Genomic DNA, 144,179 nt, shown 5'->3' with positions numbered 1-144,179 from the left:
CCTCCATCCCATAGTACCGTGCCCATATACCCATCATACACATCCTCCATCCCATAGTACCGTGCCCATATACCCATCATACACATCCTCCATCCCATAGTACCGTGCCCATATACCCATCATACACATCCTCCATCCCATAGTACCGTGCCCATATACCCATCATACACATCCTCCATCCCATAGTACCGTGCCCATATACCCATCATACACATCCTCCATCCCATAGTACCGTGCCCATATACCCATCATACACATCCTCCATCCCATAGTACCGTGCCCATATACCCATCACACATCCTCCATCCCATAGTCCCGTGCCCATATACCCATCACACATCCTCCATCCCATAGTCCCGTGCCCATATACCCATCATACATATCCTCCATCCCATAGTCCCGTGCCCATATACCCATCATACATATCCTCCATCCCATAGTCCCGTGCCCATATACCCATCATACATATCCTCCATCCCATAGTCCCGTGCCCATATACCCATCATACATATCCTCCATCCCATAGTCCCGTGCCCATATACCCATCATACATATCCTCCATCCCATAGTCCCGTGCCCATATACCCATCATACATATCCTCCATCCCATAGTCCCGTGCCCATATATCCATCATACATCCTCCATCCCATAGTCCCGTGCCCATATACCCATCATACATCCTCCATCCCATAGTCCCGTGCCCATATACCCATCATACATATCCTCCATCCCATAGTCCCGTGCCCATATACCCATCATACATCCTCCATCCCATAGTCCCGTGCCCATATACCCATCATACATATCCTCCATCCCATAGTCCCGTGCCCATATATCCATCATACATCCTCCATCCCATAGTCCCGTGCCCATATACCCATCATACATCCTCCATCCCATAGTCCCGTGCCCATATACCCATCATACATCCTCCATCCTATAGTCCCGTGCCCATATATCCATCATACATATCCTCCATCCCATAGTCCAGTGCCCATATACCCATCATACATCCTCCATCCCATAGTCCAGTGCCCATATACCCATCATACATCCTCCATCCCATAGTCCAGTGCCCATATACCCATCACACATCCTCCATCCCATAGTCCAGTGCCCATATACCCATCACACATCCTCCATCCCATAGTCCCGTGCCTATATACCCATCATGCATATCCTCCATCCCATAGTCCCGTGCCCATATACCATTATGCATATCCTCCATCCCATAGTCCAGTGCCCATATACCCATCATACATCCTCCATCCCATAGTCCCATGCCCATATACCCATCATACATATCCTCCATCCCATAGTCCCGTGCCCATATACCCATCACACATCCTCCATCCCATAGTCCCGTGCCCATATACCCATCACACATCCTCCATCCCATAGTCCCATGCCCATATACCCATCATACATATCCTCCATCCCATAGTCCCGTGCCCATATATAGAGTTGAGCGAAACGGGTCGAAAAATTTCAAAAGTCCCCGACTTTTGGCAAAGTCGGGTTTCATGAAACGAAACCCAACCCTAGGATGAGGTCGGCCACGAGGTCGGCGACTTACGCGCCAAAGTCGCGTTTCAAAAGTTTGTTTTGCGCTTTTTCAGCCAATCAGGATCCACGGACACTGTGGGCAACGTGATGACATAGGCAGGGGTCACCACCATCTTTCAGAAGGGCATGCAAGTGATTGGCTTGCTTTGGTGGGCGTCACAGGGGGTATAAAAGGGCGTGCACGCCATCTTACTTCTGCCGATCTCAGTATAGGGAGAGGTTGCTGCTGATTCTGTAGGGAGAGCGTTAGGCAGGGAAGAAGACAAAAAACCTGCTTCTGCTGCTAGCGATTTGGCCTGCACAACACACCAGTCACTGTGTGTGCAGTGCAAGGGGAGGCTATATTGTGGTGTATCAGTGGTGTTGGTTGTTGAGCTGCCTTTTAAGGCTTCCTGACAGGCTGGCATTGCTGTTTACCCACTGCTCTGCAAACTGCTTTTTTAAAAGCAATCCAATCTCCCTTATCCTCTAGTCACTTTTGTCACAGCTGTGCCATCGAGCCTGTGACATAGCGCTCAGATATCAGTGCGCCTCACACAATCCAAAAGTGTCCAGTGTCCACAAGTGTCTGCAGAAATTCAAAATCTCCCTTATCCTCTCGTCACAGCTGTGCCATCGAGCCTGTGACATAGCGCTCAGATATCAGTGGCCCTCACACAATCCAAAAGTGTCCAGTGTCCACAAGTGTGTGCAGAAATTCAAAATCTCCCTTATCCTCTAGTCACTTTGGTCACAGCTGTGCCACCGAGCCTGTCACATAGCGCTCAGATATTCATTGGGCCTCACACAATCCAAAAGTGTCCAGTGTCCACAAGTGTGTGCAGAAATTCAAAATCTCCCTTATCCTCTAGTCACTTTGGTCACAGCTGTGCCATCGAGCCTGTCACATAGCGCTCAGATATTCATTGGGCCTCACACAATCCAAAAGTGTCCAGTGTCCACAAGTGTGTGCAGAAATTCAAAATCTCCCTTATCCTCTAGTCACTTTGGTCACATAGCGCTCAGATATTCATTGGGTCTCACACAATCCAAAAGTGTCCAGTGTCCACAAGTGTGTGCAGAAATTCAAAATCTCCCTTATCCTCTCGTCACTTTGGTCACAGCTGTGCCATCGAGCCTGTGACATAGCGCTCAGATTTCAGTGGCCCTCACACAATCCAAAAGTGTCCAGTGTCCACAAGTGTCTGCAGAAATTCAAAATCTCCCTTATCCTCTAGTCACTTTGGTGACAGCTGTGCCATCGAACCTGTCACATAGCGCTCAGATATTCATTGGGCCTCACACAATCCAAAAGTGTCCAGTGTCCACAAGTGTGTGCAGAAATTCAAAATCTCCCTTATCCTCTAGTCACTTTGGTCACAGCTGTGCCACCGAGCCTGTCACATAGCGCTCAGATATTCATTGGGCCTCACACAATCCAAAAGTGTCCAGTGTCCACAAGTGTGTGCAGAAATTCAAAATCTCCCTTATCCTCTAGTCACTTTGGTCACAGCTGTGCCATCGAGCCTGTCACATAGCGCTCAGATATTCATTGGGCCTCACACAATCCAAAAGTGTCCAGTGTCCACAAGTGTGTGCAGAAATTCAAAATCTTCCTTATCCTCTCGTCACTTTGGTCACAGCTGTGCCATCGAGCCTGTGACATAGCGCTCAGATATCAGTGGGCCTCACACAATCCAAAAGTGTCCAGTGTCCACAAGTGTGTGCAGAAATTCAAAATCTCCCTTATCCTCTCGTCACTTTTGTCACAGCTGTGCCATCGAGCCTGTGACATAGCACTCAGATATCAGTGGGCCTCACACAATCCAAAAGTGTCCAGTGTCCACAAGTGTGTGCAGAAATTCAAAATCTCCCCTGTCCTATAGACACCTTGTACCTTGTTTTACATTACTATATAGTTTGTTGGATTTTGTCTACATTTCTACCAAAAATGAGGAAGGCTGGTGGAAGAGGCCGTGGAATTGGGCGGGGGTTGGCAGCTGGTAATGATGGTGTTGGTGGTGGATCTGATGGTAGTGGCAAGAGCAAAATAGGACCGAATGCAGGAGGTGTTGAGCCTGCGTCATCGTCTGGCTACATAAGGCCTCGAACGCTTAGTTTTCTAGGAGTTGGCAAACCGCTTTTAAAGCCAGAGCATCAGGAAAAAGTTTTGTCTTACATTGCTGACTCAGTCTCCAGCTCTATCGCCTCCTCTTCTTCAGTTGTAAAAAGTAAAAGAACTGAGTCGTCATTGGAGGCTCATGTTCATGAACCACACCTTTCCTTGTGTCCTTCAACCCAACCAAGAATTAAAGGATGACGCAGGCCATACTGATTACTCCATGGAGTTGTTTTCACATACCATGCCTGGATTATCAAGTCAAATGGTGAATTACCCAGGCCAAGATGAATCTGACATGGAGTGCACTGATGCACAGCCGCTGATGGATGATTCTGCTGGTACATTCACTCAGAGCACTACATTGTCCTCGCAGTGTACAGAGCCAGATTCTGACCCTGATGAGACTCAGGTGCCCCTTCCCGCACACTATACCACCATACACGGTGACACAGAGGAAGGTGCACATGACATAGAAGAGGAGGTGATGGATGACCCAGTTGTTGACCCAGATTGGCATCCATTGGGGGAAGAGGGTGCTGCTTCCAATAGCTCAGATGAGGAGCATCAACAGCAGACATCGACATCGCAACAGCTGTTATCTGGCAGGCCCGGAGCACTCCCAAGACAGGTTCCAAACATCAAAAGAGTTGCTGGACAGCTTGTCCAGAGGGTCAAAAGATCACAGCGTGCTAGGCCGCAAAATGTCTGCCAAAGTAGGAAGAGTGCAGTGTGGCACTTTTTTGACCAAAATCCTCATGATCAGGCCAAGGTTATCTGTAAGAAGTGCGCAAAGACCTTTAGCCGAGGGAAAAATCTGAAAAATTTGAATACCAGTTGCATGCTTAGACATTTAACCAGCATGCACTTGCAAGCGTGGACACAACACCAAACCTCAAGTGCCACATGTGCAACTGATCACAACGAAGGTAGTCAGCAACGCTACATTGTTTCCCCCACTGTAAGCCCACCGGTTAGCACAGCATTAAATGTTGAGGTGTCGTTGCAAGGCCACAGCAGTCAGGGAATCCCACTGTTATATCAACGAAAGACTGATTCTAGGCCATCAGAAAGAACACCAACTCCATCACCATCATCAACCCTCTCTCAGTCCGCCCTGTCCACCGCTACTTCCACCATATGCAGCTCTCAAGTCCAGCTCACCCTCCCAGACACTATGAGTAGGTCAAGAAAGTACTCAGTCTCTCATCCGCGTACACTGAGTTTGAACGCCCACATTGCCAAACTAATCTCATTTGAGATGATGCCCTTTCGGTTGGTGGAAAGCACAGCTTTCCGCGAACTCATGGCCTATGCAGTACCACGCTATGACCTACCCAGTCGCCACTTCTTCTCTCGCAAAGCCATCCCAGCCCTCCACCATCATGTGAAAGACCGCATTGTCCATGCACTCAAGCAGTCAGTGAGCGGAAAGGTGCACCTCACAACTGATGCATGGTCCAGTCGGCATGGCCAGGGCCGTTACGTGTCCATCACTGCGCACTGGGTTAATGTGGTGGATGCAGGGTCCACAGGGGACAGCGGAGGTGGGACAGTGCTGCTTAGCCCACGGTATAGGAAACAGTTGGTTGTAGGCGTTCGACCCTCCTCCTCCTCCTCTAGCAGCGAAATTTCGTCCACAGAGCGCAGTCGTACGAGCACTCCATCTGCAGCTGCCACTGTTGCACACGATGTGTCCCCCTATCGAACAGCTAGTGGAAAGCGTCAGCAGGCTGTGTTGCAGATGATGTGTTTGGGCAACAGCCACACCGCCGAGGTGCTGGCCGAGTACTTGAAGCGACAAACTGAGTCATGGCTGGGCAGTGTACATCTTGAGGCAGGCAAGGTAGTTAGTGATAACGGCCGTAATTTTGTGGCAGCCATAGCCCTTTCAAAACTCAGCCATATACCTTGCTTGGCTCACACCTTGAACCTGGTGGTGCAGTGCTTCCTCAAAAATTATCCGGAGTTAACAGCCCTGCTCCAGAAGGTGCGAAGACTGTGCGCGCACATCCGCCGGTCGCCTGTACACTCCGTTCGTATGCAGAAGCTGCAGCGATTGCTCCACCTTCCCAACCACCGCCTCATTATCGACATTGCAACAAGGTGGAACTCCACCCTGCACATGGTGGAGCGGCTGTGTGAGCAGAGGCAGGCCATAATGCATTTGTGGGAGGATACACGGCCAGGCACTTTGAGAGCAGGCATGGAGTTGACAGGTGTGCAGTGGTCGAAGCTGAAAGACCTCTGTAAAGTCCTTCAGTGTTTTGAGGAATGCACACGGCTGGTAAGCGCAGACGACGCCATCCTAAGCATGAGCATCCCACTTATGCGTCTGCTCATGCAAACTTTGACGCACCTTAAGGAGCAGGCGTCTGCAGCCAATGTTGATGAGGAGGAAGAGGAGGAGGGAAACCTTGATGACATTCAGCCATTGTCTGCTCAGGGACCTCTCCTGGACGAGGTGGAGGAAGGAGGAGGATGATGGGGATTACTTAGGGGAGGAGGATGCATCTCGTGGGGCAAGTGAAAATGTTGGCGTGGCAAGGTCTGGTACAGGGTTTGTGCATGACTGGAGGGATGTAGATTTGCCAGAAAGTGCTCCTCCAACCAGCACTCGCAGTGCATCATTGACACCGGGAACATTGGCCCACATGTCAGATTATGCCTTGCAGATCCTAAAAAGGGACCCACACATTGCCAAAATGATGAACGATGATGACTACTGGTTGGCCAGCATCCTGGATCCACGCTATAAAGGCAACTTACAAAACATCATGCCACAGGAGAACCTTGACCTAATATTGGCTAATAAACAAGCAACTCTGGTAAATCGGTTGCTTGAGGTATTCCCAGCACACAGCAGCGGTGATGGTTCTCACACGAGCCGTACGGGCCGGGGGCAGCTTGGCAGAGGTGTTCGTGGTGCACACAGCAGAAGTGGCGTTGGAGACAGGGGTTTCATGACAATGTTGTGGACTGATTTTTCAAGTACCGCTCACACAACTGGTAATAATGCATCGATGGAAAGTGACAGGAGACAGCAGTTGTCAACTATGGTTACAAACTACTTTTCCTCCCATATCGATGTTCTCCCACACAGGTCATTCCCCTTTGACTATTGGGCCGCTAAACTGGACACCTGGCCTGAATTGGCACAATATGCCTTACAGGAGCTCGCTTGCCCTGCTGCAAGTGTGCTATCGGAAAGAGTCTTCAGTGTAGCTGGATCAACCCTGACAGAAAAAAGGACCCGTCTGTCAACCCAAAATGTGGATGATCTAACCTTCATTAAAATGAACCACGCATGGGTTTCCAAGGATTTTGTCCCACCTTCCCCTGATGACACATAGGGTGACAGAAAAATGGCTTGCTTTGGTCCACCTCTTCCTGGGACTTGACCTATTTCACCTTTTGCATCAGCTGAATGTCCAACATCAACATATGCCACTTTCTAAAACTCCCTAACTGTGCTGCCTCCCCCCCCATGGCCGGGGTCACCACCTAGCGCACGACAACGTGCGAGTGCCGTTGCCCTGGACAGGTGGGTAGGCCGACTCTTGGGCGCGGGCACTGGGTCCTTCATAGTGCAATCAAGTGTCTCTGACGGTGGTGGTGCACACCCGCCGTCAGACACACCGCTGTACTATGAGGGGCCCAGTGCCAGTACCGACGCCCACGAGTGGGCCCCCCTTGCTTGGGCAGGGCCCCAGCATTTGCAATCTTTACCTCTCCCTGCTCCTCCGCTGTGTAGTCTGGGCCGTCAAATCCATACTGTGCCTGACACCGTCTGAGCCTGCCTCCTGATGTATAGACATATATTTTGAATGTGTACGCTATCCATACATGTTATCTGGGGATACGGTACCCTTTCTAACCTTTGTGCAATCCATACTGGGCCTAACACCGTCTGAACCTGCCTCCTGATGTATAGACATATATTTTGAATGTGTACGCTATCCATACATGTTATCTGGGGATACGGTACCCTTTCTCACCTTTGTGCAATCACGTGCAATCCATACTGGGCCTAACACCGTCTGAGCCTGCCTCCTGAGACATATATTTTGAATGTGTACGCTATCCATACATGTTATCCGGGGATACGGTACCCTTTCTCACCTTTGTGCAATCACGTGTAATCCATACTGGGCGTGAGAACGGCTGGCGAGCTGTTAAGCAAGCTACAGCACCTGTGGTTTGCACACGTAAGTTTTTCATTTTTTCAGGAATGACGGTTAGGCCTAATTCCGAAACTGCGGTTGACCTGCACTTACTGGGAAATCATTGTTCGCGGGTAATAATTGTAATCAGTGATCCCCATCACTAACGTTGTTCAGCGGGTTATCTGCACCTGTAAGCGACAAACGCTGGCCTTTTCAGTGTAGCGCACATGCAGCCACGGACATGTAAGGGCATGACACACCAGTTATTGGCCAATCTCATGTGCCAGAGCCTCACGTGTCCCTCTAGTAAGCCGGACTCGGACCGCGGGGCATGACGGAGTCTCGTTCGTTAACGGAATTAAGCTTGCAATGTGTGCATCTGTTCTGTAGCTGGCATGGTTGAGGTTTCCCAGGTGGAGTCGAATTTAACCGTAGGCTCCACTCCTGGTGGTGCCCTTCTGGACATTCCTTTAAGGTTCAGCTTTGCAACCATACTGCCCACGTAAAACAAACACTTTGCCTTCATGAACGCTGTTTGGAGGGTCATGACTCGGGGGAATAACGCCGCCCAATCAGTTAACCTGCTAGAGAGATCGTTCGTTGCTTCCAAGCATGACATCACACTCCCTAGGAAGAAGGTAATGCCACTGTGGCGACCGTACTCCTGTGGGCGACACAAGTGCACTGATGCCCAGCCACTGCTCGATGAATCTGCTGGTACATTGACCCAGACCACTACATTCCCCTCACACGCTACACGACCTGAATCTGACCCTGATGAAACTCAGGTTACCCTTCCCATATACAGTTCCATCTTACACGGTGACAAAGAGGAAGCTGCAGATGAAAGTGCAGGTTCGGCCCACCCGCCATCAGACACACCACCGTACTATCAGGGTCCCTGTGCCAGTGCCGTCGCCAACGAGTGGGCCCCCCCTGCTTGCTCAGGATCACAGCACTTGCAAAGTTGAAATACTGTGCAGTGAGATGGAAGATGGGGACGACGAGGAGTCCAGACTAGTACAGGGATTCCCTAGCGAGGAGACTTATTTGATTGTTTTCAATGTTGGGACAGCAATTTTTGGGGAGCACTATACTCTGGAGAATGATAGATGGGGCCCACCATACACTGGAACATTCCAAAGGTGGACATCAGACACTGGAGCAGAATTTACAGGGCCCATTATACACTAGAGCATTAGAAATGGGGCCCATTATGTTTGGAGCATTATTTGGGCCCATAAGACAGTGGAGCTTCATCCATGGGGACCAACATATACTGTAGCATTATGTGGAGCTCATCATATACTGTTTCAAACATTATATGGGACCAATGATTCTGTATGGAGAAATAGATGGGCCTCGTCATGAGATGTAAAAAGTGAAGTATTTTTCATTGGACTATACCGCTATTTCTCTGCCGTATCGGAGCATGATGAGTTGTGGTATTATGTGTCAAAGGGGCGCTCTTTCGCCCAGGGCACATGAAAACCTGCAGCCAGCCCTCCCCCCCCCCACAACTTTAGCCAAATAACCCCCATTTTTCAGTGCGTAACTTGTATTATGAAGTTAATTAAGGTTGACAAGCTTAAGTAAGAAGAATTGATGCTTTTGGCATTCAAATGGGCACTGTAGGTGTGTTTCCTGTCCTCCTCTCACTGCCGACTTTTATTCCCCATTGACTTACATTGGGTTTCGTGTTTCGGGACGACCCCGACTTTTCCCCTATAATCGGACGATCTTGCTCGACCCGACTTTTGGAAAAGTCGGGTTTCACGAAACGAAACTCGACCCTAAAAAACCAAAAGTCGCTCAACTCTACCCATATACCCATCATACATCCTCCATCCCATAGTCCCATGCCCATATACCCATCATGCATATCCTCCATCCCATAGTCCAGTGCCCATATACCCATCATACATCCTCCATCCCATAGTCCCGTGCCCATATACCCATCATGCGTATCCTCCATCCCATAGTCCCGTGCCCATATACCCATCATACGTATCCTCCATCCCATAGTCCCGTGCCCATATACCCATCATACATATCCTCCATCCCATAGTCCCGTGCCCATATACCCATCATACATATCCTCCATCCCATAGTCCCGTTCCCATATACCCATCATACATATCCTCCATCCCATAGTCCCCTGCCCATATACCCATCATACATATCCTCCATCCCATAGTCCCGTGCCCATATACCCATCATACATATCCTCCATCCCATAGTCCCGTGCCCATATACCCATCATACATATCCTCCATCCCATAGTCCCGTGCCCATATACCCATCATACATATCCTCCATCCCATAGTCCCGTGCCCATATACCCATCATACATATCCTCCATCCCATAGTCCCGTGCCCATATACCCATCATACATATCCTCCATCCCATAGTCCCGTGCCCATATACCCATCATACATATCCTCCATCCCATAGTCCCGTGCCCATATACCCATCATACATCCTCCATCCCATAGTCCCGTGCCCATATACCCATCATACATCCTCCATCCCATAGTCAACCATTATGACATCATAATGAGGGGCGCGGCTTGATACACACTTTTTCCCCATCATGTAGATGGGGGCAAAATTGTTTGGTGAATTGGAACGCACGGGGTTAAAATTTCACCTCACAACATAGCCTAGGACGCTCTCGGGGTCCAGACGTGTGACTGTGCCAAATTTTGTGGCTGTAGCTGCGATGGTGCGGATGCCTATCCCGGACACACACACATACACACACACTTGAGCTTTATATATTAGATGTGATTCTTCAATATAATGCACGGTGTATGTGTATACACTGCAGCTTAGTGCAGGGGTAGATATAGATACCACAGTGCATGGTTTTTATATAACCTAGATAATATTGCATTATTATGGCTGATGTATAGACTCTGCTGTACGGTATATAGCAGACGGATCACAAATACTATCAGGCAGATCTACGTTTTGTATAATATCCATCCTGTATACGGGTCTTTGTATATATATTTATATCTATATTAATCTCTTTCTATATCATAGTCACTGTGTATAATACACGATGATTCATGGCTGATATATCGATATTCCATTATCTAGATATTTCCATATCATACACGGCCGATCGTAATACACGGCCAGTATATAGGTGCTGTTGATACGTGTGGATATACAGATATTTTGCATAATGCATGGCCGATAAAGCAGATAATTCAGTATAGCGCATAGATATATATATACACTACAGTAGAACACGAGCCCTGGCATTATACGACAGTGAGCGGGCAGTGTGAAGTATCTGCCATTATCATGTGCTAGCTGGGGAACATAAAATGCAGCCATTACTGAGGAGGCGCCATTACTTTCTCCTATGTAGTACCTGTGTTTGGCATCCTGCCCTGGGATATATATTTAACATGCGGTGTATACGGACCCTACCTATCCATGCCAGTTCTGCCAGGAATACATTCACTTCACCTATATGTGTTGCTCCCCTGAGTTATAGCTTTACCCCAGTATATAGGGCTGTACCCCGGCATATATGGCACTCACCCTATATATGTTGTACCCTGGAGTTATAGCAGTACCCCAGTATATGGGTGTTCCCCGGTATATATGGCATTTCAGCTATATGTATGGTTGTACCCAGGAATCCAGGAATTATAATGCTACCCTGGTATATACATGATATATCGATACTCCGGAAGCCCAGTAAATATGGCTGTTCACCTGTTTGGATCACTAGACGCCTGTATATAGGGCAGTCCCCTGTATATACCGCAGCCATTAGTTTTCTATATTCTGCCCTGCTTGATGTCTCCCCCTGGTGGTGCTGTATTGTCATTATAGTAGGTTAACAGTCATGCCATATACCCACCATCCGCTTATGTACGTTGCCTATGATGGTGGACAGTGCTGCGGGGAAGAGTTTACTTGGAGCCTTATCCTATATGTAATCCCATAATATAAGGAAAAAGATGGGTGTGTAATTGGTCAGCAAAAGGCTCGGTGTTTAATGGGTAGAGTCTGTGCTGCTGCCAAGAGGCAGAGCCATAAACACAAGAGCCGGCCATTACTGAGTGCGGGCAGAGGCATAAACAAAAGTGCCGGCCATTACTGAGGGCGGGCAGAGGCATAAACAAAAGTGCCGGCCATTACTGAGGGCGGGCAGAGCCATAACCACAAGTGCCGGCCATTGCTGAGGGCAGGCAGAGCCATAAACACAAGTGCCAGCCATTGCTGAGGGCGGGCAGAGCCATAAACACAAGTGCCGGCCATTACTGAGGGCGGGCAGAGCCATAACCACAAGTGCCGGCCATTACCGAGGGCGGGCAGAGCCATAACCACAAGTGCCAGCCATTACCGAGGGCGGGCAGAGCCATAACCACAAGTGCCGGCCATTACCGAGGGCGGGCAGAGCCATAACCACAAGTGCCGGCCATTACCGAGGGCGGGCATTGCCATAAACACAAGTGCCGGCCATTACCGAGGGCGGGCAGAGCCATAAACACTAGTGCCGGCCATTACCGAGGGCGGGCAGAGCCATAAACACAAGTGCCGGCCATTACCGAGGGCGGGCAGAGCCATAAACACAAGTGCCGGCCATTACCGAGGGCGGGCAGAGCCATAAACACAGGTGCCGGCCATTACCGAGGGCGGGGCAGAGCCATAACCACAAGTGCCGGCCATTACCGAGGGCGGGCAGAGCCATAAACACAAGTGCCGGCTATTACCAAGGGTGGGCAGAGCCATAAACACAAGTGCCGGCCATTACTGAGTGCGGGCAGAGCCATAACCACAAGTGCCGGCCAATACCGAGGGCGGGCAGAGCCATAAACACAAGTGCCGGCCATTACTGCGGGAAGGCAGAGCCATAAACACAAGTGCCGGCCATTACTGTGGGCAGGCAGAGCCATAACCACAAGTGCCGGCCATTACTGAGGGCGGGCAGAGCCATAACCACAAGTGCCGGCCATTACTGAGGGCGGGCAGAGCCATAACCACAAGTGCCGGCCATTACTGAGGGCGGGCAGAGCCATAACCACAAGTGCCGGCCATTACTGTGGGCGGGCAGAGCCATAACCACAAGTGCCGGCCATTACTGAGGGCGGGCAGAGCCATAACCACAAGTGCCGGCCATTACTGAGGGCGGGCAGAGCCATAACCACAAGTGCCGGCCATTACTGAGGGCGGGCAGAGCCATAAACACAAGTGCCGGCCATTACTGAGGGCGGGCAGAGCCATAACCACAAGTGCCGGCCATTACTGAGGGCGGGCAGAGCCATAAACACAAGTGCCGGCCATTACCGAGGGCGGGCAGAGCCATAAACACAAGTGCCGGCCATTACCGAGGGCGGGCATTGCCATAAACACAAGTGCCGGCCATTACCGAGGGCGGGCAGAGCCATAAACACTAGTGCCGGCCATTACCGAGGGCGGGCAGAGCCATAAACACAAGTGCCGGCCATTACCGAGGGCGGGCAGAGCCATAAACACAAGTGCCGGCCATTACCGAGGGCGGGCAGAGCCATAAACACAGGTGCCGGCCATTACCGAGGGCGGGGCAGAGCCATAACCACAAGTGCCGGCCATTACCGAGGGCGGGCAGAGCCATAAACACAAGTGCCGGCTATTACCAAGGGTGGGCAGAGCCATAAACACAAGTGCCGGCCATTACTGAGTGCGGGCAGAGCCATAACCACAAGTGCCGGCCAATACCGAGGGCGGGCAGAGCCATAAACACAAGTGCCGGCCATTACTGCGGGAAGGCAGAGCCATAAACACAAGTGCCGGCCATTACTGTGGGCAGGCAGAGCCATAACCACAAGTGCCGGCCATTACTGAGGGCGGGCAGAGCCATAACCACAAGTGCCGGCCATTACTGAGGGCGGGCAGAGCCATAACCACAAGTGCCGGCCATTACTGTGGGCGGGCAGAGCCATAACCACAAGTGCCGGCCATTACTGTGGGCGGGCAGAGCCATAACCACAAGTGCCGGCCATTACTGAGGGCGGGCAGAGCCATAACCACAAGTGCCGGCCATTACTGAGGGCGGGCAGAGCCATAAACACAAGTGCCGGCCATTACTGAGGGCGGGCAGAGCCATAACCACAAGTGCCGGCCATTACTGAGGGCGGGCAGAGCCATAACCACAAGTGCCGGCCATTACTGAGGGCGGGCAGAGCCATAAACACAAGTGCCGGCCATTACTCAGGGCGGGCAGAGCCATAACCACAAGTGCCGGCCATTACTGAGGGCGGGCAGAGCCATAAACACAAGTGCCGGCCATTACTGAGGGCGGGCAGAGCCATGGATACAACAGAGCTGGGGACTGCAGATCCTGGTTAGCAACAAACCTGGGACCTGAACACAGGACATCAGGGCGTCTACAGTCAACCTCCGCTATCTCCAGGAATAGTGTTTAACCCTCAGCATCAAAACTTTTCACATTGAATGGCTTTTTATAGGCAGTGCCAGACTTTTCCAAGCGGCTTACCTTGTCGCTTGTACAATTGGGTGACTTTGTCTTTAGTCTACTTTTAAGTTATAAAATGTTTTACAAATACTTTTCAAGACATAACCAAATCATAAAAGTTCCCCACGCAGGGGGTTTGTAAGAAATGGTTATAAAAATGTATAGATTATACACCTGCAAGTAATAAGAGGTGAAGGGGCACAAAGCAGAGCAGCATGAGGTTAGAATCGAGGATTCTAGACTTACCCATCTAGGTGTGCCTATCTGAGTGGAGATCATGGAGACCCGGGCTAGGTCCTCATGCCTCTTTTTTTCCCCCCTTAAGATTTCGGTCAATTCTGCACCAAATAAGCCGGACAGCTAAAAGAAAGGGAGCACGATTTCAGAACATTCTCCTGCGGAAGGTTCTTGATGCTCAATCACATAACTATCCAGTGGGAAACTCGCAGAGGAAGTTGTCCACCACGGTGAGAGCAAAGCGTTCTGCTAATAACCCTGTCTGCTAGATTGCTGCCTACGTTTTTCTTTGGGAGTGGTCAAAACCCAAGCAGAATTCAAGTGGACATCGCTTAAGGAACTGCTCCTTTTGGGGGAGTTTTAGGAAGAATTTTTCTCCTATTCTTGCGTTTTGACAGGACATTGCCTATTAGGAGACTTTTCCTTCATGATCTGCTTTAAAGACAGTGACATATACTTCAGCGCAGAAGTTCTCCAAAAGCCACAAGAGTTGGAAAACCATGAGCTTTGATTTAAGAGTTCATGGAGCGATGGCAGCATAGCCGGCTTATAAGTAGTTCCTTGCTGTTGCCCTTATATTGAGGATTGCAGCTTGTCTTCATCATGAATTGAATGAACAAAGCTAGCACTCTGTCAGTCTCCACATGACCCTGTGAGAAGCTGGTCTTGTTGTAAAGACTGTTGGACCACTGGACGTAGAGCAGAGTCCGCGGCTCGGAGTGGTGTAGACTTTTTCCAGGATGGTGCACCGGTTACGCTGATCTTATTGTTGCTTTATTAGAGAATTTCTTGCTCGTCAGTTCATTCTCAGAAATCAATGTTTCCATTCAATGACAGTAAGCCGAGGAGGACGGGCAAGCTGGATCTTACATATACATAAAGCTGGAGTCACACATAGCGACTCACCAACGATCCCGACAACGATATCAACGTGTCAGGATCGCTGGTGAGCTTTCAAACAGACAGCTTCACCAGCGATTAGCACAGCGATGCCGAGCGCGCGGCATCGTTGTGTTCGTTAGCGCTGATGCCATGGATCCCTGTAAAAAATAGAATTAAAATAAAAAATATTGTTATTCTCACCTTCCGACGTCCCGCGCAGCCTTCCCGCCTCTCTCCACGCTCCGGTCCCAGTAATCCTTTGCGAGAATTACCACGATGACGTCCGTTCTCGCGGTCATTCTTGCAAAAGATTACTGGGACCGGGAGCGTGGAGAGAGGCGGGAAGACTGCGCGGGACGCCGGAAGGTGAGAATAACAATATTTTTTTTTATTATTTTACAGCTGATCGCTGGTCTCCTGCCTGTCACACGCAGCGATGCGTGCTGGCCAGCGGGAGATCAGCGATGAAAAAAATGTCCAGAGGTTTCTTGCAGCGATCATACCGGCAGGGGGGCCGGTCGCTGATCGCTGTCACACACAGCGATCTCACTGGTGAGATCGCTGTTGTGTCACAAAAGTTGTGACTCAGCAGCAATCTCGTTAGCGAGATTGCTATGTGTGACAGGGCCTTAAGGCCCTTTTACATTTAGCGATGCACCAGCGATCCGACCAGCGATCCGACCCGGTCAGGATCGCTGGTGCATCGCTAAATGATCGCTAGTGAGCTTTCATACAGAAAGATCTCACAGCGATGCAGCAGCGACGCAGAGCACGATACTTACCATTCACACACAGCGATCCTGCGTCCTCCCGCCCGCCTCCACGCGTCGCTCGTCGTCATAGCAGGAAGTCTCAGCAGGAAGCGCCCGACGAGAAATGGAGCCGGACATTCTCGCGCGATCAGCGATGGACAGCGGGGGAGCCGGTCGCTGGTAAGTATCACACATAGCGATATCGCTAGCAATATCGCTATAACGTCACAAAACCAGTGACGTTTTAGCGATATTGCTAGCGATATCGCTTAGTGTAAAACCCCCTTTAAGGCCAGACCCGAGATTGGTAATCAAGGAAAGCAATCATTCCATTGTTCTCCCAGTCTCTAGACCCATTGTGTGGATAAAGATAGTAGACCCAGCGGAGCCGTCACCACCGGGGTCTCACATACAGTCTCAGATGATGGGTTTGTCATGAGGAACATACCTCCACCAATGCACAGTTAGCTTCATGGAGGAGATTCTGAACACTTCTGCCCATTCAGGGGGCTGATCCCAGGGAGGGAGGACAATAAGGCATGTCCTTAGTGAGGAGTTGGTGGAGTGAAATTGAGGGGCGAGTATCTGTTGCTGAGGTCCAGGTGCCCCTGTATGGATGGCCTATGGAGTTTGGCGATCGGTTGCCGGCTAGGCTGGATACACGTGATATGGTTGAGGGATCTGTCGTCTGGATTTGATGAACTTTCTTAAGGCCCCGTCACACACAGCGATCTCGCTAGCGAGATCGTTGATTTTGTGACGCGCCAGCGAGATTGCTGTGTGATGGGGATCAGCGACCGCCCCCCCTGCCGGGTATCGTTGATCGTGCAGCATCGTCCAGGGCCGTTTTTCGGTCGCTGGTCTCCCGCTGCCCAGCACGCATCGCTGCATGTGGCAGCGAGAGACCAGCGATCAGTGACGCTGGTTTCCAAGGTAAACATCGGGTATCCAGGAGTCGCACGGCTCTTAGATACCCGATGTTTACATTAGTGTCCAGCGTCGCTGGTCCTGATCACTGGGGCTGTCTTGTGACAGCTCACCAGCGATCAGCCTAACGATGTCCCAGCGATCCCATCATGTCGGATCGTTGGTGGGATCGCTGGGACATCGTTATGTGTAACGGGGGCTTTAAGGACTGTTGCTGCTGAATACATGTGCTTCGGTTTGTGTTATCTGTCATCCGGATAAGTGTGGATTGTGACTACAGACTATACTGTTACTATACTATACTCCCTTGTTTCAGTATACCATCCTACCCGCGCCCTCCGTTCTGCTGATGACCTGCGGTTAGCATCCACAATAATCAGAACCTCCCACTCCCGTCTCCAAGTCTATACACGTGCTGCGCCAATTCTTTGGAATGCGCTTCCCAGGTCAATACGATTAGTCCCCAATCCCCACAATTTTAAGCGTGCCCTGAAAACGCATTTATTCAGACTGGCCTATCGCCTCAACACATTAACCTAATCTATCCCGGTGTGGCACAGCCAAAAGATTTTACCATAACCAGGTTCCCCGCATCATGTTCCCACATGCTTTATGCATCCATTAGCCCTCTGTGTCTGTACTGTTACACACTTAACATTATGGCTGGTCCATACAATCAGGGCAACTGTTACCACCCACCTTTCGTGTCTCCCTTTTTTCCTCATAGACTGTAAGCTTGCGAGCAGGGCCCTCATTCCTCTTGGTATCTGTTATGATCTATGTGATTATTGTTATGCTGTAATGTCTATTGTCTGTACAAATCCCCTCTGAAATGTAAAGTGCTGCGGAATATGTCGGCGCTATAAAAATAAAATGTATTATTATTTACTATTATTATTATACTGGAGGGAGATATGAAATCTGTGGTGCAACCAAAAGATGGGAGGCAGTGAGTATTGCCTGGTGCGGGGACAGTGGGAGTACTGGCCCCAGGGAGGGAATCTTGTGGACTAGGGGCAATGTATTTTGGTCATGTATCCAGAGTTGATGTAAAACCATGGATGCAAGCAATAAAAATAGTTGCATTGTTAACCTGCCTAGGTCATTATTACAACCCACAACCGCCTCCTTATGACCTTGGTGCAGTTGGAACCCCACTGCTGCAAACAGGTAATCAAAGTGGGTTATCTGATGGATCGCAGACACAAAGTCCAGGTACAGCTTGTATAATAATGTGTGACAGATTTATAGCCTGTGGAGATGCCTTATGGCCCTTGCTTCCCTATGTACAGAGAACTACAGAGTTATGTGAGCCCGGATCTCAGTGACGAATATTGTTTTTCTTTTTGCTGAACAGCATAAGTCCTACAGTAATAGCAGACCTATTTTTAGCGTTGTGATGAAGTGGCAAACGTATCACATTGACTTACGACACTGGGCGGTCGCTGCATCACCCCAAAATTAAAATCTGACAGATGGATGACACTACATATGTGATTGCTTTCCATCTACGGAAAGCTAAAATCATAATAGGAAATTTTTCATCAATATCTCCTGCCTGGGACTTCCAGGGGCGAAGATATACTAGAAGTTGGAGATCTCTTAATTTTTGGGACACTAGCCACATCCAATGGCCAGCCCCATACGACCTCACCGAGGAGAGGTATGTGGGCTTTTGTTTTATCCAAAAAAAAGCAAATTTTGAGTTTTTGTCATGGTCAGTCCTGGCAGACTCAGTGCGCTGTGGTTCTGTACCCTTTTCCTAAAAGAAGAGCTTCCTTCCACTACGATCTGTGCTATTTTCGTGACACAGGTTTAGTACTTTTTTTGCTATTCCTTTTTATTCTATGTGATTGTTTATACTGTATTGTTTTGTTCTCATTTTGTAACATTTTTTCCATTTTTTTTAAACACTGCCTAATTTTTGGATTTTATAGATTGAGTTTAATAGCTTTGTTCTTCTTGCTCTGTAAACCGCACCTCTGAAGCTATATGATATCTATAATGGGTGTCCAATCGGCCCGTATAAACGATTGTTGGTGGCAGCTTATGGTTTATTTGGTTATTGTGGAGTTGGCGGTGACCACACTGGGATGTGTGTGTGTGTGCGTGCAATAAATTGATTTATATGTACTGTATATATAGGATGCACATACGGTATGTATAAATAGATACATATAGATATATACATCCACGATGTATCACAAATTTCCGCAACCTTTCTAACCTATCCATTCACCCGGCCCCCGCTTCACCAGTCCCACTAACAGGAGCTCTATGGAACGCTCGCTCTGTCTGCAACAAACTTTCCTACATCCATGATATTTTCATTACCAACTGTGAAGATCTGAGGTTGTGGGATGTAATAATCACCTAGGCAGGTTAACGGTGCAACTATTCTTTATTCCTTGTATCCATGGTTTTACAACAACTCCAGGTAGATGGTGAAATTACATTGCTCGCAGTCCACAAAATCCCTTCCCCGGGGCAGATAGTCCCACTGCCCCTGTACCAGGTGATACTCACTGTCTCCCAAGTTTTGGTTGGCCCGCAGATTTCGTATCTCCCGACAGTATTGTCTGTAGTCACAATCCACGTTCCTCAAAACGGCAGGTAACAACTGAAGCCCATGTATCGAGCAGCAACAGTTCTTAAAGTTCCTGAAATCCAGATGACAGATCCCTCAACAGTGGCACGTGTGTCCAGCTCAGAAGGCAACCGACCTCCAAACTCAATAGGTCATCCATCCACGTGCTCCAGGACCTCATCCCAGGTCCTCTCCCTTCGATGTCACTCTCCCAACTCCCTGACTAAACATGTGGCTTCTTAATCGCTCCCATATAAACATTTTCTTTTAGCTCAAAGAATGAAGACTAGTCTCTAGATCTCTGAATACCAAAGTTCCTTACAAAATGCAGATGTTTCTACATCTTTATATAACACCACAGCAACTGCAGCTCTCGAATTGGTTGCTCCTCTCACACATACCAAAGCACGCACAATCAACAGGCAACCCTGGCACACCAGAGTGACTATGGAACTGAGGCGGGCTTTCAGGGTTGCTGAGCGGAGATGGAAAAGATCCCATTCCAAAGAACAATTCAACACATTCAAAAAGTCTACCACTATATTCAAGGCCACTCTCACTGCAGCAAAACAAACCTTCTTCTCATCTCTCATATCCTCCCTGTCTCACAACCCTAAATAGCGCCTCATCCCTCTCCATTCATCTCAGCTGAAGACTTTGCCTCATTCTTCAAGCAGAAGATTGATAACATCAGACAAGGCTTTGGCCTAAAGTCCCCATGGTCCCTCTGTATAACTACTCAGCCCTCCTCCTCCAAAACCAGCTTCTCCACCATTATGGAAGATCAACTTTCTTCTCTACTCTCCAGATCCCATCTCCCCACCGATGCACTAGACCTGATCCCATCCCACCTCATTCAAAACCTCACCACAGTCTTCATACCAACACTAACCCATCTCTTCAACCTGTCACGGTCAACTGGTAGGCCTATTCCTCCCATTACAGAATGGGAGGAATAGGCCTAAGCAACAGCACATGTGAAAAAGACTTGGGTATACTAATAGATCACAGACTGAATATGAGTCAACAGTGTGATGCAGCAGCAAAAAAGGCAAATGCAATTCTAGGATGTATTAACAGAAGCATACAGTCTAGATCACGTGAAGTCATTATTTCCCTCTACTCCTCTTTGGTCAGACCTCATCTGGAATAGTGTGTCCAGTTTTGGGCACCACATTTTAAAAAAGACATCAACAAACTGGAGCAAGTTCAGAAAAGAGCAACCAGAATGGTGACCGGTCTGCAAACCCTGTCTTATGAGGAAAGGTTGCAGGATTTGGGATTGTTTAGTTTGCAAAAGAGAAGACTGAGAGGAGACTTAATAGCTGTCTACAAATATCTCAAGGGCTGTCACATTGTAGAAGGATCAACTTTATTCTCATTTGCACAAGGAAAGACTAGAAGCAATGGGATGAAACTGAATGGGAGGAGACACAGATTAGATATTAGAAAAAACTTTTTGACAGTTAGAGTGATCAATGAGTGGAACAAGCTGCCACGAGAAGTGGTGAGTTCTCCTTCAATGGAAGTCTTCAAACAGAGGCTGGACAGACATCTGACTGGGATGATTTAGCGAATCCTGCTTTGAGCAGGGGGTTGGACCAGATGGCCCCTTCCAACTCTACGATTCTATGATTCCCCTCATGCTTCAAACATGCCTCGATCACACCCATAATCAAAAAGCTCTCCCTTGAACCATCCTCTCTGTCTTGCCATCGCCCCATAGCACTTCTCACCTACGGCTCAAAACTTCTGTAAAAAACATCCATTTTGAACTGTCCTCTCACCTCTCCTAGTGCTGCCTCTTCAACCGCTTACAATCTGGCTTCCGACCGCATCATTCCACTGAAACTGCCCTAACTAAAGTCACCAATGACCTACTAACCGCCAAAGTCAAGTGACACTACTCTGTCCTCCTCCTGGACCTGTACTCTCCCTTCGACACAGTGGACCATTCCCTATTACTACAGACCCTCTAATTTCTTGGCATCACAGACTTGGCCCTATCCTGGATCTCGTCATACCTAACAGGCTGGACATTGAGTGTCTCCAACTTACACACCACCTCCTCATCTCGCCCCGTATCTGTCAGTGTCCCCCAAGGCTCAGTTCTAGGATCCCTATTCTTCTCCATCTACACCTTCGGCCTAAGGCAACTGAGTCCCACGGCTTTCAGTATAAATTCTGCGCTGATGACGCACAGATCTACCTCTCTGGACCAGATATCACCTCCTTAGTAACCAGAATCCCACAATGTCTGTCCGCTATTTCATCTTTTTCTCTGCTAGATTTCTAAAACTTAACATAGATAAAACAGAATTCATCATGTCTGCCCCATCTCACTCAACTGTCTCAACAGACCTATCCACAAGCTCGCTGCCTTGGGGTAACCCTTGACTCTGATCTCTCCTTCAAACCACATATCAAAGCCCTTTCTACTTCCTGCCAACTGCAACTCATATATTTCTCGGATCCGCACATTGTCAGGGTCAATGATAGCGATATATAAAACTCCATGAGTGTTAATGGAGTTTTGTTAGCGCATCATAAGTAAAAGTCTGATAAAACGTGGACCGGAGGTGACGTGGGAAGTATGATGTGATCACCCCCAGCAGTCTATGCGCTCCCTTAAATTGGAGCGCATCTCCATGGAGCCCGGCACACGCTTACCCGAACCGGAAGTGACGTGGGTGGTATGGTGCAGTCACTCCCGACGGTCTGTGCGTTCCATTCTTTGGAACGCATCTCCATGGAGCCCGATACACGCCTATTCGTTAACAGAAGTGATGCCAACAATATGGCGGGGTCGCTTCCGGTCATGCATTCCAGTGTGTGGAGCGCATCGTCAGGTATCCTAGGACCTCGGGATTATTGTTGGCGGGGTGATCGCCAGCGCTGTGGCATTGGTCTCAAATGTGGCATAGAAGCAGGTACATCAGCGAACACTCTGATGAGTGCGCCACCACCTTGGGTGTTGATTGGATAGAGCATTGGGAGTGGAGCAAACATGGAAGCCCCCAATTAGCATGGATGCCTGTGAAAGGCGTTGGTCACAGGTGGATGACGTCACACGCCGGGGGGCGGGCCGTACCTGAACAAGTTTAAGTTTTTACTGCATGGTACTGATCATTCACTATAGGCAGTGACACAGACAGTTGTATCTCCTGGGAATCACCCGGCCACTGCAGGGTCTCTTGATGCAGACAGATATCTGAGATATATTTTTGGTCCCTTTTTCTTTAACTCCCCTGATGAATTCCCAAGACTGGGGAAGACAGGCGTAGGGAGACTTATACCCTCTTATTGGTGTGGGAGATATAGATTCCCCTTTTTCTTTTTGGGATGGTGGATTGTCCATAGTAGGATACACTTGGAGTCTGTCCTTGTTAGGACGGGAGCAACGCAGGGGCGTGACCGGGAGCCAGTATTAAACTATCATATACCTTATTTCCCTCCCCCTTTATTTTTCCCCTTTTGGACAACTGGTCAGGACTGAGTCCGCTGTGGAGCACACGTCTGCTTATATTGGCGAGACCGAACCATTTTTTAATTGAGCACTGGTTTGCACGAGCACTTTAGTCATGTGATTTTTTTTTATGTGTCCGTTTTTGTACATTTTAATTTTGAGATTAAAAGTTATGTTTTAATATATAGGGAGACTCTCCAAGCTTTACTCCTGCACATTCCTTAACCAAGAATCTGCAAAAACCCTAGTACATGCCCTCATCATCTCCCACCACAACTACTACAACCTCCTGCTCTGTGGCCTCCCCTCCAACACGCTCAGACCCCTCCAAACATGGTGAAACCTGCAGGATCTAGCAGGTGAATAGATCTTTCCTCAGTCACCCAGTCTCTATCCATGACGGTTTTCACAGTGTGATGATGCTAAAGCCTGTTATTTGGAGACCTAATACAAGGAATCGTGGTTTACTTCCTCCTCCCATTGCTCAGGTCTCTAAAAATAACTTTAACCTCAATCTTTTTCCACTGAAATATCAGAATTCTCCGCATGCAAAAGAGAAATGGCTTCGCTGTAATGATACGACTGCTGCCCACGCACCACAGAGGACGGTGTGAGAGCAGGATTCATACCCTTCTATCCCAATTCCATTTTGGATATTCTTCATGCATTTTCTTGTTTTCCGGAGTGGATTTTGAGTCTGTGCGCGTGTACTGAGATAAGGGGTTTTTGGAATGTCTTACACCCTCTTCAGCTGGGTGTATGTTTGCTAAAGCCACCACATTCTTAGAGAGAAGCTGAGCCAATTACATTGTTACAATGCAGGACTACTAATAAGCTATAGAAGATGATTCCATGATGTAATACAGAGATCTGCCTCAGTGTATCAGGGTGGCTCTCCCGTGCATGTATTTGGATTTTACAGTATTATTTGGAGTAGGCATGTCGTCTCACATCCTGTGGTGACGACAAAGGTCATGTCCTGCAGACCAGTAATGAGACCGGCTGCTTCATCCACCCACATCCACACTCCCAGCTGATCCTCATGATTGGCCAATTCTTCCCGTCACATTGTGATCCACAGAGTCAGTCTCTGCCCCCACTTGGATAAAATCCTAGCAATAATTCCCTTCATGAGCGCTCAGGTCCGATGCTTTCTCCGCTCAGGTCAGCGCTCTGATCAGATTCTCGTGATCGGACACTTCCTCTGTTCGGATTAAATTCTTGGGGTTGTAAAGTTTCCTTGGCTCAGGTCCACACTCTGATATGATCCTTGCGGTCGGACTTTCCATCGGCTGATGTCGGCACTTGGATAGGAGATTCTCATAGCAGGACGCTTCTTTGGCTCAGGTACACACTCAGATCTGATCCTTGCGGTTGGACGCTTCCTCAGCTCAGGCCGGCGGTAAGATCAAATTATCTTGGTCAGACTATTCCTTGGCTCGGGTTCGCGCTGATCAAATTCTCACAATCGGACACTTCCTCCACTCAGATCAAATTCCAGTGGTCTGATTTTTCCTCCATTTGGGTCCACACTTGGATGCTTCCTCCGCTCAGATCACATTCTCGCAGAGAGATGCTTCCTCCACTTGGATACACGCTTGAATCTGATTCTCGTGGTTGGACCCTTTCATGGCTCAGATTTGCGCTCAGATCAGATTCTAGCAGTCGGATGCTCCCTCCACTCGGGTCTGCACTCACATTAGATTCTTGCACGCACATGCTTCTTCCACATGGATCAGGTTCTCGCAGTTGAAAGCTTCCTCCGCTTGGATCCGATTCTAACGGTCATATGTGTCTTCGGCTCAGGTTGGCGCTCAGATCGGCGCTCAGATCAGATTCTCACAGTCAGACGTTTCCTCTGCTCAGGCCGTGCTTCAATCGGATTCTCGCTGTCGGACACTTCCTTGGCTCAGGTCCGTGCTTGAATCCAAAGCTCGTGTTTGGATGCTTCCTCGTCTCAGGTCGATGCTCAGATCAGATTCTCGCAGTCAGATGCTTCCTCCGCTTGGTTCAGGTTCTTGCAGTCGGATGCTTTCAAAGATCAGGTCTGCGCTTTGATCTGATTCTAACGGTCGAATGCTTCTTCGGCTCAGGTCTGTGCTTGGATTACATTCTTGCGGTCGGACTCTTCCTCTGCTCGGGTCCCCGCACTGATTTGATTCTTGTGGTTGGACACTTCCTTGGCTCAGGTCGGCCCTCAGATCCGATTCTGGAGGTTGGACTCTTCCTCTGCTCGGGTCCCCGCACTGATTTGATTCTTGTGGTTGGACACTTCCTTGGCTCAGGTCGGCGCTCAGATCCGATTCTCGTGGTTGGACGCTTACTCCATTCAGGTCCGTGCTTGAATCTGATTCTCGCAGTTGAAACTTCCTCTTCTCAGGTCGGTGCTCAGATCAGATTCTAGCGGTCAGATGCTTCCTCCCCTCGGGTCTATGCTCGGATCAGATTCTCACGGTTGGATGCTTCCCTGGCTCAGGTCTGCGCTCAGATCCGATTATTGCAGTCAAGGTTCTTTCCTGGTTCAAGACGGCGCTCAGATGCCGTTCTCACGGTCGGATGCCTCATGTGCTCGGGTCCAAGCTACTATGAGATTCTCGCGGTCGGTCACTTCCTTGACTCAGTTCAGCGCTCTGATCCGATTCTTGTGGTCAGACCCTTCCTCTGCTCAGGTGCGTTGCTTGGATCCAATACTCACGGTTGGCCGCTTTCTCATCTCAGGTCGGTGTTCAGCTCAGATTCTCGCGGATGGACACATTCTCATCTCAAGTCGGTGCTCAGATCAGATTCTCGTGGATGGACGCTTTCTCATCTCAAGTCGGTGCTCAGATCAGATTCTCGCGGATGGACTCTCTCGTCTCAGGTCGGTGCTCAGATCAAATTCTCGCGGATGGACGCTTTCTCATCAAGTCGGTGCTCAGATCAAATTCTCGCGGATGGACGCTTTCTCATCTCAAGTCGGTGCTCAGATCAGATTCTCGCGGATGGACTCTCTCGTCTCAGGTCGGTGCTCAGATCAAATTCTCGCGGATGGACGCTTTCTCATCAAGTCGGTGCTCAGATCAAATTCTCGCGGATGGACGCTTTCTCATCTCAAGTCGGTGCTCAGATCAGATTCTCGCGGATGGACGCTTTCTCATCTCAAGTCGGTGCTCAGATCAGATTCTCGCGAATGGACGCTTTCTCATCTCAAGTCGGTGCTCAGATCAGATTCTCGCGGATGGACTCTCTCGTCTCAGGTCGGTGCTCAGATCAGATTCTCGCGGATGGACACCTTCTCATCTCAAGTCGGTGCTCAGATCAGATTCTCGCGGATGGACTCTTTCTCTTCTCAGGTCGGTGCTCAGATCAGATTCTCGCGGATGGACACTTTCCCATCTCAGGTCGGTGCTCAGATCAGATTCTCGCGGATGGACACGTTCTCATCTCAAGTCGGTGCTCAGATCAGATTCTCGCGGATGGACACGTTCTCATCTCAAGTCGGTACTCAGATCAGATTCTCGCGGATGGACACTTTCCCATCTCAGGTCGGTGCTCAGATCAGATTCTCGCGGATGGACACTTTCCCATCTCAGGTCGGTGCTCAGATCAGATTCTCGCGGATGGACACTTTCCCATCTCAAGTCGGTGCTCAGATCAGATACTCGTGGTCGGTCGGATGCCTCCTGCGCTCAGGTCCAAGCTTGTATCAGATTCTCGAGTTGTTTGCTTCCTCTGCTCAGGTTCATGCTTGGATCCAATACTCGCGGTTGAATGCTTCCTCGTCTCAGGTCGGTGCTCAGATCAGATTCTAGCGCTTGGATGCTTCCTCCACTCGGGTTCGGTTCTCATGATCGGTTTCTATCATTCAATCTTTATGATATTTTGTTAGCTTTTGTACTGACCAGATGACTAATCTCACTTTACAGCTTGCTGTGAAACTGAACATCACCCCCTCGTCATTAGTGCGAGGGATGGACGCTGCATTTATTCGGTATGATGGTGTTACATGCACATACAAAATGATTGAAACCTCCCCCATCTCTGCATCGCTCTGCAGCCGAGCGACGGGAGAGGGGCTGGAATACAGAAAGTTCACAGCTACATCAATACACCCAACTGTCCCACGATACGGGTCTTACACAGGCAGAGCCTCATGGTGCTGCAGAGACTACTGGACCTTCTTACATCGGCAGCACACGGTTATAATGAAAACATGGCAGCTCGTCCCCTGAGCTCACACTCCATGCAGCTCCGGTGTCAGCTGACCCCACACATCCGGTTGAACGTCCAACGTGGCAGAAGGTGAAGATCTGACATCCCCCATACATGAGGCGAGTATGGCCGCCAGGAGATACAAGGACACGTCCCGTCCTGCACATCATTAGGCCTGGAGGAAAACCATGGTAAGGAGGCCTGCAGGGGGCAGAAGGGAGAAGGTCAGGAACAGAGGACCACCCAGACCCTAGCCAAGTCCTGCACACAGCCAGAGCTGCGGCAAGAACTACACCCGAAGCTGCTAGAACACTGCTCCAATCACAGCCACAGCTGCAGTAGGCAACCAGAACATAGGACATGATGTAAGAGAAGAAAAGTGACTGCAGCTCTGGAGGTGACCGGCTAAGAAATGATGTAAGAGCAGAATAGTGACTGCAGCTCTAGGGGTAACTGGAGGATAAGACACAATGTAACAGCAGAATAGTGAGTGCAGCTCTGGAAGATAAAACGTGATGTAACAGCAGAATAGTGAGTGCAGCTCTGGAGGTGACTGGAGGATAAGACCTGATGGAGCAGAGATGTGACTTACCTAACACGTAGGCAGCGACCAGTTTTTGGATGACTGAGACGTGGAGGTTTTCGTTGAGGAGGCTCCGGGGGTCCCCGTGCAGCGGCAGCATGAGCACCAGTAGCGCGATCAGCCCCACCAGGACGTAGAGACTGAAGAGTCCAGGAGACAGCGGGCGAGAAACACCTGGCACAAGAGACAGCGCGTACAGGACAAGCACAGATGATCGGCGGCGTTACCCCCTCACCGCGGCTCTCATACCTTGCCGCATGGAGAAGAGGTGGCAGGGCGGCCGCCACGCTGCAGAGTCTCGCGCTCCTCGCTCTCTGGATTGCGGTTTAGTTGGGTGTAATGCGGCAGGAATGTCCTTACTCCCGACGACTGCTCGTCCACCGCCCTCCTCCCACACCTCCACCCGGAACCGGTCAATGGTGCCATAGTGCCGGGAGCGGATATCCCGATGCCGCGTGACTCTACGGGAGAACAAAGGGAAGGTGAGAGCAGAACCCCAGAGAACCGCGCCAGCCGTATGTGCAAGCTCCTGGGTCGATCCTACAAATATCCCCCTCAGAATGTTCCCCTGGACAGCTGGACATGACCGCACGGCCCTCGCCTCCTCCGGGCATTATTGTGCCTCCTCCAGACCCTACCACACGGCCCGCGACTCCTCCGGGCGCTAACGCACGGCCCGCGCCTCTTCCGGGCCCTACCGCACGGCCCGCGCCACCTCCAGGCCCTACCGCACGGCCCGCGCCTCCTCCAGGCCCTACCGCACGACCCGCGCCTCCTCCAGGCCCTACCGCACGGCCCGCGCCTCCTCCAGGCCCTACCGCACGGCCCGCGCCTCCTCCAGGCCCTACCGCACGGCCCGCGCCTCCTCCAGGCCCTTCCGCACGGCCGGCGCCTCCTCCAGGCCCTACCGCACGGCCCGCGCCTCCTCCAGGCCCTACCGCACGGCCCGCGCCTCCTCCTAGCCTACTCACATGTCTATGCAGGAGTTTGGTCTGACGATCCCCTCAGCATCGATCACGGTATAGCGCAGCGGAGCTGTGGACAGGACTGTGGAGAAGAGATGGCGGTCATAGGACGGCAGCGCTACAGATGTACGCAGCGCGTCTGCAGAGCGCCCCCTACCTTTGTATCGCAGCCCTCGGGGGAAGGGGTTGTACAGGGTGAGCACCTGCTTGTGGCTGCTCTGCTCGTCAGCGTAGAAGTCCAGAGCCGGAGGGAACACAAAGACGGGGAGAGCGGACAGCGAGGGGGGATCAGGCGCAGTCCTCCGCTCCGCTCCTGGCGCCCCCCTGTGCATGGCAGTGATGACATCACATACCGGACACGAGATGACACGACACCCAGGGGCCTGCGCGAGACGGAAAAATCAGAGAACACACGGGACCCAACGGCGGAGACATCACTGCTGCACACGTCGTCAGCCACGCACACACGTCACCGCAGACACACAAGTCACCGCAGACACACACGTCACCACACACACACACGTCACCACACACGTCACCGCGCACACACACACGTCACCGCAAGCACACACACACACGTCACCGCACACACACACACACGTCACCGCGCACACACACACGTCACCGTACACACACGTCACCACACACACACACGTCACCGCACACACACGTCACCGCACACACACACACACGTCACCGCACACACACACACACGTCACCGCACACACACGTCACCACACACACACACGTCACCACACACGTCACCACACACACGTCACCACACACACACACGTCACCGCACACACACGTCACCGCACACACACACACACGTCACCGCACACACACACACACGTCACCGCACACACACGTCACCACACACACACACGTCACCACACACGTCACCACACACGTCACCACACACGTCACCGCGCACACACACACGTCACCACACACACGTCACCGCAAGCACACACACGTCACCGCACACACACACACACACACACGTCACCGCACACACACGTCACCGCGCACACACACACGTCACCGTACACACACACACGTCACCACACACACACACGTCACCGCACACACACACACACGTCACCGCACACACACGTCACCGCACACACACACACACACACGTCACCGCACACACACACACGTCACCGCACACACACGTCACCGCACACACACACGTCACACACACGTCACCGCACACACACACACGTCACCGCACACACACACACGTCACCGCACACACACACACGTCACCGCACACACACACGTCACCGCACACACACACACGTCACCGCACACACACGTCACACACACGTCACCGCACACACACGTCACCGCACACACACACACGTCACCACACACACACACGTCACCACACACACGTAACCGCACACACACACACACGTAACCACACACACACACACACGTCACCACACACACACACACACACGCGTCACCACACACGTCACCGCACACACACACACGTCACCGCACACACACGTCACCGCACACACACGTCACCACACACACGTCACCGCGCACACACACACACGTCACCGTACACACACGTCACCGTACACACACGTCACCGTACACACACGTCACCGCACACACACACACGTCACCGCACACACACACGTCACCGCACACACACACGCACGTCACCGCACACACACGTCACCGCGCACACACCTCACCGCACACACACACGTCACACACACGTCACCGCACACACACACACACGTCACCACACACACACACGTCACCGCACACACACACGTCACCGCACACACACACACGTAACCGCACACACACACACGTCACCGCACACACACACACACGTCACCGCACACACACACGTCACCACACACACACACGTCACCATACACACGTCACCGCACACACACACACACACACGTCACCGCACACACACACACACACGTCACTGCACACACACACACACACACGTCACCACACACACACACACGTCACCGCACACACACACACGTCACCGCACACACACACACGTCACCACACACACACACGTCACTGCACACACACACACACGTCACCACACACACGTCACCGCACACACACACGTCACCGCACACACACACGTCACCGCACACACACACGTCACCGCGCACACGTCACCGCGCACGTCACCTCACACACACGTCACCGCACACACACACGTCACCACACACACACACACGTCACCACACACACACGTCACCGCACACACACAAGTCACCTCACACACACGTCACCTCAAACACGTCACCGCACACACACGTCACCACACACACACACACGTCACCACACACATCACCGCACACACACACGTCATGTCACCGCACACACACACGTCACCGCACACACACACACACGTCACCACACACACGTCACCGCACACACACACACTCATGTCACCGCACACACACACACGTCACCTCACACACACGTCACTGCACACACGTCACCACACACACACACGTCACCACACACACACACGTCACCGCACACACACAAGTCACCTCACACACGTCACCTCACACACGTCACCGCACACACACGTCACCGCACACACACACGTCACCACACACATCACCGCACACACACACGTCATGTCACCGCACACACACACGTCACCGCACACACGTCACCGCACACACACACTCATGTCACCGCACACACACACGTCACCACACACACGTCACCGCACACACACACACACACTCATGTCACCGCACACACACACACGTCACCGCACACACACACACTCACATACGTCACCGCACACACACACACGTCACCGCGCACACACACACGTCACCGCGCACACACACACGTCACCGCGCACACACACACGTCACCGCGCACACACACGTCACCGCGCACACACACGTCACCGCGCACACACACGTCACCGCGCACACACACGTCACCGCACACACACGTCACCGCACACACACACGTCACCGCACACACACGTCACCGCACACACGTCACCGCACACACGTCACCGCACACACATCACCGCACACACGTCACCGCACACACACACGTCACCGCACACACACACGTCACCGCACACACACGTCACCGCAGACACACACACACGCACACGTCACCGCGCACACACGTCACCGCGCACGCACGTCACCGCGCACGCACAAACGTCACCGCACACACGTCACCGCACACACACACGTCACCGCACACACACACACGTCACCGCACACACACACACGTCACCGCACACACACACGTCACCGCACACACACACACGTCACCGCACACACACACACACACACGTCACCGCAGACACACACACGTCACCGCAGACACACACACGTCACCGCACACACGTCACCACACACACACACGTCACCGCACACACACACGTCACCGCACACACACACGTCACCGCACACACACACACGTCACCGCACACACACGTCAACGCACACACACGTCACCACGCACACACACACACGTCACCGCGCACACACACGTCACCGCACACACACACACACACACACGTCACCGCACACACACACACACACGTCACCTCACACACGTCACCGCACACACACACACGTCACCTCACACACACACACACGTCACCACACACACGCACACACACACACACGTCACCTCACACACACACACACACACACGTCACCTCACACACACGTCACCACACACACGCACACACACGTCACCGCACACACACGTCACCACACACACACACAGTCACCGCACACACACACGTCACCGCACACACACACACGTCACCTCACACACATACGTCACCTCACACACACACGTCACCTCACACACACACGTCACCTCACACACACACGTCACCTCACACACACACACGTCACCTCACCTCACACACACACACACGTCACCTCACACACACACGTCACCTCACACACACACGTCACCTCACACACACACACGTCACCTCACACACACACGTCACCGCACACACACGTCACCGCACACACACGTCACCTCACACACGTCACCTCACACACACGTCACCTCACACACACGTCACCTCACACACACACACGTCACCTCACACACACACACACGTCACCTCACACACACACACACACACATCACCGCACACACACACACACACGTCACCGCACACACACACACACGTCACCGTACACACCTCACACATTGGGCCCCTTCACCTCTACCCATCGGCCCCACTGCCCCGCCCCCAGCAGCAGAATTCTGCCGATCAAGTAACGCAGGTTCAGTTATTCTTTTGCTGTGCGGGCCCGCACCATGACCAGACACCATCTTACCACCACATAGTGACCTATAATACCACATACAAGGAACAAATACCGCCAAACCATGTCCAGATCACATATTACCACCACATAGTGACCTATAATACCACATACAAGGAACAAATACCGCCACACCATGACCAGACCACATATTACCACCACATAGTGACCTATAATATCACATACAAGGCACAAATACCACCACACCATGACCAGACACCATCTTACCACCACATAGTGACCTATAATATCACATACAAGGAACAAATACCGCCACACCATGACCAGACACCATCTTACCACCACATAGTGACCTATAATATCACATATAAGGAACAAATACCGCCACACCATGACCAGACCACATATTACCACCACATAGCGACCTATAATACCACATACAAGGAACAAATACTGCCACACCATGACCAGACACCATCTTACCACCACATAGTGATTTATAATATCACATACAAGGAATAAATACCGCCACACCATGACCAGACACCATCTTACCACCACATAGTGACCTATAATATCACATACAAGGAACAAATACCGCCACATCATGACCAGACCACATATTACCACCACATAGTGACCTATAATATCACATACAAGGCACAAATACCGCCACACCATGACCAGACCACATATTACCACCACATAGTGACCTATAATATCACATACAAGGCACAAATACCGCCACACCATGACCAGACCACATATTACCACCACATAGTGACCTATATCACATACAAGGCATAAATACCACCACACCATGACCAGACCACATATTACCACCACATAGTGACCTATATCACATACAAGGCACAAATACCGCCACATCATGACCAGACCACATATTACCACCACATAGTGACCTATAATACCACATACAAGGAACAAATACCGCCACACCACGACAAGATCACATATTACCACCACATAGTGATCCAGTGCGCTCAGTGATCTGGTGCCCTCAGTGATCCGGTGAGCTCAGTGATCCGGTACACTCAGTGATCTCGTGAGCTCAGTGATCCAGTACACTCAGTGATCTCATGAGCTCAGTGATCCGGTGAGCTCAGTGATCCGGTGAGCTCAGTGATCTGGTGCCCTCAGTGAGCTCAGTGATCTGGTGAGCTCAGTGATCCAGTGCCCTCAGTGATCCGGTGAGCTCAGTGATCCGGTGAGCTCAGTGATCCGGTGAGCTCAGTGATCCGGTGTGCTCAGTGATCCGGTGTGCTCAGTGATCCGGTGTGCTCAATGATCCGGTGCCCTCAGTGATCCGGTGAGCTCAGTGATCCGGTGAGCTCAGTGATCTGGTGAGCTCAGTGATCCGGTGTGCTCAGTGATCCGGTGTGCTCAGTGATCCGGTGTGCTCAGTGATCCGGTGTGCTCAGTTATCCGGTGTGCTCAGTGATCCGGTACACTCAGTGATGTCGTGAGCTCACACGACATCGCACACACACACGTCACCTCACACACACACACGTCACCGCACACACACACACACGTCACCGCACACACACACACACGTCACCGCACACACACACGTCACCGCACACACGTCACCGCACACACGTCACCGCACACACACACACGTCACCGCACACACACACACCTCACCGCACACACACACACCTCACCGCACACACACACACCTCACCGCACATACACACACGTCACCGCACACACACACGTCACCGCACACACACACACACGTCACCACACACACGTCACCACACACACGTCACCACACACACACGTCACCGCACACAAACACGTCACCACACACACGTCACCGCACACACGTCACCACACACACGTCACCACACACACACACGTCACCGCACTCACATGTCACCGCACACACACACACGTCACCGCACACACACACACGTCACCACACACACGTCACCACACACACACACACGTCACCACACACACGTCACCACACACACGTCACCACACACACACACGTCACCACACACACACACACGTCACCACACACACGTCACCGCACACACACACACGTCACCACACACACACACACACGTCACCGCACACACACACGTCACCACACTCACACGTCACCGCACACACACGTCACCACACACACACGTCACCGCACACACACACGTCACCGCACACACACACACGTCACCTCACACACACACGTCACCTCACACACAGTCACCTCACACACACACGTCACCTCACACACACACGTCACCTCACACACACACGTCACCTCACACACACACGTCACCTCACACACACACGTCACCTCACACACACACGTCACCTCACACACACACGTCACCTCACACACACACGTCACCTCACACACACACGTCACCTCACACACACACACGTCACCTCACACACACACGTCACGTCACCGCACACACACGTCACCTCACACACACGTCACCTCACACACACACGTCACCTCACACACACACACGTCACCGCACACACACACGTCACCGCACACACGTCACCGCACACACGCACGTCACCGCACACACACACACCTCACCGCACACACACACACGTCACCGCACACACACACACCTCACCGCACACACACACACCTCACCGCACACACACACACGTCACCGCACATACACACACGTCACCGCACACACGTCACCGCACACACACACGTCACCGCACACACACGTCACCACACACACGTCACCACACACACACGTCACCGCACACAAACACGTCACCACACACACGTCACCGCACACACGTCACCACACACACACACGTCACCACACACACACACGTCACCGCACTCACATGTCACCGCACACACACACACGTCACCACACACACACACACGTCACCACACACACACACACACGTCACCACACACACGTCACCACACACACGTCACCACACACACGTCACCACACACACACACACACGTCACCACACACGTCACCACACACACGTCACCGCACACACACACACGTCACCACACACACACACACACGTCACCACACACACACGTCACCGCACACACACGTCACCGCACACACACACGTCACCACACTCACACGTCACCGCACACACACGTCACCGCACACACACACGTCACCGCACACACACACGTCACCACACACACGTCACCTCACACACACACACGTCACCTCACACACACACGTCACCTCACACACACACGTCACCTCACACACACACGTCACCTCACACACACACGTCACCTCACACACACACGTCACCTCACACACACACGTCACCTCACACACACACGTCACCTCACACACACACGTCACCTCACACACACACACACGTCACCGCACACACACACACACGTCACCGCACACACACGTCACCTCACACACACGTCACCTCACACACACACACACGTCACCTCACACACACACACGTCACCGCACACACACACGTCACCGCACACACGTCACCGCACACACGCACGTCACCGCACACACACACACCTCACATACACACACGTCACCGCACACACACACGTCACCGCACACACACACGTCACCGCACACACACACGTCACCGCACACACACGTCACCGCACACACACGTCACCGCACACACACACACGTCACCACACACACGTCACCACACACGTCACCACACACACACGTCACCGCACACACACACACGTCACCGCACACACGTCACCGCACACACACACGTCACCGCACACACACACGTCACCGCACACACACACGTCACCACACACACACACGTCACCGCACACACACGTCACCGCACACACACGTCACCACACTCACACGTCACCGCACACACACACACGTCACCGCACACACGTCACCGCACACACACGTCACCACACACACACACACGTCACCACACACACGTCACCACACACACGTCACCACACACACACGTCACCACACACACACGTCACCACACACACACACGTCACCACACACGTCACCACACACACGTCACCACACACACACACACGTCACCACACACACACGTCACCGCACACACACACGTCACCGCACACACACACGTCACCGCACACACACACACACGTCACCGCACACACACACGTCACCGCACACACACACGTCACCACACACACACACAACACACACACACCACACACACACGTCACCGCACACACACACTTCACCGCACACACACACTTCACCGCACACACACACGTCACCACACACACACGTCACCACACACACGTCACCACACACACACACGTCACCACACACACACACGTCACCACACACACACACGTCACCACACACACACACGTCACCACACACACACACGTCACCACACACACACACACACGTCACCACACACACACACGTCACCACACACACACACACGTCACCACACACACACACACGTCACCACACACACACACACGTCACCACACACACGTCACCACACACACACACGTCACCACACACACACACGTCACCACACACGTCACCACACACGTCACCACACACACAAACACGTCACCACACACACACGTCACCGCACACACACACACGTCACCACACTCACACGTCACCGCACACACACGTCACCACACACACACACGTCACCGCACACACACACGTCACCTCACACACACACGTCACCTCACACACACACGTCACCTCACACACACACGTCACCTCACACACACACACGTCACCTCACACACACGTCACCTCACACACACGTCACCTCACACACACGTCACCTCACACACACGTCACCTCACACACACACACGTCACCTCACACACACGTCACCTCACACACACACACACGTCACCTCACACACACACACACGTCACCTCACACACACACACACACACACGTCACCGCACACACACACACACGTCACCGCACACACACACACGTCACCGCACACACACACACGTCACCACACACACACACGTCACCGTACACACACACACACGTCACCGCACACACCTCACACATTGGGCCCCTTCACCTCTACCCATCGGCCCCACTGCCCCGCCCCCAGCAGCAGAATTCTGCCGATCAAGTAACGCAGGTTCAGTTATTCTTTTGCTGTGCGGGCCCGCACCATGACCAGACACCATCTTACCACCACATAGTGACCTATAATACCACATACAAGGAACAAATACCGCCAAACCATGTCCAGATCACATATTACCACCACATAGTGACCTATAATACCACATACAAGGAACAAATACCGCCATACCATGACCAGACCACATATTACCACCACATAGTGACCTATAATATCACATACAAGGAACAAATACCGCCACACCATGAACAGATCACATATTACCACCACATAGTGACCAATATCACATACAAGGCACAAATACCGCCACACCATGACCAGACCACATATTACCACCACATAGTGACCTATAATATCACATACAAGGCACAAATACCACCACACCATGACCAGACACCATCTTACCACCACATAGTGACCTATAATATCACATACAAGGAACAAATACCGCCACACCATGACCAGACCACATATTACCACCACATAGTGACTTATAATATCACATACAAGGAACAAATACCGCCACACCATGACCAGACTACATATTACCACCACATAGCGACCTATAATACCACATACAAGGAACAAATACTGCCACACCATGACCAGACACCATCTTACCACCACATAGTGATTTACAATATCACATACAAGGAATAAATACCGCCACACCATGACCAGACACCATCTTACCACCACATAGTGACCTATAATATCACATACAAGGAACAAATACCGCCACATCATGACCAGACCACATATTACCACCACATAGTGACCTATAATATCACATACAAGGCACAAATACCGCCACACCATGACCAGACCACATATTACCACCACATAGTGACCTATATCATCACATACAAGGCATAAATACCACCACACCATGACCAGACCACATATTACCACCACATAGTGACCTATATCACATACAAGGCACAAATACCGCCACATCATGACCAGACCACATATTACCACCACATAGTGACCTATAATACCACATACAAGGAACAAATACCGCCACACCACGACAAGATCACATATTACCACCACATAGTGATCCAGTGCGCTCAGTGATCTGGTGCCCTCAGTGATCCGGTGAGCTCAGTGATCCGGTACACTCAGTGATCTCGTGAGCTCAGTGATCCAGTACACTCAGTGATCTCATGAGCTCAGTGATCCGGTGAGCTCAGTGATCCGGTGAGCTCAGTGATCCGGTGAGCTCAGTGAGCTCAGTGATCTGGTGAGCTCAGTGATCCAGTGCCCTCAGTGATCCGGTGAGCTCAGTGATCCGGTGCCCTCAGTGATCCGGTGAGCTCAGTGATCCGGTGTGCTCAGTGATCCGGTGTGCTCAGTGATCCGGTGTGCTCAGTGATCCGGTGCGCTCAGTGATCCGGTACACTCAGTGATGTCGTGAGCTCACACGACATCGCACACACACACGTCACCTCACACACACGTCACCTCACACACACACACACGTCACCGCACACACGTCACCGCACACACGTCACCGCACACACGCACGTCACCGCACACACACACACCTCACCGCACATACACACACCTCACCGCACACACACACGTCACCGCACACACACACGTCACCGCACACACACACGTCACCGCACACACACACGTCACCGCACACACACGTCACCGCACACACACACACGTCACCACACACACGTCACCACACACGTCACCACACACACACGTCACCGCACACACGTCACCGCACACACGTCACCGCACACACACACGTCACCGCACACACACACACGTCACCGCACACACACGTCACCACACACACGTCACCACACACACGTCACCACACACACACGTCACCGCACACACACACACGTCACCGCACACACACACACGTCACCACACACACACACGTCACCACACACGTCACCGCACACACACACGTCACCGCACACACACACGTCACCACACACACACGTCACCACACACACACGTCACCGCACACACACACGTCACCACACACACCACACACACACACACGTCACCGCACACACACGTCACCGCACACACGTCACCGCACACACACACGTCACCGCACACACACACGTCACCGCACACACACACACGCGTCACCACACACACACACACGTCACCGCACACACACACGTCACCACACACACACGTCACCACACACACACACACACACGTCACCACACACACACACGTCACCACACACACACACGTCACCACACACGTCACCGCACACACACACACGTCACCGCACACACACACACGTCACCGCACACACACAGTCACCGCACACACACAGTCACCGCACACACACAGTCACCGCGCACACACACAGTCACCGCACACACACAGTCACCGCACACACACAGTCACCACACACACACACACACACAGTCACCGCACACACACAGTCACCGCACACACACAGTCACCGCACACACACAGTCACCACACACACACAGTCACCACACACACACAGTCACCACACACACACACACAGTCACCACACACACACACGTCACCACACACACACGTCACCGCACACACACGTCACGTCACCACACACGTCACCGCACACACACACACGTCACCGCACACACACACACGTCACCGCACACACACGTCACCGCACACACACACGTCACCGCACACACACACGTCACCGCACACACACACGTCACCGCAACACACGTCACCGCACACACACAGTCACCGCACACACACACACGTCACCGCACACACACACACGTCACCGCACACACACACACGTCACCGCACACACACACGTCACCGCAACACACGTCACCGCACACACACAGTCACCGCACACACACACACGTCACCACACACACACACGTCACCGCAACACACGTCACCGCACACACAGTCACCGCACACACACGTCACCACACACACACACGTCACCGCACACACACGTCACCGCACACACACGTCACCGCACACACACACACGTCACCGCACACACACACACGTCACCGCACACACACACACGTCACCACACACACACGTCACCACACACACACGTCACCACACACACACGTCACCGCACACACACACGTCACCGCACACACACACACGTCACCACACACACACGTCACCACACACACACGTCACCACACACGTCACCGCACACACACGTCACCGCACACACACACACGTCACCACACACACACGTCACCACACACACACGTCACCGCACACACACGTCACCGCACACACACACACGTCACCACACACACACGTCACCACACACACACGTCACCGCACACACGTCACCGCACACACACACACACGTCACCGCACACACACACGTCACCGCACACACACACACGTCACCGCACACACACACACGTCACCACACACACACGTCACCGCGCACACACGTCACCTCACACACACGTCACCGCACACACACGTCACCGCACACACACACACGTCACGGCACACACACACACGTCACCGCGCACACACACACGTCACCGCGCACACACACACGTCACCGCGCACACACGTCACCGCGCACACACGTCACCTCACACACACGTCACCTCACACACACGTCACCGCACACACACGTCACCGCACACACACGTCACTGCACACACACACACGTCACCGCACACACACGTCACCGCGCACACACGTCACTGCACACACACACACGTCACCGCGCACACACGTCACCGCACACACACGTCACCGCACACACACGTCACCGCACACACACACATACGTCACCGCACACACACGTCACCTCACACACACACATACGTCACCGCACACACACGTCACCGCGCACACACGTCACCGCACACACACGTCACCGCACACACACACACGTCACCGCACACACACACGTCACCGCACACACACGTCACCGCACACACACACACACACGTCACCTCACACACACGTCACCGCACACACACACATACGTCACCGCACACACACGTCACCGCACACACACGTCACCGCACACACACGTCACCGCACACACACACACGTCACCGCACACACACACGTCACCGCACACACACGTCACCGCACACACACACACACACGTCACCTCACACACACGTCACCGCACACACACGTCACCGCACACACACACGTCACCTCACACACACGTCACCGCGCACACACACACGTCACCACACACACGTGATCTGTTACACTACATGAGGAGACAGGGATGACGTCACGGAGGCTCCTCCTCGTCACAGTGACGTCAGAGATCTACTACCGTCTCCTATACTGCAGCACACCGGCGAGCGCAGGGGGCGGACACTCCGGGACCTCAGCTTACCTGCAGCTTCCGCCATCTCTCCGGCTAGTTCCCGGTGTCCCGCTCCATCGTTCTGATTGGTCAGAGCTGACGTCAGTTATGTTATTGCCTGGAAACATTGAACAGCTAAGAGGCGGTGTCCTGTTCTCAGTACTCTCATTGGCCAAAAGAAAACCAATCAGCAACAGGAAGAACCACTTAACGCTGAGGAGTTACTGCGCCGTCGCCATTTTCTCAGAGACCAAAATCATTTCAATAAAAGAGAAATCTTCCACAAAATGGCGGCCGTGCTGGAGACAAATAGCACAACAGCCGACAGAGCCGACAGAGGACAGCCAGAGACGTCGCGGCGCTGAGACTCCGCTATGTCCTGGAGGTTCAGCAGAGGAGGCGTCACGCGGGTAGCCATGGTAACGGCCACATGTTCTCTCTATATACCCAGCCTGAGGAAGGAGCCTGGGATCACTGAGCTCAAGACATCACTGAGTGCACCGGATCACTGAGCGCACCGGATCACTGAGCACACCGGATCACTGAGCTCACCAGATCACTGAGGGCACCGGATCACTGAGCTCACCGGATCACTGAGGGCACCGGATCACTGAGCTCACCGGATCACTGAGCACACCGGATCACTGAGCTCACCAGATCACTGAGCACACCGGATCACTGAGCACACCGGATCACTGAGCACACCGGATCACTGAGCACACCAGATCACTGAGCACACCAGATCACTGAGCACACCGGATCACTGAGCTCACCAGATCACTGAGGGCACTGGATCACAGCTCACCGGATCACTGAGCTCACTGAGGGCACCAGATCACTGAGCTCACCGGATCACTGAGCTCACCGGATCACTGAGGGCACCGGATCACTGAGCTCACGAGATCACTGAGTGTACTGGATCACTGAGCTCACCAGATCACTGAGCTCACCAGATCACTTGGGCACCAGATCACTGAGCGCATCGGATCACTGAGCTCACCGGATCACTGAGGGCACCAGATCACTGAGCGCACTGGATCACTTTGTGGTGGTAATATGTGATCTTGTCGTGGTGTGGCGGTATTTGTTCCTTGTATGTGGTATTATAGGTCACTATGTGGTGGTAATATGTGGTCTGGTCATGGTGTGGTGGTATTTGTGCCTTGTATGTGATATTATAGGTCACTATGTGGTGGTAATATGTGGTCTGGTCATGGTGTGGCGGTATTTGTGCCTTGTATGTGATATTATAGGTCACTATGTGGTGGTAATATGTGGTCTGGTCATGGTGTGGCGGTATTTGTGCCTTGTATGTGATATTATAGGTCACTATGTGGTGGTAATATGTGGTCTGGTCATGATGTGGCGGTATTTGTTCCTTGTATGTGATATTATAGGTCACTATGTGGTGGTAAGATGGTTTCTGGTCATGGTGTGGCGGTATTTGTTCCTTGTATGTGATATTATAGGTCACTATGTGGTGGTAAGATGGTGTCTGGTCATGGTGTGGCAGTATTTGTTCCTTTTATGTGGTATTATAGGTCGCTATGTGGTGGTAATATGTGGTCTGGTCATGGTGTGGCGGTATTTGTTCCTTGTATGTGATATTATAGGTCACTATGTGGTGGTAAGATGGTGTCTGGTCATGGTGTGGCGGTATTTGTTCCTTGTATGTGATATTATAGGTCACTATGTGGTGGTTAGATGGTGTCTGGTCATGGTGTGGTGGTATTTGTGCCTTGTATGTGATATTATAGGTCACTATGTGGTGGTAATATGTGGTCTGGTCATGGTGTGGCGGTATTTGTGCCTTGTATGTGATATTGGTCACTATGTGGTGGTAATATGTGATCTGGTCATGGTGTGGCGGTATTTGTTCCTTGTATGTGATATAGGTCACTATGTGGTGGTAATATGTGGTCTGGTCATGGTATGGCGGTATTTGTTCCTTGTATGTGGTATTATAGGTCACTATGTGGTGGTAAGATGTTGTCTGGTCATGGTGCGGGCCCGCACAGCAAAAGAATAACTGAACCTGCGTTACTTGATCGGCAGAATCCTGCTGCTGGGGGCGGGGCAGTGGGGCCGATGGGTAGATGTGAAGGGGCCCAATGTGGGCCCCCTCTGCTGATCGGGCCCCACACGCCAGTCAGGGCAGTAATGCCCTGATGGCGGCCCTGTATCCAGCCATGATAACCCTGATGGTTACAGCTGGCAGGGAACCCCACGGCATTTATTATAAATTTATTTATAGTGCAGGTGGCGGCAGCTGAATACTCGCTGTTAGCAGCAGCAGGCGGAGGCTGATGGGAGTAGTAGTAGTCACATCAGCCAACGCCTGTAACATTTCAGCTTCGGACAGATGAGGAATATTGTTTTTTTTTATTTGTGTTCGTTTGCAGGGGACAATGGCTTCAGGGCATTAGGAGTAAGGTGAGTATAATGTGATTTTTTAAATTTTATTCTTAATTTTACACTTGAATACAACTCTCATCATTCTCCACTGCCCGCGGTGATCTCAGGGAGAGCAAGGGACAATGATGAGAGTGTCTTCAGCACCTGGCTCTGGGGAACAGCGTGAATAGTACCGCTGGTTCCCAGGCGCCGGTACATGTCACATTGATGGCACATAGATGTCTTCAGTGTGTCATCAGTGTGCTTGTCTGCAGGACATTTTACGGCCCGTGCTGCCGCTAAAAACTGACTTGTCAGCGTGTTCTCACGGGCACACGGTCCGTGGAAACACACTGACGAGCGCAGGCCTATTCACTTGAATGAGTGTATGTGTGTTAGTGTCACCACACGTACCGACACACTGATGTCTGAAAGACCCCTGAGGCCCCCTTCACATGTTCATTTTTTAAGGAACGCAAGTACGGACACGCACACCCATTGTATTCAATGAGGCGCACGCGGACCATGTGCCTGTGCGAAAACCCGCAGACATGTCAGTTTTTGCACACATCATGGACAAAGTGCGTGCCGCACATTGATGACATTGGTGTGACATGTATCGGCGTCTGGGAAGAAGCGGTACAGTTCACGCTGTTCCCATGCGCCTGCTGCTGAAGGCAGCTCTCATCAATGTCGCCTGGTCTCCCGGTGATCAGCACGACCAGACGACAATGATGGGAGTTGTATTCAGCACCCGCTGTGTACATTCTGTGTAAAAGTAAGAAACACAAAAAAACGGCATGGGCTCCTGGGTCAATTTCATAACCAGCAGAGGAAAAGCTGACGGCTTGGGGCTGATGTTACTAATCTGGGAAAAAGGACAATATCCTATAGAGTTCCAGGATATTAATATCCGCTCACAGCTGTGTACTTAGCCTTTCCTGGTGAGTTTACAAGTAACCTTAGAAAAAAAATGACGTAGGGTTCCCCTATATATTCTAACCAGCAAAGGCTAAACAAACAGCTGTGGGTTGATATTAATAGCCTGGGAATGGGCCAGTATCCAAGGCTACCAACATCAGCCTTCAGTTGCCCCAGAAATGACGCATCCATAAGATGCTCCAAATCTGGCGCTTAGCCTCCCTCTTCTCACTTGCCCTGGTGCGGTAAACGTGGGGTAATAGGGTTGGGGTTGATGTCGCCTTTGTGTTGTCAGCTGGCATCAAGCCCAGAGGTCAGTAGTGGAGAGGCGTCTATAAGACACCCCCATCAGATGCGGACATATCACATGTGCAGCTGCACTGGGGCCCGGAGGTGGCAATCTGGCCTGTTTATCCGACCCCGAAGCTCTGGGGGCCCCCTGGCCAGATTGCCCTCATGTGTGGTGGGCAGGGAGCGATCCTGAGGTCCGCTGCCTACAGGAAAAAATGGCAGTGGAGCTGCAGGGATTCATCCTGCTTCCTTCCCGCGCTTCCTGACACAACACCATGTCTGGATGATGTTAGCATTCAGCGCGTGGCTGTTTCAGAGAGAGGAAGCTGCCAGCGGCAAAGATGCTGAGGGAAACATGGAGAGGTGAGTGGTGTTAGGCGTCGGGTTCCTGCGGCAGCTCAGCAGGAATCCAGAGCCTCACATTCTGCGGTCTCCCATTGTTTGTTGACCGCAGAGGAGATTGCTCAGCAGTCCCAGCGTCGCAGACGCCCTGCCCAGACCTGCTCTATGGGTCTGGCTGTTGCTGCCACCTTTGGGTCAGTAATAGCAATGCAGACTGCTCAGCAGCAAATCGCTCCAGAGGCTAAGTCCCTCCGCCGCTCTACTGAGCATGCTCACGAGACGATCTCCCATTGGAGATCAGGAGTCACGTGTTCGGGGCCTTCTCCTGATCTCATTGGTCCATCTCAGAGATCTGGAAGGTCCTTGACGACTATAAAAGGTCCGCATGGCCGCTCGGCCATGCGCTAGTATAGACTTTACTTGCTAGATGTGTAAGTGGTGATGGATGTGTGATTCTGGTGACTGACTCATTAAGATTCCCCTCCCTCTGATATTACGTGGATAGGGGTCTAGAAGAAGAGTCAGCGCCAGTCAGTGGCTAGCCATTGGCCACTGTGCGCACCGCACCTCAGTCCTAGCGTCCGACAGTGTGCCTGCTACCGGGCACTGTCCATCAGCGGCAGTGTCTGTTGCTGCGCTGCATTCAGCAGCACTTACCGGCGTCCGCAGTAGCGACGCTGCACGCACGGTAGGTCTAGACGGTGTGGTGTAATGACTACTGTGTCTGCTAGGGGGCGCTGTGTGGATGTCCCAAGAGAGAGGATGAGTGGCAGAATACTGAGTGGCTGTTGTGTATCTCAAAGTGGGTGGCTTTGAGATGAAGGCTTGGTTATGTGCTGATCAGCAGAGCTGATCTTTTGTGCCTATGTATTAGGGAGAAGCCTTCAGGCAGCTGGAGAGAAGGGCGGTTCTAGCTGCCTACAAATCCACCCAGGGGTGTGTAACACCTATAGTAAAAGGCTAAGTGAGTAGGTGAAGGACCTGTGATGAGGTCATAGCCATGTGACCCAGTGGGTGTGGCTACAGACCATATATGGTGGTCACATGGGTGAATGCAGGGACCTTGTTGGTCCAGAGCGGAAGGTCCCGTGTGCAGGAGTGTCTCCTGGCGAACAGCCTGTGTGTGGCTGTGTGTAATGGCTGCCAGAGCCTGAGCGTTCCCTGGAGGGATATGGCGTCTGCAGCCTGAGTGACGGAACCATGTGGAGACCCTGCCATGGGGGAGATAAATGAGGCCAGGAAGCCTCCTAAGCATACCCTGCATGATCACAGGCTTACAGAGGGACGCTCAGTAATGGCCGCTATGCTGTGGGGAACTTTGTTGATGGCTTTGGATTATGCTACGGATAGGAGCTGTATGGTGCGGCTGTGGCTCTATGATGGTGAATAAACCGCAAGGACTATGATATGGTTTATGGAAAACCTGTGCCGGATCTGATTTATTTGCTGCCAAGCGAGTGTCCCCCAACCTTGAATGACAGCGCTGCCTCACATTGGACACCGTCCCGTCTTGGACCCGTGTCCTGTGACCGGATACCGTGCCTGCAATTCCGCTGAGACCTGTGAGTCTAACAGGCTCAGTGTATGTTTGTGGTACAGCGCCTCTGTGAGTTAACAGAGTCCGCTCTGCGCACATCGGGTGACATTGAACCCGTGCGCATTATACCGCCACATAGCGCGTCTGCCATTGTCTAGCAGCGGTTTTAACACCTACTGCACGGTGGACCCCGAGCGGCGAACGCACATTATTTATTTAGTGCATTCCACCGTTCCTAACAAGTGGTGCTGTGTGTGTGTAGGTAGTGGAGAGGTCAAAGTTTCTCACCCCAGGATTTGGGGATCCTCGGCCATTCTTCCTTGCAGATCCTCTCCAGTTCCGTCAGGTTGGATGGTGAACGTTGGTGGACAGCCATTTTCAGGTCTCTCCAGAGATGCTCCATTGGGTTTAGGTCAGGGCTCTGGCTGGGCCAGTCAGGAATGGTCACAGAGTTGTCCTGAAGCCGCTCCTTTGTTATTTTAGCTGTGTGCTTAGGGTCATTGTCTTGTTGGAAGGTGAACTTTCGGCCAAGTCTGAGGACATGCTCAATGTGTCTGTAAAAGTGGGCAGCACACCGACACTGCACACGGATACAGGAATGTAGCCTCATTATGTACAGCACAATCCCTTAGTATATTGTGTACTCACTTATGTATAGCACAGTCACTTAATAGTGTGCTCACCTATTATATTGCTGTCCCTTAGTATATAGTGTACTCACTTATTATGTATAGCACAGTCCCTTAGTATATAGTGTACTCACTTATGTAGAGTGCTGTCCTTAGTTACATAGTTTCCTCTTTTATTATGTATAATACATCCCTTATTACGCACCATCCTCTCTAGTTATATATGGTTCCGTCCCTTATTATATAGCCTCCTCTGCAGTTATGTACAGTGCTGTCTCTTACATAGTGTATTCTTGTTATTTTTGGTATTTACAGTGCCCTCTTTTATTACATAGTCCCCTCTCTTTTTAGATATAAAATGACTGCTGATCAAGGAGCCGGTGACCAGACCACCAGTCCATCAGCTCCTCCATTAGAAAGGAAGCTTTCCCATGCACCATCAGTCATCATTGCATTACACAGCTAACAAGACAGGACGGTATGTAATAAAAAATAGGGCTCTATATAATCTGATGTGTATGGTGCTGTACATAACAAGAGAGGGCACTGTGTAATAAGGGACGGCAATATACATAATAAAGGAGACTACGTAATATATATACATTGTGGTACAGCACAGGGTGAAGTGCTGGATGGGAGATACATTTCTCCCAGCAGGATAAAGTTTGGCCGGGATTTTCCCTAAAGTCAAGGACCTGCGATGATGTCACGGTCACGTGATTAGCCCATGTAATGTGTATCTCACCTGTGGGTGGGGTTATAGGCTATGTAATGGAGGTTGGTGTTTGGCACATGGTGAGTGTGTGGAAGATATTAGAGCCTTGGCTGGAGATAGTCCAGCAAAATAAACTCAGGCTAACGGTGCTGCAAAGCTTTAGCAGCAAGAGTCAAAACAACCCGGGGAATGGCACCAGGCGGACGTCGCTGGCCGGGCAGCCACTTAGTTAAGCCCGTCCCATGCAAGGGTGAGTCTGGGACCAGTGGTTCTCCAAGCTGGAGTATGTTTGTGTTTTTCTTTACTTTCTGTTAACCTGCTGTTTAAAGTGACATTAAACCACTGAAGTTGGACTCTAAGCCTGTGTGTTGCCTCAATAGTGTGGCACGGCCACTGCCTACCAGAGCAAATCCCTGCATTATGTATGTGTGTGTGGCTATATACAGGAGCTTCTCACAAAATTAGAATATCATCAAAAAGTGAATTTATTTCAGTTCTTCAATACAAAAAGTGACTCTCCTCTATTCTATAGCGTCATTACACACAGAGGGATCTATGTCACGAGTTTATTTCTGGTAATGTTGATGATTAAGCCAATGAAAACCCAAAAGTCATTATCTCAGTAAATCAGAATACTTTATAACACCAGCTTGAAAAATGATTGTAAAATCTGACATGTCCTACTGAAATGTCTGCTCAGTGAGTGCACTCAATACTTGGTCGTGGCCCCTTCTGCATCAATTACTGCATCAATGAGGCGTGGCATGGAGGCGATCAGCCTGTGGCACTGCTGAGGGGTTATGGAAGCCCAGGTTGCTTTGATAGCAGCCTTCAGCTCGTCTGCATTGTTAGGTCTGGTGTCTCTCATCTTCCTCTTGACAATACTCCATAGATCCTCTATGGGGTTAAGATCAGGCGAGTTTGCTGCCAATCAAGCCCAGTGATACTGTTGTATGTCCACCAGGTGTTGGTACTTTTGGCAGTGTGGACAGGGGCCAAGTCCTGCTGGAGAATGACATTTCCATCTCCATAAAGCTTGTCGACAGAGGGAAACATGAAGAGCTCTAAAATGTCCTGGTAGACGGCTGCGCTGACTTAGGTCTTGATAAAACACAGTGGACCTACACCAGCAGATGACATGGCTCCCCAAACCATCACTGATGGTGCAAACTTCACACTAGACCTCCAGCAGCTCGGATTGTGGCCTCTCCACTCTTCCTCCAGACTCTGGGACCTTGATTTCCAAGGTCTAGTGGAACCCTCTGAGAATCCACAACCCTCTGAGCGTCATATTCCATGCCACCGTCTACTGAAAGTGGAGGAGGCGGGGATGAGGGAGATAATGCAGAAGGGACATACTCCTTTAATAGGGATTTATGGAATACATTAGAGATGCGAAGGGATGGAGGAAGCTTTAATCTAAATGACACAGGATTGACCACCTCAAGGATCCTATATGGACCAATAAACTTTGGATCCAACTTCGACGATGGCACTTTAAGTTTAATGTTCCTAGAAGACAGCCAAACCTTGTCCCCAATCTTAAAAGCAGGACCCACTGAACGTCTTCTATCGACCTTTCATTTTTGGTGAATCTGAACAGTCCCAATGTTCTTTTGAACCTCCCTCTAGACATCCCCAAGTCTCAGCAACCTCCACCCCGGGGCATTCAGAACTAATTCTAGAAAATTCACCAAAATGGGGATGAAAACCATAATTACAGAAGAATGGTGAGGCTCTGGTAGATTGATTTACTCGACTGTTGAAAGCATACTCAGCAAGAGGTAAAAACAAAGACCAGTCCTCCTGTCGCGCTGCCACAAAGCACCTTAAAATTTGTTCCAAAGATTGATTTGTCCTCTTAGTCTGACCATTGGTTTCAGGGTGATAAGCAGATAAAAATGACAAGTCAATCCCTAGGTTACTGCAAAAAGCTCTCCAAAATTTGGAGACAAATTGTACTCCCCTATCAGACACAATGTTCAGAGGGATCCCATGTAACCTTACAATATGAGAAATAAACAACCTGGAGAGTGTCTCCGCATTAGGTAATCCTGACAAAGGAACCAAAAATGAGCTTGTTTGCTGAATCGATCAACTATCACCCAAATAGCAGTCTTCCCATCAGAAAGAGACAAATCAGTAATGAAATCCATGGACAAATGAGTCCATGGTCTTTCTGGAATAGGCATTGGAGCCAATTCCCCAACTGGCTGGCTATGACTGACTTTGGCACATGCGCCGAATTCACAAGCAGATACAAAATCATTATGCATGGATGGCCACCAAAAAAGTCTAGCAATGGCTTTTCTTGTGGCAGTAACCCCAGGATGACCACTTAAAATGGAATCATGAAATTCCTGTAACACTCACAAACTTAGGTTCACAGGCACAAATAATTTGGACCCTGGGGTAGTGGAAGGAGCCAACCACTGGGCTTTATGAATCTCTTCTTCCAGCCCCAAGGTTACCATAATTCCCTGAGGAATAATGGAGGATGGAGGTTCTGGAGGAGAAATGGAATGTACCTCGCCTGCATGTAATAGAAAAATTAAACCAAGAGAAAAACAAGGACCATCTGGCCTGTCTAGGAGTTAACCTTTTAGCCAATTCAATGTAAGCTAAATTCTTGTGATCTATGATCACCGTAATTGGATGAATCGCCCCCTCCAAAAAATGCCTCCATTCCTCAAAGGCCAATTTGACAGCAAGTAACTTCCGATTACCGACATCATAATTTCTCTCCGCCGGTGAAAATTTTTTAGAAAGAAAAGCATATGGACGCAGGTTAGTCATACTTTTGGGCCCCTGAAATAAGACTGCCCCCACCCCGATCTCCGAAGCATCCACCTCTACAATGAAAGGTTCTTGGAGATCAGGTTGGATCAGAATGGGTGCTGACATAATTTAGCAAGCAGAGAGTTCTCCCTCAGTCTCCGAAACACAACACGGACATGTTCCTGGTGAGTGCCAAGTCTGGCGAGAAAATTAGAATGTTATCGAGGTAAATCACAACAAATCTTCCAATGCAATCAGAGAAAATATAATTCATACAATTCTGAAGCACAGCAGGTGCATTACATAATCCAAAAGGCATGACAAGGTTTTCACACAGACCCTCAGACATTAAAAACGCCGTTTTCCACTCATCACCCTTCCGGATGCATATCAAATTGTAAGCCCCTCTAAGATCAAGTTTAGAAAACACCCTGGCCCCCAGAATCTGATTGTATAGGTCGGGGGATGAGTGGAAGTGGCTAGCTATTTTTAACTGTGATCTTATTTATTTCTCGGAAATCAAGGCAAGGATAGAGACCTCCATCTTTCTTTTTAACAAAGAAAAATCCAGCAGCTACAGGGTTGGAGGAAGGACGGATATGACCCTTCCATAAACTTTCGTTAACATATTCGTTCATGGCGGTCTGTTCAAGCCCCAACAAATTGTAAAGGTGAGCTTTTGGCAGCTTGGCGCTACGAATAAAGACAATAGCACAATCATAGGGATGATGGGGAGGTAGTATCTCAGCCTCTTTTTCCAAGAACACATCTCCGAAGTCCTTCAGGTACCCTGGAAGACCCTCCTGACTAGTGGAGCATATTTGTACATTCTACAGAAATTTCTTGTAACAATTGGGGCTCTATTTCACAATCTCCTTCAGACACCAATCAATAACTGGAATGTGAATCTGCAACCATGGATACCCTAGTGTTATGAATGAGTCACCGGAGGAGGAAAAAACAAAAACACAAGCTAAGTCCAGAAAACCGGAGAGGTTGGTAGCTAGCGGATTGCCGACCCCTGATCCTATTCACCACAACTAACAGTAGCCGTGGGGGGGTTCCTACGGTGCCCTAGACCCCTCGTTACAGCCGGAGAGCTAAATAAGCCTAAAGAAAGAAAAGGGAAATCTAAACTGCCCCAGAGCAGAACCCCAAAGCAATAGACAGCCCCCAACATGTATTGTCGGTGAAAAACAGATGAAAACACAGACAGAAAGACAGGCTGAGCAAATGATGGGGCCTAACTAACTAGATAGGAAAGGACAGAAAAGATGCTGGCTGCAATCACGCAAAAAACCCTGCCAAAAATAATGTCCAACACGTCTGATAGAAAAGGCCCTGAAGTCACTAGACTCCAAAATCACTATATCAGCACTCAGGTATATTCTGAAGACAGAGCAAACAGATCAACTGATCAGAGACAAAAATGGAGTTCAGCCCGTCCCAACCAGGGCAGGCTGAACACAAACACTAAGTAAACAGACAAAATCTCATGGAAAAATAGCAGAGCAAAAACTTAGCTTTTAGTAGACAGGAACTAAACTGGATGCCAGAGCTCAGAGCAGAAAGGATCACCAGCAACCCTGCAGGGCGTCGGCTGCCTTATATCCACTCAGAAATTACGGATGTCCAATCACACTCCACCTGTTCAGATGACAGGTTCTTCCCATCTAGATCAATTTCACTACCTCCTTTCACCAGCAGAGGGAGTTCATCAGACATCAGAGGTGAAGGAGAAAATGAACTCATAACACCCCAGTACCAATCCAGTAGGCAAGATATCCAACACAAAACAGCAGATGGATTCAGAGTGGAGAGCTCCCACTTGGAGAGTGAAATCCACCGTTGCTCTCTTGTCCAAATTGTGAGCTAACGGTGTCTTGTCCAGGACGATGACTTTCTAAAGTACCAGTCCCTAACCCTAACTTCAGAACCTGTCCCGAATCAAAAAAGTTAGCAGAAGACCCACAGTCAATGAACACCAATGTTGATAACACCTGGTTTTCAAAGGAAATCATCATATTCATCAGAACTTTATCAGAGGAAGGGAAAGGTACCTAGGAGTCTGGGCGACCTCCTCAGCCGTCACCCAGACTCAAACGTTCTCCCAATGGTTTGATACCTTCGGGACGAGTTAGGCAATTCTTAAGAAAATGTCCAGGGAGACCACACTATAGAGAGAGTCCGAGATTTTGTCTCCGTCTTCTCTCCGCTACGTGAAGACCAGGGCTGTGAAGTCGGTAAGCCAAACATTTGACTCAGACTCCACCAAAATGGTCTCCGACTCCAACTCCACAGCCCTGGCGAAGACTGGCTACTCTGACATCGAGAAAATGGACCTGCTCCGGGGAAGTATAACATGCGGCCTGCTGTTCACCAAGTCTTTCACAGATTTTGTGGTCCATTCGTATGGCCTGAGTCCTGGCCTCCATCAGAGTGCAAGGGGCATCATGGGGGACCAGAACATCCTTGAGTGTCTCGGAATGGCCTCTTTGGAACTGGCACCTGAGAGGAGCATTGTTCCATAGAACTTCGGTGGACTACTGCCGAAACTCATTACAGTAGTCCTCAGTTGTGTGACCGACCTGTTCCAGGTTCATTATCTTAGTCTCAGCGACCTGGATTCTGTAGGGTTTGTCATGTATCAGACTGTCAAAAAAGGCATCAACAGAAAACCGTTCTGGGGCTTGTGGGGACAAAGAAAATGCCCAGGTCTGAGAACCCCTTACAGTAGGGATATGATTATTCCCACCCGCTGAAACTCCTCTTCTGATGACCGGTGGCGCAGGGTAAAATATAACTTACAGCTCTCCCTGAATACCCTAAATTGGTCTCGCTCGTCTGAAAATTTATCAGGGAGGGATATCACAGGTTCGGGAGAGACCAACTGTACATCAGAGGGTACTGACGTCACAGTCACTGCCAGCAGTGGGGGGCTATTGGGGGTCATTATTAAGTTATTTATCTGACCCTGCAACTGATATTGAGATGACTCCAGACTCTGGCAATCTTTCGCCAGATCCTGAGTCATCTGCATCAAATTCACCACCTGGTCACAAAGCGTGTGAACAGGATCCATACTGGCGAAAAAGAAAAACGGCCGAGCCGTGAGTGGTCAAGAAGTCCAAGGTCAGAAGCCAGGAGGGTAAGTCCTAAACAGAAGGAAGAGACAAAAGCGTAGTCAGGTAATGTTCAGAGGTCAGAGTAATGGGAGGATAACATATCAGAGCTGAATGGGTTAAGCAGGCGGATGGTCAGGCAACAGATCAATCATACAGAAGTCAAGGCACAGGAGAGCACAAACCTCACAGGCTGAGGTCTGGCAGAGTCCTGGGAGACACAGTTCAGTTAAGAAGCATGACAATTAACTGGAATAATGAACACATCGAGATAGCCAAGGACTCAGTCTCAGATTGGATAGCTGAGCTGTCAATCAACACATTGACAGCTCCGCACACCCCTATACCAGATTGGATGGCCAAGCTGTCAGTAACTGCATCCCAGACACACTGAGGGTTGAGCCGTTACAGCTCCTGTATACAATGTTACTTGTGATCACTGTATTGCCCGTACACTATGTACAGAGCTCCTATGTGTAATGTCACAGGTGATCACTGTATTACCTATACACTATGCACTATACACAAAGTTCCTGTTGTGAATTATCTGGTTCTGACTTCTGAGTCGGGGCTCCCTCTGGTGGTTACTGCGTGTAGTGGAGCCGGCCGAGTTGATAGAAGTTTGCCACCTGATGATGATGATTGGAAATAAGGCGTTACTGACTGAGAGGATATGTGAGCAGGCTTCCCTCAGTTGTTGCTGGTGATTAGTTTCTTCCCCTGCATCTTGAGGTTTGCTGTCTCCTGCTTGATCCTGCATTTTTCAGTTAAGTTGTTCATTTTCTAATCCTTTGCATCTGATCTGGTTTCTGCTTTGCTGTAAGGGTTCAGCGTGCTCCCTGCTGAGGCTGTGCTGGACCCTGCTCCATGTTAAAGCTTGTGTCAGTTTGTTCAGTCTCCTGTTATATTAGTCTCTTTTGCCTTGCTGCCAGTTCACACCAGAATGCTGATAGAGTGGGGGAGAGGTTGTGAGACCTGTGTTTTTTGTACATCAGACGTGTTGGATTTTTTCGGGTTTTTGTGTGATTGCAGACAGTGTCTTTCCTTTCCTGTCCTGTCTAGTCAGTGTGGGCCCCATTATTTGCTCAGTCTATTTTCTGCCTGTGTTTGTGCCTCATCTGGTCTCACCGACTATATATGTTTGGGGGCTATTTCTTTGGGGTTCTACTCCGGGGCAATTTAGATTTCACCTTTCTTGCTTTAGGCTTAATTAGTTCTCCGGCTGTGCCGAGGCGTCTAGGGCATCGTAGGTATGCTCCACGGCTACTGTTAGTTGTGTTGTTAGGACTAGAGGTTGGCAATCCGCTAGTGACCTACCTTTCTGGTTTCCTGGTGGCCTTGCCTATCCTCCTTGAAGACCTATTCATAACAGTTCCTGTGTGTAATGTCACTGGTTACAAATTTAGTATTAATAGTGTGTTTTTTATTAAAGGGGCAGTCCTTTCTTCTGGAGAAAACCTGCAGAGACACTATGACTGTGCACAAAGTAAGTAATCTTCTGCCCCTCCCTATATCTCTGAACTAATCTCCCGATATCTTCCCTCACGTAATCTTCGATCCTCCCAAGACCTCCTACTCTCCTCCACACTTATTCATTCCTCACACAACCGCCTCCAAGATTTCTCCCGAATATCCCCCATCCTCTGGAATTCCATGCCTCAGTACATCCGATTATCCACCACCCTCGGATCCTTCAGACAGAACCTGAAAACCCATCTTTTCAGTATAGCTTACAGCCTGCAATGACCATTCTGCCGCCTCACCACCACCCGAGCTGCCGCCTCACCACCGCCCGAGCTGCCGCCTCATCACCACCAGAGCTGCTGCACCCCGACCTTCTGTCTCTTCCCCACTATCCCGTAGAGTGTAAGTCCACAAGGACAGGGTCCTCTCCCCTCTGTACCTGTCTGTCATTGTAAGCTTGTTTACTGCTAACCATATCTGTAATTTGTATGTAACCCCTTCTCATGTCCAGCACCATGGAATTAATGGCGCTATAGAAATAAATAATAATCACCACTGTTGCCGGTCAGCGCCGGGGATTTGCTCATTTGCTTGATTCTCCTCTATATAATTGAAGTTAGAGACGCCGAGCGCCTCTAGTCATCACGTGACTACAAGTGTGCAAATCGCCGCCTCGCTCTGGCGGAGTCAGTGAATGCTGACAGCGTGTGCACTGCAAGGAGTAAGACACAGAGTCTCTGCAGACTGTCATCAGCCCGATACACGACTGCACAATTAATGATCGGTATGGCGGTATATGTTGTTATTATATGGCGCTATTTTATGTGGTATTATTGGTGTTGGTGGGTTTTATTTAGTTACCGGATGGTGACTGTATTCTGACTCTCTGCGGTGGTCCTATTGGTGTGGCGGCATTATTTTGCCCTTCAGCCCTGGAGCCTAGAACTCCACTGTCTCTGGTATTTTCCCCACATTGGCTATGGTGATACCATTGCTCCCTATCGTCCTCTGTTATCAGTCCCTGTCTGAGAGCTCGAAGCCTGCAGGGGGCGCACATACGGCGGTGACACATGGACACATTGGCTATGGTGATACCATTGCTCCCTATCATCCTGTTATCAGTCCCTGTCTGACAGCTCGATGCCTGCAGGGGGCGCACATACGGCGGTGACACATGGACACATTGGCTATGGTGATACCATTGCTCCCTATCGTCCTCTGTTATCAGTCCCTGTCTGAGAGCTCGAAGCCTGCAGGGGGCGCACATACGGCGGTGACACATGGACACATTGGCTATGGTGATACCATTGCTCCCTATCATCCTGTTATCAGTCCCTGTCTGACAGCTCGATGCCTGCAGGGGGCGCACATACGGCGGTGACACATGGACACATTGGCTATGGTGATACCATTGCTCCCTATCGTCCTCTGTTATCAGTCCCTGTCTGAGAGCTCGAAGCCTGCAGGGGGCGCACATACGGCGGTGACACATTGGCTATGGTGATACCATTGCTCCCTATTGTCCTCTTATCAGTCCCTGTCTGACAGCTCGATGCCTGAAGGGGGCGCACATACGGCGGTGACACATGGACACATTGGCTATGGTGATACCATTGCCCCCTATCGTCCTCTGTTATCATTCCCTGTCTGAGAGCTCGAAGCCTGCAGGGGGCGCACATACGGCGGTGACACATTGGCTATGGTGATACCATTGCTCCCTATCATCCTGTTATCAGTCCCTGTCTGACAGCTCGATGCCTGCAGGGGGCGCACATACGGCAGTGACACATGGACACATTGGCTATGGTGATACCATTGCTCCCTATTGTCCTCTGTTATCATTCCCTGTCTGAGAGCTCGAAGCCTGCAGGGGGCGCACATACGGCGGTGACACATTGGCTATGGTGATACCATTGCTCCCTATCATCCTGTTATCAGTCCCTGTCTGACAGCTCGATGCCTGCAGGGGGCGCACATACGGCGGTGACACATGGACACATTGGCTATGGTGATACCATTGCCCATCATCCTCTGTTATCAGTCCCTGTCTGACAGCTCGATGCCTGCAGGGGGCGCACATACGGCGGTGACACATGGACACATTGGCTATGGTGATACCATTGCTCCCTATTGTCCTCTGTTATCAGTCCCTGTTTGTTAGCTTCATGCCTGCAGGGGGCGCACATACGGCGGTGACACATTGGCTATGTTGATACCATTGCCCCCTATTGTCCTCTTATCAGTCCCTGTCTGACAGCTCGAAGCCTGCAGGGGGCGCACATACGGCAGTGACACATTGGCTATGGTGATACCATTGCTCCCTATCGTCCTCTGTTATCAGTCCCTGTCTGACAGCTCGAAGCCTGCAGGGGGCGCACATACGGCAGTGACACATTGGCTATGGTGATACCATTGCTCCCTATCGTCCTCTGTTATCAGTCCCTGTCTGACAGCTTGATGCCTGCAGGGGGCGCACATACGGTGGTGACGCGCGGACACATTGCCAATGGTGATACCATTGCCCCCTATTGTCCTCTTATCAGTCCCTGTCTGACAGCTCGAAGCCTGCAGGGGGCGCACATACGGCAGTGACACATGGACACATTGGCTATGGTGATACCATTGCTCCCTATCGTCCTCTGTTATCAGTCCCTGTCTGACAGCTCGAAGCCTGCAGGGGGCGCACATACGGCGGTGACACATGGACACATTGGCTATGGTGATACCATTGCTCCCTATTGTCCTCTGTTATCAGTCCCTGTCTGACAGCTCGATGCCTGCAGGGGGCGCACATACGGCGGTGACACATTGGCTATGGTGATACCATTGCTCCCTATCGTCCTCTGTTATCAGTCCCTGTTTGTTAGCTTGATGCCTGCAGGGGGCGCACATACGGCGGTGACACATGGACACATTGGCTATGGTGATACCATTGCTCCCTATTGTCCTCTGTTATCAGTCCCTGTCTGACAGCTCGATGCCTGCAGGGGGCGCACATACGGCGGTGACACATTGGCTATGGTGATACCATTGCTCCCTATCGTCCTCTGTTATCAGTCCCTGTTTGTTAGCTTGATGCCTGCAGGGGGCGCACATACGGTGGTGACGCGCAGACACATTGGCTATGGTGATACCATTGCCCCCTATTGTCCTCTGTTATCAGTCCCTGTCTGACAGCTCGATGCCTGCAGGGGGCGCACATACGGCGGTGACACATTGGCTATGGTGATACCATTGCTCCCTATCGTCCTCTGTTATCAGTCCCTGTTTGTTAGCTTGATGCCTGCAGGGGGCGCACATACGGTGGTGACGCGCGGACACATTGGCTATGGTGATACCATTGCCCCCTATTGTCCTCTGTTATCAGTCCCTGTCTGACAGCTCGATGCCTGCAGGGGGCGCACATACGGCGGTGACACATTGGCTATGGTGATACCATTGCTCCCTATCGTCCTCTGTTATCAGTCCCTGTTTGTTAGCTTGATGCCTGCAGGGGGCGCACATACGGCGGTGACGCGTGGACACATTGGAGCAGAACGGTTTGTGGTCCATTTATTACAGTTGAGGATGAGAACAGAAAAGACATCAGATGCAATATGGAGGGCGAGGCAGAAGCAGGCTGTCGCCATGGCAATATGGGCGCGGGCTCCTGGCGCTCTCTAGCAGGGCTTCTTGGCGATGCCGGTGAGGATCTGATGCTGCTGAGCGCGGTAACTGATGACAAAACTGTCGCCGACGATTCGACCTCGGCCAAAGTCGTCCACCTTCCCCATGAAGAGATAACTGGCGCCTGCGGACACAGAGACGGCTTAGCGCCACACACCGGGGATTTCTGCAGAGCATCTCTACCAACTGACACAGGGGTTTGCAGAGTATTCCACCCCTGACCCCTGTACATGTCTGCAGCACATCGCACCCCTCCACCTCCCGATACACAGCAACTCTGCAGAGTATTCCACCCCTGACCCCTGTACATGTCTGCAGCACATCGCACCCCTCCACCTCCCGATACACAGCAACTCTGCAGAGTATTCCACCCTTGACCCCTGTACATGTCTGCAGCACATCGCACCCCTCCACCTCCCGATACACAGCAACTCTGCAGAGTATTCCACCCCTGTACATGTCTGCAGCACATCGCACCCCTCCACCTCCCGATACACAGCAACTCTGCAGAGTATTCCACCCCTGACCCCTGTACATGTCTGCAGCACATCGCACCCCTCCACCTCCCGATACACAGCAACTCTGCAGAGTATTCCACCCTTGACCCCTGTACATGTCTGCAGCACATCGCACCCCTCCACCTCCCGATACACAGCAACTCTGCAGAGTATTCCACCCCTGTACATGTCTGCAGCACATCGCACCCCTCCACCTCCCGATACACAGCAACTCTGCAGAGTATTCCACCCCTGTACATGTCTGCAGCACATCGCACCCCTCCACCTCCCGATACACAGCAACTCTGCAGAGTATTCCACCCCTGACCCCTGTACATGTCTGCAGCACATCGCACCTCTCCACCTCCCGATACACAGCAACTCTGCAGAGTATTCCACCCCTGACCCCTGTACATGTCTGCAGCACATCGCACCCCTCCACCTCCCGATACACAGCAACTCTGCAGAGTATTCCACCCCTGACCCCTGTACATGTCTGCAGCACATCGCACCCCTCCACCTCCCGATACGCAGCAACTCTGCAGAGTATTCCACCCCTGACCCCTGTACATGTCTGAAGCACATCGCACCCCTCCACCTCCCGATACACAGCAACTCTGCAGAGTATTCCACCCCTGACCCCTGTACATGTCTTCAGCACATCGCACCCCTCAACCTCCCGATACACAGCAACTCTGCAGAGTATTCCACCCCTGACCCCTGTACATGTCTGCAGCACATCGCACCTCTCCACCTCCCGATACACAGCAACTCTGCAGAGCATTCCACCGCTGACCCCTGTACATGTCTGCAGCACATCGCACCCCTCCACCTCCCGATACGCAGCAACTCTGCAGAGTATTCCACCCCTGACCCCTGTACATGTCTGCAGCACATCGCACCCCTCCACCTCCCGATACACAGCAACTCTGCAGAGTATTCCACCCCTGACCCCTGTACATGTCTTCAGCACATCGCACCCCTCCACCTCCCGATACACAGCAACTCTGCAGAGTATTCCACCCCTGACCCCTGTACATGTCTGCAGCACATCACACCCCTCCACCTCCCGATACGCAGCAACTCTGCAGAGTATTCCACCCCTGACCCCTGTACATGTCTGCAGCACATCGCACCCCTCCACCTCCCGATACGCAGCAACTCTGCAGAGTATTCCACCCCTGACCCCTGTACATGTCTGCAGCACATCACACCCCTCCACCTCCCGATACGCAGCAACTCTGCAGAGTATTACACCCCTGACCCCTGTACATGTCTGCAGCACATCGCACCCCTCCACCTCCCGATACACAGCAACTCTGCAGAGTATTCCACCCCTGACCCCTGTACATGTCTGCAGCACATCGCACCTCTCCACCTCCCGATACACAGCAACTCTGCAGAGTATTCCACCCCTGACCCCTGTACATGTCTGCAGCACATCACACCCCTCCACCTCCCGATACGCAGCAACTCTGCAGAGTATTCCACCCCTGACCCCTGTAAATGTCTGCAGCACATCGCACCCCTCCACCTCCCGATACACAGCAACATCTGCAGAGTATTCCACCCCTGTACATGTCAGCAGCACATCGCACCCCTCCACCTCCCGATACACAGCAACTCTGCAGAGTATTCCACCCCTGACCCCTGTACATGTCTGCAGCACATCGCACCCCTCCACCTCCCGATACACAGCAACTCTGCAGAGTATTCCACCCCTGACCCCTGTACATGTCTGCAGCACATCGCACCCCTCAACCTCCCGATACGCAGCAACTCTGCAGAGTATTCCACCCCTGACCCCTGTACATGTCTGCAGCACATCGCACCCCTCCACCTCCCGATACGCAGCAACTCTGCAGAGTATTTCACCCCTGACCCCTGTACATGTCTGCAGCACATCGCACCACTCCACCTCCCGATACGCAGCAACTCTGCAGAGTATTCCACCCCTGTACATGTCAGCAGCACATCGCACCCCTCCACCTCCCGATACACAGCAACTCTGCAGAGTATTCCACCCCTGACCCCTGTACATGTCTGCAGCACATCGCACCCCTCCACCTCCCGATACACAGCAACTCTGCAGAGTATTCCCCCACTGACCCCTGTACATGTCTGCAGCACATCGCACCCCTCCACCTCCCGATACACAGCAACTCTGCAGAGTATTCCACCCCTGTACATGTCAGCAGCACATCGCACCCCTCCACCTCCCGATACACAGCAACTCTGCAGAGTATTCCACCCCTGACCCCTGTACATGTCTGCAGCACATCGCACCCCTCCACCTCCCGATACACAGCAACTCTGCAGAGTATTCCCCCACTGACCCCTGTACATGTCTGCAGCACATCGCACCCCTCCACCTCCCGATACACAGCAACTCTGCAGAGTATTCCACCCCTGTACATGTCTGCAGCACATCGCACCTCTCCACCTCCCGATACACAGCAACTCTGCAGAGTATTCCACCTCTGACCCCTGTACATGTCTGCAGCACATGGCACCCCTCCACCTCCCGATACACAGCAACTCTGCAGAGTATTGCACCCCTGTACATGTCTGCAGCACATCGCACGCCCGGTACACACCTTTCTTTAATATGGGGCACTTGGGGCACTCGTTGATGATTTGGACGCTCATTATCTTCCCGGCCTCCTGGATGTTCAGATCTCCCTCCTTGTAGGTCTGGATGATGTTGATGCTGGCGAGCATAGTGCCCTCCTCCTCACCCTTAATGAGGGTCTTCACGCTGCCAGTCAGCACTGTGGGAAAACAAGATAGAGGTCAGTGAGGGTCTCCTCAACTGTATGTACCAGATAATAATGCCCCCTGGACACTGGACCTGACACCGACTGCAGCAATAATTCCCCCGGCGGGCCGGACCTGACACCAACTGCACCAATAATGCCCCCGGCAGGCTGGACCTGACACCAACTGCACCAATAATGCCCCCGGCAGGCTGGACCTGACACCGACTGCAACAATAATACACCCGGACCTGACACCGACTGCACCAATAATGCCCCCGGCGGGCCGGACCTGACACCGACTGCACCAATAATACACCCGGACCTGACACCGACTGCACCAATAATGCCCCGGCAGGCTGGACCTGACACCGACTGCAACAATAATACACCCGGACCTGACACCGACTGCACCAATAATGCCCCCGGCGGGCCGGACCTGACACCGACTGCACCAATAATACACCCGGACCTGACACCAACTGCACCAATAATGCCCCCGGCAGGCTGGACCTGACACCGACTGCAACAATAATACACCCGGACCTGACACCGACTGCACCAATAATGCCCCCGGCGGGCCGGACCTGACACCGACTGCACCAATAATACACCCGGACCTGACACCGACTGCACCAATAATGCCCCGGCAAGCTGGATCTGACACCGACTGCACCAATAATACACCCGGACCTGACACCAACTGCACCAATAATGCCCCCGGCGGGCCGGACCTGACACCGACTGCACCAATAATACACCCGGACCTGACACCGACTGCACCAATAATGCCCCGGCAAGCTGGATCTGACACCGACTGCACCAATAATGCCCCCGGACCTGACACCAACTGCACCAATAATGCCCCCAGCAGGCCGGACCTGACCGACTGCACCAATAATGCCCCCGGACCTGACACCGACTGCAGCAATAATGCCCCCGGCAGGCTGGACCTGACACCGACTGCACCAATAATACACCCGGACCTGACACCGACTGCACCAATAATGCCCCCGGCGGGCCGGACCTGACACAGACTGCACCAATAATACACCCGGACCTGACACCGACTGCACCAATAATGCCCCGGCAAGCTGGATCTGACACCGACTGCACCAATAATACACCCGGACCTGACACCAACTGCACCAATAATGCCCCCTGGCGGGCCGGACCTGACACCGACTGCACCAATAATACACCCGGACCTGACACCGACTGCACCAATAATGCCCCGGCAAGCTGGATCTGACACCGACTGCACCAATAATGCCCCCGGACCTGACACCGACTGCACCAATAATGCCCCCAGCAGGCCGGACCTGACACCGACTGCACCAATAATGCCCCCGGCGGGCCGGACCTGACTGCACCAATAATGTCCCCCAGGCCCACGATTCTGACATGGCTGTTACCAAACTGGCTGGCACAGAAATGGCTTCCTAAGGTCCCGGTCTTGCGGCACTTCTCAGGGCACTTGGCAGCTGAACCTAAAATAAGTAGAAAAAAGACAGATGAGCCCCTAGAAGATCAGTAGATCTCCCAATACCTGGGCTCCTCTTCACCTGCAGCTGCGGGTGCTGCCGATCCTCTGACTTTTGGCTTAGCGGTACTGGCGGGTTTGGTGGGTTTGGGCTTTGCCGTTGCTTTTTCTATAGGCTTCGCTGTGGGTTTTGGCGTGACCTTCGCTATAGTTTTCTTGGTGGGTTTAGCTGTAGGTTTCTGGGTGGGTTTAGCTGTGGATTTTGGGGTGGGCTTAGGTTTTGGGGGTGCCTTTGTCCCAGATGGGCGGATGACACTCTTGGTGGTGGGCTTGGATTCGGTGGGTTTCTGCTGTACTTCAGAAGCGTCCTTCATCCTGTAGACAGCCTCAAACCCACCAGCCGTGACACTGAGGTCCGAAACGAACTGGACCAGCATCTCGTTCCCATCAGAGTAGATTGTCCTGGAGGAAATAAACAGTGAAGGGGCATCATGGGGGTCCGAGCATGGCCAAAATATCTCAGCTAATGTCTGCTGCCTCATCCCTCTGAGACCACCACATCGGACCCTCCGGACCTGCAGCTCTGCTGTGTGAGTTCACATAACTGTGGCGGTGTACACACTGCTGTATACTCACGCGGGGGGGACGTCTCCGCAGAATTTCCCAATCTGCAGGTTGTTATCTGTCGCTCCGCCATTGAATACAGCCAAGTAATCGTATCGGCAGTAACTGTCCTCCTCTATGTCGAATTTCCCAAAGGACAGCTCGACTACCTGAGAGACAGAGTGGGGGATGTCATCGTACGTCATACTAACCCCCAGACTACCCCCAACAATCCTCCAGTGTCAGTGCTCATCACACAGACCACCCCCAACAATCCACCAGTGTCAGTGCACATCAAACAGACCCCCAGACCACCCCAACAATCCTCCAGTGTCAGTGCTCATCACACAGACCCCCAGACCACCCCCAACAATCCTCCACCCAGTCCCCTAGACCAACCCCAACAATCCTCCAGTGTCAGTGCTCATCACACAGAACCCCAGACCACCCCAACAATCCTCCAGTGTCAGTGCTCATCACACAGACCCCCAGACCACCTCCAACAATCCTCCACCCAGTCCCCCAGACTACACCCAACGATCCTCCAGTGTCAGTGCTCATCACACAGACCACCCCCAACAATCCTCCAGTGTCAGTGCTCATCACACAGACCCCCAGACCACCCCAACAATCCTCCACCCAGTCCCCTAGACCAACCCCAACAATCCTCCAGTGTCAGTACTCATCACACAGACCCCCAGACCACCCCAACAATCCTCCACCCAGTCCCCTAGACCAACCCCAACAATCCTCCAGTGTCAGTGCTCATCACACAGACCCCCAGACCACCCCAACAATCCTCCCAATGTCAGTGCTCATCACACAGACCCCCAGACCACCCCCAACAATCCTCCACCCAGTCCCCTAGACCAACCCCAACAATCCTCCAGTGTTAGTGCTCATCACACAGACCCCCAGACCACCCCAACAATCCTCCACCCAGTCCCCCAGACCACCCCCAACAATCCTCCAGTGTCAGTGCTCATCACACAGACCCCCACACCACCCCAACAATCCTCCAGTGTCAGTGCTCATCACACAGACCCCCAGACCACCCCCAACAATCCTCCACCCAGTCCCCTAGACCAACCCCAACAATCCTCCAGTGTCAGTGCTCATCACACAGACCCCCAGACCACCCCAACAATCCTCCAGTGTCAGTGCTCATCACACAGACCCCCAGACCACCCCCAACAATCCTCCACCCAGTCCCCCAGACCACCCCCAACAATCCTCCAGTGTCAGTGCTCATCACACAGACCCCCAGACCACCCCCAACAATCCTCCAGTGTCAGTGCTCATCACATAGACCCCTAGACCACCCCCAACAATCCTCCAGTGTCAGTGCTCATCACACAGACCCCCAGACCACCCCCAACAATCCTCCAGTGTCAGTGCTCATCACATAGACCCCTAGACCACCCCCAACAATCCTCCAGTGTCAGTGCTCATCACACAGACCCCCAGACCACCCCCAACAATCCTCCAGTGTCAGTGCTCATCACGCAGACCCCCAAGACCACCCCCAACAATCCTCCAGTGTCAGTGCTCATCACACAGACCCCCAGACCACCCCAACAATCCTCCAGTGTCAGTGCTCATCACACAGACCCCCAGACCACCCCCAACAATCCTCTGCTGTCAGTGCAGATCACACGGACCCCCAGACCACCCCCAACAATCCTCCACCCAGTCCCCTAGACCAACCCCAACAATCCTCTGGTGTCAGTGCAGATCACACGGACCCCCAGACCACCCCCAACAATCCTCCACAGAGTCCCCCAGACCACCCCCCAACAATCCTCCAGTGTCAGTGCTCATCACACAGACCCCCAGACCACCCCCAACAATCCTCTGCTGTCAGTGCATATCACACAGACCCCCAGACCACCTCCAACAATCCTCCGGTGTCAGTGCAGATCACACGGACCCCCAGACCACCCCCAACAATCCTCCACAGAGTCCCCCAGACCACCCCCAACAATCCTCCAATGTCAGTGCATATCACACAGACCCCCAGACCACACCCTACAATCCTCCCCCCAGTCCTCCAGACCACCCCCAACAATCATCCAGTGTCAGTGCTCATCACACAGACCCCCAGACCACGCCAACAATCCTCCAGTGTCAGTGCTCATCACACAGACCCCCAGACCACCCCCAACAATCCTCCACAGAGTCCCCCAGACCACCCCCAACAATCCTCCAGTGTCAGTGCTCATCACACAGACCCCCCAGACCACCCCCAACAATCCTCTGGTATCAGTGCTTATCACACAGACCCCCAGATCACCCCCAACAATCCTCCACCCAGTCCCCCAGACCAACCCCAACAATCCTCCAATGTCAGTGCATATCACATAGACCCCCAGACCACCCCCAACAATCCTCCACCCAGTCCCCCAGACCACCCCCAACAATCCTCCGGTGTCAGTGCATATCACACAACCCCCAGACCACCCCCAACAATCCTCCACCCAGTCCCCGAGACCACCCTGTTGTGAGTTCATTTTCCCCTTCATTACTGAGGCCCGAGGAACTCCCTCTTCTGGTAAAGAAAGGTAGTGAGCCTCATTATCAAACACCTGAGGCTGATGATGATGACTGGCTGAGTGGAGTTACTGACTGGCTATAAGGCTGCCAACGCCCTTCTGCCCTGCGGGTGATTTCTCTGTGGGATCCTTGGAGACCAGTCTGAATTCCTGCTCCTCTAAAGCTAAGTTTGCTGCTCGGCCTTTTGCATTGGTGCTTTGACTTTGTTTTGCTTTGTTTTTCTGGATTTCTGCCATTCCCTGCTGGGGTGTGCTGAATTCATTTAGCTCTGTCTTCTGAAAATACCTGAGTGCTGATTTAGTTTTTGAAGCCTAGCTGCTTCAGGGCCTTTTTCATATCAGCTTGTTGGCTTATGTCTTTGATAGGGTTTTAGAATAATTGAAACTGCAAGGAAAAAAAGCGCAATAGGGTCTTATCTGAGAAAACCAAGATATCAAATAGTAATTTATACTCACCGTATATAGGAGAGTAACAAGCATAAAGAAATGCGGTCAGCTTGCTGCACATCCAAATGACCACGCTGTGGCCATAAATCTTCAGATTCACTAGTAGGACTTTTATGGATTAAAACGTGCGCTGCCAGACCATCAATCCTCACAAGTTGTGTACTTAATATATTTATTTCCCAACGCGTTTCGAGGTCATAAACCTCTTCCTCAGGGGATGACATGTCATCCCCTGAGGAAGAGGTTTATGACCTCGAAACGCGTTGGGAAATAAATATATTAAGTACACAACTTGTGAGGATTGATGGTCTGGCAGCGCACGTTTTAATCCATAAAAGTCCTACTAGTGAATTTGATAGGGTTTTGGCAGATTGCAGACAGCAGTGTTATGATCGAGTCACCGTAGGAGGCAAAAACCAGAAATGCTAGCTAAGTCCTGAAAACCAGAGAAGTTGGCAACTATCAGATTGCAGACCCCTGAACCTATCAGCACAACTAGCAGTAGCCGTGGGGGGTTCCTACGATGACCTAGACCCCTCGATCACAGCCGGAGAGATACATAGGCCTAAAGAAGGAAAGGGGAAATCTAACTGCCCCAGAGCAGACCCCAAAGCAATAGGCAGCCCCCCACATATAATGACGGTGAAGCAAGATGAAAACACTTAAACAGACAGAAAGACAGGCTGAGCAAAGAAGGGGCCCAAAAACTACCTAGATAGGAACGGATAGGAAGGCTGCTGTCTGCAATCTGCCAAAACCCTATCAGAGAAAAAGCCAACAAGCTGATATAAAAATGGCCCTTGAAGCAACTAAGCTTCAAAAACTAAATCAGCACTCAGGTACATTCAGAAGACAGAACTCACGGAACACTGCACATTCCAGCAGGGAGTGGCAGAATCCAAAAAGCAAGAAAAAACAAAACAAATCTTAGATGCAAAAAGGTAAAACAGAAAAACTTAGCTTTAGGAGAGCAGGAATCAGACTGGAGTCCAAGAGTCCACAGAGAAATCACCCGCAGGGCAGAAAGGGCGTAGGCTGCCTTAAATCCAGTCAGTGACTCCACTCAGCCAATCGTCCTCATCAGTCCCAGGTGTCTGATAATCAGGCTCACTACCTTCCTTTACTAGAATAGGGAGTTCACCAGGCCTCAGTGACGGAGGGGAAAATGAACTCACAACAGTAACCCCCCCTTGAGGAGGGGTCACCGAACCCTCAACAACGCTACCAGGGCGAGCCAGATGAAAGGCACGCACCAATCTTTTGGCATGAATATCAGAGGCAGAGACCCAGGAATTATCCTCCTGACCATAACCCTTCCACTTAACCAAATACTGGAGTCTCCGTCTAGCCAGACGGGAATCCAGAATTTTCTCTACCTCATATTCCAAGTTACCTTCAACCAATACAGGGTCCGGAGGTGCCACCTCAGGCACAACTGGCTCAACAAACCTCTTCAACAAGGACTTATGGAACACATTATGGATCTTAAATGTGACAGGAAGAGCCAAACGAAAAGAGACCGGATTAATAATCTCCAAAATCTTGTAAGGTCCAATAAATCTAGGCTTAAACTTAGGAGAAGCCACCTTCATAGCAATATTTTTTGATGATAACCACACCATATCACCAATCTTAAACTGGGGACCAATGGTCCTATGTCGATTGGAAAACCGCTGGGCCTTTTCCTGGGAGAGAGATTACTTATCCACCACTTGGTCCCAGATCTGGTGCATTCTCTCCACCACAGTGTCAACACCTGGGCAGGCAGAAGGCTCCACCTGCCCTGAAGAAAATCGAGGGTGAAAACCAAAGTTACAAAAAAAAGGTGACATCAAAGTGGCAGAACTAGCTCTATTATTTAAAGCAAATTCGGCCAAGGGCAAAAATGAAACCCAATCATCCTGATCAGCGGAAATAAAACATCTCAAATATGACTCCAAGGTCTGGTTTGTTCTCTCTGTCTGCCCATTGGTCTGAGGGTGAAAAGCAGAGGAGAAGGACAACTGAATTCCCAGCTTGGAACAGAAAGTCCTCCAAAATCTAGACACAAACTGATCTCCTCTGTCAGATACAATGTTCTCAGGAATCCCGTGCAAGCGAACCACCTGTTGCAAAAACAGAGGCACCAACTCAGAGGAAGATGGCAACTTAGGGAGTGGTACAAGATGAACCATCTTAGAGAATCTATCACAAATCACCCAAATAACAGTCATTCTTTGAGAGGCCGGCATATCAGAGATGAAATCCATTGAAATATGGGTCCATGGCCTCCTGGGGACCGGCAAAGGCATCAACAACCCACTAGAGCGAGAACAAGATTTAGACCGGGAGCACGTCCCACAGGACTGCACAAAATTCCTGACATCATGAGACAAGGTGGGCCACCAAAAAGAGCGACTCACCAGATCTCTAGTACCAAAAATACCTGGATGACCAGCCAATGCAGAGCAATGAACTTCAGACATCACTCTCTTCTTCCACTGGTCAGGAACATACAACTTTCCACTGGGGCAACGCTCAGGTTTGTCCTCCTGGAACTCTTGCAGAGCAAGTCTCAAATCGGGCGAGATGGCAGAAAGAACTACCCCTTCGCCTAAGATGGTGGCAGGCTTGGTCACCACAGGAGAATCAGCAAAGAAACTCCTAGAGAGGGCGTCTGCCTTGACATTCTTAGTTCCAGGAAGGAAAGAGACCACAAAATCAAAACGTGTAAAAAACAAGGCCCACCTAGCCTGTCTAGGGTTCAAGCGTTTAGCCGACTCTAGGTAAATCAAATTTTTGTGGTCAGTGAGGACCACAACTTGATGTTTGGCTCCCTCCAACCAATGTCTCCACTCCTCAAATGCCCATTTCATGGCCAACAGTTCCCGATTCCCCACATCATAGTTACGTTCAGATGAAGAGAACTTACGGGAAAAGAAAGCACAGGGATTCATTTTAGATGTTACCGGATCCTTTTGGGACAACACCGCTCCTGCACCAATCTCAGAAGCATCCACCTCTACCTGGAACGGGAGTGAGACATCAGGTTGCCGCAGAACCGGGGCGGAGGTAAATCTACGCTTCAGCTCCTGAAAGGAAGCAACCGCCTCCGGAGACCAATTCAACACATCCGCACCCTTCCTGGTCAGGTCAGTCAATGGTTTGGCAATACTAGAAAATTTTGCTATAAATTTCCGATAAAAATTAGCAAAACCCAAAAACTTCTGGAGGGCCTTCAAAGAAGTGGGCTGAACCCAATCATAAATGGCCTGTATCTTGGCCGGGTCCATTTCAATAGTTGATGGAGACAAAATAAATCCCAAAAAAGAAATTCTCTGTACTCCAAAAAGGCATTTTAATCCTTTGACATACAGAGAATTCTCTCTCAAGATCCAGAACACAGTCCGAATATGTTCCACATGAGAGTCCCAATCCTTGGAGAAGATCAAAATATCATCCAGATAGATTATCAAAAATTTATCGACAAAGTCTCGGAAAATATCGTTCATGAAGCACTCGAAGACAGAAGGGGCATTAGTGAGCCCAAAAGGCATCACCAGGTACTCAAAATGTCCCTCCGGATTATTAAACGCGGATAAGATTATACGCCCCCCTGAGGTCAAGCTTGGTAAACCAGCAAGCACCTCTGACTCTAGAGAATAGATCCGAAATCAGGGGTAACGGATACTGATATTTAATAGTAATTTTATTGAGGGAACGATAATCAATACAAGGCCTTAAAGAACCATCCTTCTTGGCCACAAAAAAAAAAACGGCACCTAAGGGTGCAGAGGATGGTCGAATATGACCCTTCTCCAACGCCTCCTTAATATAGGACCGCATGGCCTCGTGCTCGGGTACAGATAAATTGAAGAGCCGACCCTTAGGAAACTTACACCCCGGGTTTAGTTCAATTGCACAGTCATAACTCCTATGAGGAAGCAAGGACGCAGACTCATTCTCACTAAATACATCATAGTAGTCCGCCAAATAGTCAGGCACCTCATGCGACTGAGGAGAGGTGGAAAAAACTGGAGCCTCACTAAAGGTACATCGGCAACCCCAACTCACCACAGACACAGACTTCCAATCCAAAACTGGATTATGAATCTGCAACCAGGGAAACCCCAGAACAACGGTATCATGCAGACCATGCAACACCAAAAATCTGCAATTTTCTTGGTGGTCTGGGGCGACCCGCATGACCAACTGGGTCCAAAACTGAGGTTTATTTTTTGCCAGAGGGGTAGCATCAATCCCCCTCAAAGGGATAGGCGTCTGCAGAGGTGTCAACGGAAATCCACAACGTTTAGCAAAATCCAAGTCCATTAGGTTTAGCGCTGCTCCCGAATCCACAAAAGCCTTGGCGGAAAATGTGGACAGGGAACAGATCAGAGTAATCGCCAAAAGAAACTTAGGCTGAACCCCACCAACAGAAAACGTGTGTGCAAAGCGTTTCTCACGTTTAGGACAAACAGAAATAACATGTGAGGCATCTCCACAGAAAAAACACAGCTTATTACACCTTCTGAATTCCTGACGTTGCTTCTTAGACAAAACTCTATCACATTGCATAGGTTCAGACGTCTGTTCTACCGGTGGCAACACCTCTCGTGTAATCCTGCGTTCACGTAAACGCCGATCAACCTGAATGGCTAAAGACATAGAATCGTCCAGACCAGAGGGAACAGGAAAACCCACCATAGTATCTTTTACGGCTTCTGACAAACCCTTCCGAAAGAGAGTAGTCAAGGAACTATCATTCCAGGTAGTAAGGACCGCCCACTTTCGGAACTTTTGACAGTACAACTCTGCAGATTCTCGACCCTGGTTCAATGCTAACAGGGTCTTTTCAGCCTGATCAATAGCATTAGGTTCGTCGTACAGCAACCCCAAGGCTTGAAAAAATGCGTTCACATTAGTCAGAACAGGGTCATTGGTTTCAAAGAAAACGCCCAATCCTGGGGATCGCCGCGCAGCAAAGAGATGACAATTTTAACCTGCTGCGCGGGGCTCCCTGACGAGTTAGGCTTCAAAGCAAAAAATAATTTACAATTATTTTTGAAACTCAAAAATTTAGATCGATCCCCAAAAAATACATCAGGTGTAGGGATCTTTGGTTCAACAGCATGTGAACGAGCAAGGTAGGCGGAAATTCCCTGCACTTCCGCAGCGAGCTGCTCCACACGATCAGACACTTGCTTTATCTCCATTGAGAGAAAAAAAAATTCCCCCTACGGCCTCAGAGATATAGAGGAAAGAATATACTTTTTTTTTTTTTTTTTGTTAAACACAATTCTTTCCTGCTATTGAGTACCCCAGGATCTGCGGTTAGGCGGGTGATTCTTTTATGATCGAGTCACCGTAGGAGGCAAAAACCAGAAATGCTAGCTAAGTCCTGAAAACCAGAGAAGTTGGCAACTATCAGATTGCAGACCCCTGAACCTATCAACACAACTAGCAGTAGCCGTGGGGGGTTCCTACGATGACCTAGACCCCTCGATCACAGCCGGAGAGATACATAGGCCTAAAGAAGGAAAGGGGAAATCTAACTGCCCCAGAGCAGACCCCAAAGCAATAGGCAGCCCCCCACATATAATGACGGTGAAGCAAGATGAAAACACTTAAACAGACAGAAAGACAGGCTGAGCAAAGAAGGGGCCCAAAAACTACCTAGATAGGAACGGATAGGAAGGCTGCTGTCTGCAATCTGCCAAAACCCTATCAGAGAAAAAGCCAACAAGCTGATATAAAAATGGCCCTGAAGCAACTAAGCTTCAAAAACTAAATCAGCACTCAGGTACATTCAGAAGACAGAGCTACGGAACACTGCACACTCCAGCAGGGAGTGGCAGAATCCAAAAAGCAAGAAAAACCAAAACAAATCTTAGATGCAAAAAGGTAAAACAGAAAAACTTAGCTTTAGGAGAGCAGGAATCAGACTGGAGTCCAAGAGTCCACAGAGAAATCACCCGCAGGGCAGAAAGGGCGTAGGCTGCCTTAAATCCAGTCAGTGACTCCACTCAGCCAATCGTCCTCATCAGTCCCAGGTGTCTGATAATCAGGCTCACTACCTTCCTTCACTAGAATAGGGAGTTCACCAGGCCTCAGTGACGGAGGGGAAAATGAACTCACAACACAGCAGCCTTCCTGTTTTTTCCTATCTAGGTAGTTTTGGGCCCCTCTTTGCTCAGTCTATCTTTCTGTCTGTGTTAGTATTTTCATCTTGCTTCACCGTCATTATATGTGGGGGGCTGCCTATTGCTTTGGGGTCTGCTCTGGGGCAGTTTAGATTTCCCCTTTCTTTAGGCCTATTTAATTCTCCGGCTGTGATCGAGGGGTCTAGGGCATCGTAGGAACCCCCCACGGCTACTGCTAGTTGTGTTGATAGGTTCAGGGGTCTGCAATCTGATAGTTGCCAACTTCTCTGGTTTTCTGGACTTAGCTTGTATTTCTGCTTTTGCCTCCTACGGTGACTCATTCATAACACCACCCCCAACAATCCTCCGGTGTCAGTGCATATCACACAGACCCCCAGACCACCCCCAACAATCCTCCACCCAGTCCCCCAGACCAACCCCAACAATCCTCCAATGTCAGTGCATATCACACAGACCCCCAGACTACCCCAACAATCCTCCAGTGTCAGTGCTCATCACACAACCCCGAGACCACCCCCAACAATCCTCCAATGTCAGTGCATATCACACAGACCCCCAGACCACCCCCAACAATCCTCCAGTGTCAGTGCTCATCACACAGACCCCCAGACCACCCCCAACAATCCTCCAGTGTCAGTGCTCATCACACAGACCCCCAGACCACCCCCAACAATCCTCAAGTGTCAGTGCTCATCACACAGACCCCCAGACCACCCCCAACAATCCTCCAATGTCAGTGCTCATCACACAGACCCCCAGACCACCCCCAACAATCCTCCGGTGTCAGTGCTCATCACACAGACACCCAAACCACCACCAACAATCCTCTGCTGTCAGTGCTCATCACACAGACCCCCAGACCACCCCCAACAATCCTCCGGTGTCAGTGCATTTCACACAGACCCCCAGACCACCCCCAACAATCCTCCGGTGTCAGTGCTCATCACACAGACCCCCAGACCACCCCCAACAATCTTCTGCTGTCAGTGCTCATCACACAGACCCCCAGACCACCCCCAACAATCCTCTGCTGTCAGTGCTCATCACACAGACCCCCAGACCACCCCCAACAATCCTCCAGTGTCAGTGCTCATCACACAGACCCCCAGACCACCCCCAACAATCTTCTGCTGTCAGTGCTCATCACACAGACCCCCAGACCACCCCCAACAATCTTCTGCTGTCAGTGCTCATCACACAGACCCCCAGACCACCCCCAACAATCCTCTGCTGTCAGTGCTCATCACACAGACCCCCAGACCACCCCCAACAATCCTCTGCTGTCAGTGCTCATCACACAGACCCCCAGACCACCCCCAACAATCCTCCAGTGTCAGTGCTCATCACACAGACCCCCAGACCACCCCCAACAATCCTCCGGTGTCAGTGCATATCACACAGACCCCCAGACCACCCCCAACAATCCTCTGCTGTCAGTGCTCATCACACAGACCCCCAGACCACCCCCAACAATCCTCTGCTGTCAGTGCTCATCACACAGACACCCAGACCACCCCCAACAATCCTCTTCTGTCAGTGCTCATCACACTGACCACTAGAACACCCACATCAAACCCAATGCTGTCAGTATACATCTTACAGACCCCTGGACCACCCCCACCATCCCCCAGGGTACACAATATGCTTGTCATAAATCACCAATTGGTTTGGCCAATGGGCCCTTCTCACCTGGTCTTTTAGGGCCACGATATGCCAGGAGCAGCTTACACCACTGGGGTAATTATTTTTGGGCCAGTTGGGGCTGGTTATACTTCCCTGGGGCTTCTCAAACTTTCCCCCACAGAGGAGATTGTCTGTAATACAGAAGTGATGGGGTCAATATGTTCAGTCTTTGCCCATGGGGTCGCCGTATAGGGGAGATGCCGGGGCTGCCGTACAGGGGCACTCCCAGGGTCTCCTACACTGGCACTCCTGGGGTCACCGTACAGGGTCACTGCCCGGGGTCACCATACAGGGCCGCTCCTGGGGTCACCGTACAGGGTCACTGCCGGGGTCCCCGTAAAGGAGCGTTCCCAGGGTTGTCGTACAGGGCCGCTCCTGGGGTCACCGTACAGGGTCACTGCCCGGGGTCACCGTACAGGGACGCTCTCTCACCTGACAGCTGTGGGGCCTCGGCACTGTACCAGACCAGGAACCCGCGTCCTCCAGTGCCCTCATCTGACACCATCTCCAGCATCATCTGGGGGCCGGTTGACATGAGAGCTCCGGGGCGGAACGTCCCACAGACCCGAGCCAGACGCTGGGAGCCGGTGTCATGGCCATTGTAGATATTGAGGTAGTCATAGCGACAGGTGGGGTCCGACTCCATGTCCAGGACACGGAAAGACAGGATGACCACATGACCCTCCGGGACCTGCAAGAGACATATGTCACCTCATGTCCTCTCACCTGCAGTCTCCTCTCTCCTGCAGTCTCCTCCTCTCTCCTGCAGTCTCCTCCTCTCTCCTGCAGTCTCCTCCTCTCTCCTGCAGTCTCCTCCTCTCTCCTGCAGTCTCCTCTTCTCACCAGCAGTCTCCTCCTCTCTCCTGCAGTCTCCTCCTCTCTCCTGCAGTCTCCTCCTCTCTCCTGCAGTCTCCTCCTCTCTCCTGCAGTCTCCTCCTCTCTACTGCAGTCTCCTCCTCTCTCCTGCAGTCTCCTCCTCTCTCCTGCAGTCTCCTCTTCTCACCAGCAGTCTCCTCTTCTCACCAGCAGTCTCCTCTTCTCACCAGCAGTCTCCTCCTCTCTCCTGCAGTCTCCTCCTCTCTCCTGCAGTCTCCTCCTCTCTCCTGCAGTCTCCTCCTCTCACTTGCAGTCTCCTCCTCTCACCTGCAGTCTCCTCCTCTCTCCTGTAGTCTCCTCTTCTCACCAGCAGTCTCCTCTTCTCTCCAGCAGTCTCCTCTTCTCACCAGCAGTCTCCTCCTCTCTCCTGCAGTCTCCTCCTCTCTCCTGCAGTCTCCTCCTCTCACTTGCAGTCTCCTCCTCTCCTGCAGCCTTCTCCTCTCTTCTGCAGTCTCCTCCTCTCTCCTGCAGTCTCCTCCTCTCTCCTGCAGTCTCCTCTTCTCACCAGCAGTCTCCTCCTCTCTCCTGCAGTCTCCTCCTCTCACTTGCAGTCTCCTCCTCTCTCCTGCAGTCTCCTCCTCTCTCCTGCAGTCTCCTCTTCTCACCAGCAGTCTCCTCCTCTCTACTGCAGTCTCCTCCTCTCTCCAGCAGTCTCCTCTTCTCACCAGCAGTCGTCTCCTCTCTCCTGCAGTCTCCTGCAGTCTCCTCCTCTCTCCTGCAGTCTCCTCCTCTCACTTGCAGTCTCCTCCTCTCACCTGCAGTCTCCTCCTCTCTCCTGCAGTCTCCTCTTCTCACCAGCAGTCCCCTCCTCTCTCCTGCAGTCTCCTCCTCTCACTTGCAGTCTCCTCCTCTCCTGCAGCCTCCTCCTCTCTTCTGCAGTCTCCTCCTCTCTCCTGCAGTCTCCTCCTCTCACTTGCAGTCTCCTCCTCTCTCCTGCACTCTCCTCCTCTCTCCTGCAGTCTCCTCCTCTCTCCTGCAGTCTCCTCCTCTCACTTGCAGTCTCCTCCTCTCTCCTGCAGTCTCCTCTTCTCACCAGCAGTCTCCTCCTCTCTCCTGCAGTCTCCTCCTCTCTCCTGCAGTCTCCTCTCACCTGCACTCTCCTCCTCTCTCCTGCAGTCTCCTCCTCTCTCCTGCAGTCTCCTCTCTCCTGCAGTCTCCTCCTCTCTCCTGCAGTCTCCTCCTCTCTCCTGCAGTCTCATCCTCTCTCCTGCAGTCTCATCCTCTCTCCTGCAGTCTCCTCCTCTCTCCTGCAGTCTCCTCCTCTCTCCTGCAGTCTCCTCCTCTCTCCTGCAGTCTCCTCCTCTCTCCTGCAGTCTCATCCTCTCTCCTGCAGTCTCCTCCTCTCTCCTGCAGTCTCCTCTTCTCACCAGTAGTCTCCTCTTCTCACCAGCAGTCTCCTCTTCTCACCAGCAGTCTCCTCTTCTCACCAGCAGTCTCCTCTTCTCACCAGCAGTCTCCTCTTCTCACCAGCAGTCTCCTCCTCCTTTCTCCTGCAGTCTCCTCTTCTCACCAGCAGTCTCCTCCTCTCACTTGCAGTCTCCTCCTCTCACTTGCAGTTTCCTCCTCTCTCTTGCACTCTCCTCCTCTCTCCTGCACTCTCCTCCTCTCTCCTGCACTCTCCTCCTCTCTCCTGCACTCTCCTCTTCTCACCTGCAGTCTCTTCTCACCAGCCGTCTCCTCTTCTCACCAGCCGTCTCCTCCTCTCTCCTGCAGTCTCCTCCTCTCTCCTGCAGTCTCCTCCTCTCTCCTGCAGTCTCCTCCTCTCTCCTGCAGTCTCCTCCTCTCACTTGCAGTCTCCTCCTCTCACCTGCAGTCTCCTCCTCTCTCCTGTAGTCTCCTCTTCTCACCAGCAGTCTCCTCTTCTCTCCAGCAGTCTCCTCTTCTCACCAGCAGTCTCCTCCTCTCTCCTGCAGTCTCCTCCTCTCTCCTGCAGTCTCCTCCTCTCACTTGCAGTCTCCTCCTCTCCTGCAGCCTTCTCCTCTCTTCTGCAGTCTCCTCCTCTCTCCTGCAGTCTCCTCCTCTCTCCTGCAGTCTCCTCTTCTCACCAGCAGTCTCCTCCTCTCTCCTGCAGTCTCCTCCTCTCACTTGCAGTCTCCTCCTCTCTCCTGCAGTCTCCTCCTCTCTCCTGCAGTCTCCTCTTCTCACCAGCAGTCTCCTCCTCTCTACTGCAGTCTCCTCCTCTCTCCAGCAGTCTCCTCTTCTCACCAGCAGTCGTCTCCTCTCTCCTGCAGTCTCCTGCAGTCTCCTCCTCTCTCCTGCAGTCTCCTCCTCTCACTTGCAGTCTCCTCCTCTCACCTGCAGTCTCCTCCTCTCTCCTGCAGTCTCCTCTTCTCACCAGCAGTCCCCTCCTCTCTCCTGCAGTCTCCTCCTCTCACTTGCAGTCTCCTCCTCTCCTGCAGCCTCCTCCTCTCTTCTGCAGTCTCCTCCTCTCTCCTGCAGTCTCCTCCTCTCACTTGCAGTCTCCTCCTCTCTCCTGCACTCTCCTCCTCTCTCCTGCAGTCTCCTCCTCTCTCCTGCAGTCTCCTCCTCTCACTTGCAGTCTCCTCCTCTCTCCTGCAGTCTCCTCTTCTCACCAGCAGTCTCCTCCTCTCTCCTGCAGTCTCCTCCTCTCTCCTGCAGTCTCCTCTCACCTGCACTCTCCTCCTCTCTCCTGCAGTCTCCTCCTCTCTCCTGCAGTCTCCTCTCTCCTGCAGTCTCCTCCTCTCTCCTGCAGTCTCCTCCTCTCTCCTGCAGTCTCATCCTCTCTCCTGCAGTCTCATCCTCTCTCCTGCAGTCTCCTCCTCTCTCCTGCAGTCTCCTCCTCTCTCCTGCAGTCTCCTCCTCTCTCCTGCAGTCTCCTCCTCTCTCCTGCAGTCTCATCCTCTCTCCTGCAGTCTCCTCCTCTCTCCTGCAGTCTCCTCTTCTCACCAGTAGTCTCCTCTTCTCACCAGCAGTCTCCTCTTCTCACCAGCAGTCTCCTCTTCTCACCAGCAGTCTCCTCTTCTCACCAGCAGTCTCCTCTTCTCACCAGCAGTCTCCTCTTCTCACCAGCAGTCTCCTCCTCCTTTCTCCTGCAGTCTCCTCTTCTCACCAGCAGTCTCCTCCTCTCACTTGCAGTCTCCTCCTCTCACTTGCAGTTTCCTCCTCTCACTTGCAGTTTCCTCCTCTCTCTTGCACTCTCCTCCTCTCTCCTGCACTCTCCTCCTCTCTCCTGCACTCTCCTGCACTCTCCTCTTCTCACCTGCAGTCTCTTCTCACCAGCCGTCTCCTCTTCTCACCAGCCGTCTCCTCCTCTCTCCTGCAGTCTCCTCCTCTCTCCTGCAGTCTCCTCCTCTCTCCTGCAGTCTCCTCCTCTCACTTGCAGTCTCCTCCTCTCCTGCAGTCTCCTCCTCTCTCCTGCAGTCTCCTCCTCTCTCCTGCACTCTCCTCCTCTCTCCTGCACTCTCCTCGTCTCTCCTGCACTCTCCTCGTCTCTCCTGCACTCTCCTCGTCTCTCCTGCAGTCTCCTCGTCTCTCCTGCACTCTCCTCGTCTCTCCTGCAGTCTCCTCTCTCCTGCAGTCTCCTCCTCTCACTTGCAGTCTCCTCCTCTCTCCTGCAGTCTCCTCCTCTCACTTGCAGTCTCCTCCTCTCTCCTGCAGTCTCCTCTTCTCACCAGCAGTCTCCTCTTCTCACCAGCCATCTCCTCTTCTCATCAGCCATCTCCTCTTCTCACCAGCCGTCTCCTCCTCTCTCCTGCAGTCTCCTCCTCTCTCCTGCAGTCTCCTCTTCTCACCAGCAGTCTCCTCCTCTCTCCTGCAGTCTCCTCCTCTCACTTGCAGTCTCCTCCTCTCTCCTGCACTCTCCTCCTCTCTCCTGCACTCTCCTCCTCTCTCCTGCAGTCTCCTCCTCTCACCTGCACTCTCCTTCTCTCACCTGCACTCTCCTCGTCTCTCCTGCACTCTCCTCCTCTCTCCTGCAGTCTCCTCTTCTCACTTGCAGTCTCCTCCTCTCTCCTGCAGTCTCCTCTTCTCACCAGCAGTCTCCTCTTCTCACTAGCAGTCTCCTCCTCTCTCCTGCAGTCTCCTCTTCTCACCAGCAGTCTCCTCCTCTCTCCTGCAGTCTCCTCCTCTCACTTGCAGTCTCCTCCTCTCACCTGCGCTCTCCTCTCTCCTGCACTTTCCTCTCTCCTGCAGTCTCCTCCTCTCTCCTGCACTCTCCTCCTCTCTCCTGCAGTCTCCTCCTCTCCCCTGCAGTCTCCTCCTCTCCCCTGCAGTCTCCTCCTCTCCCCTGCAGTCTCCTCCTCTCTCCTGCAGTCTCCTCCTCTCACTTGCAGTCTCCTCCTCTCTCCTGCAGTCTCCTCTTCTCACCAGCAGTCTCCTCCTCTCTCCTGCAGCCTCCTCCTCTCTCCTGCAGCCTCCTCCTCTCTCCTGCAGTCTCCTCCTCTCTCCTGCAGTCTCCTCCTCTCACCAGCAGTCTCCTCTCCTCACCAGCAGTCTCCTCCTCTCTCCTGCAGTCTCCTCCTCTCACTTGCACTCTCCTCCTCTCTCCTGCACTCTCCTCTCTCCTGCACTCTCCTCCTCTCTCCTGCAGTCTCATCCTCTCTCTTGCAGTCTCCTCCTCTCTCCTGCAGTCTCCTCCTCTCTCCTGCAGTCTCCTCTCACTTGCAGTCTCCTGCTCTCTCCTGCAGTCTCCTCCTCTCTCCTGCAGTCTCCTCCTCTCACTTGCAGTTTCCTCCTCTCTCCTGCAGTCTCCTCTTCTCACCAGCAGTCTCCTCCTCTCTCCTGCAGTCTCCTCCTCTCCTGCAGTCTCCTCCTCTCCTGCAGTCTCCTCCTCTCTCCTGCAGTCTCTTCCTCTCTCCTGCAGTCTCTTTCTCACCAGCAGTCTCCTCCTCTCTCCTGCAGTCTCCTCTTCTCAAAAGGAGTCTCCTCCTCTCTCCTGCAGTCTCCTCCTCTCCTGCAGTCTCCTCCTCTCTCCTGCAGTCTCTTCCTCTCTCCTGCAGTCTCTCTCACCAGCAGTCTCCTCCTCTCTCCTGCAGTCTCCTCTTCTCACCAGCAGTCTCCTCCTCTCTCCTGCAGTCTCCTCTTCTCACCAGCAGTCTCCTCCTCTCTCCTGCAGTCTCCTCCTCTCCTGCAGTCTCCTCCTCTCTCCTGCAGTCTCTTCCTCTCTCCTGCAGTCTCCTCCTCTCTCCTGCAGTCTCCTCTTCTCACCAGCAGTCTCCTCCTCTCTCCTGCAGTCTCCTCCTCTCTCCTGCAGTCTCCTCCTCCTTTCTCCTGCAGTCTCCTCTTCTCACCAGCAGTCTCCTCCTCTCACTTGCAGTCTCCTCCTCTCACTTGCAGTTTCCTCCTCTCTCTTGCACTCTCCTCCTCTCTCCTGCACTCTCCTCCTCTCTCCTGCACTCTCCTCCTCTCTCCTGCACTCTCCTCCTCTCTCCTGCAGTCTCCTCTTCTCACCTGCAGTCTCTTCTCACCAGCCGTCTCCTCCTCTCTCCTGCAGTCTCCTCCTCTCTCCTGCAGTCTCCTCCTCTCTCCTGCAGTCTCCTCCTCTCTCCTGCAGTCTCCTCCTCTCTCCTGCAGTCTCCTCCTCTCTCCTGCAGTCTCCTCCTCTCACTTGCAGTCTCCTCCTCTCCTGCAGTCTCCTCCTCTCTCCTGCACTCTCCTCCTCTCTCCTGCACTCTCCTCCTCTCTCCTGCACTCTCCTCGTCTCTCCTGCAGTCTCCTCGTCTCTCCTGCACTCTCCTCGTCTCTCCTGCAGTCTCCTCTCTCCTGCAGTCTCCTCCTCTCACTTGCAGTCTCCTCCTCTCTCCTGCAGTCTCCTCCTCTCACTTGCAGTCTCCTCCTCTCTCCTGCAGTCTCCTCTTCTCACCAGCAGTCTCCTCTTCTCACCAGCCATCTCCTCTTCTCATCAGCCGTCTCCTCTTCTCACCAGCCGTCTCCTCCTCTCTCCTGCAGTCTCCTCCTCTCTCCTGCAGTCTCCTCTTCTCACCAGCAGTCTCCTCCTCTCTCCTGCAGTCTCCTCCTCTCACTTGCAGTCTCCTCCTCTCTCCTGCACTCTCCTCCTCTCTCCTGCAGTCTCCTCCTCTCACCTGCACTCTCCTCCTCTCTCCTGCAGTCTCCTCTTCTCACTTGCAGTCTCCTCCTCTCTCCTGCAGTCTCCTCCTCTCTCCTGCAGTCTCCTCTTCTCACCAGCAGTCTCCTCTTCTCACCAGCAGTCTCCTCTTCTCACCAGCTGTCTCCTCTTCTCACTAGCAGTCTCCTCCTCTCTCCTGCAGTCTCCTCTTCTCACCAGCAGTCTCCTCCTCTCTCCTGCAGTCTCCTCCTCTCACTTGCAGTCTCCTCCTCTCACCTGCGCTCTCCTCTCTCCTGCAGTCTCCTCCTCTCTCCTGCAGTCTCCTCCTCTCTCCTGCAGTCTCCTCCTCTCTCCTGCAGTCTCCTCCTCTCTCCTGCAGTCTCCTCCTCTCCCCTGCAGTCTCCTCCTCTCCCCTGCAGTCTCCTCCTCTCTCCTGCAGTCTCCTCCTCTCACTTGCAGTCTCCTCCTCTCTCCTGCAGTCTCCTCTTCTCACCAGCAGTCTCCTCCTCTCTCCTGCAGTCTCCTCCTCTCTCCTGCAGCCTCCTCCTCTCTCCTGCAGCCTCCTCCTCTCTCCTGCAGTCTCCTCCTCTCTCCTGCAGTCTCCTCCTCTCACCAGCAGTCTCCTCTTCTCACCAGCAGTCTCCTCCTCTCTCCTGCAGTCTCCTCCTCTCACTTGCACTCTCCTCCTCTCTCCTGCACTCTCCTCTCTCCTGCACTCTCCTCCTCTCTCCTGCAGTCTCATCCTCTCTCTTGCAGTCTCCTCCTCTCTCCTGCAGTCTCCTCCTCTCTCCTGCAGTCTCCTCTCACTTGCAGTCTCCTGCTCTCTCCTGCAGTCTCCTCCTCTCTCCTGCAGTCTCCTCCTCTCACTTGCAGTTTCCTCCTCTCTCCTGCAGTCTCCTCTTCTCACCAGCAGTCTCCTCCTCTCTCCTGCAGTCTCCTCCTCTCCTGCAGTCTCCTCCTCTCCTGCAGTCTCCTCCTCTCTCCTGCAGTCTCTTCCTCTCTCCTGCAGTCTCTTTCTCACCAGCAGTCTCCTCCTCTCTCCTGCAGTCTCCTCTTCTCACCAGCAGTCTCCTCCTCTCTCCTGCAGTCTCCTCCTCTCCTGCAGTCTCCTCCTCTCTCCTGCAGTCTCTTCCTCTCTCCTGCAGTCTCCTCCTCTCTCCTGCAGTCTCCTCTTCTCACCAGCAGTCTCCTCCTCTCTCCTGCAGTCTCCTCCTCTCTCCTGCAGTCTCCTCCTCCTTTCTCCTGCAGTCTCCTCTTCTCACCAGCAGTCTCCTCCTCTCACTTGCAGTCTCCTCCTCTCACTTGCAGTTTCCTCCTCTCTCTTGCACTCTCCTCCTCTCTCCTGCACTCTCCTCCTCTCTCCTGCACTCTCCTCCTCTCTCCTGCAGTCTCCTCCTCTCTCCTGCAGTCTCCTCCTCTCTCCTGCAGTCTCCTCCTCTCCTGCAGTCTCCTCCTCTCCTGCAGTCTCCTCCTCTCTCCTGCAGTCTCTTCCTCTCTCCTGCAGTCTCTCTCACCAGCAGTCTCCTCCTCTCTCCTGCAGTCTCCTCTTCTCACCAGCAGTCTCCTCCTCTCTCCTGCAGTCTCCTCCTCTCCTGCAGTCTCCTCCTCTCTCCTGCAGTCTCTTCCTCTCTCCTGCAGTCTCCTCCTCTCTCCTGCAGTCTCCTCTTCTCACCAGCAGTCTCCTCCTCTCTCCTGCAGTCTCCTCCTCTCTCCTGCAGTCTCCTCCTCTCTCCTGCAGTCTCCTCCTCCTTTCTCCTGCAGTCTCCTCTTCTCACCAGCAGTCTCCTCCTCTCACTTGCAGTCTCCTCCTCTCACTTGCAGTTTCCTCCTCTCTCTTGCACTCTCCTCCTCTCTCCTGCACTCTCCTCCTCTCTCCTGCACTCTCCTCCTCTCTCCTGCAGTCTCCTCTTCTCACCTGCAGTCTCTTCTCACCAGCCGTCTCCTCCTCTCTCCTGCAGTCTCCTCCTCTCTCCTGCAGTCTCCTCCTCTCTCCTGCAGTCTCCTCCTCTCTCCTGCAGTCTCCTCCTCTCTCCTGCAGTCTCCTCCTCTCACTTGCAGTCTCCTCCTCTCACTTGCAGTCTCCTCCTCTCTCCTGCACTCTCCTCCTCTCTCCTGCACTCTCCTCCTCTCTCCTGCACTCTCCTCGTCTCTCCTGCAGTCTCCTCGTCTCTCCTGCACTCTCCTCGTCTCTCCTGCAGTCTCCTCTCTCCTGCAGTCTCCTCCTCTCACTTGCAGTCTCCTCCTCTCTCCTGCAGTCTCCTCCTCTCACTTGCAGTCTCCTCCTCTCTCCTGCAGTCTCCTCTTCTCACCAGCAGTCTCCTCTTCTCACCAGCCATCTCCTCTTCTCATCAGCCGTCTCCTCTTCTCACCAGCCGTCTCCTCCTCTCTCCTGCAGTCTCCTCCTCTCTCCTGCAGTCTCCTCTTCTCACCAGCAGTCTCCTCCTCTCTCCTGCAGTCTCCTCCTCTCACTTGCAGTCTCCTCCTCTCTCCTGCACTCTCCTCCTCTCTCCTGCAGTCTCCTCCTCTCACCTGCACTCTCCTCCTCTCTCCTGCAGTCTCCTCTTCTCACTTGCAGTCTCCTCCTCTCTCCTGCAGTCTCCTCCTCTCTCCTGCAGTCTCCTCTTCTCACCAGCAGTCTCCTCTTCTCACCAGCAGTCTCCTCTTCTCACTAGCAGTCTCCTCCTCTCTCCTGCAGTCTCCTCTTCTCACCAGCAGTCTCCTCCTCTCTCCTGCAGTCTCCTCCTCTCACTTGCAGTCTCCTCCTCTCACCTGCGCTCTCCTCTCTCCTGCAGTCTCCTCCTCTCTCCTGCAGTCTCCTCCTCTCTCCTGCAGTCTCCTCCTCTCTCCTGCAGTCTCCTCCTCTCCCCTGCAGTCTCCTCCTCTCCCCTGCAGTCTCCTCCTCTCTCCTGCAGTCTCCTCCTCTCACTTGCAGTCTCCTCCTCTCTCCTGCAGTCTCCTCTTCTCACCAGCAGTCTCCTCCTCTCTCCTGCAGTCTCCTCCTCTCTCCTGCAGCCTCCTCCTCTCTCCTGCAGCCTCCTCCTCTCTCCTGCAGTCTCCTCCTCTCTCCTGCAGTCTCCTCCTCTCACCAGCAGTCTCCTCTTCTCACCAGCAGTCTCCTCCTCTCTCCTGCAGTCTCCTCCTCTCACTTGCACTCTCCTCCTCTCTCCTGCACTCTCCTCTCTCCTGCACTCTCCTCCTCTCTCCTGCAGTCTCATCCTCTCTCTTGCAGTCTCCTCCTCTCTCCTGCAGTCTCCTCCTCTCTCCTGCAGTCTCCTCTCACTTGCAGTCTCCTGCTCTCTCCTGCAGTCTCCTCCTCTCTCCTGCAGTCTCCTCCTCTCACTTGCAGTTTCCTCCTCTCTCCTGCAGTCTCCTCTTCTCACCAGCAGTCTCCTCCTCTCTCCTGCAGTCTCCTCCTCTCCTGCAGTCTCCTCCTCTCCTGCAGTCTCCTCCTCTCTCCTGCAGTCTCTTCCTCTCTCCTGCAGTCTCTTTCTCACCAGCAGTCTCCTCCTCTCTCCTGCAGTCTCCTCTTCTCACCAGCAGTCTCCTCCTCTCTCCTGCAGTCTCCTCCTCTCCTGCAGTCTCCTCCTCTCTCCTGCAGTCTCTTCCTCTCTCCTGCAGTCTCTCTCACCAGCAGTCTCCTCCTCTCTCCTGCAGTCTCCTCTTCTCACCAGCAGTCTCCTCCTCTCTCCTGCAGTCTCCTCCTCTCTCCTGCAGTCTCCTCCTCTCTCCTGCAGTCTCCTCCTCTCTCCTGCAGTCTCCTCCTCTCTACTGCAGTCTCCTCCTCTCTCCTGCAGTCTCCTCTTCTCACCAGCAGTCTCCTCCTCTCTCCTGCAGTCTCCTCCTCTCTCCTGCAGTCTCCTCCTCCTTTCTCCTGCAGTCTCCTCTTCTCACCAGCAGTCTCCTCCTCTCACTTGCAGTCTCCTCCTCTCACTTGCAGTTTCCTCCTCTCTCTTGCACTCTCCTCCTCTCTCCTGCACTCTCCTCCTCTCTCCTGCACTCTCCTCCTCTCTCCTGCAGTCTCCTCCTCTCTCCTGCAGTCTCCTCCTCTCTCCTGCAGTCTCCTCCTCTCCTGCAGTCTCCTCCTCTCCTGCAGTCTCCTCCTCTCTCCTGCAGTCTCTTCCTCTCTCCTGCAGTCTCTCTCACCAGCAGTCTCCTCCTCTCTCCTGCAGTCTCCTCTTCTCACCAGCAGTCTCCTCCTCTCTCCTGCAGTCTCCTCCTCTCCTGCAGTCTCCTCCTCTCTCCTGCAGTCTCTTCCTCTCTCCTGCAGTCTCCTCCTCTCTCCTGCAGTCTCCTCTTCTCACCAGCAGTCTCCTCCTCTCTCCTGCAGTCTCCTCCTCTCTCCTGCAGTCTCCTCCTCCTTTCTCCTGCAGTCTCCTCTTCTCACCAGCAGTCTCCTCCTCTCACTTGCAGTCTCCTCCTCTCACTTGCAGTTTCCTCCTCTCTCTTGCACTCTCCTCCTCTCTCCTGCACTCTCCTCCTCTCTCCTGCACTCTCCTCCTCTCTCCTGCAGTCTCCTCTTCTCACCTGCAGTCTCTTCTCACCAGCCGTCTCCTCCTCTCTCCTGCAGTCTCCTCCTCTCTCCTGCAGTCTCCTCCTCTCTCCTGCAGTCTCCTCCTCTCTCCTGCAGTCTCCTCCTCTCTCCTGCAGTCTCCTCCTCTCACTTGCAGTCTCCTCCTCTCACTTGCAGTCTCCTCCTCTCTCCTGCACTCTCCTCCTCTCTCCTGCACTCTCCTCCTCTCTCCTGCACTCTCCTCGTCTCTCCTGCAGTCTCCTCGTCTCTCCTGCACTCTCCTCGTCTCTCCTGCAGTCTCCTCTCTCCTGCAGTCTCCTCCTCTCACTTGCAGTCTCCTCCTCTCTCCTGCAGTCTCCTCCTCTCACTTGCAGTCTCCTCCTCTCTCCTGCAGTCTCCTCTTCTCACCAGCAGTCTCCTCTTCTCACCAGCCATCTCCTCTTCTCATCAGCCGTCTCCTCTTCTCACCAGCCGTCTCCTCCTCTCTCCTGCAGTCTCCTCCTCTCTCCTGCAGTCTCCTCTTCTCACCAGCAGTCTCCTCCTCTCTCCTGCAGTCTCCTCCTCTCACTTGCAGTCTCCTCCTCTCTCCTGCACTCTCCTCCTCTCTCCTGCAGTCTCCTCCTCTCACCTGCACTCTCCTCCTCTCTCCTGCAGTCTCCTCTTCTCACTTGCAGTCTCCTCCTCTCTCCTGCAGTCTCCTCCTCTCTCCTGCAGTCTCCTCTTCTCACCAGCAGTCTCCTCTTCTCACCAGCAGTCTCCTCTTCTCACTAGCAGTCTCCTCCTCTCTCCTGCAGTCTCCTCTTCTCACCAGCAGTCTCCTCCTCTCTCCTGCAGTCTCCTCCTCTCACTTGCAGTCTCCTCCTCTCACCTGCGCTCTCCTCTCTCCTGCAGTCTCCTCCTCTCTCCTGCAGTCTCCTCCTCTCTCCTGCAGTCTCCTCCTCTCTCCTGCAGTCTCCTCCTCTCCCCTGCAGTCTCCTCCTCTCCCCTGCAGTCTCCTCCTCTCTCCTGCAGTCTCCTCCTCTCACTTGCAGTCTCCTCCTCTCTCCTGCAGTCTCCTCTTCTCACCAGCAGTCTCCTCCTCTCTCCTGCAGTCTCCTCCTCTCTCCTGCAGCCTCCTCCTCTCTCCTGCAGCCTCCTCCTCTCTCCTGCAGTCTCCTCCTCTCTCCTGCAGTCTCCTCCTCTCACCAGCAGTCTCCTCTTCTCACCAGCAGTCTCCTCCTCTCTCCTGCAGTCTCCTCCTCTCACTTGCACTCTCCTCCTCTCTCCTGCACTCTCCTCTCTCCTGCACTCTCCTCCTCTCTCCTGCAGTCTCATCCTCTCTCTTGCAGTCTCCTCCTCTCTCCTGCAGTCTCCTCCTCTCTCCTGCAGTCTCCTCTCACTTGCAGTCTCCTGCTCTCTCCTGCAGTCTCCTCCTCTCTCCTGCAGTCTCCTCCTCTCACTTGCAGTTTCCTCCTCTCTCCTGCAGTCTCCTCTTCTCACCAGCAGTCTCCTCCTCTCTCCTGCAGTCTCCTCCTCTCCTGCAGTCTCCTCCTCTCCTGCAGTCTCCTCCTCTCTCCTGCAGTCTCTTCCTCTCTCCTGCAGTCTCTTTCTCACCAGCAGTCTCCTCCTCTCTCCTGCAGTCTCCTCTTCTCACCAGCAGTCTCCTCCTCTCTCCTGCAGTCTCCTCCTCTCCTGCAGTCTCCTCCTCTCTCCTGCAGTCTCTTCCTCTCTCCTGCAGTCTCTCTCACCAGCAGTCTCCTCCTCTCTCCTGCAGTCTCCTCTTCTCACCAGCAGTCTCCTCCTCTCTCCTGCAGTCTCCTCCTCTCTCCTGCAGTCTCTTCCTCTCTCCTGCAGTCTCCTCCTCTCTCCTGCAGTCTCCTCTTCTCACCAGCAGTCTCCTCCTCTCTCCTGCAGTCTCCTCCTCTCTCCTGCAGTCTCATCCTCTCTCCTGCAGTCTCCTCCTCTCTCCTGCAGTCTCCTCCTCTCTCCTGCAGTCTTCTCCTCTCTCCTGCAGTCTCCTCTTCTCACCAGCAGTCTCCTCCTCTCTCCTGCAGTCTCCTTCTCTCACTTGCAGTCTCCTCCTCTCTCCTGCAGTCTCCTCCTCTCTCCTGCAGTCTCCTCCTCTCTCCTGCAGTCTCTTTCTCACCAGCAGTCTCCTCCTCTCTCCTGCAGTCTCTTCCTCTCTCCTGCAGTCTCCTCCTCTCTCCTGCAGTCTCCTCCTCTCTCCTGCAGTCTCCTCCTCTCCTCTCCTGCAGTCTCCTCTTCTCACCAGCAGTCTCCTCCTCTCTCCTGCAGTCTCCTTCTCACCAGCAGTCTCCTCCATTGCACACGTCTCTTGCACTCTCTTACCGTAATCTTCCACACACATTTCTTGTTATGGGGGTAATAGCTTGGAAACCCCTCGCTGGCGATGTATCCGGATTCCCCGCTGATGTCTCCTCCGCACAGAAACTCGGGCCTGAGGATGGAAGAGCGGAGTGTGAACAGTGACCTGGAGCGTGTATGTAGGATATTATGGTGCCGCCGCTCATCGCCGGGTGTCTTCTCCTTTAGGGTGCGTGCACACGCTGCGGTTTTGCCCTGCGGTTTATCACCTCTACAATGGAGCAGATGGCAAACCGCAGCGGAATCCGCAGAAATAACTGACATACAATTCTTTCTGCGGTTTAGAAACCGCAGGAAAACCACACGGAAAAATCTGCACCGTCTGCACAGCGGTTTTTAATATCCATAGGATATTATGCTACTGCACACCGCAGCGTGCGCACACACTCTTACACTTTCGTGACCGTTTTGCTTTTCCAGATATTTTAGACGGATTTGCGAGATGCGACTTTTACCAAATGTGGCATTTTTTGGTGCATCACAGTCTCCCTAAGTTTGGTGCGAAAAACAAAAGTGACCTTAATAAATCACAAATGATGAATCGGGTACTATGTGCCAAAAGTAAGTGCACCCCCTCCTGATATTGAGTTTCAGTCACACCCCCTCCACACAGGTGCATCTCATCTGTGTGCTGGATGAGATCTGTGTGGTGCATGAGACGCACCTGTGTGGTGGATGAGGCGCACCTGTCTGCTGGATGAGATCTATATGGTGGATGAGACGCACCTGTGTGGTGGATGAGGCGCACCTGTGTGCTGGATGAGATCTATATGGTGGATGAGACGCACCTGTGTGGTGGATGAGACGCACCTGTGTGGTGGATGAGACGCACCTGTGTGGTGGATGAGGCGCACCTGTGTGGTGGATGAGGCGCACCTGTCTGCTGGATGAGATCTATATGGTGGATGAGACGCACCTGTGTGCTGGATGAGGCGCACCTCTGTGCTGGATGAGATCTATATGGTGGATGAGACGCACCTGTGTGGTGGATGAGACGCACCTGTCTGCTGGATGAGGCGCACCTGTCTGCTGGATGAGGCGCACCTGTGTGCTGGATGAGGCGCACCTGTGTGCTGGATGAGGCGCACCTGTGTGCTGGATGAGGCGCACCTGTGTGCTGGATGAGATCTATATGGTGGATGAGGCGCACCTGTGTGGTGGATGAGACGCACCTGTGTGCTGGATGAGGCGCACCTGTGTGCTGGATGAGGCGCACCTGTGTGCTGGATGAGGCGCACCTGTCTGCTGGATGAGATCTATATGGTGGATGAGGCGCACCTGTGTGGTGGATGAGACGCACCTGTGTGGTGGATGAGACGCACCTGTGTGGTGGATGAGACGCACCTGTGTGCTGGATGAGGCGCACCTGTCTGCTGGATGAGATCTATATGGTGGATGAGGCGCACCTGTGTGCTGGATGAGGCGCACCTGTGTGCTGGATGAGATCTATATGGTAGATGAGGCGAACCTGTGTGGTGCATGAGGCGCACCTGTGTTGTGGATGAGGCACACCTGTGTGCTGGATGAGGCGCACCTGTGTGGTGGATGAGACGCACCTGTGTGCTGGATGAGGCACACCTGTGTGGTGGATGAGACGCACCTGTGTGCTGGATGAGATCTATATGGTGGATGAGGCGCACCTGTGTGCTGGATGAGGCACACCTGTGTGCTGGATGAGGCACACCTGTGTGCTGGATGAGATCTATATGGTGGATGAGGCGCACCTGTGTGGTGGATGAGACGCACCTGTGTGCTGGATGAGGCGCACCTGTGTGCTGGATGAGGCGCACCTGTGTGCTGGATGAGGCGCACCTGTCTGCTGGATGAGATCTATATGGTGGATGAGGCGCACCTGTGTGGTGGATGAGACGCACCTGTGTGGTGGATGAGACGCACCTGTGTGGTGGATGAGACGCACCTGTGTGCTGGATGAGGCGCACCTGTCTGCTGGATGAGATCTATATGGTGGATGAGGCGCACCTGTGTGCTGGATGAGATCTATATGGTAGATGAGGCGAACCTGTGTGGTGCATGAGGCGCACCTGTGTTGTGGATGAGGCACACCTGTGTGCTGGATGAGGCGCACCTGTGTGGTGGATGAGACGCACCTGTGTGCTGGATGAGGCACACCTGTGTGGTGGATGAGACGCACCTGTGTGGTGGATGAGACGCACCTGTGTGCTGGATGAGGCGCACCTGTGTGGTGGATGAGGCGCACCTGTGTGGTGGATGAGACGCACCTGTGTGGTGGATGAGACGCACCTGTGTGGTGGATGAGGCGCACCTGTGTGGTGGATGAGGCGCACCTGTGTGGTGGATGAGGCGCACCTGTGTGGTGGATGAGACGCACCTGTGTGGTGGATGAGGCGCACCTGTGTGGTGGATGAGGCGCACCTGTGTGGTGGATGAGGCGCACCTGTGTGGTGGATGAGGCGCACCTGTGTGGTGGATGAGACGCACCTGTGTGGTGGATGAGACGCACCTGTGTGGTGGATGAGACGCACCTGTGTGGTGGATGAGGCGCACCTGTGTGGTGGATGAGGCGCACCTGTGTGGTGGATGAGGCGCACCTGTGTGGTGGATGAGACGCACCTGTGTTGTGGATGAGGCGCACCTGTGTGCTGGATGAGGCGCACCTGTGTGGTGGATGAGACGCACCTGTGTGCTGGATGAGGCGCACCTGTGTGGTGGATGAGACGCACCTGTGTGGTGGATGAGACGCACCTGTGTGGTGGATGAGACGCACCTGTGTGCTGGATGAGGCGCACCTGTGTGGTGGATGAGGCGCACCTGTGTGGTGGATGAGACGCACCTGTGTGGTGGATGAGACGCACCTGTGTGGTGGATGAGGCGCACCTGTGTGGTGGATGAGACGCACCTGTGTGGTGGATGAGGCGCACCTGTGTGGTGGATGAGGCGCACCTGTGTGGTGGATGAGGCGCACCTGTGTGGTGGATGAGGCGCACCTGTGTGGTGGATGAGACGCACCTGTGTGGTGGATGAGACGCACCTGTGTGGTGGATGAGGCGCACCTGTGTGGTGGATGAGGCGCACCTGTGTGGTGGATGAGGCGCACCTGTGTGGTGGATGAGGCGCACCTGTGTGGTGGATGAGACGCACCTGTGTGGTGGATGAGGCGCACCTGTGTGGTGGATGAGATCTATATGGTAGATGAGGTGAACCCAGGGCCGGACTGGGACTAAAATTCAGCCCTGGCAGAAGTTACACAGGCCACTAGTCACATGGTGACTATATAATATCTTTGTACACTTGTAGTTTACAAGAAGTGAGAGGAGATTAACACGACTATATAACATGTAGTCACAGCTGTGCCCAGGATTTCAGCTCAGTCCTATTTATTGCTTTTAGGTACAGTACTCCTCCCAAATCTCTGTCCCCTTTTGTATGCTAGATTACAGAATTCCTGGCAGAACTGCTCTCTATTGGGCAACCAGACCCCCTGGTCATAGCCGCCCCTATCATACCTCCCAACTTTTGAAGAAGGGAAAGATGGACAATTGCGCGCCGCTGCAAGTTTTGGCCACGCCCAACCACACCCATTTCACAACTAGTCACACCCATGTCCACACCTAATCGCACCCATTTAGCACTGCTGATCACACTGACTGGTACTGAGGGCACAGTGGCTGGCATTATGGGCACACTGACTGGCACTAAGGAAGAGAGAAAACAGAGAGAGAGAAAAAAGAAAACAGAGAGAGCGAGAAAGAAAGGGGAAAGAAAGAAAGAACAGTGAGAGACAAAGAAAGAACAGTGAGAGACAGAACAGAGAGAGAAAGAAAGAAAGAAAAGAAAGAAGTAAAGAAAAGAAAGAAAGAACAGAGAGAAAGAGAGGAAAGAAAAAGAAAGAAAGAGGGGAAGAAAGAACAGAGAGAGAAAAAAGAAAGATTAGAGAGAGAAAGAAAGAACAGAGAGAGAAAGAAAGAACAGAGAGAGAAAGAAAATGAGGGAAAGACAGAACAGAGAATGAAAGAACAGAGAAAGAGAGAAAGAAATAAAGAAAGATTCTACAAAGATACTATAGCAGCCCGGCTCCCATTGTAATGCCCACCTGAGCCTCCCGGTGCAGGACCTATCATGATCCGCTCACATGGCCGGCATCCCCGATTCCAAGGCGATCCTGCTGTCTGCGCTGTCGGAGGAGGACACGGTGATGGATCTGAAGCATTCCTGGTTCCGTCACAATCTCCTCAAGAAATTATCTCATTTCCGGTTAGATTCCAGCACATCACTTCAGGTGGAACGTCATGTGTGTTTTAAAATGCTTCTCGGGGCTCCGCCGTGTACTCCTGTGTCCGTGGGAAAAGCCCGCTTTGTATGCTTTGTACACACTTGGCTCCGCTCCGTACATCCCGTACACATATGGCTCCGCTCTGTATACCCCAAACACATGCGGCTCCGCTCCGTACATCCCGTACACATATGGCTCCACTCCATACACACACGGCTCCACTCCGTCCACCTCATACACGCGTGGCTCCTCTCCGTACACCTCATACACGCGTGGCTCCTCTCCGTACACCTCGTACACGCGTGGCTCCTCTCCGTACACCTCGTGCACGCGCGGCTCCGCTCCGTCCACCTCGTACACACACACGGCTCCGCTCCGTACACCTCGTACACACACGGCTCCGCTCCGTACACCTCGTACACACACGGCTCCGCTCCGTACACCTCGTACACACACGGCTCCGCTCCGTACACCTCGTACACACACGGCTCTGCTCCGTACACCTCGTACACACACGGCTCTGCTCCGTACACCTCGTACACACACGGCTCCGCTCCGTACACCTCGTACACACACGGCTCCGCTCCGTACACCTCGTACACACACGGCTCCGCTCCGTACACCTCGTACACACACGGCTCCGCTCCGTACACCTCGTACACACACGGCTCCGCTCCGTACACCTCGTACACACACGGCTCCGCTCCGTACACCTCGTACACACACGGCTCCGCTCCGTACACCTCGTACACACACGGCTCCGCTCCGTACACCTCGTACACACACGGCTCCGCTCCGTACACCTCGTACACACGGCTCCTCTCCGTACACCTCGTACACACGGCTCCTCTCCGTACACCTCGTACACACGGCTCCTCTCCGTACACCTCGTACACGCGGCTCCTCTCCGTACACCTCGTACACGCGCGGCTCCGCTCCGTACATTTCATACACGCGCGGCTCCTCTCCGTACACCTCATACACGCGCGGCTCCGCTCTGTACACCTCGTACACGCGCGGCTCCGCTCCGTACACCTCGTACACGCGCGGCTCCGCTCCGTACACCTCGTACACACGGCTCCTCTCCGTACACCTCGTACACACGGCTCCTCTCCGTACACCTCGTACACACGGCTCCTCTCCGTACACCTCGTACACACGGCTCCTCTCCGTACACCTCGTACACACGCGGCTCCTCTCCGTACACCTCGTACACACGCGGCTCCGCTCCGTACACCTCGTACACACGGCTCCGCTCCGTACACCTCGTACACACGGCTCCGCTCCGTACACCTCGTACACACGGCTCCTCTCCGTACACCTCGTACACACGGCTCCTCTCCGTACACCTCGTACACACGGCTCCTCTCCGTACACCTCGTACACACGGCTCCTCTCCGTACACCTCATACACACACGGCTCCGCTCCGTACACCTCATACACACACGGCTCCTCTCCGTACACCTCATACACACACGGCTCCTCTCCGTACACCTCGTACACACGGCTCCTCTCCGTACACCTCGTACACGCGCGGCTCCGCTCCGTACACCTCGTACACACGGCTCCTCTCCGTACACCTCGTACACACACGGCTCCGCTCCGTACACCTCGTACACACGGCTCCGCTCCGTACACCTCGTACACACGGCTCCTCTCCGTACACCTCGTACACGCGCGGCTCCGCTCCGTACACCTCGTACACACGGCTCCTCTCCGTACACCTCGTACACACGGCTCCTCTCCGTACACCTCATACACACACGGCTCCTCTCCGTACACCTTGTACACACGGCTCCTCTCCGTACACCTCGTGTACACACGGCTCCTCTCCGTACACCTCGTACACACACGGCTCCGCTCGTACACCTCGTACACACATGGCTCCTCTCCGTACACCTCGTACACACGGCTCCGCTCGTACACCTCGTACACACACAGCTCTGCTACATCCACACTGTAAATCCTGACCCCACACATACTTACCTCAACCAGCACCATGACAACAGCAAAGCAGAGTCTTGCAGATGGTAGAGGCAAGGCTGAGCGCACAGGACCTGTGATGAGGTCACAGGAGGGGCGGAGTCAGGGGTGACATGATCGGGGGTCTGGACAAAGGCTCCTGATCATGTGACCCTCTGACTCCTCCCCTCTTGTGACCTCATCACAGGTCCTGTGTACAGAGCGAGCAGGCAAGCGAGTGCGACGCTGTGAGTGGCTGCGGGGGGGAGGGGGTCTCATGCTAAGGCGAGGATGGGGGAGGGGGCGTGGCGGCTTATCTCCCTGCAGTGCGGGAGGAACTTGAAATCTATCACGCCGTGCTGCAGAGGGCCGGCGGCAGGAGCAACAGTGGCTGCAGCAGCTGGCAAGCGGCCAGATGATCGGGCGCGGCCCACGTGACAGCGGCCCAGCGGGAAAATGCCCGGTTAGTTATATTGCCAATCCGGGCCTGGGCGAACCTGTGTGGTGGATGAGATCTACAGTGGGGCAAAAAAGTATTTAGTCAGTCAGCAATAGTGCAAGTTCCACCACTTAAAAAGATGAGAGGCGTCTGTAATTTACATCATAGGTAGACCTCAACTATGGGAGACAAACTGAGAAAAAAAAAATCCAGAAAATCACAATGTCTGTTTTTTTTTCATTTTATTTGCATATTATGGTGGAAAATAAGTATTTGGTCAGAAACAAAATTTCATCTCAATACTTTGTGATTTATCCTTTGTTGGCAATGACAGAGGTCAAACGTTTTCTGTAAGTCTTCACAAGGTTGCCACACACTGTTGTTGGTATGTTGGCCCATTCCTCCATGCAGATCTCCTCTAGAGCAGTGATGTTTTTGGCTTTTCGCTTGGCAACACGGACTTTCAACTCCCTCCAAAGGTTTTCTATAGGGTTGAGATCTGGAGACTGGCTAGGCCACTCCAGGACCTTGAAATGCTTCTTACGAAGCCACTCCTTCGTTGCCCTGGCGGTGTGCTTTGGATCATTGTCATGTTGAAAGACCCAGCCACGTTTCATCTTCAATGCCCTTGCTGATGGAAGGAGGTTTGCACTCAAAATCTCACGATACATGGCCCCATTCATTCTTTCATGTACCCGGATCAGTCGTCCTGGCCCCTTTGCAGAGAAACAGCCCCAAAGCATGATGTTTCCACCACCATGCTTTACAGTAGGTATGGTGTTTGATGGATGCAACTCAGTATTCTTTTTCCTCCAAACACGACAAGTTGTGTTTCTACCAAACAGTTCCAGTTTGGTTTCATCAGACCATAGGACATTCTCCCAAAACTCCTCTGGATCATCCAAATGCTCTCTAGCAAACTTCAGACGGGCCCGGACATGTACAGGCTTAAGCAGTGGGACACGTCTGGCACTGCAGGATCTGAGTCCATGGTGGCGTAGTGTGTTACTTATGGTAGGCCTTGTTACATTGGTCCCAGCTCTCTGCAGTTCATTCACTAGGTCCCCCCGCGTGGTTCTGGGATTTTTGCTCACCGTTCTTGTGATCATTCTGACCCCACGGGGTGGGATTTTGCGTGGAGCACCAGATCGAGGGAGATTATCAGTGGTCTTGTATGTCTTCCATTTTCTAATTATTGCTCCCACAGTTGATTTCTTCACTCCAAGCTGGTTGGCTATTGCAGATTCAGTCTTCCCAGCCTGGTGCAGGGCTACAATTTTGTTTCTGGTGTCCTTTGGCAGCTCTTTGGTCTTCACCATAGTGGAGTTTGGAGTCAGACTGTTTGAGGGTGTGCACAGGTGTCTTTTTATACTGATAACAAGTTTAAACAGGTGCCATTACTACAGGTAATGAGTGGAGGAAAGAGGAGACTCTTAAAGAAGAAGTTACAGGTCTGTGAGAGCCAGAAATCTTGATTGCTTGTTTCTGACCAAATACTTATTTTCCACCATAATATGCAAATAAAATGAAAAAAAAACAGACAATGTGATTTTCTGGATTTTTGTTTCTCAGTTTGTCTCCCATAGTTGAGGTCTACCTATGATGTAAATTACAGACGCCTCTCATCTTTTTAAGTGGTGGAACTTGCACTATTGCTGACTGACTAAATACTTTTTTCCCCACTGTATATGGTGGATGAGACGCACCTGTGTGCTGGATGAGGCGCACCTGTGTGCTGGATGAGACGCACCTGTGTGCTGGATGAGATCTATATGGTGGATGAGATGCACCTGTGTGGTGGATGAGGCGCACCCGTGTGCTGGATGAGATGCATTGGTGTGGTTGATGAGATCTATGTGGTGGATGAGACGCACCTGTGTGGTGGATGAGATCTATATGGTGGATGAGACGCACCTGTGTGGTGGATGAGGCGCACCTCTGTGGTGGATGAGATGCATTGGTGTGGTTGATGAGATCGATGTGGGGGATGAGATGCACCCGTGTGGTGGATGAGATGCACCCGCACTCCAGGCTGTAGACTTGGACCGCAGTGAAGGGAGCTGGTATTCAAACACCTTATTCCACTTGCGTTCTTCCACCAAGAAGCCAAAGCTCCTATCGCGGTCAAAGTAGACCACCACTCCCTGGGTCATCTGCTGCACGAACTCTTCTCCACCGGGGCTCTGCAGCTAGGCCCAGACCCACTCCTCTCTCCTCTTTTTGGCCTGTACTACACCCCCGATCCCCTCCGCACGGGTCACATGAGGTGTACGCCCAGTGTTGAGGACCACTTCTGGGGTCAGTGGGGGACCCTCCAGCGTCTGGGACAATGGGGTCTCCAGGTGCTTGGCCCTACCATGGGTCCAGTACCAGTCAGTTGTAGAAAGCTCAGGCTCTTGTTTCCATCAGGCTGCCCGGCCTCACCTCTTCCTCCATGGCTGCCATTAGTTGACGCAATCATCCTGCGTCAATCTTTCCTTTAAGCAACCCACTCTGTGCGAGCAGCAACTCCCACTCCACCATCATGATTCAGCACTGCTCTCTTGCTGACTTCCAACCCACAAATGGCGCCGTCTCTTTTGCCACTTGAGGCCGGTCACGGCTCTGCTTTTCTCTAGGTGGGGTTTTCTCTGGCTCACCATCCCGTTTCTCTAACCCCTCTGCCCGTTCTCTGCAGTCACACCTCACTGGTCGGGCCTTTTCCTTCCTCTTCGTTCTTCTATGACAGCTGGCACTTGCAATACTCCCTTCAATAGGTGTAACCTCTGAAGGGCTGAACACCACTTTGCACCCTTTTGTTCCATCTACACTCATGATGGGCAGAACTTTCCTGTTGTTCTGCACCACTCATCTCTATTACAGAGTCCAAGGTCAGCTCCATCTTAGATCACTTAACGGTCGCCATCCTCCACATAACTCGTGACATCCTCACATCACTCTGCTCTCCAGACTGCCAGACTTGATCCTGCCGACTACGCCAAGTATAGCGTGGTGCAGGGAGGTCGCCTTGGACGAGCCACTCGTCTGTGGCGCCTCTGCACCTAACATGATGGTGGGGGTCCTGGCTGGGGTTGTGGACTTGTGCTGTGAGGGGGCTACGCCCGTGCAGACCACATGTAACCGATGACACTAGTTTGCGCCAGGACCAGATGTTGGATGGTAGAATGAAGGAGACGAACGATCAAAAATAAACTTATTACTGAGCGGTAACTTGGTAGGGAATATATATAGTAGATAGCGGGAACAAAGTCTTATGGACGTGTCCTTCACAACTCGGAGCAGTTTCCTCACACAGATTCCTTCCTCTTTACCCTCTTGTCCTCCATCTTCATCTTTCCTTTTTACTCTCTTTGTTCTCTGTATTCACAATTTCTCCCCACAGCCCAGCTCGACACCACAGTCATGTACTCATCCCACGGTTCCGTATCTTCTCTCCCCACAGCCCAGCTCAACACCACAGTCATGTACTCATCCCACGGTTCCGTATCTTCTCTCCCCACAGCCCAGCTCAACACCACAGTCATGTACTCATCCTGCGGTTCCAAGTCTTCTCTCCCCACAGCCCAGCTCGACACCACAGTCATGTACTCATCCCACGGTTCCGTATCTTCTCTCCCCACAGCCCAGCTCGACACCATAGTCATGTACTCATCCCACGGTTCCGTATCTTCTCTCCCCACAGCCCAGCTCAACACCACAGTCATGTACTCATCCTGCGGTTCCAAGTCTTCTCTCCCCACAGCCCAGCTCGACACCACAGTCATGTACTCGTCCCACGGTTCCGCATCTTCTCTCCCCACAGCCCAGCTCGACACTATAGTCATGTACTCATCCCACGGTTCCGCATCTTCTCTCCCCACAGCCCAGCTCAACACCACAGTCATGTACTCATCCCGCCGTTCCACGTCTTCTCTCCCCACAGCCCAGCTCGACACCACAGTCTTGTACTCGTCCCACGGTTCCAAGTCTTCTCTCCCCACAGCCCAGCTCAACACCAAAGTCATGTACTCTTCCCACGGTTCCGCATCTTCTCTCTCTACAGCCCAGCTCGACACCAGTCATGTATTCGTCCCACGGTTCTGCGTCTTCTCTCCCCACAGCCCAGCTTGACACCAGTCAACTACTCATCCCACGGTTCTGCGTCTTCTCTCCCCACAGCCCAGCTTGACACCACAGTCATGTACTCATCCCGCGGTTCCAAGTCTTCTCTCCACACAGCCCAGCTCGACACCAGTCATCTACTCATCCTACGGTTCCGCATCTTCTCTCCCCACAGCCCAGCTCGACACTTCAGTCATGAACTCGTCCCACGGTTCTGCGTCTTCTCTCCCCACAGCCCAGCTCGACACCACAGTCATGTACTCATCCCGCGGTTCCAAGTCTTCTCTCCACACAGCCCAGCTCGACACCACAGTCATGTACTCGTCCCGTGGTTCCACGTTTTCTCTCCCCACAGCCCAGCTCGACACCACAGTCATGAATTCGTCCCGTGGTTCCATGTCTTCTCTCCCCACAGCCCAGCTCGGCACCACAGTCATGTACTCATCCCGCAGTTCTACGTCTTCTCTCCACACAGCCCAGCTCGACACCAGTCATGTACTTATCCCACGGTTCTACGTCTTCTCTCCACACAGCCCAGCTCGACACCAGTCATGTACTCATCCTACGGCTCCGCATCTTCTCTCCCCACAGCCCAGCTCGACACCACAGTCATGTACTCATCTCGAGGTTCTGCGTCTTCTCTCCCCACAGCCCAGCTCGACAACACAGTCATGTACTCATCCCGTGGTTCCGCATCTTCTCTCCCCATAGCCCAGCTCAACACTACAGTCATAAATTCGTCCTGCGGTTCCACATCTTCTCTCCCCACAGCCCAGCTCGACATTACAGTCATGTACTCGTCCCACGGTTCTGCGTCTTCAGCATCTTCTCTCCCCACAGCCCAGCTCGACACCACAGTCATGTACTCGTTCCGCATCTTCTCTCCCACAGCCCAGCTTGACACCTCAGTCATGTACTCATCCCGCGGTTCTGCATCTTTTCTCCCCACAGCCCAGCTTGACACCACAGCCATGTTCTCATCCCGCGGTTCCAAGTCTTCTATCCCCACAGCCCAGCTCGACACCACAGTCATGTACTCGTCCAACGGTTCTGCGTCTTCAGCGTCTTCTTTTCTCACAGCCCAGCTCGACACTAGTCATGTATTTGTGCCATGGTTCTGCGTCTTCAGCAACTTCTCTCCCCACAGCCCAGCTAGACACCACAGTCATGTACTCGTCCCTCGGTTCCAAGCCTTCTCTCCCCACAGCCCAGCTCGACACCACAGTCATGTACTCGTCTTGCTCTTCCGCTTCTTCTCCCCACAGCCCAGCTCAACACTACAGGCATGAACTCGTCCCACGGTTCTGCATCTTCGTCTTCTCTCCCCACAGCCCAGCTCAACACCACAGTCATGAACTCGTCCCACGGTTCTGCATCTTCTCTCCCCACAGCCCAGCTCGACACTACAGTCATGAACTCGTCCCACGGTTCTGCGTCTTCGTCTTCTCTCCCCACAGCCTAGCTGGACACCACAGTCATGTACTCGTCCAACGGTTCTGCGTCTTCAGCGTCTTCTTTTCTCACAGCCCACCTTGACACTAGTCATGTATTTGTGCCATGGTTCTGCGTCTTCAGCAACTTCTCTCCCCACAGCCCAGCTCGACACCATAGTCATGTACTCATCCCACGGTTCCGTATCTTCTCTCCCCACAGCCCAGCTCAACACCACAGTCATGTACTCATCCTGCGGTTCCAAGTCTTCTCTCCCCACAGCCCAGCTCGACACCACAGTCATGTACTCGTCCCACGGTTCCGCATCTTCTCTCCCCACAGCCCAGCTCGACACTATAGTCATGTACTCATCCCACGGTTCCGCATCTTCTCTCCCCACAGCCCAGCTCAACACCACAGTCTTGTACTCGTCCCACGGTTCCAAGTCTTCTCTCCCCACAGCCCAGCTCAACACCAAAGTCATGTACTCTTCCCACGGTTCCGCATCTTCTCTCTCTACAGCCCAGCTCGACACCAGTCATGTATTCGTCCCACGGTTCTGCGTCTTCTCTCCCCACAGCCCAGCTTGACACCAGTCAACTACTCATCCCACGGTTCTGCGTCTTCTCTCCCCACAGCCCAGCTTGACACCACAGTCATGTACTCATCCCGCGGTTCCAAGTCTTCTCTCCACACAGCCCAGCTCGACACCAGTCATCTACTCATCCTACGGTTCTGCGTCTTCTCTCCCCACAGCCCAGCTCGACACCACAGTCATGTACTCATCCCGCGGTTCCAAGTCTTCTCTCCACACAGCCCAGCTCGACACCACAGTCATGTACTCGTCCCGTGGTTCCACGTTTTCTCTCCCCACAGCCCAGCTCGACACCACAGTCATGAATTCGTCCCGTGGTTCCATGTCTTCTCTCCCCACAGCCCAGCTCGGCACCACAGTCATGTACTCATCCCGCAGTTCTACGTCTTCTCTCCACACAGCCCAGCTCGACACCAGTCATGTACTTATCCCACGGTTCTACGTCTTCTCTCCACACAGCCCAGCTCGACACCAGTCATGTACTCATCCTACGGCTCCGCATCTTCTCTCCCCACAGCCCAGCTCGACACCACAGTCATGTACTCATCTCGAGGTTCTGCGTCTTCTCTCCCCACAGCCCAGCTCGACAACACAGTCATGTACTCATCCCGTGGTTCCGCATCTTCTCTCCCCATAGCCCAGCTCAACACTACAGTCATAAATTCGTCCTGCGGTTCCACATCTTCTCTCCCCACAGCCCAGCTCGACATTACAGTCATGTACTCGTCCCACGGTTCTGCGTCTTCAGCATCTTCTCTCCCCACAGCCCAGCTCGACACCACAGTCATGTACTCGTTCCGCATCTTCTCTCCCACAGCCCAGCTTGACACCTCAGTCATGTACTCATCCCGCGGTTCTGCATCTTTTCTCCCCACAGCCCAGCTTGACACCACAGCCATGTTCTCATCCCGCGGTTCCAAGTCTTCTATCCCCACAGCCCAGCTCGACACCACAGTCATGTACTCGTCCAACGGTTCTGCGTCTTCAGCGTCTTCTTTTCTCACAGCCCAGCTCGACACTAGTCATGTATTTGTGCCATGGTTCTGCGTCTTCAGCAACTTCTCTCCCCACAGCCCAGCTAGACACCACAGTCATGTACTCGTCCCTCGGTTCCAAGCCTTCTCTCCCCACAGCCCAGCTCGACACCACAGTCATGTACTCGTCCAACGGTTCTGCGTCTTCAGCGTCTTCTTTTCTCACAGCCCAGCTCGACACTAGTCATGTATTTGTGCCATGGTTCTGCGTCTTCAGCAACTTCTCTCCCCACAGCCCAGCTAGACACCACAGTCATGTACTCGTCCCTCGGTTCCAAGCCTTCTCTCCCCACAGCCCAGCTCGACACCACAGTCATGTACTCGTCTTGCTCTTCCGCTTCTTCTCCCCACAGCCCAGCTCAACACCACAGTCATGAACTCGTCCCACGGTTCTGCATCTTCTCTCCCCACAGCCCAGCTCGACACTACAGTCATGAACTCGTCCCACGGTTCTGCGTCTTCGTCTTCTCTCCCCACAGCCTAGCTGGACACCACAGTCATGTACTCATCCCGCGGTTCCACATCTTTTCTCCCAGGAGCTATGATGCCGGTAAGGCCAGTACTTATCTTCTCAAGTGCTGACGTTCGGGAACTCCTACCTGGGGCTGGGGTACTTTCTTTATCTCGCGCTCTCTGTTCTGTCCTGGCCCGTTACCTTCAGGACTTAAACTCTGGGCCTTTCTGCTAGGTGTCCTCTCCCAGGAACAGAAAATCACTCTATCCTTTTGTTCTCGGCCTCCTCTCAGTTAAGGACACCCAAGAATGCGACACTGCTCACTTTGGATCTTAGGTCTTTTCTCTATGCACTCCAGGCCCTATCTAACTTGATACCAGGCAACTGTCACTTTCTCTTCAATTTAGCCCTTCCCACTCTGGGCTAGTCCCAAACATAAAATCTTACTATCCCTACTGTCAAACTACACACATTATCAACATTATTAACACAAATCACCTTATCAATCAGTTCTCATTACACATTACAACCATTTACATATTCTTCAAAGGGGAACGTGGGTGACATGTCCATCTTCCTACACAGGTGCATCTCATCCAGAACCCAGGTGCAAAAAACACAGATGCATCTCATCCCCACATCAAGGATGTGCACACAATGCCAGGAGTCTGCTGGAAAGCACGGCACTGGATGGATGTCCAGCAAGCTGATGTAGATGTGATGCTCTGGGGTTCACATACTTTATGTATTTTAGTATATATAGAGGCAGGAGACTATAACGGTATTCAGAGCAGAAGATACGGATACACAGAGGAGTGTGGGCAGGCTTTCAGAAATGTTTGTTTTTTCTCTGTACAGTAATCACTGTATATGGATAGTTATTACACATAATCACTATGGATTATTACAGATTATCGCTATGGATTATTACAGATTATCACTATGGATTATTACAGATTATCGCTATGGATTATTACAGATTATCGCTATGGATTATTACAGATTATCGCTATGGATTATTACAGATTATCACTATGGATTATTATGGGTCACCATATTATATAGATTTGATAAGTATTTTTATTACACTTTGTTATCACTGGGGATCATTAAGGACTGATCTGGATTTCTTCCTAATCCTCTGGGTTATTTCCTATTATGATGGGTTCTTCCTCTGGATTATTATAGATTATTATGTTACATTCTGGATTTTTGCCGCCATTTTTACGTTTCCCTCTTTCTGAAGACGGATCTTTGGAAATGAAAGCTCTGGAAGTTCCTGAAAAGATTGTACAGTAGTGGAATGTGCTGTGTCCGCGCCAAAGAGCGAGACGTCAGCGGCCCTGGACCCCCGCCACCGACTCCTGGCCCCGAGGGGCCGGACGCGCTCAGGAGCCAAATCCTCTGCTTTTCTCATTAACACTTTCCATATTATTCAACAATGATTGAATCCTGTGTCCAGGGGTGAAAGATGTGATCTATACCATACCGGCACCCGCCCGTGTGCGGGATATGCATCTTATATACAGCCCCCTATATACAGGCACCGGAGTATACAGGCCCCTATATATAAGCTTGGGTGTATACAGCCCCCTACATACAGGCACCAGAGTACACAGCCCCCTTTATACAGGCACTGGAGTATACAGCCCCCTATATACAGGCACCGGAGTATACAGCCCCCTACATACAGGCACTGGAGTATACAGCCCCCTATATACAGACTCGGGTGTATACCTCGTATACACAGGCACCGGAGTATACAGCCCCCTATATATAAGCTTGGGTGTATACAGCCCCTATATACAGGCACCAGAGTACACAGCCCCCTTTATACAGGCACTGGAGTATACAGCCCCCTATATACAGGCACTGGAGTATACAGCCCCTATATACAGGCACCGGAGTATACAGCCCCCTACATACAGGCACTGGAGTATACAGCCCCCTATATACAGACTCGGGTGTATACCTCGTATACACAGGCACCGGAGTATACAGCCCCCTATATATAAGCTTGGGTGTATACAGCCCCCTATATACAGGCACCAGAGTACACAGCCCCCTATATACAGGCTCCGGTGTACACAGCCCCTTATATATAGGCTCCGGTGTACACAGCCCCTTATATACAAGCACCGGAGTATACAGCCCCCTATATACAAGCACCGGAGTATACAGCCCCCTATATACAGGCACTGGAGTATACAGCCCCCTATATACAGACTCGGGTGTATACCTCGTATACACAGGCACCGGAGTATACAGCCCCCTATATATAAGCTTGGGTGTATACAGCCCCCTATATACAGGCACCGGAGTATACAGCCCCCTATATACAGACTCGGGTGTATACCTCGTATGTACAGGCACCAGAGTACACAGCCCCCTATATACAAGCACCAGAGTATACAGCCCCCTATATACAAGCACCGGAGTATACAGCCCCCTATATACAGGCACCGGAGTATACAGCCCCCTATATACAAGCACCGGAGTATACAGCCCCCTATATACAGGCACCGGAGTATACAGCCTCCTATATACAAGCACCGGAGTATACAGCCTCCTATATACAAGCACCGGAGTATACAGCCTCCTATATACAGGCACCGGAGTATACAGCCCCCTACATACAGGCACTGGAGTATACAGCCCCCTATATACAGACTCGGGTGTATACCTCGTATACACAGGCACCGGAGTATACAGCCCCCTATATATAAGCTTGGGTGTATACAGCCCCCTATATACAGGCACCAGAGTACACAGCCCCCTATATACAGGCTCCGGTGTACACAGCCCCTTATATACAAGCACCGGAGTATACAGCCCCCTATATACAAGCACCGGAGTATACAGCCCCCTATATACAGGCACTGGAGTATACAGCCCCCTATATACAGACTCGGGTGTATACCTCGTATACACAGGCACCGGAGTATACAGCCCCCTATATATAAGCTTGGGTGTATACAGCCCCCTATATACAGGCACCGGAGTATACAGCCCCCTATATACAGACTCGGGTGTATACCTCGTATGTACAGGCACCAGAGTACACAGCCCCCTATATACAAGCACCAGAGTATACAGCCCCCTATATACAAGCACCGGAGTATACAGCCTCCTATATACAGGCACCGGAGTATACAGCCCCCTATATACAAGCACCGGAGTATACAGCCCCCTATATACAGGCACCGGAGTATACAGCCTCCTATATACAAGCACCGGAGTATACAGCCTCCTATATACAAGCACCGGAGTATACAGCCTCCTATATACAGGCACCGGAGTATACAGCCTCCTATATACAAGCACCGGAGTATACAGCCCCCTATATACAAGCACCGGAGTATACAGCCTCCTATATACAGGCACCGGAGTATACAGCCCCCTATATACAAGCACCGGAGTATACAGCCCCCTATATACAAGCACCGGAGTATACAGCCTCCTATATACAGGCACCGGAGTATACAGCCCCTATATACAAGCACCGGAGTATACAGCCCCCTATATACAAGCACCGGAATATACAGCCTCCTATATACAGGCACCGGAGTATACAGCCCCCTATATACAGGCATCGGTGTATACAGCCCCCTATATACAGGCACAGGAGTATACAGCCTCCTATATACAGGCTCCGGTGTATACAGCCTCCTATATACAGGCACAGGAGTATACAGCCCCTATATACAAGCACCGGAGTATACAGCCCCCTATATACAGGCACAGGAGTATACAGCCTCCTATATACAGGCACCGGTGTATACAGCCCCCTATATACAGGCACAGGAGTATACAGCCTCCTATATACAGGCTCCGGTGTATACAGCCTCCTATATACAGGCACAGGAGTATACAGCCCCTATATACAAGCACCGGAGTATACAGCCCCCTATATACAGGCACAGGAGTATACAGCCTCCTATATACAGGCACCGGTGTATACAGCCTCCTATATACAGGCACAGGAGTATACAGCCCCCTATATACAGGCACAGGAGTATACAGCCTCCTATATACAGGCACCGGTGTATACAGCCTCCTATATACAGGCTCCGGTGTATACAGCCTCCTATATACAGGCACAGGAGTATACAGCCCTCTATATAATGGCAGGTACAGGAGAGCTCCATCGCTGCCGTGTCTCGTAATGGCACTGCGCAGCTGCATGCAGAGTTTTCTTGCGGACCTCACCCGTTCCAAGGTGGGGTCAGTTCCGGCTGCTGCACCCCTTTCCTAGCAGTCTGTGGCAGAGGGTGAGGTCTTCTTTTTCTACGGCGTAACCTCCATGGGTGGGGCAAGGGTCATTGCTGGACAGATTTTTGCACCATCCTTGCGTCGTCACACCCACGAAGGGTGTCATCATAGTTGTCATTCTCCTTATTGGCGCCATGTTCCATCATCTGCATGGCCGCCATCTTAGTCACAAATAGTGTCAGACAAAATTTCTATCAAATCCAGGATTTCAGCATCTTCTTTCTTCACAGCATCGCACGGCCGCGGGATCCTGCCGACTACGCCAAGTGTGAGGGAGCACCAGGTCGTGGCCGAGACTAATGGCTCTTGCGCACCCTGGTCTCCCATCACATACTCTCTGCACCTTCATGGTCTCCTCTGATTTGCTGCAGACCACTTCCACACGATTGCGCACAGAGACACCGTCCAGTAGCAACTAAAAACGAAGAACTTTACTTTTTCCTTTTCGCAGCACATCCTTGCCAGATACAACATCAGCATAGGGTTCCATACAGTCCACATTCTCCACTTTCCCTGCACTTCTTCCTACGGCCATCAATACATGCCCGGGTCGTACCATCTCTTGCGGTAATGCAGCGTCCTCCCTGTTCAGACTCACTACGCTGAGAAGTTCCCTCATCCGTTTCGCCCCGGATGCGAGGGCATCAGCCCATGCAGTAAACTGCCACATTATAGAGCCACCTGCGTCCCTGTACTGGTGTGGCCTCTGCTGTAGTCTCTGTTCCACCACTGCTGTCACACTGATGTTAAGGCTGGACCCCTATACGGGCTCCATGGCCTTACTCCCTCGGATCAGGAAGATTCTATCTAAAACACACGATAGCTCCCCCTAAAATTAACTTTTAATTATCTTTAGACTAAGTGTACTAATATGTCCCCATCTAGTGGACTACCTAATGTACTACGCTTTCCCCATGTTAAAATTATGTACAGTATATTACAATACAATCCACAATATTATGTAACATTCATATAGCAGGAAACTGTTGGAAAACACCATACACATAGCAACATCACATTTAACCGGGACGTGCTTAAAGGGTACTGGGGTATACCAGTCTCCGTAACCCCTTACATATACAGCCCTTATATATAGGCACCAGAGGATACAGCCCCTTATATATAGGCTCCGGTGTATACAGCCCCTTATACACAGGCGCTGATGTATACAGCCCCTTATATACAGGCACCAGAGGATACAGCCCCTTATATACAGGCACCAGAGGATACAGCCCCTTATATATAGGCTCCGGTGTATACAGCCCCCTATATACAGGCACCAGAGGATACAGCCCCTTATATACAGGCACCAGAGGATACAGCCCCTTATATACAGGCACCAGAGGATACAGCCCCTTATATATAGGCTCCGGTGTATACAGCCCCCTATATACAGGCACCAGAGGATACAACCCCTTATATATAGGCTCCAGTGTATACAGCCCCTTATATACAGACTCCGGTGTATACAGCCCCTTATATACAGGCACCAGAGGATACAGCCCCCTATATACAGGCACCAGAGGATATAGCCCCTTATATATAGGCTCCGGTGTATACAGCCCCTTATATACAGGCACCAGAGGATATAGCCCCTTATATATAGGCTCCGGTGTATACAGCCCCTTATATACAGGCACCAGAGGATATAGCCCCTTATATATAGGCTCCGGTGTATACAGTCCCTTATATACAGGCTTCGGTGTATACAGCCCCTTATATACAGGCACCAGAGGATACAGCCCCCTGTATACAGGCACCAGAGGACATAGCCCCTTATATATAGGCTCCGGTGTATACAGCCCCTTATATACAGGGACCAGAGGATACAACCCCTTATATATAGGCTCGGGTGTATACAGCCCCTTATATACAGGCTCCGGTGTACACAGCCCCTTATATATAGGCTCCGGTGTACACAGCCCCTTATATACAGGCTCCGGTGTATACAGCCCCTTATATACAGGCTCCGGTGTATACTGCTCCCTATATATACAGGCTCCGGTGTATACTGCCCCTTATATACAGGCTCCGGTGTATACAGCCCCCTATATACAGGCTCCGGTGTATACAGATCCCTATATACAGGCTCTGGTGTATACAGCCCCTATATACAGGCTCCGGTGTATACAGCCCCTATATACAGGCTCCGGTGTATACAGCCCCCTATATACAGGCTCCGGTGTATACAGCCCCCTATATACAGGCTCCGGTGTATACAGCCCCCTATATACAGGCTCGGGTGTATACAGCCCCCTATATACAGGCTCGGGTGTATACAGCCCCTATATACAGGCTCCGGTGTATACAGCCCCTATATACAGGCTCCGGTGTATACAGCCCCTATATACAGGCTCCGGTGTATACAGCCCCTATATACAGGCTCCGGTGTATACAGCCCCCTATATACAGGCTCCGGTGTATACAGCCCCTTATACACAGGCGCCGATGTATACAGCCCCTTATACACAGGCGCCGATGTATACAGCCCCTTATATACAGGCACCAGAGGATACAGCCCCTTATATACAGGCACCAGAGGATACAGCCCCTTATATATAGGCTCCGGTGTATACAGCCCCCTATATACAGGCACCAGAGGATACAACCCCTTATATATAGGCTCCAGTGTATACAGCCCCTTATATACAGACTCCGGTGTATACAGCCCCTTATATACAGGCACCAGAGGATACAGCCCCCTATATACAGGCACCAGAGGATATAGCCCCTTATATATAGGCTCCGGTGTATACAGCCCCTTATATACAGGCACCAGAGGATATAGCCCCTTATATATAGGCTCCGGTGTATACAGCCCCTTATATACAGGCACCAGAGGATATAGCCCCTTATATATAGGCTCCGGTGTATACAGTCCCTTATATACAGGCTTCGGTGTATACAGCCCCTTATATACAGGCACCAGAGGATACAGCCCCCTGTATACAGGCACCAGAGGACATAGCCCCTTATATATAGGCTCCGTTGTATACAGCCCCTTATATACAGGGACCAGAGGATACACCCCTTATATATAGGCTCGGGTGTATACAGCCCCTTATATATAGGCTCCGGTGTACACAGCCCCTTATATATAGGCTCCGGTGTACACAGCCCCTTATATACAGGCTCCGGTGTATACAGCCCCTTATATACAGGCTCCGGTGTATACTGCTCCCTATATATACAGGCTCCGGTGTATACTGCCCCTTATATACAGGCTCCGGTGTATACAGCCCCCTATATACAGGCTCCGGTGTATACAGATCCCTATATACAGGCTCTGGTGTATACAGCCCCTATATACAGGCTCCGGTGTATACAGCCCCTATATACAGGCTCGGGTGTATACAGCCCCCTATATACAGGCTCCCGTGTATACAGCCCCTATATACAGGCTCCGGTGTATACAGCCCCTTATATACAGGCTCGGGTGTATACAGCTCCTTATATACAGGCTCCGCGTGGCCTCCCTCTCTCCGAGGCCTCAGGGTCGGGTTTTCCTGCACACAGGCCTCTTTATGTGGACACACTCCTCTCATTGATGCCTGACCTCACACCCTCGCCTGCGGCTGCTGCGGCGCTTCACACACCTTTAATGGGATTTACATCCAGATCTGGAATTACTGGACGTCTCCGGTCCGAGCTGCCAAGTGGTGGAGGAGGGGGCAGGCGCGGACCGGGAACGTTCAGTGTGACCAGAATTACGCCATGGATCAGCACTGCCATGGGACGGGGACGGCCCTGGCATGGAAGATGGCAGACGTCGCCCAGAGCAACCAGTCAGATCATCTCTTCCAAAGTGATCCCACTCAGTCAATGAGAGGGTCGGCTCCTGTGATTGGTCATTGCGGGCATCAGCGGTGAACGCCGGGTCCAAAGTGTGAGCCAATATTTACTGACTGGAGCACCCGAGCCCTGTCCCCTGACCCCTCCTGTCCTCGTACTTCACCTCCTGTCCCCACTACATCACGTTCTGTCCGTCCTCCACCACCATCTCTTTCTTACAATACCTTCCAACCTTCCATTACAGTCGTGGCCAAAAGTTCTGAGACTGACACAGATTTTGGTTTTCCTATTTAGTATTTTTCGTTTTTACTCTCTTATTGACGAATTCATGAAGTTTCTGTGATGCCTCAATATTCCCAGCAGCGCTGCCCCTTATCCTCCGCGCTCCCGCCCCTTATCCTCCGCGCTCCCGCCCCTTATCCTCAAAAACTCCCGCCCCTTATCCTCCACACTCCCGCCCCTTATCCTCTGCGCTCCCGCCCCTTATCCTCCGCGCTCCCGCCCCTTATCCTCCGCGCTCCCGCCCCTTATCCTCCACACTCCCGCCCCTTATCCTCCACACTCCCGCCCCTTATCCTCCGCGCTCCCGCCCCTTATCCTCCGCGCTCCCGCCCCTTATCCTCAAAAACTCCAGCCCCTTATCCTCTGCGCTCCCGCCCCTTATCCTCCGCGCTCCCGCCCCTTATCCTCCGCGCTCCCACCCCTTATCCTCCGCGCTCCCGCCCCTTATCCTCAAAAACTCCAGCCCCTTATCCCCCACACTCCCGCCCCTTATCCCCCACACTCCCGCCCCTTATCCCCCACACTCCCGCCCCTTATCCCCCACACTCCTGCCCTTGACCCCGCCAGTTAGATCTCGGCTTCTGGGCAGATCTTGTCTGGTGACCTCCCGTTCTTGTCTCATCAGATCTTAGAGATATCACAATTTCTGAGATCTAAAAATCCTCCAAGAACAACTTCTCCCATCATCCAGGACAATGAGGTGATGATGCCCCCCCCCCATGATGGAGACCAGGTCACAAGACAAAAGTGAGAACTAAGCAGCTTGGGTGATAAAACATTGACATTTTGGATCCATGAAACTCCACAGATCTCAGTCCCATTGAGAACCTGTGGACAATAAACAAAAAGTGACAAAACCCAGAACTTATGATAAACTCCGAGCTGTGATGGGACAAGAATGGGCGGCGATCAGTCAGGATCTGCTCAGAAGCCGATATCCAACTGCTGGGGCGAAGGGCAGAAGTCAAAACGTGACATCCAAAATGTGCGGCCACCTGAACACTTTGGGCTTCGACTATACATCTCCAGTCTCCATACTACACCTTCTGTCCCCTATTACACCTCCAGTCTCCATACTGCACCTTCTGTCTCCTATTACACCCCCAGTCTCCATACTATACCTTCTATCCCCTATTACACCCCCAGTCTCCATACTACACCTTCTTTCCTCTATTACACCCCCAGTCTCCATACTACACCTTCTGTCTCCTATTACACCCCCAGTCTCCATACTATACCTTCTATCCCCTATTAAACCCCCAGTCTCCATACTGCACCTTCTGTCCCCTATTAAACCCCCAGTCTCCTTACTACACCTTCTATCCCCTATTAAACCCCAGTCTCCATACTACACCTTCTATCCCCTATTAAACCTCCAGTCTCCATACTACACCTTCTGTCCCCTATTAAACCCCAGTCTCCTTACTACACCTTCTGTCCCCTATTAAACCCCCAGTCTCCATACTACACCTTCTATCCCCTATTAAACCCCCAGTCTCCTTACTACACCTTCTATTCCCTATTAAACCCCCAGTCTCCATACTACACCTTCTGTCCCCTATTACACCCCCAGTCTCCATACTACACCTTCTGTCCTCTATTACACCCCCAGTCTCCATACTATACCTTCTATCCCCTATTAAACCCCCAGTCTCCATACTACACCTTCTATCCCCTATTAAACCCCCAGTCTCCTTACTACACCTTCTATTCCCTATTAAACCCCCAGTCTCCATACTACACCTTCTGTCCCCTATTACACCCCCAGTCTCCATACTACACCTTCTGTCCCCTATTACACCTCCATTCTCCATACTACACCTTCTGTCCCCTATTACACCCCCAGTCTCCATACTACACCTTCTGTCCCCTTTTACACCCCCAGTCTCCATACTACACCTTCTGTCCCCTATTACACCCCCAGTCTCCATACTACACCTTCTGCCCCCTATTACACCCCCAGTCTCCATACTACACCTTCTATCCCCTATTAAACCTCCAGTCTCCATACTACACCTTCTGTCCCCTATTACACCCCCAGTCTCCATACTACACCTTCTATCCCCTATTAAACCCCCAGTCTCCATACTACACCTTCTATCCCCTATTACACCCCCAGTCTCCATACTACACCTTCTGTCCCCTATTACACCCCCAGTCTCCATACTACACCTTCTGTGCCCTATTACACCCCCAGTCTCCATACTACACCTTCTATCCCCTATGAAACCCCCAGTCTCCTTACTACACCTTCTGTCCCCTATTACACCCCCATTCTCCATACTACACCTTCTGTCTCCTATTACACCCCCAGTCTCCATACTACACCTTCTGTCCCCTATTACACCCCCAGTCTCCATACTACACCTTCTATCCCCTATTACACCCCCAGTCTCCATACTACACCTTCTATCCCCTATTACACCCCCAGTCTCCATACTACACCTTCTGTCCCCTATTACACCCCAGTCTCCATACTACACCTTCTGTCCCCTATTACACCCCCAGTCTCCATACTACACCTTCTGTCCCCTATTACACCCCCATTCTCCATACTACACCTTCTGTCCCCTATTACACCCCCAGTCTCCATACTACACCTACTGTCCCCTATTACACCCCCATTCTCCATACTACACCTTCTGTCCCCTATTACACCCCCAGTCTCCACACTACACCTTCTGTCCCCTATTACACCCCCAGTCTCCACACTACACCTTCTGTCCTCTATTACACCCCCAGTCGTCATACTACACCTTCTGTCCCCTATGAAACCCCCAGTCTCCATACTACACCTTCTATCCCCTATGAAACCCCCAGTCTCCATACTACACCTTGTGTCTCCTATTACACCCCCAGTCTCCATACTACACCTTCTGTCCCCTATTACACCCCCAGTCTCCATACTACACCTTCTATCCCCTATTACACCCCCAGTCTCCATACTACACCTTCTATCCCCTATTAAACCCCCAGTCTCCATACTACACCTTCTGTCCCCTATTACACCCCAGTCTCCATACTACACCTTCTGTCCCCTATTACACCCCCAGTCTCCATACTACACCTTCTGTCCCCTATTACACCCCCATTCTCCATACTACACCTTCTGTCCCCTATTACACCCCCAGTCTCCATACTACACCTACTGTCCCCTATTACACCCCCAGTCTCCATACTACACCTTCTGTCCCCTATTACACCCCCAGTCTCCATACTACACCTTCTGTCCCCTATTACACCCCCATTCTCCATACTACACCTTCTGTCCCCTATTACACCCCCAGTCTCCACACTACACCTTCTGTCCCCTATTACACCCCCAGTCTCCACACTACACCTTCTGTCCTCTATTACACCCCCAGTCTTCATACTACACCTTCTGTCCCCTATTAACCCCCATTCTCCATACTACACCTTCTGTCCCCTATTACTCCCCCAGTCTCCACACTACACCTTCTATCCCCTATTACACCCCCAGTCTCCATACTACACCTTCTATCCCCTATTAAAGCCCCAGTCTCCTTACTACACCTTCTGTCCCCTATTACACCCCCAGTCTCCATACTACACCTTCTGTCCCCTATTACACCCCCAGTCGTCATACTACACCTTCTGTCCCCTATTACACCCCCAGTCTCCTTACTACACCTTCTGTCCCCTATTACACCCCCAGTCTCCACACTACACCTTCTGTCCTCTATTACACCCCCAGTCGTCATACTACACCTTCTGTCCCCTATTACACCTCCAGTCTCCATACTACACCTTCTGTCCTCTATTACACCCCCAGTCTCCACACTACACCTACTGTCCCCTATTACACCCCCAGTCTCCATACTACACCTTCTGTCCCCTATTACACCCCCATTCTCCATACTACACCTTCTGTCCCCTATTACTCCCCCAGTCTCCACACTACACCTTCTATCCCCTATTACACCCCCAGTCTCCATACTACACCTTCTATCCCCTATTAAAGCCCCAGTCTCCTTACTACACCTTCTGTCCCCTATTACACCCCCAGTCGTCATACTACACCGTCTGTCCCCTATTACACCCCCAGTCGTCATACTACACCTTCTGTCCCCTATTACACCCCCAGTCTCCATACTACACCTTCTATCCCCTATTACACCCCCAGTCTCCATACTACACCTTCTGTCCCCTATTACACCCCCAGTCTCCATACTACACCTTCTGTCCCCTATTACACCCCCAGTCTCCACACTACACCTTCTGTCCCCTATTACACCCCCAGTCTCCATACTACACCTTCTATCCCCTATTACACCCCCAGTCTCCATACTACACCTTCTGTCCCCTATTACACCCCCAGTCTCCATACTACACCTTCTGTCCCCTATTACACCCCCAGTCTCCATACTACACCTTCTGTCCCCTATTACACCCCCATTCTCCATACTACACCTTCTATCCCCTATTACACCCCCAGTCGTCATACTACACCTTCTGTCCCCTATTACACCCCCATTCTCCATACTACAACTTCTGTCCCCTATTACACCCCCAGTCTCCATACTACACCTTCTGTCCCCTATTACACTCCAGTCTCCATACTACACCTTCTGTCCCCTATTACACCCCCAGTCTCCATACTACACCTTCTGTCCCCTATTACACTCCAGTCTCCATACTACACCTTCTGTCCCCTATTACACTCCAGTCTCCATACTACACCTTCTGTCCCCTATTACACCCCCAGTCTCCACACTACACCTTCTGTCCCCTATTACACCCCCAGTCTCCATACTACACCTTCTGTCCCCTATTACACCCCCTGTCTCCATACTACACCTTCTGTCCCCTATTACACCCCCAGTCTCCATACTACACCTTCTGTCCCCTATTACACTCCAGTCTCCATACTACACCTTCTGTCCCCTATTACACCCCCAGTCTCCATACTACACCTTCTGTCCCCTATTACACTCCAGTCTCCATACTACACCTTCTGTCCCCTATTACACTCCAGTCTCCATACTACACCTTCTGTCCCCTATTACACCCCCAGTCTCCATACTACACCTTCTGTCCCCTATTACACCCCCAGTCTCCATACTACACCTTCTATCCCCTATTAAACCCCCAGTCTCCATACTACACCTTCTATCCCCTATGAAACCCCCAGTCTCCATACTACACCTTGTGTCTCCTATTACACCCCCAGTCTCCATACTACACCTTCTGTCCCCTATTACACCCCCAGTCTCCATACTACACCTTCTATCCCCTATTACACCCCCAGTCTCCATACTACACCTTCTATCCCCTATTAAACCCCCAGTCTCCATACTACACCTTCTGTCCCCTATTACACCCCAGTCTCCATACTACACCTTCTGTCCCCTATTACACCCCCAGTCTCCATACTACACCTTCTGTCCCCTATTACACCCCCATTCTCCATACTACACCTTCTGTCCCCTATTACACCCCCAGTCTCCATACTACACCTACTGTCCCCTATTACACCCCCAGTCTCCATACTACACCTTCTGTCCCCTATTACACCCCCAGTCTCCATACTACACCTTCTGTCCCCTATTACACCCCCATTCTCCATACTACACCTTCTGTCCCCTATTACACCCCCAGTCTCCACACTACACCTTCTGTCCCCTATTACACCCCCAGTCTCCACACTACACCTTCTGTCCTCTATTACACCCCCAGTCTTCATACTACACCTTCTGTCCCCTATTAACCCCCATTCTCCATACTACACCTTCTGTCCCCTATTACTCCCCCAGTCTCCACACTACACCTTCTATCCCCTATTACACCCCCAGTCTCCATACTACACCTTCTATCCCCTATTAAAGCCCCAGTCTCCTTACTACACCTTCTGTCCCCTATTACACCCCCAGTCTCCATACTACACCTTCTGTCCCCTATTACACCCCCAGTCGTCATACTACACCTTCTGTCCCCTATTACACCCCCAGTCTCCTTACTACACCTTCTGTCCCCTATTACACCCCCAGTCTCCACACTACACCTTCTGTCCTCTATTACACCCCCAGTCGTCATACTACACCTTCTGTCCCCTATTACACCTCCAGTCTCCATACTACACCTTCTGTCCTCTATTACACCCCCAGTCTCCACACTACACCTACTGTCCCCTATTACACCCCCAGTCTCCATACTACACCTTCTGTCCCCTATTACACCCCCATTCTCCATACTACACCTTCTGTCCCCTATTACTCCCCCAGTCTCCACACTACACCTTCTATCCCCTATTACACCCCCAGTCTCCATACTACACCTTCTATCCCCTATTAAAGCCCCAGTCTCCTTACTACACCTTCTGTCCCCTATTACACCCCCAGTCTCCATACTACACCTTCTGTCCCCTATTACACCCCCAGTCGTCATACTACACCTTCTGTCCCCTATTACACCCCCAGTCTCCTTACTACACCTCCTGTCCCCTATTACACCCCCAGTCTCCATACTACACCTTCTGTCCCCTATTACACCCCCAGTCTCCATACTACACCTTCTGTCCCCTATTACACCCCCATTCTCCATACTACACCTTCTGTCCCCTATTACACCCCCAGTCTCCACACTACACCTTCTGTCCCCTATTACACCCCCAGTCTCCACACTACACCTTCTGTCCTCTATTACACCCCCAGTCTTCATACTACACCTTCTGTCCCCTATTAACCCCCATTCTCCATACTACACCTTCTGTCCCCTATTACTCCCCCAGTCTCCACACTACACCTTCTATCCCCTATTACACCCCCAGTCTCCATACTACACCTTCTATCCCCTATTAAAGCCCCAGTCTCCTTACTACACCTTCTGTCCCCTATTACACCCCCAGTCTCCATACTACACCTTCTGTCCCCTATTACACCCCCAGTCGTCATACTACACCTTCTGTCCCCTATTACACCCCCAGTCTCCTTACTACACCTTCTGTCCCCTATTACACCCCCAGTCTCCACACTACACCTTCTGTCCTCTATTACACCCCCAGTCGTCATACTACACCTTCTGTCCCCTATTACACCTCCAGTCTCCATACTACACCTTCTGTCCTCTATTACACCCCCAGTCTCCACACTACACCTACTGTCCCCTATTACTCCCCCAGGCTCCATACTACACCTTCTGTCCCCTATTACACCCCCAGTCGTCATACTACACCTTCTGTCCCCTATTACACCCCCATTCTCCATACTACACCTTCTGTCCCCTATTACACCCCCAGTCGTCATACTACACCTTCTGTCCCCTATTACACCCCCAGTCTCCATACTACACCTTCTATCCCCTATTACACCCCCAGTCTCCATACTACACCTTCTGTCCCCTATTACACCCCCAGTCTCCATACTACACCTTCTGTCCCCTATTACACCCCCAGTCTCCACACTACACCTTCTGTCCCCTATTACACCCCCAGTCTCCATACTACACCTTCTATCCCCTATTACACCCCCAGTCTCCATACTACACCTTCTGTCCCCTATTACACCCCCAGTCTCCATACTACACCTTCTGTCCCCTATTACACCCCCAGTCTCCATACTACACCTTCTGTCCCCTATTACACCCCCATTCTCCATACTACACCTTCTATCCCCTATTACACCCCCAGTCGTCATACTACACCTTCTGTCCCCTATTACACCCCCATTCTCCATACTACAACTTCTGTCCCCTATTACACCCCCAGTCTCCATACTACACCTTCTGTCCCCTATTACACTCCAGTCTCCATACTACACCTTCTGTCCCCTATTACACCCCCAGTCTCCATACTACACCTTCTGTCCCCTATTACACTCCAGTCTCCATACTACACCTTCTGTCCCCTATTACACTCCAGTCTCCATACTACACCTTCTGTCCCCTATTACACCCCCAGTCTCCACACTACACCTTCTGTCCCCTATTACACCCCCAGTCTCCATACTACACCTTCTGTCCCCTATTACACCCCCTGTCTCCATACTACACCTTCTGTCCCCTATTACACTCCAGTCTCCATACTACACCTTCTGTCCCCTATTACACCCCCAGTCTCCATACTACACCTTCTGTCCCCTATTACACTCAAGTCTCCATACTACACCTTCTGTCCCCTATTACACTCCAGTCTCCATACTACACCTTCTGTCCCCTATTACACCCCCAGTCTCCACACTACACCTTCTGTCCCCTATTACACCCCCAGTCTCCATACTACACCTTCTGTCCCCTATTACACTCCAGTCTCCATACTACACCTTCTGTCCCCTATTACACCCCCAGTCTCCACACTACACCTTCTGTCCCCTATTACACCCCCAGTCTCCATACTACACCTTCTGTCCCCTATTACACCCCCAGTCGTCATACTACACCTTCTGTCCCCTATTACACCCCCAGTCTCCATACTACACCTACTGTCCCCTATTACACCCCCAGTCTCCATACTACACCTTCTGTCCCCTATTACACCCCCAGTCTCCTTACTACACCTTATGTCCCCTATTACACCCCCAGTCTCCATACTACACCTTCTGTCCCCTATTACACCCCCAGTCTCCTTACTACACCTTCTGTCCCCTATTACACCCCCAGTCTCCATACTACACCTTCTGTCCCCTATTACACCCCCAGTCTCCATACTACACCTTCTGTCCCCTATTACACCCCCAGTCTCCTTACTACACTTTCTATCCCCTATTAAACCCCCAGTCTCCATACTACACCTTCTGTCCCCTATTACACCCCCAGTCTCCACACTACACCTTCTGTCCCCTATTACACCCCCAGTCGTCATACTACACCTTCTGTCCCCTATTACACCCCCAGTCTCCATACTACACCTTCTGTCCCCTATTACACTCAAGTCTCCATACTACACCTTCTCTCCCCTATTACACTCCAGTCTCCATACTACACCTTCTGTCCCCTATTACACCCCCAGTCTCCACACTACACCTTCTGTCCCCTATTACACCCCCAGTCTCCATACTACACCTGTCCCCTATTACACCCCCAGTCTCCATACTACACCTTCTGTCCCCTATTACACCCCCAGTCTCCATACTACACCTTCTGTCCCCTATTACACTCCAGTCTCCATACTACACCTTCTGTCCCCTATTACACCCCCAGTCTCCACACTACACCTTCTGTCCCCTATTACACCCCCAGTCTCCATACTACACCTTCTGTCCCCTATTACACCCCCAGTCGTCATACTACACCTTCTGTCCCCTATTACACCCCCAGTCTCCATACTACACCTACTGTCCCCTATTACACCCCCAGTCTCCATACTACACCTTCTGTCCCCTATTACACCCCCAGTCTCCTTACTACACCTTCTGTCCCCTATTACACCCCCAGTCTCCATACTACACCTTCTGTCCCCTATTACACCCCCAGTCTCCTTACTACACCTTCTATCCCCTATTAAACCCCCAGTCTCCATACTACACCTTCTGTCCCCTATTACACCCCCAGTCTCCATACTACACCTTCTGTCCCCTATTACACCCCCAGTCTCCATACTACACCTTCTGTCCCCTATTACACCCCCAGTCTCCTTACTACACCTTCTATCCCCTATTAAACCCCCAGTCTCCATACTACACCTTCTGTCCCCTATTACACTCCAGTCTCCATACTACACCTTCTGTCCCCTATTACACCCCCAGTCTCCACACTACACCTTCTGTCCCCTATTACACCCCAGTCTCCATACTACACCTTCTGTCCCCTATTACACCCCCAGTCTCCATACTACACCTTCTGTCCCCTATTACACCCCCAGCCTCCACACTACACCTTCTGTCCCCTATTACACCCCCAGTCGTCATACTACACCTTCTGTCCCCTATTACACCCCCAGTCTCCATACTACACCTACTGTCCCCTAATACACCCCCAGTCTCCACACTACACCTTCTGTCCTCTATTACACCCCCAGTCTCCATACTACACCTTCTATCCCCTATTACACCCCCAGTCTCCATACTACACCTTCTGTCCCCTATTACACCCCCAGTCGTCATACTACACCTTCTGTCCCCTATTACACCCCCAGTCTCCATACTACACCTTCTATCCCCTATTACACCCCCAGTCTCCATACTACACCTTCTATCCCCTATTACACCCCCAGTCTCCATACTACACCTTCTGTCCTCTATTATACCCCCAGTCGTCATACTATACCTTCTGTCCCCTATTACACCCCCAGTCTCCATACTACACCTTCTGTCCCCTATTACACCCCCAGTCTCCATACTACATCTTCTGTCCCCTATTACACCCCCAGTCTCCTTACTACACCTTCTGTCCCCTATTAAACCCCCAGTCTCCATACTACACCTTCTGTCCCCTATTACACCCCCAGTCTCCACACCACCTTCTGTCCCCTATTACACCCCCAGTCTCCATACTACACCTTCTGTCCCCTATTATACCCCCAGCCTCCTTACTACACCTTCTATCCCCTATTAAACCCCCAGTCTCCATACTACACCTTCTGTCCCCTATTACACCCCCAGTCTCCATACTAAACCTTCTGTCCCCTATTACACCCCCAGTCTCCATACTACACCTTCTGTCCCCTATTACACCCCCAGTCTCCATACTACACCTTCTGTCCCCTATTACACCCCCAGTCTCCATACTAAACCTTCTGTCCCCTATTACACCCCCAGTCTCCATACTACACCTTCTGTCCCCTATTACACCCCCAGTCTCCATACTACATCTTCTGTCCCCTATTACACTCCAGTCTCCATACTACACCTTCTGTCCCCTATTACACCCCCAGTCTCCACACTACACCTTCTGTCCCCTATTACACCCCAGTCTCCATACTACACCTTCTGTCCCCTATTACACCCCCAGTCTCCATACTACACCTTCTGTCCCCTATTACACCCCCAGCCTCCACACTACACCTTCTGTCCCCTATTACACCCCCAGTCGTCATACTACACCTTCTGTCCCCTATTACACCCCCAGTCTCCATACTACACCTACTGTCCCCTAATACACCCCCAGTCTCCACACTACACCTTCTGTCCTCTATTACACCCCCAGTCTCCATACTACACCTTCTATCCCCTATTACACCCCCAGTCTCCATACTACACCTTCTGTCCCCTATTACACCCCCAGTCGTCATACTACACCTTCTGTCCCCTATTACACCCCCAGTCTCCATACTACACCTTCTATCCCCTATTACACCCCCAGTCTCCATACTACACCTTCTATCCCCTATTACACCCCCAGTCTCCATACTACACCTTCTGTCCTCTATTATACCCCCAGTCGTCATACTATACCTTCTGTCCCCTATTACACCCCCAGTCTCCATACTACACCTTCTGTCCCCTATTACACCCCCAGTCTCCATACTACATCTTCTGTCCCCTATTACACCCCCAGTCTCCTTACTACACCTTCTGTCCCCTATTAAACCCCCAGTCTCCATACTACACCTTCTGTCCCCTATTACACCCCCAGTCTCCACACCACCTTCTGTCCCCTATTACACCCCCAGTCTCCATACTACACCTTCTGTCCCCTATTATACCCCCAGTCTCCTTACTACACCTTCTATCCCCTATTAAACCCCCAGTCTCCATACTACACCTTCTGTCCCCTATTACACCCCCAGTCTCCATACTAAACCTTCTGTCCCCTATTACACCCCCAGTCTCCATACTACACCTTCTGTCCCCTATTACACCCCCAGTCTCCATACTACACCTTCTGTCCCCTATTACACCCCCAGTCTCCATACTAAACCTTCTGTCCCCTATTACACCCCCAGTCTCCATACTACACCTTCTGTCCCCTATTACACCCCCAGTCTCCATACTATACCTTCTGTCCCCTATTACACCTCCATTCTCCATACTACACCTTCTGTCCCCTATTACACCCCCAGTCTCCATACTACACCTTCTGTCCCCTATTACACCCCCAGTCTCCTTACTACACCTTCTGTCCCCTATTACACCCCCATTCTCCATACTACACCTTCTGTCCCCTATTACACCTCCATTCTCCATACTACACCTTATGTCCCCTATTACACCTCCTGTCGCCCTACTGCAACCATTCTTCACTTCCTCACTCTTCCAACATTGTCTCTATTCATCCTCCCTTCACTCAGCAGCATTTCCCGTCGCGATATCCACTCTCTGTCCCGCTGTAACCCTCACCACCCTTCACTACACCAATTACTCGGCTCGGCTACATCCCCTTACTCACCTGTTTGCTCAGCAGGATCGCTGCTGAACATGCTGCCTCTTCTTACCTGGTGTTGTTGGTGCTCTGTGCCCCGCAGAGACCGAGGCAGAGGGTGAAGCAGAGCAGCAGAGCCGAGCTCATTGTGCAGAATGGACACGAGGAATGAGGCTGCAGATGGGAGTCAGCGAGAGAGATGACTACCAGGACCCTGGGGGGCGGGGGTAATAGGAAACAGATGTGCGCTGTGCTTCCCCTCCAGTTACACTCACACCGCACTTACTACACACATACTCTGTATACACACACACACTATATATACACACAAACATACACACGTCTCAACACTTTGCCAACAGTATATTTACCATGTTCACCACTGTGCGCTCAGTATACACACACTATATACATGGATCCCCTTTCACCACGGTGCACTCACTACACTAATGTAATAACCTCTACCATGCCACCACTAGAGGGAGCTCACTACATACAAATTTATACAGCCACCACTAGAGGGAGCTCACTACATACAGATTTATACAGTCACCACTAGAGGGAGCTCACTACATACAGATTTATACAGTCACCACTAGAAGGAGCTCACTACATACAGATTTATACAGCCATCACTAGAGGGAGCTCACTACATACAGATTTATACAGCCACCACTAGAGGGAGCTCACTACATACAGAGTTACACAGCCATCACTAGGGGGAGCTCACTACATACAGATTTATACAGTTACCGCTAGAGTGAGCTCACTACATACAGATTTATACAGTTACTAGAGGGAGCTCACTACATACAGATTTATACAGTTACCACTAGAGGGAGCTCACTACATACAGATTTATACAGTCACCACTAGGGGGAGCTCAATACATACAGATTTATACAGTCACCACTAGAGAGAGCTCACTACATACAGATTTATACAGTTACTAGAGGGAGCTCACTACATACAGATTTATACAGTTACCACTAGAGGGAGCTCACTACATACAGATTTATACAGTCACCACTAGAGGGAGCTCACTACATAGAGATTTATACAGTCACCACTAGAGGGAGCTCACTACATAGAGATTTATACAGCCACCACTAGAGGGAGCTCACTACATACAGATTTATACAGCCACCACTAGATGGTGCTCACTACATACAGATTTATACAGCCACCACTAGAGAGTGCTCACTACATACAGATTTATACAGTTACCACTAGAGGGAGCTCACTACATACAGATTTATACAGTCACCACTAGAGTGAGCTCACTACATACAGATTTTACAGCCACCACTAGATGGTGCTCACTACATACAGATTTATACAGCCACCACTAGAGAGTGCTCACTACATACAGATTTATACAGTCACCACTAGAGGGTGCACACTACATACAGATTTATACAGCCACCACTAGAGGGAGCTCACTACATACAGATTTATACAGCCACCACTAGAGGGAGCTCACTACAAACAGATTTATACAGCCACCAATAGGGAGAGCTCACTACATACAGATTTATACAGTTACCACTAGAGGGATGTCACTACATACAGATTTATACAGTCACCACTAGAGGGAGCTCACTACATGCAGATTTATACAATCACCACTAGAGGGAGCTCACTACATACAGATTTATACAGCCACCACTAGAGGAAGCTCAATACATACAGATTTATACAGCCACCACTAGGGGGAGCTCACTACATACAGATTTATACAGCCATCACTAAGGGGAGCTCACTACATACAGATTAATGCAGTCACCACTAGGGGGAGCTCACTACATACAGATTTATACAGTCACCACTAGAGGGAGGTCACTAAATACAGATTTATGCAGCCACCACTAGGGGGCGCTCACTACATACAGATTAATGCAGTCACCACTAGGGGGAGCTCACTACATACATATATATACAGTCACCACTAGAGGGAGCTCACTACATACAGAGTTATACAGTCACCACTAGAGGGCGCTCACTACATACAGATTTATACAGCCACCACTAGAGGGCGCTCACTACATACAGATTTATACAGCCACCACTAGGGGGCGCTCACTACATACAGATTTATACAGCCACCACTAGAGGGCGCTCACTACTTACAGATTAATACAGTCACCACTAGAGGGAGCTCACTACATACAGATTTATACAGTCACCACTAGAGGGAGCTCACTACATGCAGATTTATACAGCAACCACTAGAGGGAGGTCACTAAATACAGATTTATACTGTCATCACTAGAGGGTGCTCACTACAGATTTATACAGTCACCATTAGAGGGAGCTCACTACATACAGATTTATACAGCCACCACTAGAGGGAGCTCACTACATACAGATTTATACAGCCACCACTATAGGGCGCTCACTACATACAGATTTATACACTCACCACTAGAGGGAGCTCACTACACACAGATTTATACAGGCTCCACTAGGAGGAGCTCACTACATACAGATTTATACAGCAACCACTAGAGGGATGTCACTACATATAGATTTATACAGTCACCACTAGGGGGAGCACACTACATACAGATTTATACAGTCACCACTAGAGGGAGCTCACTATATACAGATTTATACAGCCACCACCAGAGTGATGTCACTATATACAGATTTATACAGTCACCACTAGGGGGAGCTCACTACATACAGATTTATACAGTCACCACAAGAGGGAGCTCACTACATACAGATTTATACAGCCACCACTAGAGGGAGCTCACTACATACAGATTTATACAACAACCACTAGAGGAAGGTCACTACATACAGATTTATACAGTCACCACTAGAGGGAGCTCACTACATACAGATTTAAACAGCCACCACTAGAGGGATGTCACTACATACAGATTTATACAGCAACCACTAGAGGGAGGTCACTACATACACATTTACACATTCACCACTAGGGGGAGCTCACTACATACAGATTTGTACAGTCACCACTAGAGGGAGCTAACTACAAACAGATTTATACAGCCACCACTAGGAGGAGCTCACTACAGATTTATACAGCCACCACTAGAGGGATGTCACTACATACAGATTTATACAGTCACCACTAGGGGCAGCTCACTACTTACAGATTTATACAGTCACCACTAAAGGGAGCTCACATACAGATTTATACAGCCACCACTAGAGGGAGCTCACTACATACAGATTTATACAGCCACCATTAGGAGGAGCTCACTACATACAGATTTATACAGCAACCACTAGAGAGAGGTCACTACATACAGATTTATACAGCAACCACTAGAGGGAGCTCACTACATACAGATTTATACACGCACTACTAGGGGGAGCTGACTACATACAGATTTATACAGCCACCACTAGAGGGAGCTCACCACATGCAGATTTATACAGCCACCACTACAGGGAGCTCACTGCATACAGATTTGTGCAGTCACCACTAGAGGGAGCTCACTACATACAGATTTATACAGTCACCACTAGGAGGAGCTCACTACATACAGATTTATACAGCCACGACTAGAGGGATGTCATTGCATACAGATTTATACAGCCACCACTAGAGGGAGGTCAATACATACAGATTTATACAGTCACCACTAGAGGGAGCTCACTACATACAGATTTATACAGCCACCACTAGGGGGCGCTCACTACATACAGATTTATACAGCCACCACTAGAGGGCACTCACTACATACAGATTTATACAGTCACCACTAGAGGGAGCTCACTACATACAGATTTATACAGCCACCACTAGAGGGAGCTTACTACATACAGATGTATACAGCCACCACTAGAGGGAGCTCACTACATACAGATATATACAGCCACCACTACAGGGAGCTCACTACGCACAGATTTATTCAGCTGTCACTAGAAGGAGATCACTACACACAGATTTATACAGCCATCACTAGGGGGAGCTCACTGCATATAGATTTATACAGCCACCACTAGAGGGAGCTCACTACATACAGATTTATACAGCCACCACTAGAGGGAGCTCACTTCATACAGATTCCTACAGCTGTAGGTAGGGGTGCCGACTGGGGGGTGGTCCTTCCGCGCAAACAGACTTAAGACAGACACCGATGTGCGTTCAGCAGATCCTCTTTATTGGCCGTCCTGTCGAAGACCCACAGCACCACACAGCAGCTGCTCGACTCCGCACACAGGCCCTGGTACCTTCACTTCCTTCCTTTTCCTAATTGACGTCCCTCACGGCTCTTTCACTGTGGCTACCCTAGGCCGCTCACCACAGCGCTTCACCCGTCCGAGTCCGTCCGTCAGGTACCCCCGGCCTCCTCTGTTCTGCGGCTTCTCCTGTCAGGGCCACCCCCCTGACTGTCTCTGTTATCAGTCCCTTCTGGAGCTTCTCGGTCTTTCTCTCTCTTCAGTCTTCTCCCCTCCTGAGCTCCTTTCCCTCGACTGACTCCTTCTGGAGCTCTCTACCCCTTCTTAGATCCCTTTTCTCTGAGAATTCCCCTCTAGAGCTCCTGTAACTCCGCCCCCCATGACTCTGCGATTTCGTAGCCTTAAGCTGATGTAAATCCCTTTTGTCACTGCTCTCTGCTGCCATCTTGTGGCCAAACTACAGTATTACACCTCCTTCTGTTTCTGCTGTCTTTGGAATCATAGAATCGTAGAGTTGGAAGGGACCTCCTGGGCCTTCTGGTCCAACCCCCTGCTCAAAGCAGGATTCGCTAAATCATCCCAGACAGATGTCTTTCCAGCCTCTGTTTGAAGGCTTCCATTGAAGGAGAACTCACCACTTCTCGTGGCAGCTTGTTCCACTCATTGATCACTCTAACTGTCAAAAAGTTTTTTTTAATATCTAATCTGTCTCCTCCCATTCAGTTTCATCCCATTGCTTCTAGCCTTTCCTTGTGCAAATGAGAATAAAGATAATCCTTCTACAATGTGACAGCCCTTGAGATATTTGTAGACAGCTATTAAGTCTCCTCTCAGTCTTCTCTTTTGCAAGCTAAACATTCCCAAATCCTGCAACCTTTCCTCATAAGACAGGGTTTGCAGACCGGTCACCATTCTGGTCGCTCTTTTCTGAACTTGCTCCAGTTTGTTGATGTCTTTTTTAAAATGTGGCGCCCAAAACTGGACACAATATTCCAGATGAGGTCTGACCAAAGAGGAGTAGAGGGAAATAATGACTTCACGTGATCTACACTGTATGCTTCTGTTAATACATTTTGCTGCTGCATCACACTGTTGACTCATATTCAGTCTGTGATCTATTAGTATACCCAAGTCTTTTTCACATGTGCTGTCACTTAGCCCTATTCCTCCCATTCTATATATGCTTTTTTCATTTTTATTGCCCAGATGTAGTACTTTGCATTTTTTCCTGTTAAAAACCATTCTGTTTGTTGCTGCCCACTTCTCCAGTTTATTTATATCTTTTTGAATCCTCTCTCTCTCTTCTCTAGTATTAGCTATCCCTCCTAGCTTTGTGTCATCAGCAAGTTTAATCAGTTTACCCTCAATTCCTTCATCTAAATCGTTGATAAAGATGTTGAACAATACAGGGCCCAGGACAGAGCCCTGTGGTACCCCACTTGAGACATTCTTCCAACTGGATGTGCAGCCATTTACGACCACTCTTTGGGTCCGATCACTAAGCCAGTTATGAATCCACCTAACAGTTGCCTTGTCCATTCCATACTTAGTCATTTTTTCAATAAGGATTGTATGAGAGACTTTGTCAAATGCTTTGCTGAAGTCAAGATATACTATATCTACAGCATTTCCTTGATCCACCCAATCAGTGATTCCATCATAGAAGGAAATTAAGTTAGTCTGACATGACTTATTAGTTACAAACCCATGCTGACTCTGTTTAATCACTTCATTCTTATCCAGGTATTGACATACATGTTGTTTAATAATTTGTTCAAAGATCTTTCCTGGTATAGAAGTCAGACTCACCGGCCTATAGTTGCCTGGGTCCACCTTCTTCCCCTTTTTGAAGATAGGAACAACATTTGCTCTTCTCCAGTCTTCTGGGACTTCTCTTGTTCTCCGAGAATTTAAAAAGATTACGGAGAGGGCTTCAAAAATTTTTTCTGCTATCTCCTTCAGTACTCTGGGGTGTAATTCATCTGGACCTGGAGACTTGAATTCATTTAGGTTAGCTAAGTGTTTACTGTTATGAATGGGAAACCGAGGAGGAAAAAAAGACAACAAGCTACAGTCATATGTTAAAGTTTGGGCACCCCTATTAATGTTAACCTTTTTTCTTTATAACAATTTTGTTTTTTGCAACAGCTATTTCAGTTTCATATATCTAATAACTGATGGACTCAGTTATATTTCTGGATTCAAATGAGGTTTATTGTACTAACAGAAAATGTGCAATCTGCATTTAAACAAAATTTGACCGTGCAAAAGTATGGGCACCTCAACATAAAAGTAACATTAATATTTCGTAGATCCTCCTTTTGCAAAAATAACAGCCTATAGTCACTTCCTGTATCTATTAATGAGTTCCTGGATCCTGGATGAAGGTATTTGTGACCATTCCTGTTTACAAAATAATTCCAGTTCAGTTAAGTTTGATGGTCGCCGAGCATGGACAGCCCGCTTCAAATCATCCCACAGATGTTCAATGATATTCAGGTCTGGGGACTGGGATGGCCATTCCAGAACATTGTAATTGTTCCTCTGCATGAATGCCTGAGTAGATTTGGAGCGGTGTTTTGGATCATTGTCTTGCTGAAATATCCATCCCCTGCGTAACTTCAACTTCGTCACTGATTCTTGCACATTATTGTCAAGAATCTGCTGATACTGAGTTGAATCCATGCGACCCTCAACGTTAACAAGATTCCCGGTGCCGGCATTGGCCACACAGCCCCAAAGCATGATGGAACCTCCACCAAATTTTACTGTGGGTAACCAGTGTTTTTCTTGGAATGCTGTGTTTTTTTGCCTCCATGCATAACGCCTTTTTGTATGACCAAACAACGCAATCTTTGCTTCATCAGTCCACAGGACCTTCTTCCAGAATGTAACTGGCTTGTTCAAATGTGCTTTTGCAGACCTCAGGCGACTCTGTTTGTGGCGTGCTTGCAGAAACGGCTTCTTTCGCATCACTCTCCCATACAGCTTCTCCTTGTGCAAAGTGCGCTGTATTGTTGACCGATGCACAGTGACACCATCTGCAGCAAGATGATGCTGCAGGTCTTTGGAGGTGATCTGTGGATTGTCCTTGACTGTTCTCACCATTCTTCTTCTCTGCCTTTCTGATATTTTTCTTGGTCTGCCACTTCTGGGCTTAACAAGAACTGTACCTGTGTTCTTCCATTTCCTTACTATGTTCCTCACAGTGGAAACTGACAGGTTAAATCTCTGAGACAACTTTTTGTATCCTTCCCCTGAAAAGCTATGTTGAATAATCTTTGTTTTCAGATCATTTGAGAGTTGTTTTGAGGAGCCCATGATGCCACTCTTCATAGGAGAATCAGATAGGAGAACTACTTGCAAGTGGCCACCTTAAATACCTCTTCTCATGATTTGATACACCTGGCTATGAAGTTCAAAGCTCAATGAGGTTACAAAACCAATTTAGTGCTTCAGGAAGTCGGTAAAAAGTAGTTAGGAGTGTTCAAATCAAGAAAATGATAAGGGTGCCCATACTTTTGCACCGGTCAAATTTTGTTTAAATGCAGACTGCACATTTTCTGTTAGTACAATAAACCTCATTTGAATCCAGAAATATAACTGAGTCCTTCAGTTATTAGATATATGAAACTGAAATAGCTGTTGCAAAAACCAAAATTCGTATAAAGAAAGAAGGTTAACATTAATAGGGGTGCCCAAACTTTAACATATGACTGTAAGTCTCAGAAAACCAGAGAAGTTGGTAACTATGCAGATTGCAGATCCCTGATCTTAACCGCACAACTAGCAGCAGTCATGGAGCGTTCCTACGTTGGTCCTAGACGCCTCGTCACAACCGGAGAACTACATAAGCCTAAAGCAGGAAAAGAGGAAAACTAACTGCCCCAGAGCAGACCCCAAAGGAAAGACAGCCCCCCACATGTATTGACGGTGAAGCAAGATGAAAATACAAACAAAGGCAGGAAAATAGGCTGAGCAAACGATGGGGCCCGGCTAACTAAAAAGGACAGAAAAGGAAAGACACTGTCTGCAATCTGCCAAAAAAAACTACAAAAATAATGTCCAACACTTCTGATAGCAAAATTAACCCTGAAGTTGTGGGGAGGTTGAGCTGGGAGTGTAGGGAAGGTGACCTGACGGACGGACGTGTCAGAATAGATAAAGATAGGTTTGCACAGTTTAGACAGGTGTCAGTTACTACAGTGGGGAAACAGCTAGGAAAGTGTAGTGGACGTGCAGTACCTTGGGTTGACCATTAGAGGGCAGGGAGGAGTGTGAGCAAAGGACTTGACATCAGGTTAGGGCTTTAGAAACCGTTGGTCATGGGGGCGGAGTTACAGTGACAGGGGACCGGGAGAGATATAAATACTGAGGGAGGGTTCCAGAAAGTTCCAGTCCCCAGGGGGAGCTCCAGTGACAAGAGGACTGCGACAGTCGGGGCACTCTGAGGAAAACCAAACCAGGGGGACTGAGGAGAGAGAATGTCAGGGGGTGGTCCTGACAGGAAAGTACCGCAGAATAGACGAGGCATCGAGGTAAAGCATACCGTACTGATAGAGACGACTGATCAGTAAAAGTACTGTTGGTTACAGGCCTAGGGCGGCCACAGTGACGGATCTGACAGGAGGGTCAACGAGTGAAGAGGGGACGGTGTGTGCATACACGTCCCCAGTGTACAGTACGGTGTGCGGGAAGCAGCTCTGGGAACGGAGGGCTGACAAGTAAAGTGAAGTAAAGTGTATTGCATTGAAGTGCGGTGTACTGCGGAGGCCGTCAAGTGGGCGGCCAGAGAATAAAGCTTGGACCTGTTGTACCCGACATTTGCCTCCATCATGTCTCTGTTACATCTCTGCGCGGTATAAAGAGGGATCCCCCCAGCTCGGCCCACCTCTACATTTGGCGTAGTCGGCAGGATTGCCGCCGCTAATACGCTTTCTTCTGCGGCAGGCCCCAAAAAGTCCCCGCTACTCAGCCACAGAACGCGGCCCCCTGTGTATCCGAAAGTCTGGCCGAGGAGGCCCTTACTGTTTATGCTGAGCTGAGCAGGGTCTCGTTTCCGTTCCTGATTCATCATGCCCGGTGGCGCCACGTCTGGTGTCGCCGATGCGGAGACTGTCTACAAAAGGTGCTGCTGCGTGTCCCCTGCCGGTAGCGACCTCATTCCCAGAATCGTCAGCTCCGGCTCCGTCTGGAACTTCGGGTGTGGCCTATCCCGTGACCGCGGCTATGCCGGCGTTGGAGCCGGCTGCGGCCTATGTGTCAGGCCCTGTGGCCCAATCTGCGAGAAATCCGGCTGTCCCTGCCCGCCACCCAGCCCCAGCGGCTGCTGGGCCGCTGACATCATCAGTCGCCTCTGCCCCGCCGTCATCCTCGGTTAAGTCCCGCCCACCGGACTCCAGGGCTCGTACCAGACCCTCTGTTTGGGTCGCAGGAGTTATAATGAAGAAGAGGGCCAGGGAGCAGGAAGTCTGGAACCTGCTCCATGAGAGGGGAGAGGCTGGCATGGCAGCTGCACGATCCCCGGGACGGCTCGTTTATACTAACTTGCAGAAAGGGACACTTCTTGCATCCTGGGAGCTCCACGGTTGTGGGGTCCCTTGCTACCAGCCACCAGGAGATGGCTTGAACTCTTGGGAATTCGCTATCTGCATAACGGTGTAATTGGGACAGTTTGTGTCCAGGTTAAAAGAAAAATGTTTTTCTTGTTATAAGTGTTGAAATTGGTTTGCCTGACATAGCGGGGATGCATAAAGAAAAGTGCCAATGTTAAAGGAAGGGGGAGAAAGCCTGTTATATTTTTTTGTTTGTTTGTTTTGTTGGTTGAAAAGAAAAAAAAATGGTAAATGAAAAAAAAATAGAAAAAGGGGTTCTATTGCTATTATAAAGTTGTTTTGTTGTATAATATGCAAAAGTAAATTCAACAGGTCCAGGTAAGGGAAGGTCTATGGGACCAAAGGAGAGTGTGCGATCCGAAAAGGGGTCTAAATGTGGAGGAGGTCTGGGAGACCGAGACGCCGACCATGACATATAACTGAAAGAAAGGTAAAAGAGATGGAAGACGTGAGAAAGACAGCCGTCCTAGGTCAGGTCCCCGACACCACGGACACCCCGGAAGAAGGAAGGCGGGCGCCGACAATGATCTGGTAGGTGTGAGGCTTCGATCATGGCGTACCGGACAGTGGAAGGTGACAGAAGGGGAGAGTAGGGGAAGGTACACACCATAGAGAGAATATGGGTGTACCTAGCCCAATTTGAAAGACGTTGTCATGTGGCGTGCGCGCTGGTGAGTAGCAGTAGGCTGCTCAGAGCATGGTGCTCCCAGTATGGTTCGGCCCCCGCAGGAAGTGGGTTTGGCCCAACAGCTGGTCCGACAACAGAGTGTAGGTGAAGCTTCAGAATGACGAAGGCAGGGATTACGAATTGTCGTATACGACAATAGACAAAGGAAGGTGACCTGACGGACGGACGGATGTGTCAGAATTGAGAAAGATAGGTTTGCACAGTTTAGACAGGTGTCAGTTACTACAGTGGTGAAACAGCTAGGAAAGTGTAGTGGACGTGCAGTACCTTGGGTTGACCATTAGATGGCAGGGAGGAGTGTGAGCAAAGGACTTGACATCAGCTTAGGGCCGACTACGCCAAATGTAGAGACCGGTGGCAGGCTGGGGCAGAGGGTAGCGTGCTGTGGTATTTAGGTAGTGTGGCTGGTAGGCGGCGGAGGTGTGCTGTACTCACAGGAATGGGGGGGTGACCCGCTTCTTGACGTCGACAGGCACGAAACAGATGCAGGAATTGTATTCAACAGGTTTGCTTTTATTGGCCGCCCTCACGACGACCAGAACAAAACACGACAGATGTTTCACACTGTTATCCTCCTGCAGACAGGCCCGGGTACCTTCACTTGTACACTTTCTCCATCAGGCGTACTTCGTGGCTCTATCTGCCGTGGCTGCCCTAGGCCAATCCACCACAGTGTTTCACCTTACAAAGTCCACCAATAATCCAGGTCCTCACAGGCCGTCTCTGCCTGTGACCAATGTCCTAAAGGGTCACCCCTCGTGACCGTTTCCACTGTCCAAAGTCTCTGAGGGGTCTCCTTTGTGTGACAGACTCTCCTAACCTGTGAGCTCCCCTGGCTGACTGAAGCTTCTGGAAGCTTACCTCAGTATTTTTTCAGACAGACCAGGTAGCCCCACCCTCTGTCATCTGACAGTCACCTCTGCCCAATCAGAGTCACCTTGACCTCTGGCAGTCATGTAACACTCAAATGACAGCTACATAATCACTGCCATCGGCGCTCTCTAATGACCTCTGATGGGCAGACTGCCACATGACACCTGCTGTCAAACTCTCTGTCTCCTATCACAGACAGAACCGTACCCAGCTCAACCTCCCCACATTCTCCCTTCCTTTGCCCATTGTCGTCCTCGACAATTTGCATCCCGAGGATGAACGTGGTGTCAATATCTTACATGGTCGTCACCTGAGTCACACATACTTTCCGTCACACAGACCCTCAGTCACACAAACTCCTGTGTCACACAACTCTTGGTCACACAGAACCTCTTGTCACACAGTCTTCCCTGCGTCACACAGTCTCCCAGTCGCACAGACCTCTCTGCGTCACACAAACTCCTGTGTCACACAGACTTCTCTTACTCAGGCACCCGGTCCATTTTGCCTTCTCTCTGTCCCATCGTCGTTTCAGCTTAACATCGTCAGGGTCGGCATATTCCACACACCCGGGACCTGCTGAATACACATTTTCATTTTTCAAATAACATTTCTAACTCACTATCCATATTACACATAGCTTTGACATACAATACTTTTTGATGGGTACAACATTTACCCTCTTCTTTGCAACATTCTACATTAAGTACCATACTATGCTTAAAATACTCACTGGTTTTGTTACCTATATCTACCAGTATCATTATTCAAAGCATTTTTTTTTTTTTTTAAATAAAGCATAACATCTTTAAATTTTTAACAAACAAGGACACTAGTGCTCCCTCTTCCTTTGAGGAGAGCACTCCCCCCGTATGCATCCCCGCTACACCAAGAGTGGGCATTTATTACCCAGTTGAGGACTTCGAACTGTCCCCAGGTCGTGCAACGGTGCACGACAGTCCCCGGCAGTCCATTTAGCAGGATACTCCAGGCCACCTCCTGGCGGCCGATGTTTCGCCAATTAGCAGGGAACTCCACAGCCGTGAAGTCCCTGGGATGCTAAAAATACCTCTGGGCCTCGACTCCCGAGACCCAGGAGTCCTTGTCTCTTTCTATGGAGGCTCATACCCCTCAGGGTAGGTGATGACCGCTACCGTATAGCAAGCCGCAGGGGCAGTAGTCATTGTAATAGAGACCGGGTCTCCCTCCCGCAGAGCCCGTCCATGTCTGATGGGTATCACAATGAGGTAGTCTTTGTGGCCGGTGGCGAGGTCCCAGATGAACCTGTAGCCTTTAGCGGTGTTAGCATGTACAAGCCGCCCATATGATTGAGGGGTAGTCATGGCGGCCTCTCCTTCCTTATGTAGCAGTGCCCACACCTCCCGCTCTCTGGCCTTTTTCTTTGCAATTATCTCCGCCACTCAAGCGGAGGGTCCGGCGTAGGCCGCAGAGTCCGGTGGGCGGGCTGCGGTCGAGGTCATGGGCGAGGCAGAAGCGGCCACAGGCTCCGGTGTCGTATAGGCCGCAGCCGGCTTTGGCAGCAACATCGGCGCGGCCGCAGGGGAGGCCGCAGCTGGAACCAAGGTCTCCATGGGCGGGGCCACAGATGAGGCAGTGGCCGCGCTCTCTGGTATTGCAGACATTGCAACCGTAAGTCCGGTTTCAATTGGGGCCGGGAGCGTGGCTGATACAGCGGCCGTCAGTCTGGCAGGGGACTCACAGTCATCCGGAACAGCCGGCATCACAGCACAAGGCGTCGGGCGGGGAGGCTGAGGGCCAGTGTCGGGACCCCGTGGTCTGTCCGATGCTGGGAGCGTAGAAATCAGGTTGGGCTGGAATGCTGTAGGCGAGACCATGGGCACGCTCACCTTTACAGCTGCCGCTGCTCCCTGCAGACTTTCCCATCGCTCCATTCTTAGCCATGAGTCTTCACCCCGCCGTCCGGCAGGGCCGGGCTCCAGGCCCGACAGCTCCACAGGGAAACTCCCTGGGCAGGTTTCCAAATTTTGGAACATGAGGGTGCAATTCTCTTCCAACGAACACGACTCCCTCCAGGGGCGGATGCTATAAAGCCCCGAGCCATCCAGAAGAAACAGCAGTGTTGGTGCCTGTTGCTTTGGGCCCCAAATCACCACAGTCATTTTTTAACAGTCAGCAATCCACAGTCCAGTTCTCCAAATTGTAATCCACAGGGAACAAGACAAAGCAGTACTTCACCCCACACAACTTGGGGCCTTTGCTCCTTGGTGGCAGGCCTGCCGCTGAAGGTGTTGTATTGGCGGCGATGGATCCTGCCGACTACGCCAAATGTGGTAGGGGGCCGGGCTAGGGGAGTGGACCACTGCTTACCAGACGAGGCAAAGATGAGACGGAGACAGCTTCCACTTGTAACAGTTCCAGATTTATTTGTCGTCCTCATGACGATCACCAAACACGCACCGCAGCTTCTTTACACCACTGTTCAGCTCCAGCCGCAGTAACGCACCTCGCGGATCTTTCACCGGGGGCTGTCCTAGACCAATCTACCCCCAGCGCTTCACCTGCCCGAGGTCGTCTTCCAATCGGTACCCCCGGGGCCTCGTCTGTCTTGCGGTACGTCGAGTCAGGGTCTCCCCTGGCTGCCTCTTCTCCTTGCCTGTCCTGCAGTCCGTCGGGTCAGGGCCACCCCCTGACTGTCTCTCCTTTGTCCGTCCCCCAGGCCGAGCTCTTCTCACTTTCTCCATCTTCTTCTGAGCTCCTCCCCGGACTAAAACTCCCCTGGAGCCCCGCCTTCTATTTATCCCCTCTCTCACAGGGGAATTTCCCACCAGGGCACCTATCTCCCCGACCCCCATGACTAAGCGGATTCCTAAGCCCTAAGCTGATGTTAAGTACTGTACTACTCTCCCCTGCCATCTTGTGGTCATTTCACGGTACTGCACTCCCTTTTCTCCTTTCCCTGCTGTTACCTTTCTAACCTGTCAATCTCTGTCACTAGTGCACAAACCGTCCCCTCCTTCTGCCAGTCACGTCTGTCCATCGAGTCACCTTCCCCACAAAGTCACTAGACTTCTAAAAATATATCAGCACTCTGAAATATTCTGAGACAGAGCAAAAAAGAGGCCAATCTAATAAGGGACAAAAAGCAGATTGGGCTGATTACACAAAAAACTGAATTGACCAACAAGCGCAAATGTGAACATTGGCAAAAAACAAACTTAACTTGAGAAGACTGGAAGGGAGCTGAAGTCCAGGACCTGAGAAGCAGACTGAATCACCAGCACCCAGATAGGGCGTCGGCTGTCTTATATCCAGTCTGATACTCCAGAGATTCAATCGTTATCTTCCTCATCAGGTGGCAGATCACTACCACTTAAACCAACCGCACTACAACCTGTCACCAACCACCAGAGGGAGAACGGAAAGGGAACTCTCAACTGGTGGAGCAGAAAATGAGTTCATGACAGTACCCCCCCCTTGAGCAGGGGTCACCGAACCCTCATCCATGCCACCAGGCTGATCAGGATGGGCCCGGTGAAAAGCACGAACCAATTTATTGGCATGAATATCAGAGGCAGAGACCCAAGAATTATCCTACTGGCCATAGCCTTTCCATTTGACCAAATACTGGAGTCTCCGTCTAACCAAACGAGAATCCAATATTTTCTCTACCTCATATTCCACATTGCCTTTAACCAATACAGGGTCAGGAGGTGCCGCCACAGGAACCACTGGCTCAACAAACCTCTTTAACAGTAACTTGTGAAATGCGCTATGATTTTGAACGTAACTGGAAGAGCCAATCGAAACGAAACAGGATTAAGAATCTCCAAAATCTTCTAAGGTCCAATAAATCTTGGCTTAAATTTTGGAGATGCAACCTTCATAGGAATATTCTTAGACGACAACCAAACCATATAACCCACTTTAAACCGGGGACCAATGGTCCTATGCCGGTTGGAAAAATGCTAGGCCTTTTCCTGAGAGAGAGACAACTTATCCACCACTTGGTCCCATATCTGCTGCATTCTCACAACCACAGTGTCCACACCTGGGCAGGACAAAAATTCTACTTGCCCTGAAGAGAATCGAGGATGAAACCCAAAATTACAGAAAAAGGGTGACATCAAAGTGGCAGAACTAGCTCTATTGTTCAGCGCAAATTTGGCCAAGGGCAAAAATGAGACCCAATCATCTTGATCAGCAGATATAAAACATCTTAAATAAGACTCCAGGGTCTGGTTTGTTCTCTCAGTCTGCCCATTGGTCTGGGGATGAAACGTGGAGGAGAATGATAACTGAATTCCCAGATTGGAACAAAAGGCTTTCCAAAATCTGGAAACAAACTGGACCCCTCTATCGGACACAATGTTCTCAGGAATCCCGTGTAGCCGAACCACCTGTTGAAAAAACAAGGGTACCAACTCAGCAGAAGATGGCAACTTTGGGAGTGGTACAAGATGGACCATCTTCGAAAATCTACCACAAATCACCCAGATAACAGTCATTCTCTGAGAGACCGAAAGATCAGAAATAAAATCCATTGAGATATGGGTCCATGGCCTCTTGGGCACCGGCAAGGGCATCAGCAACCCACTAGAACGAGAACAGGGTTTAGACCGAGAACAAGTCCCACAGGACTGTACAAAATTCCTGACATCATGAGATAAGGCAGGCCACCAAAACGACCGACTCACCAAATCTCTGGTACCAAAAATACCTGGATGACCAGCCAATGCGGAGCAATGGACTTCAGACATCACTCTCTCCACTGGTCCGGAACATACAATCTTCCCATAGGGCAACGCTCAGGTTTATCCTCCTGAAATTCCTCCAGGGTGCATCTCAAATCGGGCGAAATGGCAGAAAGAACTACCCCCTCACCTAGGATAGTAGTAGGCTCGGTCACATTAAGAGAATCAGCAAAGAAACTCCTAGAAAGGGCGTCTGCCTTAACATTCGTAGTACCCGGAAGAAAAGAGACCACAAAATTAAAACGCGTGAAAAACAAGGCCCACCTGGCCTGTCTAGGATTTAAGCGTTTGGCCGACTCCAGATAAATCAGATTCTTGTGATCAGTGAGGACCACAAATTGATGTCTAGCTCCCTCCAACCAATGTCTCCACTCCTCAAATGCCCATTTCATGGCCAACAATTCCCGATTCCCTACCTCATAGTTGCTGTGACATCGGCGGCTATGCCCGCCGATGCCCCTCCAGCGGCAGCGCACGCCGCAGCGTCCCCTTACCTGCGCGCCCCCGTCCAGGCGCGCGCCCGTCCCTCGTTCGCCCTCACTGCGGCTCCTGGCACCCGCCCCCTGCCACGCGCACGCCTCCTCCCGCTCTCTCTCTCCAGTGGTGGGCGGCGCTGAGGGGCTGGACTGGTGGACGTACTTCCGGGGGTTAGTATATTTCAGGCGTCCTCGCTGTTAGGAGGACGCCTGATGATCGTGTAGCTTCTGCACCCTCTGGCCTCTACAGTACTCCTGTAGCCCTTCCGTCCTCTGCCTTGTTCTCCCCCAGGGCCTCCAGGCTCTGCCTTCCTGCCGTCCTCGGCCTCGTTTTCCTCGGCCTCCCCAGTCTGTCCAGGCGCTGCTGCCTTGCTATCCTCTGTGCCCCTCTCCTCTGTCTCCAGTCAGCCCAGGCCTGTCCTCTTGCCGTTCCCCGTATTGTGTTTTCCTCTGTGCCTCCGGTCCCTGCTCGTATCTCAGCCCTCCGTCTTCCGAGCCCCCTTATGTCCGTGGAGCCGTCCCTCTTGGTACCGGCTGTCGCGCCTCCGTCCTCTGTGGTCCTGCCCCAAACGATCCCTGTATAGGGGTCGGTCTTCACCTGGCGTGCTCGGCCCAGGGGCTCCGGATCCTCGATCCAGAGGGTCCACTCTCTGACGTAGTTTTACCTAAAACGTTACAGTATCATCAGGCCATGGACCCCGCCGGTGCCGCGGCTGCCACTCAAAAAGAACTGCTTTTCTTAAGAGAGAATCAGACCCGAATTATGTCATTCATGAAGTCCATGGACACCCGGCTCTCCGCCCTGCAAACCGCTGACCCAGCGCATGCACCTCTCTTAGTCAGCCTCCAGCAGGAGCTCGCGCAGCAGCGCGATGCGCAGTCTCACATTTTGGGGTATATGGCGTCCGTGAATGATCGGCTGCTTTCTTTGCAGTCCTCTGCGGCCGCTTCTACCCAAGCCCGGGACGCTGTCTCATTCCCCCCTCCCCGTCTTGGAAAGCCGCCTAGGTACTGTGGGGACCCAAAGTTGTGTAGGGGATTTTTAAACCAGTGCAGACTGCACTTTGAGCTTCTGCCCCAACAATACCCCACGGACCGTGCTAAGGTGGCCTTTATAGTGTCCCATCTAGAGGGAGAGGCGTTGGCTTGGGTGAATCCTTTGTGGGAGAGGGATGACCCGGTGGTGACTAATATCCAGAGTTTTTTGGAAACATTCCGTAAGATGTTTGATGAACCCGGACGCCTTGCTTCCTCTACGGAGGCCCTTTTTAACCTCTGCCAGGGGTCCCTTACGGTAGGGCAATACGCCATCCGTTTCCGGACCTTGTCCTCGGAGCTGGGGTGGAATAATGAAGCCCTGGTCGGTGCCTTTTGGAGAGGTCTTTCTAGTAAAATCAAGGATGAGTTGGCCGGGCGTGACCCCCCAACCACCCTGGAAGATCTCATCTCTCTGGCTACTCGTATTGACCTGTGATTTCAGGAACGCGCTAGAGAGTCAGCCAGGGAGAAGAGGCCCTTTAGATTATACCAAGCTCCCATTCCGTGCGCTGTTGCTCTCTCTAGTAACTCTGCTCCCGAGCCTATGCAGGTGGATCGCGTCAAGCTGTCCGAACAACGGCGCAAGGAGAGGATGACTAAGGGACTCTGTTTATATTGTGGAGGGGCCAATCACTTCGTACGCACTTGTCCTGAGAGACCGGGAAACGCATCCGCCTAGGCCAGGTAGGAGAGGGCCCCCTAGGTGATCAGACCCCCTCTCTTCCACTTACTCTTTCAGCTCTGCTTATTACAGGTCGGGGGCGTGGCTCAGTGGAGGCGTATGTGGACTCGGGCGCAGCAGGCAACTTCATCCGCCAGGAAGAGGTTGACAAACTCCAGATTCCCGTGGTCGTCTTAAGTAATCCCCGAGCAATCACCTCCGTCGATGGCAAACCTCTGCCTGGACTCATCACCACGGTTACCACTGAAGTAAAACTACAAATTGGCGCACTTCACTCCGAGAAGATTGCCTTTTATGTCCTGCCTCAACTATCCCACGCCATTCTCTTGGGACTACCTTGGCTTAGGCGGCATGAGCCAGTTGTCGACTGGCGTTCCGGGGAGATCTTGCGCTGGGGGCACACCTGCCATGCAAGCTGTTTGCGTACCCTTGTTCGTTCCCATTCTCAGCCTAGGCCAACGGATCTCCCGGGCCTTCCTGTTCCATACCACGCCTACGCTGATGTTTTCTGCAAGAAGTAAGCGGACTCCCTGCCTCCGCACCGGTCCTATGACTGCCCTATCGACCTGATTACCGGAGCTGTTCCTCCCAGAGGTAGAACGTACCCT

At 51.7% G+C, this 144,179-nt stretch overlaps 3 protein-coding genes across 7 annotated transcripts; 1 reads left to right on the top strand and 2 right to left on the bottom strand.

Moving 5' to 3' along the window:
• Positions 1 to 27,070: 27,070 nt before the first annotated feature.
• LOC141073193 (motile sperm domain-containing protein 1-like) lies at positions 27,071 to 42,807 on the bottom strand. Of its 3 annotated transcripts, none has more exons than XM_073560584.1 (6): positions 42,674 to 42,807; positions 29,061 to 29,286; positions 28,910 to 28,985; positions 28,188 to 28,399; positions 27,948 to 28,112; positions 27,071 to 27,556 (listed from the first exon to the last, which is right to left on the bottom strand). In XM_073560584.1, the coding sequence occupies exons 2-6, from the start codon at positions 29,233 to 29,235 to the stop codon at positions 27,525 to 27,527; spliced, it is 660 nt and encodes a 219-aa protein (XP_073416685.1). In that variant the 5' UTR covers positions 29,236 to 29,286; positions 42,674 to 42,807; the 3' UTR covers positions 27,071 to 27,524. The 3 variants fall into 3 exon arrangements, with proteins under 3 accessions (XP_073416685.1, XP_073416686.1, XP_073416687.1); XM_073560585.1 differs by lacking the exon at positions 42,674 to 42,807 and adding an exon at positions 42,546 to 42,667; XM_073560586.1 differs by lacking the exon at positions 42,674 to 42,807 and adding an exon at positions 42,611 to 42,665.
• Positions 42,808 to 42,912: 105 nt separating this feature from the next.
• Positions 42,913 to 110,033, top strand: LOC141073190 (uncharacterized). 2 transcript variants are annotated; one of them, XM_073560580.1, is made up of 3 exons: positions 42,913 to 43,694; positions 56,805 to 56,858; positions 105,296 to 110,033. In XM_073560580.1, the coding sequence occupies exon 3, from the start codon at positions 106,223 to 106,225 to the stop codon at positions 108,833 to 108,835; it is 2,613 nt and encodes an 870-aa protein (XP_073416681.1). In that variant the 5' UTR covers positions 42,913 to 43,694; positions 56,805 to 56,858; positions 105,296 to 106,222; the 3' UTR covers positions 108,836 to 110,033. The 2 variants fall into 2 exon arrangements, with proteins under 2 accessions (XP_073416681.1, XP_073416682.1); XM_073560581.1 differs by lacking the exon at positions 42,913 to 43,694 and adding an exon at positions 46,475 to 49,235.
• On the bottom strand, positions 60,363 to 125,539 carry PCOLCE (procollagen C-endopeptidase enhancer). 2 transcript variants are annotated; one of them, XM_073560582.1, is made up of 9 exons: positions 125,382 to 125,539; positions 90,406 to 90,514; positions 77,099 to 77,357; positions 76,673 to 76,797; positions 65,875 to 66,011; positions 65,321 to 65,700; positions 65,171 to 65,245; positions 63,597 to 63,770; positions 60,363 to 60,626 (listed from the first exon to the last, which is right to left on the bottom strand). In XM_073560582.1, exons 1-9 carry the CDS (start codon positions 125,453 to 125,455, stop codon positions 60,496 to 60,498), a joined length of 1,464 nt encoding a protein of 487 aa, XP_073416683.1. In that variant the 5' UTR covers positions 125,456 to 125,539; the 3' UTR covers positions 60,363 to 60,495. The 2 variants fall into 2 exon arrangements, with proteins under 2 accessions (XP_073416683.1, XP_073416684.1); XM_073560583.1 differs by lacking the exon at positions 125,382 to 125,539 and adding an exon at positions 112,579 to 112,673.
• Between the last annotated feature and the right edge of the window lie 18,640 nt (positions 125,540 to 144,179).

Source organism: Dendrobates tinctorius, unplaced genomic scaffold, assembly GCF_039654945.1.
Source record: "Dendrobates tinctorius isolate UK_male_01 unplaced genomic scaffold, ASM3965494v1 ptg000298l, whole genome shotgun sequence".
NCBI lineage: Eukaryota > Metazoa > Chordata > Amphibia > Anura > Dendrobatidae > Dendrobates > Dendrobates tinctorius.
Note: the sequence above shows the minus strand (reverse complement) of the source record. Positions and strands in the feature narration are given on the sequence as shown.

What these genes read in the sequence shown, in the direction of transcription:
- LOC141073193 (XM_073560584.1), bottom strand. Translation starts at nt 29,235, where the DNA reads ATGCACAGGGGGGCGCCAGGAGCGGAGCGGAGGACTGCGCCTGATCCC. An exon ending in CCGAGGGCTGCGATACAAAG is followed by an intron (nt 28,986 to 29,060) that starts GTAGGGGGCGCT and finishes TCTTCTCCACAG; the next exon opens with TCCTGTCCACAGCTCCGCTG. An exon ending in CCTCTTCTCCATGCGGCAAG is followed by an intron (nt 28,113 to 28,187) that starts GTATGAGAGCCG and finishes CTCTTGTGCCAG; the next exon opens with GTGTTTCTCGCCCGCTGTCT.
- LOC141073190 (XM_073560580.1), top strand. Translation starts at nt 106,223, where the DNA reads ATGCATCTTATATACAGCCCCCTATATACAGGCACCGGAGTATACAGG.
- PCOLCE (XM_073560582.1), bottom strand. Translation starts at nt 125,455, where the DNA reads ATGAGCTCGGCTCTGCTGCTCTGCTTCACCCTCTGCCTCGGTCTCTGC. An exon ending in CAGAGCACCAACAACACCAG is followed by an intron (nt 90,515 to 125,381) that starts GTAAGAAGAGGC and finishes TTCCATCCTCAG; the next exon opens with GCCCGAGTTTCTGTGCGGAG. An exon ending in GTGCCCCATATTAAAGAAAG is followed by an intron (nt 60,627 to 63,596) that starts GTGTGTACCGGG and finishes CTGTGTCCGCAG; the next exon opens with GCGCCAGTTATCTCTTCATG.